At 38.7% G+C, this 144,179-nt stretch overlaps 1 protein-coding gene and 1 pseudogene across 2 annotated transcripts; one reads left to right on the forward strand and one right to left on the reverse strand.

Moving 5' to 3' along the window:
• The first annotated feature begins 31,705 nt into the window (after positions 1 to 31,705).
• Positions 31,706 to 86,798, forward strand: LOC122026267 (mitochondrial import receptor subunit TOM20-like). 2 transcript variants are annotated; one of them, XM_042584937.1, is made up of 6 exons: positions 31,706 to 31,892; positions 31,987 to 32,065; positions 32,182 to 32,351; positions 32,434 to 32,481; positions 55,780 to 55,863; positions 86,342 to 86,798. In XM_042584937.1, the coding sequence occupies exons 1-6, from the start codon at positions 31,794 to 31,796 to the stop codon at positions 86,453 to 86,455; spliced, it is 594 nt and encodes a 197-aa protein (XP_042440871.1). In that variant the 5' UTR covers positions 31,706 to 31,793; the 3' UTR covers positions 86,456 to 86,798. The 2 variants fall into 2 exon arrangements, with proteins under 2 accessions (XP_042440871.1, XP_042440879.1); XM_042584945.1 differs by lacking the exon at positions 86,342 to 86,798 and adding an exon at positions 85,504 to 85,542.
• A 3,289-nt stretch (positions 86,799 to 90,087) lies between these two features.
• On the reverse strand, positions 90,088 to 90,185 carry LOC122039343 (annotated as a pseudogene).
• Between the last annotated feature and the right edge of the window lie 53,994 nt (positions 90,186 to 144,179).

Raw genomic sequence — 144,179 nt, forward strand, 5'->3', positions numbered from 1 at the left:
TCCTTCATGATACATGATTTATTACATGTTGTTAGTTAAGTTTTCATGCTACATGTTGTGTAAACAAAACCTAGATCCTTACCTTAGGTTTTGGCCAAGATGGAACATAAGGGTTAGAACAAGGTATTGAAACCTCACATGCTTGTTTATGCTCCTTCATGATACATGATTTATTACATGTTGTTAGTTAAGTTTTCATGCTACATGTTGTGTAAACAAAACCTAGATCCTTACCTTAGGTTTCGGCCAAGATGGAACATAAGGGTTAGAACAAGGTATTGAAACCTAAACATGTTTGTTTATGCTCCTTCATGATACATGATTTATTACATGTTGTTAGTTAAGTTTTCATGCTACATGTTGTGTAAACAAAACCTAGATCCTTACCTTAGGTTTCGGCCAAGATGGAACATAAGGTTTAGAACAAAGTATTGAAACCTAAACATGCTTGTTTATGCTCCTTCATGATACATGATTTATTACATGTTGTTAGTTAAGTTTCCATGTTACATGATATATAAACAAAACCTAGAGTCTTACCTTAGGTTTCGGCCAAGGATGAACACAAGGTCTAGGGCAAGGTTTGAAATCTAACCATGCTTATTTTATGCTTCCTCATGATGTATGATTTTCTATACAATGTTAGATTGAATCTCCATGTCTTAAGTTGCATGAGAAACCTAGAAACCTTACCTTTAGGTTTCGGCCAAGGTTGAATTAGAGGCTTAGAGAGAGTTATAGACTTAAACTATACTTGCTTTATGCTTCCTCATGATGTATGATTTCCTATGCAATGTTAGGTTAAATTTTCATGGCTTATGTTGCATGAAAAACCTAGAAACACCACCTTGAGGTTTTGGCCAAGGTTGAATATTAGAGTTAGAACCTCACTTATGGTTACCAAAGGACTCATTTGCTATGCTATGTAGGTTAAAAAAGTTTCATGCTTTAAATTGATTAAAGGGAAATTTAAAACATGCCTTCATGTTTTGGCCAAGATAAGAAGAATGAGGTTAAGAAGCTACCTAGGGTTCCTAAGGTCTTACATGCTATGATTAATGATTATGAAGACTTAGGTAGTTGATTTCATGTATCCATGTTGATTGAAAATCTATGATGTATGTTTATATGTTTCGGCCAAGCATGATTTAGGGCTTGTAAGTAGTTTCAAAAACCTTAATCATGTATGATGTTGACTCTTATGATATGATATGAATTTTTATGTCACCATGTTAATTGATATGTGCACTTCATGTTATCATGTTATGTTTTTTATGAGATGCTATATAATGTGCACTTCATGTTATCATGTTATGTTTTTATGATATACTATATGTTATGTGCACTTGGTGCCATCATGCTATGTTTATGCAAGGCTTATGTAAGATGAAAAGCCTAAGAGATGCTTCCCTTAAGTTGGGATCAAGAGCACTCTTCATGATATGATAAGAACATGAAATGTTATGAAATGTTATGATATGACATGCTATTTTAGTTTGTATGGCTTGTACCAAGGGTGGGCTCCACAAGCGCTCCTAGGTCGATGGTCTATGAAACGGGCCTAGTAAAAAGGGATGGGCTCCTAAGTGCCCCTAAGTCGATGGTCTATGAAACGGGCCTAGTTCCTAGTAGGTTCAAGATTTGCTACCTTGGATCTATTTAGGATGCGCGCATTTATGTATGTATGTGGTACAAGCCGGACCCTCATGTTGAGATTATGTTTAAGTATGTATATGATATATGTTTTCAAAAGGACATCTTGCATATACTCATTTCATAATACATGTTTTCAAAAGAACATCTTGCATCTACAAGTTCATGTTATATGTTTTTCTTTATTCTTCTTAAAGATGCTCTTGAAATATGTCTATGATGTTATATGATCATGTTACTACTTTATGTTTATGCTCTCATATTATATGATATGACTTTATGTTTATGCTCTCACATGATATGATATGACTTTACGTTTATGCTCTCATATGATATGATATGACTTTATATTATGCTCTCACATGTTATGTTATGATTGGCCAAATGAACATATTATCACTTTATGTTCATGCATGAATCATGGTTTTTGTGAGTAGGAAAGGGACTTACTAAGCCTATGGGCTTATAGTTTTTATGTTTCCTTGTACTGTAGAAAGAGGAAAGGAATGGATAAACTAAGAGGAGCAACAGGAAGGGCAGGAGTGTGTGTGGCAGTGGCACGGTGGAAGAAAACTGCTATATGTTTTTAAGTTCTAAGTTTGCATATGAACCATATGTTATCGTTATGCTTTGATAGTACTTTAACTAGTATGGATAGTTATGCACTTATGTTATTTATGTTCATGCTAGTATGCTTATGATATCATGAATCATGTTTCAAGTAGTTGGTATTAATTAAGTTGTATGCATGAATACTAGTATGTCCACATGCTCAGTATGATAAGCATGATAATTAGTGTAGAAAAAAAAATTAAATAACTGTTTCCGCTGCCATGATTTTATATGTATGCACGTATGTAAGTAAGTAACCCCATCCCTCCTTAAGCAGTGGGAGGGCAGGCGTTACAGTTTGGTATCAGAGCAGGTCTGCCTTTCCACTACATACACACATCAAGCCTACATCCTGCCGCTCTAAGTAAGAATTTCTATACCTACTCTATTTTTTTTTTATGTATGATAAGGAATGCTTTAATTTAAGTATGCATGTCTACTCTATATTTTTTTTTATTATGATAAGTTTCAGTTTTAGTTAAGTATGCATGATGGTAGATTAGGAATAATAATAACTTATGCTAGCCTTGTTGTCATTCGTGAAGATAAGCATGGCAAGAAGACGCAATGCTAGAGCCGATGAGACAGTACCTCCACCTGATCTGATGCATGTAGTCACTGAACTTCAACGTCAGGTCACAGAACAGCAGCAAATAATAAATACTCTGATGAATCAGCAAGGGAACCCTGCTACCCCACCAGGGAATCAGAATACGATGTCCGTCATACCTACGGCTGCACCAGTGCCACCGACACCTGTACCACCGGTAGGCCCAGCTCCAGTGGTTCGTTAGGAGGCGTATCTGATTCAGTGGTAGAGACTGAAGCCGGAAGCTTTCTCCGGTAACTGTGAGCCATGGGACGCCCAAGCATGGTTCAAGACTATGGAGAGCATAGTGGAGCTATTGGACTGGCCTGAACACGAGAAAGTCAAATGTGCATCGTTCTGCCTTACGGGCGATGCCAGGATGTGGTGGGACCGAGTTAAAGCAAAGAGACAAGTAAATCAAATGAGATAGATGGACTTTGAGACTGAATTCTTCGAGGAATTCTTCCACATGCGTGTGACGAACAAGCACTACGACGAGTTCACCAAGTTCCGACAAGGTGACCTCTCAGTTAATGAAGCTGTGAAGAGATTCAACCGTCTAGCGCGCCTATGCCCAGAGTTGGTCAGTACAGAAAGAGAAAGGGTCAGACTTATGCTGAAGATGCTTAGACCCGAGATAGCTTTGAATATGACCGGCGGAGTTAATAGACCGCAGACTGTCGAAGAGTTAATCAGCAGTGCCCTGATCACCGAACACTACTTGAAGGCGCTGAACGAGGGCAAAAGTCAAGCCCAGCCGGGAGGACAGAAATCTCAAAACACCAAAGCCAACTGGAAAGGAAACCACAGTGGCAAGAGAAAGCAATGGAACGACTCTAAGGGTGGTCCAACAAGCAAGCAATCTACGTTCCCTCAGTGTACCACATGTGGGAAGAAGCATCCAGGAAAATGTCGTATGGGCACGAATAAGTGCTACAACTGTGGATTGGAATGACATATGGCCAGAAACTGTCCTACCCAGAGTCAGACACCTCCTCAGTAGTATGTCCAAAACAGAGGTGCTCCCCCACAGCTACACCTGATGCAAGCTGCAATAGAAGGTCCTCAGATAAGTCAAGGGCGATTGGAGGCCCCTCCAGTTACGACGAATGCCAGAATTTTCTCCCTCACCAAGGAAGATGTGGCGAATGCTTCTACCATTATCACAGGTCAGATATTTATTTTCAGTCAACATGCTACTGTGTTATTTGATACTGGGGCAACGCACTCATTCGTCTCTACCCCGTTCACAAGAAAGATAGACATACCACCCCAAGCCTTAGATTGTAAATTCTTAACGACCCTGCCTTCGGGAGAAGTAATGCCATCTACTCATATGTTGCGAGTCGCGCCCATCAGAATCGCAGACAGAGAACTCTACTGTGATCTGATAGTGCTCGACATGCAAGATTATGATATTATATTGGGCATGGATTTCCTGAGCAAGTACGATGCTTCGATAAAGTGTCGTAAGAGAAAAGTGATTTTCCGGCCTGAAGCAGAACCGATGTTTGAATTTATTGGAAAACCAAGAGAAATTTGGTGCTACGGGGTCGAAAATGTGTCCGGACAGCTCTCTACCCTGACTATAGCACCGACGATGTTCGACGATATATTGGGGAAGCAAACCCGTAACCCAAGCATCCAAAGGATCAAGCAAGAAGTCTTAGAGGGAAAGAATGATGGATTCTGTATCGCTGATAGTGGAATATTATACCTCAAGGATCGCTTATGCATTCCCGACGACCCAGAGTTGCGAAAGAAGATACTGGAAGAAGCCCATGCAACACCCTATGCGATGCATCCTGGATCCACCAAGATGTACCAAGACCTGAAAAAGAAATTCTAGTGGTTCGGTATGAAAAGAGACGTGGCTCAGTATGTCAGTACCTGCCTGACCTGCCAGAGGGTTAAAGCAGAACACCAGAGACTTGGAGGAGTACTGCAGCCAATCCAAATTCTGAAATGGAAATGGGAAGATATCTCTATGGACTTTATTTCAAGATTACCCAAAACAACAAACGGCTACGACGCTATATGGGTAATCATGGACAGATTAACAAATCCGCCCACTTCCTAGCAATCAAGATGACCTATTCGATTGAGCAACTGGCTCAATTATATGTCAAGGAAATTATTATATTACATGGGATTCCTAAGACCATTATTTCTGACAGAGATGGTCGCTTTATTTCACATTTTTGGGAATATGTTCAGAAGGCTCTTGGCACAAAGCTATTGTTCAGTACTGCCTTCCACCCTCAAACCGACGGACAAACAGAAAGGGTGAACCAAGTACTAGAAGATATGTTACGAGCTTGCACCTTAGACTTCAAGGGGAGCTGGTGTCGATATCTATGCTTAGCGGAATTCGCCTACAACAATAGTTACCAAGCTACTATTGGAATGGCGCCTTACGAGGCATTGTACGGGAGGAAATGTAGATCCCCTATATGTTGGTACGAAGGTGGTGAAAAGAAGGAGATGGGATTCCGAACAGATTTCATTGACAACACCACCCGTGCGATACAGAACATCCGCCAATAAATAGAAACTGCTCAGAGTCGATAGAAGAATTATGCAGATAAGCGACGAAGGCCGTTGGAATTTAGTGTCGGAGATTCGGTATTTCTCAAGTTAGCTCCCATGAAAGGAGTGATGAGGTTCGGAAAGAAGGGAAAATTGAGTCCACGCTACGTGGGACCATATCAAATTCAGAAAAGGGTCGGCAAGGTAGCTTATGAGATAGAGCTGCTTCAAGAAATGTTGGCTATCCACAACGTGTTCCACGTGTCGATGCTAAAGAAATGTATTCTGAGCACGGACCAAGTGATTGAGCCGCAGACAGTACAAGTTCAAGAGGACCTAAGTTATGAAAGCCGACCGGTTCAGATATTAGACCGAGATGTCAAAAGAGTAAGGAACAAAGAGGTACCCTTAGTAAAGATCCTATGGCAAAATCAATGGTTCGAAGAAGCCACTTGGGAACGCAAAGACGATATGAAACAAAAGTACCCAGAGCTATTTTAAGTTCGAGGATGAACTTTTATGAGGTATGGGGGACTGTAACACCCATAGGATCCCTAGAAATTTTACATTAATTTATGCATGATTAAATAGGTTTCATGTGGATTCTTCTTTAAAAAATATATATAATAAAAAGAACCAAAAAGAGGCATGACCAAGGATTGAACCTTGGACCTCTTAGTAAGTGGTTCCATGTTATAACCAGTAGCCCCAGCAGGGGTGTGTTGATATAAAAAGAGGGAAATTATGGTTAAAGGTAAGGAAAGTGAAGGCTCTCTTCACTAAAGAGGAGAAGTCCAAGTTTCCTTCCTCTTCTTACAATGAAAAGAGAGTTTTACTTCCTCCCTTCATTTAGGATGAGTAAAAGAAAATGGAAGGAAAAGTTCATTTTTCCTTCTTCCTTTCATTTGGAATAAAAGGAGAAAAGGAAAGAGAAAATTTCATTGTCTTCTCTTCCTCCTCCCTCCTCCTCTCCACCGAAACCCAAGCCTCTTCTTCCTCACCATTGCCGAACCAAGCAAAGGAGTTTCTCTCTAGGAAAAGCTTCACAACCAAGGTTACTTCTCTTAGAGAATTAAGCGAGAGATGTAAGTATCCCCTCACCTGCAGTACAATAGTTTACGTACGCTTTAAAGGTTGTTGAAAAAAAACTTAGGGATTTCCTTGCAAGTTTCAGCCAAGATAAGGAGTTGTGGTCACTTATGGTTGTCAAGTTTACAATTTATGCTTCATGTTGTAACAAAAAGTCTAGAATCTCACTCTTGAGGTTTCGGCCAAAATGGAACATAAGGTTTAGATGAAAGTGTTGAAACCTAAACATGCTTGTTTATGCTCCTTCATGATACATGATTTATTACATGTTGTTAGTTAAGTTTTCATGCTACATGTTGTGTAAACAAAACCTAGATCCTTACCTTAGGTTTCGGCCAAGATGGAACAAAAGGGTTAGAACAAGGTATTGAAACCTAAACATGCTTGTTTATGCTCCTTCATGATACATGATTTATTACATGTTGTTAGTTAAGTTTTCATGCTACGTGTTGTGTAAACAAAACCAAGATCGTTACCTTAGGTTTCGGCCAAGATTGAACATAAGGGTTAGAACAAGGTATTGAAACCTAAACATGCTTGTTTATGCTCCTTCATGATACATGATTTATTACATGTTGTTAGTTAAGTTTTCATGCTACATGTTGTGTAAACAAAACCTAGATCCTTACCTTAGGTTTCGGCCAAGATGGAACATAAGGGTTAGAACAAGGTATTGAAACCTAAACATGCTTGTTTATGCTCCTTCATGATACATGATTTATTACATGTTGTTAGTTAAGTTTTCATGCTACATGTTGTGTAAACAAAACCTAGATCCTTACCTTAGTTTCGGCCAAGATGGAACATAAGGGTTAGAACAAGGTATTGAAACCTAAACATGCTTGTTTATGCTCCTTCATGATACATGATTTATTACATGTTGTTAGTTATGTTTCCATATTACATGATATATAAACAAAACCTAGAGTCTTACCTTAGGTTTCGGCCAAGGATGAACACAAGGTCTAGGGCAAGGTTTTGAAATCTAACCATGCTTATTTTATACTTCCTCATGATGTATGATTTTCTATACAATGTTAGATTGAATCTCCATGTCTTAAGTTGCATGAGAAACCTAGAAACCTTACCTTTAGGTTTCGGCCAAGGTTGAATTAGAGGCTTAGAGAGAGTTGTAGACTTAAACTATACTTGCTTTATGCTTCCTCATGATGTATGATTTCCTATGCAATGTTAGGTTAAATTTTCATGGCTTATGTTGCATGAAAAACCTAGAAACACCACCTTGAGGTTTTGGCCAAGGTTGAATATTAGAGTTAGAACCTCACTTATGGTTACCAAAGGACTCATTTGCTATGCTATGTAGGTTAAAAAAGTTTCATGCTTTAAATTGATTAAAGGGAAATTTAAAACATGCATTCATGTTTCGGCCAAGATAAGAAGAATGAGGTTAAGAAGCTACCTAGGGTTCCTAAGGTCTTACATGCTATGATTAATGATTATGAAGACTTAGATAGTTGATTTCATGTATCCATGTTGATTGAAAATCTATGATGTATGTTTATATGTTTCGGCCAAGCATGATTTAGGGCTTGTAAGTAGTTTCAAAAACCTTAATCATGTATGATGTTGACTCTTATGATATGATATGAATTTTTATGTCACCATGTTAATTGATATGTGCACTTCATGTTATCATGTTATGTTTTTTATGAGATGCTATATAATGTGCACTTCATGTTATCATGTTATGTTTTTCTGATATACTATATGTTATGTGCACTTGGTGCTATCATGCTATGTTTATGCAAGGCTTATGTAAGATAAAAAAGCCTAAGAGATGTTTCCCTTAAGTTGGGATCAAGAGAACTCTTCATGATATGACAAGAACATGAAATGTTATGATATGACATGATATGACATGCTATTTTACTTTGTATGGCTTGTACCAAGGGTGGGCTCCACAAGCGCCCCTAGGTCGATGGTTTATGAAACAGGCCTAGTAAAAAGGGATGGGCTCCTAAGTGCCCCTAGGTCGATGGTCTATGAAACGGGCATATTTCCTAGTAGGTTCAAGATTTGCTACCTTGGATCTATTTAGGATGCTCGCATTTATGTATGTATGTGGTACAAGCCGGGCCCTCATGTTGAGATTATGTTTATGTATATGATATATGTTTTCAAAAGGACATCTTGCATATACTCATTTCATGATACATGTTTTCAAAAGAACATCTTGCATCTACAAGTTCATGTTATATGTTTTTCTTTATTCTTCTTAAAGATGCTCTTGAAATATGTCTATGATGTTATATGATTATGTTATTATTTTATGTTTATGATCTCATATAATATGCTATGACTTTATGTTTATGCTCTCACATGATATGATATGACTTTACGTTTATGCTCTCACATGATATGATATGACTTTACGTTTATGCTCTTATATGATATGATATGACTTTATGTTATGCTCTCACATGTTATGTTATGATTTACCAAATGAACATGTTATCATTTTATGTTCATGCATGAATCATGGTTTTTGTGAGTAGGAAAGGGACTTACTAAGCCTATGGGCTTATAGTTTTTATGTTTCCTTGTACTGTAAAAAGAGGAAATGAATGGATATGTTTGACCCCGTGGTAGTTTTGATGTGATCAACCAAGTTGATTAGGTCCTGCTTTATGTTTGATCCCTGTGTCTGAGTGTGCTGGAGCTTAGGAGCACAGGAAGTCGAGCGGAAGACGTAGCTAGCGAGAAGGACGGCACGGGAAGGGAGCCGACGGGCTCGGTGCGTCCGAAGGACGAGAGAGCTATGGAAGAGTACTCCGGTGGGCGTGAAGAGCGTGTGCGGCGTTCGAGGGACGTTAAGTCAAGACGGAAGGCTGCTCGAGGAGAAGGCCGGGAATTGGGTTCGGGTGAGCCCTATTCCGGTTGACCGGAATCACCCAAAGGAACGGAGCATTGGAAGCCCACGCAAAGGAGCTGGAAAAAGGAGATGTGCTGGAAAATCCAGCTCAAGGCTCCTTCAACAATCTTGAAGGCGCCTTCAACTTCAAGGGGCCTTCAACTTGAAGGCGCCTTCAAGGCTTGTTCAAGGCGCCTTCTACAGTCAAAGTTGACCGTTTGCGCAGTGAATCGAGCTGGAGGCACCTTGAACCCAGTTGGAGGCGCCTTGGACTCTCGGGATAAGATTTCCAGGACCTATATAAAGGCCCCTGGAGCTAGGAAAGAAACAACAACTCAAGCAATCAACTGTGTACTCTTTCCTAGCAATAGTTTTAAGCTTCCAAAGTGTAAAAGGCTTCTCCGCCTTCAGCAAAGGAGATTTTTCTACTGAGCTTTTTTTACTATCCTAGATTAACAACCTCCTTGGTTGTAACGAGGTTAAATCATGTCTACTACTTAATTTCTATTTCCTTGCTTGTTTTAATTTTACTATTGCTTTTTTGAGTTGAAATCCGAGGAGGGTAAAGTTAATTTTTGTTTGTAGCAATTCACCCCCCCCTCTTGCCGGCCTCTGCTACACCAACAATTGGTATCAGAGTCAGACCGCCTCAGAAGGACTAACAGCCAACTGAAGCACAACGATCAAGATGATGGCTGGAGCGAATATTGATCCCCCGAAATTCGACGGAAACTTCGCGATGTGGAAACATCGGATGGAGGTATATCTTAACACAAATTTAAATATTTTATTAATAACAAAATTTGGTTATGAAGCACCAAAGACAATGAATGGAGAAGAACTCGAGATGCAACTCTTGACCAGTAACCAACGTAACGAGTCTATGGCAAACGCTCGGGCTGAATTTTATCTTCTAAGCGTACTACCAGATGAAGATCTCATTAAAGTTGGCGACTACCGAAGTGCAAAAGAACTTTGGGAAAAGTTCTTAAGACTCCACGAAGAACAAATTGAAGTTCAATCCGACTCCTCAATGGACACTGACCTGACGTCAGAAGAGTCCGAAACCGAGGTAAGTGCCGAGACAGAACCAGTAACCAAACTCCAACTTGAAGACCTAGAATGCTCATCACAAATGAGCATCGATAAAGGGGAGAAACATCAGAAGACGAAAACAATTTAACAGGGGGAGAATCAACCGCCGACAAGGTAAGTCAGGTATGATCTCCACCTCTTGGCAAATTAATTGATTTAATTGAAATATTACCGAAAGGTTTTCGTAAATTACAAATTATTTCATCGAAAGAATATTTTGAATTAAAAACTAAAAAACTATTAAAGAATATTGAGTTAAAAGACATAATTTGTCAATTAAGAGATTTTGACAAACTAACAATAGAAAATGTACAATTTTCTGCATGCTCAATATTTTTTGCTACAATTATAAAAACTGTGAATTGAGATATTATGAGAAGTTAAAATGGAAATTTAAAAATCATAATATTTGATCTAAGTTGAAATATTAAACTTAGAGCTTACAGTGAGAAAATTAAACATTGAAATTCTTTATGGAAGCTTTGTCTAAGGAAGTGGTTGTTGCTCCAATAACCAAGAAGGTCTAGTGCCTCACCACGACCTGGAAGCTAAAATATTGAAAGAAAATGTTTAATTAACTTTCTGAAAAAGCATTAAAAACAAGAATTAAATAATGCTTTGAAAGTTTATCAACCATTTTTTTACTTAGAAACTCTTTTTGAAAATTCTGACTTAGAAATATTTTTTGGAAAAATTCAGTTTAACTTAGAAATTTTTTTGTAAAATTCTAAAAATTTATTTTTGCTTAGAAATATTTTTTAAAATTCAATTTAACTTAGAAATTTTTTTTCTAAAAATTCATTTTTGCTCAGATTTTTTCTACCTTGATAATTTGCTTAATATTCTCTTGTTGGTACCCCATTTTTGCTGTGATCAAAGGGGGAGAGAAAGGTACAAGTTTAGGAGGAGTAAGGAAAATTAAAAATTAAATATTTTAATATTTTTAAAACTGTGTTGCAATTTTATTCATTGCAAATTTATGCTTAAATATGTTAGTTTAGTAATTTTTCTTTAAAATTACTTTTTGTGTCTGTTTTTACCCTAACTTGAACTTGGGTTGATGCACATCAAAAAGGGGGAGATTGTTGGACCCCGTGGTAGTTTTGATGTGATCAACCAAGTTGGTTAGGTCCTGCTTTGTATTTGATCCCTGTGTCTGAGTGTGCAGGAGCTTAGGAGCACAGGAAGTCGAGCGAAAGACGCAGCTAGCGAGAGGGATTATCATTTATAACAAAAGATAAATGTTGTTCTGTTTATTTCAATGAAATATTCTATTGTAGTGCACATTTTGTGAATAGACTCTATATTATAGAATTTGACAACACAATCTATAATATAAATGTCAAATGGTTCAAGGCTAATGATTTGAACTAAGCATATCTATAGCATTGTCTCTTTGGTCACATAAATAAGAGTCACATATCCTAACTCCATAAAGATGAACTTTTGGACTCATTTGATTTTAAATCATATGAGCTATGTGAATCTTATCTTCAAGGTAAGATGACAAAGACTTTATTTTGTGGACACGATGAAAGGGCTAATGACTTGTTATAACTCATACATACTAATGTATGTGGCTCTTTTAGAATTACAGTTAGAAGAGGCTATCATTACTTCACTACTTTTACTGATGATTTTAACAGGTACTGTCATGTGTATTGGATGAGACATAAGTCAGAATCCTTTGAAAAGTTCAAAGAATTCAAGAGTGAAGTACAAAACTAACTTAGTAAGCGTATTAAGATATTTCGATCAGATCGAGGTGGGAAATACCTTAGCCAAAAGTTTCATGACCATCACGTTGAGTCAGTGATCATATCTCAACTCACTCCACCTGAAACACAACAATGGAATAGTGTATCAGAAAGGAATAGACTATATTATAGAATTTGACAACACAATCTATAACATAAATGTCAAATGGTTCAAGGCTAATGATTTGAACTAAGCATATCTATAGCATTGTCTCTTTGGTCACATAAATAAGAGTCACATATCCTAACTCCATAAAGATGAACTTTTGGACTCATTTGATTTTAAATCATATGAGCTATGTGAATCTTATCTTCAAGGTAAGATGACAAAGACTTTATTTTGTGGACACAATGAAAGGGCTAATGATTTGTTATAACTCATACATACTAATGTATGTGGCTCTTTTAGAATTACAGTTAGAGGAGGCTATCATTACTTCACTACTTTTACTGATGATTTTAACAGGTACTGTCATCTGTATTGGATGAGACATAAGTCAGAATCCTTTGAAAAGTTCAAAGAATTCAAGAGTGAAGTACAAAACTAACTTAGTAAGTGTATTAAGATATTTCGATCAGATCGAGGTGGGGAATACCTTAGCCAAAAGTTTCATGACCATCACGTTGAGTCAGTGATCATATCTCAACTCACTCCACCTGGAACACAACAATGGAATGGTGTATCAGAAAGGAGAAATCATGCTTTGTTAGATATGGTATGATCGATGATGAGTCAAACAGATCTTCCTACTTCCTTCTGGGGAATTACTCTAGAGATAGCCACTTTCACACTTAACTGTATTCCATCTAAGGATATCATAAATACACCATATGTGATATAGACTGGGAAGAGTCCCAAGATGTCTTTCATGAAGATTTAGGGATGTGAGACTTACGTTTGACGACAAGTCTCAAATAAATTAGGACCTAAATCAGACAAGTGATATTTTGTAGGATATTCCAAAGAAACAAAGGGATATTACTTTTATAATCTCACACAAGGTAAAGTGTTTGTTATAAAAAATGGTGTCATTCTAGAAAGAGAATTTATTTCTAGAAAAACTAGTAGAAGTAAAGTCAATCTTGAAGAAATTTAAGATACACAAACTAGCACCGAGCACTTGATGGAAATTAAACACCACAAGATGTTGTGGATTATAATTTTGTTAAACCGCAAGAAGTTATGAAGTAATAACATATTCAAATAGCACAAGCTCTACGCAGATCTAAAAGGACCCATCATCAACCTAAGAGGTATTCTTTTCTCTTATCTAGACACGGTAGTTCTTACTAGTCTCAATGAGCCTACATCTTATCAGGAAGCTGTACAAGGCCTAAATTCTGAGAAATTGTTAGAGGCCATGAAATTCGAAATAGAATCCATGTACACTAACCAAGTATGGACCTTGGTTGATCCACCAGAAGGGATCAAACTCATTGCGTGTAAGTAGGTCTTCAAAGTAAAGACTGACATGGATGATCATATGCATACCTATAAAGGTAGATTGGTGATGTGTGTAGATTATATATACTTTTATGCATGTTTTGACACGCATTCACATACTTTACGAATGTTTTATCTGTGCATTTTTACACCTACTGTCTTACTTTCAGCATAATTACTCTTTTTGATCGGGCATCTGCTTTTTGTCCATTTTCTGTTGGTAGAAACCATTTTTGGAGAGAAAATAGCACTTATAGTCGATCCGAAGAGTAAACGAAGACAAACGACATTGGTCGTGTGAAGCTACATGGTCGTGTTAAAGAAGCAAAGAGGAGGATGGACACTGCCGTGTGAAGCCACACGGCCATGTGGCTTCACCAGAGAAGGAGCAAGGCACGGTTGTGTGATCCCACACGGCCATGTCACCAATTCAGCAGCAAACAAAGAATGACTGTGTGACTCTACACGACCGTGTAACTCTTCTAGAAGGCACGTAAACCACGGCTATGTACACCATGCAACCGTGTGGCCCGACAGAGGAAAAGAAGAATACGGCCATGTGAATCCACACGGCCGTGTAACCTATTTCGCTTCCAAGAAGGCTCTAGCCATGTAGAAGCCACACGATCGTGGCACGGGTCGTGTGGTGTCTGTGCCCTGCACTATAAAAGGGGATTTCTTCCCTTTTCTAATGGAGGAAGGCTCTCCCTTTGGGGAGATCCAACTTGGTGTCGATCTATGCCCTCTACAAGCTCCGTTAGACAATCCGAAGTCGTTTCTATCACCGTATCGATTCTAGAATCTTGGAATTAGATTCAAAGACCACTCAACGTCATTGGATAAGCACTTCTTCCCTTTTCACTGTTGTTTGGGGTTTGAATGCTTGTAATTATCATGTCCTTGGATCTCTTCTTTCTTGCTATGGAGTAGATCCCTTGTTCTAGGATTAAGGGATATGCCAATTTCCTATCTAAATGTTAGCATGCTTTGTATCTATTTTATCTTATGTGAATGCATGTGTTTGAGCTTAATTCTCATATTTAATTGAATGTTTGTGCGTGTTTGTGGATCTCGTGGAGGAATGTACTAGATCATCTGACTGAGGGGCCCTAGTGACAAGGATACCCATTAACGGACGTCTAGAGTATCATCTTGAAAGGAGAAGCAAATCCTTACAAGGAAGTGGGTAGTTGTATGTAATTATTACCTTCATCTCTATATGTATTGAGTAATGCGTGTGTTTCTGTGATGTATGACCGAGGGGCCCTAGTGACAAGGAAAACTCATTAACGAACTTCATAGGAATCATTCATATTTAATTACTAGTGATAATGATCTAAATACCTTGTCGGTTGTCCAGGGGAGAACTAGCAACTTCCTACAAACGCATGTGAATTGAGAATAGTGAATTAGTGAATCATGTTATATTGATAAACATCACAATGAAACTGAACTCCTAGAACGTTCACAAAACCAAGTTCCTCCTTCTCTTCTTGTTATTAGCCTTGTTTCTTTTACCTAACACATAATTCATCTAGTCAATTGTTTAGCTAATTTTATGTGAGAGATCGCTAGTGATTATAATTCTGTGGGTTTGATATCTTTTGTATTTACTGAAGATGTAACCATGAACTTACAGGAGCATAACAAGTTTTTGGTGTTGTTGTAGAAGAATGCACTTATAACATTAGTCGATAATCATTTTAAGTTAGTATAAACTTGTTTTTCTTTTTTCCTTTTTGTTATTAGTTTCTGAAATTCTGTTTTTGCAATTTCATCTTGCATTCCTTATTTTTTTCTATAAATTTCTTTCTATAATTTAAAATTTGCACTTTAGATTTCCAGCATTTTAGGTTATCTTTGTTTCTCTTGCATTCAAAATCTGTGATTGAAATATTTGCAATCTTGTTTTGTATACGTAGATCTAACCTTGCAGGAGACCTATTTACCTCTTGATCTTGAAATTGATAGAACTTATTGAAGAAGAAGAAACCTGCAAAGACATCAAGAAGAACAAGAATTTTTAGATATGACAAACAAATCTTTAAAGGATTACACATCACCATACGCACGTGGGCTTCAGTCTAGCATCACCAGACCACCTATTTAAGATAATAATTTTGAAATTAAGTATGTGGTAATCATAATGGTATAACAAAATAAATTTGGAAGCGAATCACATGAAGATCTGAATCAGCATTTAGAAGTATTTTATAAAATTTATAGCACAATGAAGATGAATGGTGTTCCAGCAAAAGTAGTAAAATTGTTATTCTTTGGATTTTCCTTAAGAGATAGAGTCAAGCAGTGACTAAACTCCTTGCCAGCCAATAGTAGATCATCTTGGGAGTAATCTGAGCAATAATTTCTTGATAAATTCTATCCTCCTAGCAAAACTGCCCATATGAGGAATTTGATAGCAAGCTTCAAACAATCAGACTTAGAATCATTATTTGAAGTGTGGGATAGATTTAACAACATACTCAGATAATGGCCACATCATGGACTTGAAAAATGGTTAGTTCTATACATTTTTTATAACGACATCAACTATCACACGAAAGTGTCCCTAAACTTTGCAGCTGGAGGGGCATTAATAAACAAAAGTTTAGATAAGGCCGAGGATATCATTGAAAGTGTAGCTCAGAACCATCATCAGTGGGCATCCGAAAGATATGGAGGCTCTTCCTCTGGAAACCCAATTAAAACATCAAGAAAGTTTCATGTGGATGCAATCACACTTATGTTTGCAAAACTGAATGTTCTGACTAAAAACCTTGAGAACATGGGAACAAGCACGGTCAATGCAAGTGTATGTGTATGTGAAACTTGTGGAAGCATAGACCACACTCAAGACACTTGCCCGTTAGGACCATCTCTACACAAATAGATCAACTTGAGCAGTGTGACACTATAATAAGCTATAATCAAAGACAAAACAATACATACTCTAAACATCTAACCCTAGGTGAGAGAATCATCCAAAATTTTCTTATTAGAACAACCAAGAGTAAGAACCATCCATGAGGGCAAGGCCAAGCTATCAACAACAACTATCACAAGGCTATTAACTATCCAGAATAGAAAAAATACTTGAAGAAGTTCTTACCGACCAAAAGGAAATGAAGCATGAAATCATGCTACTCACTCAGAGAATGGATAATTTTGATAAACACCATAAAATGAAAGATAACCAAATTGCTCAGATAGCTTCCTCATCTTCAAGAGCTCTATGTTGTTCATGCTCTTGCAAAGATGGAGCATACACAACTTTATTAAATACCAAAAATCAGTGCTTTTGTTATATTTTGGATAACTTCGCAACACCTAGAATGAGGAAAACAAATTATTTCGGATTCAAAATATGTATCTCAACAAAAGTAAGTAATTATTTATCTGTTTTATAAAATTATCTACTAAATGCCTTAAACAATAGGAATAGTGACTATCCATAAATAATTGCTCAACTACCTTTATAATCCTAGGATGTCTGCTGGAGAAAAAAGTGAACTTGTTGAACAAAATGCTTTGACACGAAATCATGATACTTTTCAAATGATAACAAAACCATTCCCAATTAGTATCATTCTCTGCATCTATTACAGAATAACCAATTGTGAAAAGATCATCATTAGCATCCTTCGACATAACAACTAGGATACAACCTTTATACTTATTCTTTATATGAGTCACATCAAAAAACATCAATGACCTACAACCAGTAAGAAAACTAACTACACATGTATGGAAACAAATGAATAACTGTTTGAATTTAGATGTTACAGGATTAATCTCACACTCAGCAACACTACCAGGATTTATTTCTTAAATAGCATGACAATACCATCTTAGCATATCGTAGCATCCCTTCTTTATGTCATGAATATCATGCATCGCTGACTCCTTACCTTTCCATACTTTGTGGTAGTCTAACTCTACCCTATAATCTCTTTGCAAGTCTTTTTGAATTGTACAAGGGTGAAAAGAGGGTTCTCCTCTCAGTTTATATTTCAGCACATTATCAATCCAAGTTGCATCGACTTTAGGATGCCCTCTACTACACAGATTGTTCTCACCACATGTATGTTATAGGTTGCATTTCGGATCATAAATATACTATCTGCTTTATATTTTGAGGCATAAATTCTCCATCCATAACTTCTTTCACTACAAATAGCAATTACCTTCTCGCGGTCATTTTTTCTATAAACAAATGAACATCTTATAGCAATAGCATAGCTTTTAACACATATTCTAAAATCAGCAATATCCTTGAAAATTTTCCCTTTGTCATGGATGTAGTTAATCCAAACATTTATATTATTCATTAACGGGGTCTGTTCGATCTCCTCATCACTCCTTGACTGTGTCTGTTCTTCCTCAACCCTTACCAGTATGATATGATTAATAGTGTCTACTTAACTATATCATATGCACTTGTGCTAGATGTAACATATAATATTATCAAAACTATAATATGAAGAGGGATATAATAAATGTTACCTCCCCAAATTTAGGTTGTCATCGACATGTTCATTTCTGCTCTCTACCCTCAAATTGATCATGCTCAACTTTATACACATATGAAAATGTATTATATTGAGCACATCATCATCATCGTTCAAGGTCACATACATCTTATGTTGCGGAGCTAGGTATTATAGAATCATAGATTTGGGAGTAATCTCCGCACATTTTTACCAAGACTCACATATATATCCATCAAACTACAACCATTGAAAATTGAAATCACAAACAACTTGTTCTTGCACTTACAACTATCCAAAATTGGAAGGTCACAAAGACCCACTTCCAGAATCCATTTTAACCTAATCCATAAAAACATAACATTTGATTTATTCATATAAAAATTGAAGATCAAGGCTTCAATCATATACAATTTAAGAATTTTTTTTCAGAGATTTCCTAATAATTTAAGAATTTTTATATTCAAGAAATAAATAATAAAAATTTGTCACTAATTTGTTTCTAAATAACACAAACCCAATCAGAAAAAACTCTAAATCTTATCTTGTTTACAAACTCAGTTTTATTTGAACCTCATAAATTTTGAGCATCATACTACTTAAATTAGGTACAATACTTTGTTTATTGATAATCACTACAAAATGTCCATATATCTCATTTTTTTCCTTGATTTGAAGAAGATGCCATATAAACTCATTCATAAATTAACAATTCTAAAATAGAAACTAAATTTTATTCAACCTCAACCTCACAAAATCAAAAATACCCATGAACTAAAACAGCCATAACCTAAAGCTTTGATTTTTAACACAAGAATAGCAAATTAGTCAAAATCTAGGACAGAAAATTATAATTTATCGATGATTCTTGGATTGAAGGTGAAAGTAGGGTTCTATTGGTTCTCCGATTTCTACCTTCAATGTCGATGAAGATGCTTTAGGGTCGAAGTAAGTGGAGGTCAGGTCGTCGCCGATGGTTTGGAGGAGAAGTCAGGGACTTCGTCGCCAATGGCTTGGAGTCGCGGAGCCTTGAAGTAAGGGGAGGGAGTGTGTTAGTAGTTGGGAGAGAAATAAGTAATATTTGAGAGTTTTAATTTAATATGAGGGTAAGTTAGTAATTTTACATGGGTTAGGGAGTTAAAACAAATAAATTGGTTTGGTTAGGTATCGAGAAGAAAGAAAATTTGATAGAGACTGAAAGTAAATGTTTAGGTTTGCATGGGCATTTTAGAGCAATTCTCTCAATTATTTTAATAATTATTTTTTTTTAATTTATTATTTAATTCAAAGTTATTTAAATTTTTAAGATTACATTTTGAATTGTTAGATTTATCTGGATTATTATTTGAATTAATATTTAAAATTACATTAATTGAATTTAAAATTTTAAATTAGAATTATCTTCATTATTTGAAAAATTAATTAAATTTGAATTTTTCAATAATTTCTAATTTGTTAAATTAATTAGATTTGATTTATCCGAATTAGATTTATCTTTGTAAAATAAAGAATTTTATCTAGATTTAGATTATCTTGGTTATTTTTTATTTGATTACATTTAAATTTTCCAAATTAATATTTTTTAAATTTAATTTAATTTTAAATTATCAGAGTTAATTGAATTTTAAGTAATATTTTTAATTAATTATCAAAATTAATTGAAATTTTCAATTAATATTTTTATTAAATAAATGATTATTTAGTTATGAATTTTTAATTAAATTTCAAATTTTCAAATCTATCTTAGCATACAAATTACTATCTAATTTATTGCATGAAGACACTAATTTATCATGCATAGGAGCATTTTCATAATTAAACATACAAATCAGAATCGTAACCCTAATTTTGTGGACTTATTCTTCGTCTTCTCCTTCAGGCGCTGGTTATTATAGTATCAAGATCTTTGACATTTAAAACACACGATGTGTTTTTTGTTCTTCCAAGCTCCTGTTATCAATTCCTCCTTTATTTCTAGTCGTGTCGTCCGAATCATACAAGTATGATACATTTTTATAGTGTCCTCTCTCCCCGCACTTAAAACAAATTATGTAGAATTTGAATTTTAAATTTATATCCATACATTTTAGATTTCCTCCCCCTCAATATTTAGCCTCCATGCTCCCTTGGTGGTTAGTCTGATCAAGAGCTAGCAAGCTCTGATATCAATTGTAGGACTAGTATGAGTTGATAGTGTCACACCCCAAAGGAGTCTCTACTCAGTAAACGGATAGCATTTCCCCCCTTATGACAATATACAAAACTTCGATGCATAGCCACACGGCTATACAAGTATAATAACCTATAGCCTACATGGCTGTAACAAAGCACAAACATGCAGTTTAATATGCAGTCCATATAGCTATATGAACAACCACACAGTTTAGAAAGATAATTGTAAACTATAGAGTAATAAATATAAACTATGCAAAAACAACCTGATTACAAGTTGTAAACTTAAAACACTATCGAACATAAAGGCAACTCAAGTATACTGAGTACAAAAGTTAAATTATTACAATGCCAAGTTTATAAAATCCAAAATGCAAGTAAAGTAGAACATAAAACTAGAAACTATCAAACTTGAGTATGTAAAATCCAAGGCAAAACTAAACATCATCTACATGTACTTGAGGAACATAAATATACAAATAGGAGTGGTGAGTCCGGGTGACTCAGCGGGTAATAGATTTGATAGTGTATGGTCAATATAAAATATAGAGATCAAAGTATATCATCTCAGTAAGAAAATAAGAACATGATCATATATGACACAATAAATGCACATAGTCATAACTGGCATAATGAATACACATACTCAATTTGGATCTAACACATATGGTATAATGATCAGTAAACTCACTAGGGATCATTAACATATCTACTTGTAACATTTGAGTAATATAATCAATAATATATACATGTATGATAACACTACTAGAATTAAGGTCTTTAAGGACACACATAAACGCCTTTATAGTATACTTTTAGTGACACTAAAGCTATGGTGACATCACAAAAAAATGTATTGAAATACGGTGTTAGCATAGACCCTCTAGTATTCCTGACATTTGTATAATGTCATTATAAAATATTTATGCTAACTACAAAAGTGTCTTAAATATAGGAATATAATGACAATCGTAAATGTCACGAAAAAGTATTTCATGAGCATTTATGCATGCATTTTTATTATCTAAATAAGGACAAATATAAATGTCACCTAAACTAATTTATATTGACAATTATAAATATTTTAAATTTTTATATAAGGACAATAAAATATGTTAGTAGTGATAATTTATAAGGATACGTTAAACTTTTATCTTATATAATCTATAATGACATTATTAAATGTCAATTATAATATTTTATAAAAATATTAAATAGAAACATTTAGAATACACCACAATAAATTACTAATATTTATTCAGAATACAAAACATTCATCACATAATAGAAAAAGTTATACTTCATCACAATTTAACCATCATCACAATTCATCACAATAAGAATAGAAAAGTTTTATATCCAATTCATTCATCATATCATCATAATTCATCCCATCATCACAAAAGTGCAAATGTATTACTAATGTAAAAGTATTGAATCCAATGGTAACTAAATGCTAACTCATTGAGTTTTAAAACTAACAAAGTCTTACAAAATAAAAAACCAACTAATTTACTATCAACCATCTTCAACCATCATATGCAAAATCCAAATATCTGTCACCTACAAATACAATCAATAAATTTGTATAAGTAAATTAAACAATAAAAATATAAACCTAATAAAAAGAATTTAAAAGATTGAAAATCATACCAAATGAGAAACATATAAAGTATCATTCTATATGCACTAATAGAAATCTTCGCTTATTGCCAATTGTAAATACATTTCATACTGAAGATGGCTACCGGTGGTATTTATTCCACCTTGAAGATGGCTACCGGTGGAGGAAGGATGGGCAGATTGCATGTAAATACTGTAACATTTTAGCTACTCTATTCATTTTTATTTTTCTGAAACAATTACAAGCCACAAGACATGCAAATTGCATGTAGATAATCCTAAATAAGAAGTAGCGAGAACATTAATTATATGTCCGTAATTTCCCTGGAACTATCATGCATCTCATTTCAAGGGTGGTGTTGTAGATGAATAATTAAGCCATCACATATGAAAAACAGAAAGTGAAAAGTAAATGTTAATTGGTGTGGAGAGGGTAGGGATGTAAGCAAATTGAATTATCAGGATGCATGTTATAATGGAGTCGAGTTCAGGTTTTGTAACATCTTATACTACATGCAAATTGGAGACCCACAGTCAAATCTAGAGTGAAGCACCATCATTTAATTACCTCTCTACTTTGATTTACATGCAAGGAAAAAGATTAGCACATATATCATTTTTGATGTTTCGCTCAAGGTCTACATGTATGCATCATACTCACTGAGTAGGGATTCTATTTCCATGACCAATGAAACTAGATTAATTTACAATGATCATATATACTTTCTTTGCATTCTCTTCTATATTCCTTACACCATCCTCACATCACACTCTGATAAATGTAATTCTTTAAGAAATTATTGACTATGTAGTATGTCCCTACCAACTCATTCTAGCTATATCTTCTTTCCAACCCTGCTAGACACGCAAGTCATATATAAAAATTCAAAGAAAATAAAAATTCAATCTAGTTATATCTTCTATCTAGCTTCACTTTTAAGAATTTAGTAGCTGATAGTTTCTCATATAAAAAAAATGGAGGATGAGCATATTAGCTCCCACATTCATGAACCTAGTTCAACCATGTAGCAACATGATGTTTCCTTTTTGAGTCATATCCATGCAGTAAGTATGCATGTCGTTTCTGAAAAAGAGAATTTAACACTTCCTGTAGCAAACATAGGGAAGCAATTAGATGCTACGCCAGTATCATCAATGAACTCTGTGAATGCTGGTCATAATTCTGACCTAAATGAAGATCATGACTACTACTGTCGTGGCGGTTTGGAACCTAGTAACATTGCTGATGAATCTGATGCATTTGATGTAGATTTCAATAATTCACCTTCATAGCCTTTCTGAGGTTACCAATCTGCAAGTCATCCAAGGGAGCAGTTAGAGTTCCTGAACTATTATCTAAATCTGATGATTCCCCTGGCTCTCAATATTTAATAAATCAGGCGTGCTTGCTTGCAACTCAAGAATCCATTACTGAAAGAGCTGATAACATAATTGAGGGAGAGCTGGTCTCACATTCTGCGAAGTCTTTATTATCTGCAAAACCACCATGCCAAAGTAATGAAACTATTAAAGATGATTTCATGCAGTTTGAAAAAAAAATAAACAATTGGTCAGTACACCTAGTCAAGCTAATAAATTGGAATCTGTCTCCATTCCACATGGATCAGAGACTGTTAAATTTTCTCAGGATATCCATAATTCAACTAATCGGGCTATACATGACCAGCATGAAATTGTCTTCAATCCTATCCTTCATGTAGGACCTGTTCAACATGATGGTATCGTTGATGAAAAATGCTATAAACAAGGGAGGATGGTTCAGAAGCCTGAGTTTCAAATTGCACCTTCAAAGTCTGTGTCTGATAACCCTGCTATTCATGAGGAAAGGATCTTACAGGAATCCAATATGAGCAAACACACAGACAAGCCCATAAGTATTGTTGATATAAAAGATGCACATGCTGATGGATCTTCCATTAAACCTGTGGAAGGTCCTGTTCTTCCTGACAATCCCTAGGTTGAAACACCTAATGATATCACACATAGAAACATATCCATCTAAATTCAAAGAAAATAAACCAACCACACATACAAGTGAAGCTTGTTAGATAAGGACTGAAACTTAAAACTATTTTTATATATACCTATTTGATTCTGTAGAAAAGGAGCAAGGTGACTATCAAAACTTCCAATCCACAACCTAAAAAAAACAAGAAATGAGCAAAACTTCCATAAATATTGTTCCTTTATTGAAGTTCATATCGACAGTACCTTTGGCAGCAACGGCGACTGGCAGAGGAGCGCCGATGGCGAGAGGAGCAGTAACTGGGATGGATGGCGATAGAAGGTTAGGGAGGAGAAAAGGAGTGGAACGGTCACAAGGATGAGTGAGAGTGGGTGAGAGGAGCAGCGACAGTGAGAGCAGATTAGGGAGCCGCGATGACGAGAATGGGTTAGGGAGCAGAAAGGCAGAATCACGGTGGAGGTAGTGCTGTGGAGGAATCGTGGTGGCGACACGCGATGTAGGTCGGCGGCAGCACAAGTATGTGTGAGAGTGGATGAGAGAAGTGGCAACGGCGAGAGCAGATTAGGGATGAAAAAGGGAGAGGAGCGGCGAGAGCATATTAGGGAGGAGGAAGGGAGAGGAGCGGCGACGACGAGAGGGAGGCGAAAGGGAGAGAAGCGGCAACGACGAGAAGAGAAAGAGAGAGGAGCGGCGCTTGAGTTCGGGTGAGCGGCGGGACAGCGAGAACATGGAAGAAAGAAAGAAATCGGCGCGGTGATGAGGGATTAGCGTTAGGTTAGAGTAGGGAAAAACAAAAAGATGCAAAATAACAAGATGACTTAATTAAGTTATTATTAGAATGATATATGGTGACATCAATGAAATCTATCACTATATATTGTCTAAAATGATACTTTTATATTTAAAATATTTTTTTTGGTAAATGTCATTAAAAAATATTTATAGTGACATTTAAAATTAAATATCATGAAGAAAGTGTCGTGATATGTTATATTTCTAGTAGTGTAAATACACATGTATAAAGTATGACAACCATATGCAACAATCATATCTCAAGCAAATGCAACAATCACAAGTAAATGCAGATATATCTATGAAAGATGCATCGCGTATCATATGCATATGAACATATATGTGTCACTCCTACACTCCACTCACAGCCACCACTACATCTGAGTGACCGAGCGGGTAGGACTGTGACAACTGCTCGTGTCTCCAGTTACCACTATATCAATGTGGGCCGAGACATGCAAGATACAGAGTAGCTATCTAGCTACATAATAATGAGGGGCCACTGCCTGCACGACTCTAGGTACCATTACTAAGAATGGTCGAGCGGGCACAACAGGATAAGCTGAACCCAACTTCAAGCTACCACTCGCCCTGAGTGATATGACTGACAACTCTCTCAACCATAAGGGAGACTTTGGTTATCAGCATGCAATATAATGATAGACATAATATAAATAATCATGATACAGACATAGTCATTATCAATTTAATAACACAATCAACATAAATACCTCCAGTACATTATTTATCTAACATCTATATCTATAAGTATGGGTAAATTTAATAAGTGTTTACTAAATAATAAATACAGTAAGTAGCAATATCTATAGTATACACCGGACACGTGTGCACCCTACAACATTTGTATAATCATATGATACCTCTAATAATCACACTAGACATGTGTGCTCACCCCACATAGGTATAATCGATATGATTCCTCTAATAGTATACATCAAACACGTGTGCACACATACCATATTAGGTATAATCAACATGAATCCTCTAATAGTACACACCAAACACATGTCCACACACACATGCAAATGGACAGTAACATGATAACTCCTATAATATATACCAAGTATGTGTACACTCAACATCATATGCATAATCAACATGTTAACTAAGTCAATAATGTATTTCTTACCATACATACTCTATAGAGTATAGATATCTAAAGTCAATACTATATAAGAAATAACTAGATCATCTCTAAGATCAAGTACGCAAGTATCAAATATGAATAAATATGAGTAGATTTAAGATAAAATAACCCAATTCATCAATTAAAAATCATGCACTAAGTTTAATAAACTATAAAGGCCAAGGAAGAAGTACCTGCCTTTATCTATCAATCGTGCTAAACAATCTCACGTTGAGGCACTCGTCTCAAATCAAAGTCTTAAAAATCATATGATGTACTTTTTAACTAATCACATATACAACAACTCGATAAACCCAAAACTCAAACTAATTAGGGGAAGCCCTAATCGAACGATCATTAATTAACCTTAATTAATAATTAACTTCAATTAATTCTCTATTCCTTCACATCTACTCTTCCTATGAATTAATCCATTAAACCATGAAAATCTTTGATGATCAACACATTCTTAATTCATCCCCAATTAATAATCATATTCGAATTTCATATTCTAATCACATCTAAAATTCTGAATTAAACATAGATTAATCCATTCAATAGTAATTAATCATGCTTAATCTATAATCAAATTCTAACCAGTATTATCATAATACTACGGAATTCAATATTCATCCAATCATTTAATTCATTGAATCCACTGCTAAGCATTTTGAACCCAACTTACATTATTCATCCACATGATCAATTGTTAACCACCAAATCTAATAATTAATTTAATTCATTAATCAAATTAGATTTAACTCAATCCATTTTTATTGATCCACATGCAATGGATATAATCCTACATAAGCAAACACCACCCTCTGTTAGGACTCGTGCGACCGGTAAGAGGGGGTGAATTGCCTGTTAAAAACAATGTAAACCTTTCTCGATCTTCCAACTCAGATTGATAGCACACTTTATAGAAAGGAAATTAAACAAATAATAAATTAAAGATACTAAGGAGTTATTTGATTATAACATAGGTGGTTGTTAATCAAAGATAGAAAAGAGCACTGAAAAAATCTCTTTTGTATAGGCGGAGAAGCCTATTACACTCGTTAAACGCTCAGAAATGTGCTAAGAAATGAATACTGGAGTTGTTATTGATTTTCTAGCTCCAGGAGTCTTTTTATACCCCTTGGAAAATTCTATCCAAGGTTGGAAGGTGCCTCCAACAAGTTGGAAGGTGACTCCAGTCAGACAAGCGAGGATAAGACTTTATCCTCGCTAACGGACACTTTTTACCCAATTTAAGGCGCCTTCAAGTGACTGAAGGCGTCATCTATAAAGGCTTGAAGGCGTCTTCAATAGTTTGAAGGTGTCTTCCATCAGAAAGGTGTGAGGGTGCCTCCAGCAGCGTTAGAGGCACCTCCAACAACTCTGTTTTGCTCTTCCGCTGCTCTATTCGTCTGGATGATTTCATCCATCTGGAATTGGGCTCACCCGGACTCATCTTCCAGTTTTCTTCTTGAGCAGGCTTCCTCGCCCACTTCTCATCCCTCAAACATCGCACATGTCCTTCTTGTCCACCGGTGTACTCTTTCGCAGTACCTCGTCCCTCTGATGCACCAAGTCCGCGGCTCCATTCCCATGTCATCCTTCTCGCTAGCTGCGTCTTCCGCTCGACTTCTTGTGTTCCTAAGCTCTTACACACTTAGACACAAGAATCAAATACATAGGATCTAACTAACTTAGTTGACCACATCAAAACTACCACAGGATACTAACAATCTCCCTCTTTTGATGTGTATCAATCCAAGTTACAGTTAGGGTCTAATAGAATAATAACAAGTTGCAAAAAAAAATCTTGCAATATAGAGAATTAACCAAGTTAACAAAAATTGCAAAAATTTGAACAATGATAAAAATGTACTGTTCTTACTCCCCCTTAACTTATACTTATCTCCCCCTTTGATTACAAAAAAAAATATGAAACACTTTTCTAGAGGTCTCTTAAAAAAATTTTATAACCATTAACCACCTTAATAGTTAGATAATTAAATATTAATTTTAATAATTGGCTTCCAGGCTGTGGCGAGGCACTAGGCCTTCTTGTAAGTTTACTTGACCTATTAGACTTCTTGCTTGGACTTCCTCTAAAACTTCACCATTTATGACTCATTCCCTTAGAATTTTTCTTTTGTCAAGCATCTACTCACCCTTAACCTACTTAAACTTGCCCTTGTTAGACATATGGTCCTATAGACCTACCTGGACTATGTCTTATCTAACCTCTAGTTAGGAATTTTCTTTGCCTAACCTATAGTTAGGTCTTTTGCTTGCTAGTCATCTGGTCAGTTTTGACCTGACTAAACTTAACTCACTTTCAAATATCAAGTTTTGTTTAAATTAACCCTTAGTCAAACTTGACTAGACAAAGGTGTATTATCAAACATCAAAACCTAGAGACTGATTATACCAACACTTAGTTCTAGAAGAAGAGAAGGTTTTAAATACCAATAAGTTAAGGAGAAGTATGCTTTTAAGGGGTGATCCAACTTAAAAACATATGAATGAGTCAGGGAGAGGAGATTTGTTTCCATAAGGGGGAGAAAGACTTCCCATATTAAGAAAAGAAGTTAAGAAGAGGAGGACAAGGGAGAGATATCCACCTTGTTGAAGTGTTAAGCTTAATGTAAGTTTTGGACAAATTGTTAAAAGACAAAATCAAAGGTAGGAAAGCTTCAATCATGTTTTGATATAAATTTAGATTCTTTTTTATGTATGCCAATGGGAGATAATAAAGGATTTAAATTAAGAAACCTTTATTTATACTATGTTATATAATGTAAGAAGTTGGGGTGATGGAAAAATCTAACTTAAACATATCATTAAACATCCAAAAAGAAAGATTGTTTATACAATTGACTCCCTATTTAAGGTTGATTAGTTTTGTATTGAGTTTTAATATTTAATCAATATATTTTATAGTTGAGGTAGTTCAAGGCTCATTGAATATTTGATAGTAGAAAAGTCTAAGTGGATTAAATTGATCGAATACTTGATTGTTGAAAGTCCAACAAGGAGTTGATAAAGAAATTTGCATAAGCTTACCATATAGATATAAAAAAGTGATAACACTCACATCAAGCGCCCCTCATTGTCAGCTCCATAATGAGATGAAGAGAGGTAAATCATTTACTGAACTACCCTCTAAGTGGAAGCGTTATTTACTGTAGCCGCGACTCAAACCATTACCCACTGATATAAATCTATCACTTGGGTACCAACTCAACTACGCCCTGGAACTACATAAACTTACCATATAGACCTAGTCGATTAGAAGTGAACCTCAATTGATTGGAGTGTTCCATCATCTCGAGAGTCGATTGAAAATTCTCTATTCAAAGAAAATAAAATGCTTCTATTTGAATTTGAGTTGATTGAATTAGATTTCAAATAACTAAACTTAGTTCCAATTAGTTGAGATTTATTAAAATTAGCTAAAGCAATAATTATTGACATGCAATGATTATTTAATTGTTGACCTACAATCATTATTTATGCTAATGTGACCACATTTCTAATTGATCAGAGATAGGGATATTTGGGGCCAACCCCGAGTATTTGCATAGATATATACTCTAGCACATTTTAGAATGAATTTTTAATAGGCGTAAAATATCTGATTGGATGTTAGAATTCTCCCTTGCAAAGAATTATTGTACTAGAGTAAAATACTTCTTATGATTTACCTATCTATATTTTACCATGGGACTGGTGATACTAGACCATTTAAGGTGAAGATATATCACCTTTTGCTTTAATAGAGATAGAGATATTTGCCTTATGTAAATGACTATTGTGCTAGGATAAATATTTCCTAATATTTATCCCTTTTAAGAGAGTATGAGATTGTCCTAGAGAGTCTCCTAAGGTGACAACTTCACCATTTTCTACTCCAATAGAGATAGAGATAGAGATATTTTGTCCTCACGGATTGACGTAGTTGGTACCTACATTGATGATTTTTTTAATAGGTCTTGAGGTTAATTCTCAGCGGGTACAAAAATACCTAGTTAGGTGTCTGATCTCCCTTATGCAAAGGACTGTTACACTAGAACAAATGCCCTCTGATTTATTCTATTCCAAAGAGTGTGAGACCGCCCTAGAGGAACCGCTAAGGTGATAATTTCATCTTTTGTTCCAATAGAGAGAGATATATGCCCCTGGAGGTAATGGTGTAGCGGTAGGGTGTCTTGTTAATTTTTCATACATCTATGAATCGAGTCCGAGATTCGATGGAATAAAGGATAAATTTTTCTTATTAGACTATTAATCTAACAACGTTGGGCTAATAGATTACCTACTATGAACAATTTTTAATTTATCTGGATGGTCGAAGGAAAATTTCTATAAAACCATGTTGATCATTTTCAAAATTAATTGGCCTAATTTAGGTACCAGATGCTAACTAAATAAAATAGAGATATTTAGAAATTAACATTTGAGGTTGATTTGTAAACTTTATGTATGATTTTGCTGGAGAATAGTGAATAAGTTTTTTTTTAATTATTTTTCAATAATATAGACGGCTGAAACAAAGCTTGAGGGCCTACAAAGGCTGCGTCTACGAGTTCTTCATATTTTATTTTCTTTGATTATTGTTATATTTGAGAAACAATAATATGGCAAACGCCCATTTAGTTAATTAATGAAATTTTTGAGTAATTTGATTCAAAGTTTTATGATATGATTAATTTTAGAAATGATGGATTCATAAATTTTTTTTACCAGTTACATAAATTCGATTCGGTTATAAATAATTATCAAAATAAATTGATAAGTAAAAGTGCACTTTACTATTATAAAAACTTTACTTTTGCGAAGCAGAAGCTATGAATTTAGAGCAAAAGGTATTTCTTTGGTTTTGTTTTACAACAATACAATTTGAAATTAAAATAATAATTAACTACTGAGTTATTTCATTTCATAATTGGCTCTAATTGATCTAATTAATTTAATATAAATATTTATCTGGTTGGATATTTAATTAGTCAAGAGAATTAGATTTAGTTTTTTTTATTATAATTAATTATTTTTAAAAATAGATAATTTTCCTTTTAATTCAGTTATAGGATAAATCTAGAATACTTTATATTCTTACTTTTTTTATTAAAACTCTAGACCTTTTATTAATTAATTTTAATGAAGCTTAAAATAAAATTATATTAATATTATTTTTTAGCCTAACATAAAATTATATTAATAATTTTTCATATTAAAAATAATTTTAAAACTTATTAATAATTTTTCTAATTCGTTTTTATATAAAAAATATAGTGTCATAATTATCTTACACTATATTTTTAAATTATTAATGTAATAAATAAAAAAATTAAGTTTTTTTTCCTCTGTGTCACCTAACTTTAGGTTAAGGGTTTCAATTCGGATGGATCGGATCGGATCAGGTTGAATTTTTTTTTTATTCAACCCGAATCCGAGTTCAATCCAAAATACCTAAACCCGAATTCAAACCCGACCAACCCGATCAATCCGAACCCAACCCAGATAATCCAAAAATCTGATTTAAAATGATTTTTTTAGACTATTTTTCTTATATGTTTTCACTTTTATCTTAATACCTTATCATTATCATATATATGATATTAATATACATAAAAATATCTTAATTTTTAAAATAAAATTCAATTTAACTCTAAAAAAACTCATTAAATCCTATATTTAAGTCAATCAGTATTAATCCGAGTCGACCTGAATCCGACCCAACCTGACTCAATCTAAAAATTTTTAACTCTCCAACCCTTCAATACAATACGAATCTGACATTTTTCGGATCTATTTGAATTGAGTCATCTAATCGGGTTCATTTTTAACACACTAAGCCGCCGCCGCCCTCCAACGAAGCATCGTATTAGCCCTTCAGAAACCTAATTCCCCACCCAAGCGAGTCGGAGCGGGGTTGGACAGGGCCAATATTCATGGATCTGCAGCAGAATGATTTCGAGCGTCTCATCTTCTTCGAGCATGCTCGCAATGCTGCGGAGGCCGGCTACGCCAAGAACCCCCTCGATGCCGATGTTTGTTCCACTGACTTTGTCCATTTAGGCCCTCTTTATACATTCATTCTCTTCGTTCATTGCTAACTTATTTTGGCATTCTTTGTTTTTTCAGAATCTCACGAGGTGGGGAGGAGCGCTTCTTGAACTATCTACGTTCCAGAGTGGGAACGATTGCGTAAAGATGGTTGAAGGTTTGTAACGAAGATTTCAATGTGAATTTATAGAATGATTTTCACAAACTTTATTGGTAACGTGAAAATTAGGTTAAAAAGTGAGCTGAGCTCCGCTTTTGGATTTTCTGTGGCAGATGCTATATCAAAACTACAGGAAGCCTTGGTGTTAAATCCTAGCAAGCACGACACCTTCTGGTGCATGGGAAACGCGCATACTTCTCATGGGTTCTACACGCCTGATCAACAGGCTGCTGCAGTTTGTTTTGAGAAGGCAGCTCAATGCTTTCGTGAGGCTGTGCAGCTGGTAACACTTTTCATGCGCAGACGTCCAGTTCTTCTTGCTATTTGTTTGTCTTTTGCTGCAATGAGAATTCACATTATTGTAGGATCCTGGAAATGAGCTATATCTTAAATCCCTGGAATTATCAGCCAAGGTATATTTTTATTCTCATTTCCAAAAAAGTTCAGAATATAGACGTTATTTGGTTTCCTGAATGGTTTGACTAGTCTATTCATAATGGGGTTTTTTGTGTGCACTTTCTAGTTCTGGCTTAATTGTCAGATTAATGGTTTGGGCAGGTTGATCATATCCATACATTTTAATGAGTAATGAACCTTTCCTTTAACTCAAAGAAGTTGTTTAGTGCTATTTCTATGCAATCACACACAATGGAAATCTCTATTTTAAATCTTTTATTTCTCATCATTGTCATCTTATTCCTGTAGCAATTTGGTGCCCGCCATTTATGTTGTCAATTGGAGGATCAGATATGCTCCACACTCTACTCTTTTAACTCCTACAGAACCTTCTTGATTCTTATCTAGATTAGGATATCCTACTAGGCTACTAGACATTTAGTTTACCTAATGGACATTTTATTTGTTGCATAGGCATGTACTTTATACTCAAATTTTAGTCAAAAGTGACTATCAATTGTTCATATTATTTTCAAAGAAAAAAAGAAGGGCACACAATGCATGAGGTTCATGCGATGTATGTGTAGGTAGGGTTGGCTTTATTACTTTAACTTGAGACAATATTTTTGTTTCTATCACCTAAACTCTCCTTAAGTATTCCATGAAATATTGGAAGGCATGTCCTACTTGGGGTAGAAAGGGAATTGGAAGTCATTTCCTACCTCCCCCAATCCCATTTCTCTCCTTAAGTATTCTATGGGATATTCAATGCAAGTAAAGAAGACAATGTTTACTCTTCTTAAGTAAAATCAATTTAGCCAGAAATTTTCTCAAATTTTGTATCATCGTATCAACACTATGTCTTCATCATATTTTTGATTGCTTTATTGTTTTTTTTTTCTTTCTATTATGGGACTTTCTATTTCATATTTTCATTTAACAAGTTGGAAGTTCATCAATAACTATAGCTTGTGGGGGAGTATACGATATAATAGTTATAAATGCATATTTAGTACCACTATATACTTATTAAGTTACACTAGAGTCCATATATAATGGTTCTCTTTTGATTAACATAATACAATTTAATTTTTGCTTACTAGAACCAACTCAAACTTGTTTCTTAATTGGGACACACTAAAAAAATATTAGTTTGGAAAAATGAAGCATGTTCTAACATTGAAAATATATCAAATTATGGTTTATTTGGATGTCTGTATATGGATTGAATAATTCATTTTTATTCACTCTTCAATTTTAAGACTAGGGATTTTGGATTTTGTCTTGTTGGAACAAAGATTTGAAATCTTGTTTTGAGCTGGGTTTAAATCCCGTGCCGTGTTCGCAGTGTTGATAGTACCAACACATGATGCCAAAGACACTGAGACACGAAGAGGAAAGAATTGGAGTGAAGAAAAGAAAGAATTAAAATCCCTAATGACCTTACCTCTTCATATTGTTGCATCACGTGTTGTAGTGGCCATCATCTTTACAGTCTATAGCTGAGTGACTTCATTGTCTTGGCCGGCTCGTAGAAGCCTTGGGGGGTTTGTCATGTTAGATAGGTTGTAGAAACTTTGTTGTTTCCAGCAGGTCATTATTGAAGCTTTGTTGTCATCTCAAACAACTCACAAAAGCTTCATCATTGTCATTGTGGTTAGTGCCTCGTAAGGTTTCTTATTGTTGATGTCTCCGAAGCGTTTTGCCGTCTCGAACATGTTTCACATGTTGATGTAGTAGTGGAATGAGTGGCCTATTGGCACAGAACAATATTTTAATTAATTAGAACTTTAATTGAGTTCTCTTACTCTTCTTCACTTTCTCCGCACTCTTTTTTTTTTTGACATGCCATGGACGAGTTTCTGTGTTTGCAGATCTTTTTCTTATCACATTTCAAAAGCATTTGAACATGGATTTTGGGAAAAAATTATTTTATCTGGTCATTTACCTTCTTTTTCTTCCTAAAGATCACCTTCACAGAAACTTCAGTCATCCACCCAACCAATGGTAGTCTAATATCTGTTTAATGAACTCAAATCAAATTGGATCCATGATTTAATTCTTATGTATGGGGCATCAATGAATTTTCTTTAGTAGGTTCTACTTTGATTAATCTATTTTGATGCGGTGATGGTGAGGGACCCCGCCCCGTCACCACGATGGAAGTTAATGGAGGTCAAAGTCAAGATGGTCAACGGATGAACGGTCTTGACCGGTTGGGCAAGACATATTTCGATCGGGGGTTAAGCACCGACCCACCATCTCCGACACAGAGTCATCAAACCGACGCGTAGAAGCCGAGCGACCATCCTGCTTGGCCTAGCAACGGGCGACACGGATCGAGGACTTTCAACCGAGCGGCTCTCTTGCTCGGCGCGACAGTGGGCTTTCGGTTGAGCGGCTATCCTGCTCGGCCCAACAACGGACGACGCTCGGGCAGAGGACTTTCAGCCGAGCAGCTATCCCGCTTGGTGTGGCAGCAGACGCAAGGATAACAGAATCCTGGCCGAGCGGCCATTTCGTTCGGCCAAGCAACAGACACAGCAAGGTATCCTTCGACATCCTTTTGGGGGCTAATGCCGCTGACAAGCGACATGGTCAGATAGAGGATCGTACGGCGGAAGTTTACTTCAGAGATATGCTTGGCCCGTTAAGGTACTGTGTCAGGGACACTTTACTAACATGTCTCTTCAGGGGAAGCTTGGGATAATGTGCCCGCTTTAAGAAGCGTGCACACACGTTACAGGAGCCCTATATAAAGGGGGTCCAAGCATCGACGGAGGTATGTTTCTCTTGCGATTTCTACTGTTGCACTACAGTTCTCTTTACTTCTTCTTGCTTCGCCGGAGACTAACTTGAGCGTCGGAGGGCCATCGCAGGGACCCCTTCCCTGGCTCGGTACGGACGCTGCTTGTGTTGCAGGCGGGAGCGAAGTCCACCATAGGTCAGCAAGAGCGACACGCCCCCAACATTTGTCTCCCCGACTTTCGGACAAGATCATATTTGGCGTCGTAACGTCACAAAGATGATGGAGTAACAACAACAACAAGCGCTAGCTGATCGGCCAGCGCCGTAACCTGCAATCTCGGTGGCCGATAGGCGAGCGGGGCAAGAAGACCGAGCAGAACAACTCTCCGTATGGGGGCAAAATCGAAGGCTGATCGGCACCTAAGGGGAAGTGCCGCTCGCGTCGATCCCCTTCCATCGAGCTCTGCTCCAAACCCCTTCGGAGATAGCCCAAGCACATCAGAAGCGGGGATCTTCTTCGGACGAGGCGCTCGTTCGGGACGCGCGAAAAGGAAAAGAGCCTCGAGGCGCCGCGCCCCTCGAACGGATCAACAATCAGTTCTCAGAGAAGATCTTGCAAGACTCTCTGTCCCGACATTATACCCCGTTGGCGATCGGGACGTACAATGGGACGATCGACCCAGATGATCATCTGGATCGATTTGACAATAAGGCAACGCTGCACCAGTACACGGACGGAGTGAAGTGTAGAGTCTTTCTCATGACTATCTCCGGATTAGCGCAGCGCTGGTTCAGAAGACTGCCGGACGGCTTGATACGAAGCTTCAAAGATTTCCGAGCCACCTTCCAACACTACTTCACCAGCAGCTGACGCTATTAGAAGACAAGCATCAGTCTCTTCGCCCTGAAACAAGGGCCCAAGGAAGCGCTCTGAGCGTACATCCAACGCTTCAACCTAGTGGCTATGGATATCCCCTCGGTGTCATCTGAAACCATGATGAATGCCTTTACTTAGGGGCTCGCCGAAGGGGACTTCTTTTGGTTGTTCATTAGAAAGCCGTCCCGGGACTTCGACCACATGTTGAAAAATGTCAACGAATACATCAATGTGGAAGAAGCTCAGGCGGCCAGAAGAAAGGAGGCGACGACCGAACATTCGGCGCTGATCGAGCGTCGACCAGCTAGTAGCTATCTGCCGCACAAGGGGCCAAGGGCTGAAGGAGCACGGATGCACCAAGAGACCAGGGCGCACGCCGTATAGCATGTGGCATCCAGTCGGCCCAAGGCGTCCAAGGGCAAGGTATGGGCGCCTATGTTTTGCTTATTCCACTAGTCGGCGACGCACAACACACGGGATTGCCGGGGATTGACGCCAGTCGTCAGCCGACCGACCCCAGGGGATATCGCTGTCACTCCCCATCGCCTGATCGACGGGATCATCATCGCTCAACTGAGCGACGAGAAGAGAGAAGAGAACCCGAGCGCCATCACCATCAGCGGGGGTAGGAAACCTATCCCTCCAGGATCCCGGCTGAGCGAAATATGCCATTCGCCTGGGAAGAAGAAAACAAGAACAACGTTTCTCGGGGAGAGATAGTCATGATCGCAGGAGGGCCGACAGGTGGCGACTCTAACCGGCCAGAAAGTCATACGCTCGGCGGTTGGAGATTCATGCCGTAGGATGCAGCAAGGACAAGGCCGAAGGGCCTCAGATTAGCTTCCGCCCAGCGATTTGGAAAGGGTCGAAATCTTTCATGATGATGCTTTTATTATCCGAGCAGTGATCGCCAACTACACCATTCACCGGACCTTCGTTGACACGGGGAGTTCGGTAAACATCATTTTTAGAAAGACGTTTGATCAACTATAGATCGATTGCAGCGAACTGCTGCCCATGGCGACCCCGCTCTACGGGTTCACTGGTAATGAATTCTTGCCGATCGACCAGGCAAGATTAGCCATCTCGCTAGGAGAGGAGCCATTAAAGAGGACCTGGACCACCAACTTCATAGTTATGGATGCACCATATGCCTACAATGTTTTTTTGGGCCGACCGACACTCAATGAATTCCGGACGGCAGTATCTACTTATTGCCAGAAGAAAAAGTTCCCGGTGAACGATCAGGTGGGTGAGATTAAGGGCCGCTCGACATTGCTACGTGGAGATGGTCAAAGCCGAGGCTAAAGCAGCTCGGAAGACTCGACGGCTAAAGATGAATGCTATTATCGAGAAATCTCCTACTTGTGTATATGAAGAAAAGGAGGAGGTGCAGATCCACCCCAGCCGGTCGGAAGCCACGACCTTCGTCGCTATCGACTTGGAAGAGAAGAAGAAGACAGAGTTGATCGCTTGTCTCAAAGAGAACCACGATGTGTTCGCCTGGTCAACACATGAGTTGCCCGACATCTCTGAAGGCGCTGGAATTCCGTTCTGTTTAAATTTCCCTGTACAAAAATTGTACCAGAACAAACTTTTCCTAACAACCCACATATTCCATCAAACATGTGTTTGATCAATCAAGCAAGTTATTGAATGATCAAAACACACCTTAATCGAAATACAAGATCGCTGGCCTTTTGTGTTGGTATTAAAAATTGATACAAAGAAAACAAAACTAATTACGCAGCGGAATTAAAAACTAGTTGTATATTTTTTTTTGTAGCTAAAGACCTCTAGATCTTCTGCCGTATTCCTCTCCTCTTCTTGGACGTCTTGTGAGCGACGATCTACCAAGACAACACCACCCTCCTTCTCTTCTCGATTTCCAAACCGCTGGCTATAAAAGGAGGCTCTAGAATGGGACACCTTCTAATCTTCTTCATGCCGCCGCCCACCTAGGAGGATAAGCAAGAGTCGCCGGCCCCTAGCAAGGAAGGGGCGCCGACCCTAAGGAAGGAGAGATGAAGGGGGCGTCGACCCTTAGGAAGGTGGAGGAGGCTTGTGGGAATTATGTGCCGCCGACCCTAGCAAGGGAAGAGGGGCGCTGACCATAAGAAGGGAAGAGGATTGTGGAAAATTAGGTTTTAGGGGGCATCATCTACTCATTTTATAACTTTTGCCGTTGGTTACAAAGAAAGTAAAATAACAGAATTCTGTTTAGAAAAATTCTCCCTTTTTATAACCAAGTTAAACTAAACCAAGTTATGGATAGGTGGATGCGAGACTTTATATAGAGGTTATAACAGGGACCTAGAGGAGGAATTGGTTTAGGCCTCCTGATGGGCTTGGACTTCTTGTGTTCGGCCCGAACACCCAACCCAAGTCCATCAATAATAACCCATACCACTAAAGGGTTATTATTGAACTACTGTACCAATCCCATATTACAATATGAGCTCATTCTTATCATGAGTGCGCTAATCTCCCTGTGTTTAAGATATTGTATGTCCGTTAATTAATTGAGTTACTGAGAACCCAACCCAATTAATTAACATCTGATTCCAAGAGTAGTACCACTCAACTTTATTATCATGTCGGATTAAGTCCACCTGCAGGGTTTATATGATAATCTTTATGAGCTCCTCAATGGGACATCATCAGCTTAAATAATTAGGACACATATTCCTTCTATAATCAACAACACACTATATAAACAATACTATTTCCCAACTCATCGGGCCTATTGATTTAACGAATAAATCTCACCCATTGATAAGTTAAAGTAATAAATACTAAGTATACGTGCTTGTTATTATATAGGGATTAAGAGGACACACATCTATAATAACAGAGGTTTTGTTCTTTTATATAGTCAGTACAAATCGAACAACCTCAAACGACCCTGCTCAATACACATATAGTGTACTTGTGTAATTTTATAGTCAAGACAGACTAAGGTCAAATTACACTATAACTGTTCCAATGGTTTATCCCAATCCATCTTAGTTGTGAGTTACTATTTATAATTTATAAGGAACCGATAACATGATCTTCTGTGTGACACCACACACTACATTATGTTATCTACAATATAAATTAAATGGAGAACTACATTGACATATATATAAATATAAAATGCAAACATTTGATCAAAGTAATTCTCATTTCAAAATATTTCAAAACAGATGTTCATACAAAATCTAGGCTTATAGTATACAACCCAATAATCTCCCATTTATACTAAAAGACTATGCAGCCATAAATGCTGCCATACATCTGATTCCCATCTCCTCAATATGCCTATCAAAAGCTTTCGCCGGAAGGACCTTAGTGAAAGGATCTGTCAGGTTATCCGCTGATATAATCTTGGCGATAACAACCTCTCCTCGTTTTACGATGTCTCGTATCAGGTGATACTTGCGCTCAATGTGTTTATTTGCTTTATGGGCTCGTGGTTCCTTCGAGTTTGCTACTGCACCACTGTTGTCACAATAAATTGTGATAACTTTGGACAAACTAGGAATTACATCTAAGTCCATCAAAAAGTTTCTGAGCCATACAGCTTCTTTGGCTGTCTCAGATGTTGCCACATACTCAGCTTCCATGGTGGAGTCTGAAACACATTTATGCTTAACACTCCTCTACGCTATGACTCCACCTCCCAAAGTAAACACATACCCCGAGGTTGATTTATTACTTCCCTATCTGAGTGGAAGTCCGAATCTGTATAACCCACAGGGAGCAAATCATCTACCTGGTAAACTAGCATATAATTTCTAGTCTTTTTCAGATACTTTAATATATGCTTTATGACAGTCCAATGTCCCGGTCCTGGGTTACTTTGATATTTGCTAACCATGCTTACGGCAAAATAGATATCCGGTCTCGTACATAACATCGCATACATTAGGCTTCCTACAGTCGAAGCATAAGAAACTGCCTTCATTTCCTCTATCTCCTTTGATGTATTAGGACACATCCTTTTAGATAAAGGTAATCCATGCCGAAAAGGTAGAAAACCTTTCTTGGAATTTTGCATACTAAAACGAGATAGGTTAGTATCGATGTATGAAGCTTGGGATAAGCACAACATCCTTTTCTTGCGATTCTTTATTACTTTGATCCCAAGAATATATCCACATTCTCCCAAGTCCTTCATATCAAACTGTCTGGACATCCATAACCTTACGTCTGACAATACTTTGACATTGTTGCCAATAAGCAAAATGTCATCTACGTATAGTATAAGAAATATCACCACGTTTCCGTCACTTTTCTTGTATTCACAAGATTCATCCTGGCACTGAATGAATCCATAAGATTGGAACACTTCATCAAACCGGATGTTTCAAGATCTCGAAGCTTGCTTCAGTCCATAAATGAACCAATTGAGCTTACATACAAGATGCTCTTTGTCCTTCGCAATGAATCCTTCTGGTTGTTTCATATAGTTGTTTTCTTCAAGACTTCCGTTAAGGAAAGCTGTCTTGACATCCATTCGTCAAACCTCATAATCCATATGAGCAACAATAGATAAAAGAATCTGGATAGACTTAAGCATGACTACTTGCGAAAAAGTGTCCTCATAATCGATTCCCTCTTTTTGAGTATACCTTTTTGCAACAAGCCTCGCTTTAAAGGTTTCCACCTTCCCGTCTGTTCATCTTTTTCTTTTGTAGACCAATTTACATCCTATTGCTTTTACATCATTTGGTGGTTCTACAAGCTCCCAGACCTGATTAGAATGCATATATTCTATTTCAGAGTTCATTGCACTTTGCCATGATGCTGCATCTTTATTTTGGAGTGCTTCATCATATGTCCAGGGATCAGCTTCATGTTCACCATGGATCAAGTTCGAAGTGTACCGTTGGTACTAAAGTAGAAGTGTTGCAGTTACTTGTGGTATCTCATCTTGTACCGTTGGTACTAAAGTAGAAGTGTCCTCTCTTATTTCCTCAATAACAATTTTACTCATGGGCTTGTGGTTCATTACATAGTCCTCTTCTAAAAATCGGGCATTGGTGCTAACAATGACCTTCTGATCTTTAGGACTATAAAACAAACCACTTTTCGTTCTTCTAGGATATCCCACGAACAAGCGAACTTCTGTACGTGATTCCAACTTATCAGCGTCTCCCTTCAGCACATGTGCTGGACTACCCCAAATTCGAATGTGTTTCAAACTAAGCTTACGCCTATTCCACAATTTTGTGGAAGTAGAGGGTATTGACTTAGAAGGTATCAAGTTCAGAATGTACACCGCCGTTTCCAGAGCATGTCCTAAAACGAATTTGGTAATTCTAAATAACTCATTATTGATTTAACCATTTTCATAAGAGTCCTATTCCTTCGTTCCGCAACACCATTCTGTTAGAGTGTACCAGGTGCAGACAATTGAGATTAAATCCAGGCCTCTGATAAGTAACTCCTAAATTCTCCTAAGAGGTATTTTCTACCACGATCAGACCGTAGTGTCTTGATACTTTCACCATGACATTTCTCCACATCAGCCTTGTATTCTTTGAACTTATCAAAACACTCAGACTTGCGGTGCATCAAATAAATGTACCCATATCTCGAATAGTCGTCTATAAGAAAGATAAAATATTCGAAACCACCTCTTGCCTGAATAGTCATAGGTCCACACAAATTAGAATGAACTAATTCTAACACTTCTTTGGCTCTATACTCCTTTGCCTTAAAAGGCCTTTTGGTCATTTTTCCTTCCAAGCAAGACTCATAGGTCGGAAAGTTTTCCACTACCAATGAACTCAAAGGTCCATCGTCTTACTCAAGTTAATATGATCCAACCTTAAATGCCAAAAATATGTTTGGTTTATTTCCGAAGGTTGTTTTTTCTTATTAGAATTAGAAAATGTGTTATTAATTTTCATTTGTTGCATCGTGAGAGTTATTGGATTAAGAGTATACAAATTGCCAACCAACCCACCAGAACAGATAACCATCTTATTTTTCTTGACAACCACTTTGTTATCAAAAGAAACAGAATATCTATCTATAAATAATTTAGAAACTGAAATTAAGTTCTTTTTAAAATATGGTACGTAAAGATAATTTTTCAAAATCAAAGTTTTATTCCTATCAAAAGATAAATAAACATCTCCCACTGCAACAGTCGCCACTCTCGTAGCATTGCCCATGTAGACGGTGATCTCCCCTTCATGTAGTTGTCTGGTTTCTAGAACCCTGTAATGAATTGCAGACATGATCAGTGACATCTGTATCTACACACTAGGTACCGGTAGATAACACCGCTAAACATGTTTCAACAACTGATGATTAAGATATACCTTTATTGTTCTTCTTTCTGCGAGGGCAGTCTACCTTACAATATCTAGACTGCTTGTATGTGAAGCACTTGCCTTTCGGCTTATTCACACCTGTCTGCGGCCCAGTCCCTTGAGGTCGAAAATCACTTTCTTTGCCGAACTAACTTGTTTCTTCTTCTTATTTCCGCTTTTCGGCTTAGAAGCAGAAACGTTTTCAACAATGTGAACTTGAGAACTTTGACAAAATAACCCTTCTGCCGTTTGAAGTTCTGTCAGAAGTTCCGCCAACGAATAAATCTTTTTGTTCATGTTGTAATTCAGGCGGAACTGCTCAAAACTTTTGGGCAGCATTTGGAGAATGATATCGACCTGAGTTTCTCCATCGATTTCAGCTCCAAGGACTTCATCTCATTCAAATGAGCCATCATTTTGAGGATATGATCCCTTACGGGTGTCCCCTTAGTTGGTCGTCATTAAGCTTCTCATGGTCTCCTGCCTGACAGCTCGATTCTGATGTTCAAGAGTTCCATGAGATTGAGCATCATGTCATAGGCAGTGGGTAGGGCCTGATGCTGATGTTGCAGTACATTTGACATAGAAGTCAAAATGTAACACCGCGCTATTTCATCTGCCTTGATCCATTTCCTATATCTCTCGATCTCCTCTTCACTTGAATCCTTATCAGGCACGCTAGGACATACCTCAAGAAGTACGAATTTGTATTCTTCAGCAGTTAGGACAATGCCAAGTTCCGTTTCCAATCAATATAATTTGGATCAGTTTGTTTTCTTTTAAAATAACAGCAAGAGGATTGAAAATCATTTTGAAATCCTGAAAATCACAAAATAAAAAATTTGATCAAAATTTTAGATTTTAAAATAATATTGATTTCTCAAACAATATAATTTAAATTCACCAACACCTCAAAACACCGTGAATTTCGTATGTCACGATAGTGTGGTCGTATACTAATTCAAACATTTGTTAGAGGAGGTTTTATCCATTAATTTTATTATCTTGTCAACCTAACTTTATGACAAATAAAATTAATTGTTTGTTTATCTTCGATTACACAAATAATAGCAGTGACTCTAATGGGGAGGATACTACTAAATGCGCCTAACTATATATCATTACTTGATACTTAATCCATTAATTAGGATTGTGCTCCTTCAGATGGAGAAGATCACACATACCTAAATAATTTTCTATAATCATCCATAGAGGAAGTTTGATCTAGTGATTCGCAAATAAACTTATCCGATATGGAGGAAGACACTTAAAGTCAACGCGCAAGTTTGAATGCATCATTTATAAACCAGTAATGGAGACCGTGAGATTTATTTAAATAATCTCTCTCTTACTTAGTTATTTAAATTGAGGAATTTTAATCATGCACGCACATCACATCACGCACATCACAGCACATAAACACAACATTACAGCACATAAAACAACATATAAAGACAATAAATATGAAAATAAAATTTTCAACTATTATGACCTCATCCAACACTGTCCTCCAATATGCCACCAATGGATCAAGCCGTCACGTATATCTCACTTCCTTCTCTACCGCACCTTCGGTCCTCAAAATAGCACCTCGCATAGCAAGAATACAAACCGCAACAAAAATAAAATTTACATTTATCGATCCTATATTCATAAAAGAATTTACATGTAATCTAGATCAAATAAAATATAAAAAAAATAATACGGCAACCAGTCGTATTTAATTATTACAATCATGCACACACAACAACCTTGACATGCCCAAGGGTTCAAATCACACACAAACACAAAAGTCATAATAGTTGGACTTAGGACGCTTGCGACCACAGAGTTAATCTTTCTTGCACATCCTACTATTATCCGGCCTAAACTTATGTATGAGTAGTGCATAATTTAATCGAAAATCAATCACACAGAACCAGAAAACTTGCTCTGATACCACTTGAATGCGCTGGAATTCCGTTCTGTTTAAATTTTCCTGTACAAAAATTGTACAAGAACAAAACTTTTCCTAGCAACCCGCATGTTCGATCAAACATGTGTTTGATCAATCAAGTTCTTGAATGATCAAAACACACCTTGATCGAAGTACAAGATCGCTGATCTCTTGTGTTGGTATTCAAGATCGATACAAAGAAAACAAAATTAATTACGCAGCGGAATTAAAGAACTAGTTGTACCTTTTCTTTGTAGTTAAAGACCTCTTGATCTTCTGCCGTATTCCTCTCCTTTTTTTGGACATTGTATGGACAACAATCTACCAAGACAACACCACCCTCCTTCTCTTCTTGGTTTCCAAACCGTCGGCTACAAAAGGAGGTTCTAGGATGGAGCACCTTCTAACCTTCTTCCTTCTCTTCTTCTTCCTCTTCTTCATGCCGCCGCCCACCAAGGAGGATAAGCAAGAGCCACCGACCCCTAGCAAGGAAGGGGCGCCAGCCCTAAGGAAGGAGAGATGAAGGGGGCGCCGACCCTTAGGAAGGTGGAGGAGGCTTGTTGGAATTATGTGCCGTTGGCCCTAGCAAGGGAAGAGGGGCATCGGCCACGACGCCATAAGGAGGGAAGAGGATTGTGGAAAATTAGGTTTTAGGGGGCACCACCTACTCATTTTATAACTTTTGCCGTCGGTTACAAAGAAAGAAAAATAACAGAATTTTATTTAGAAAAAATCTCTCTTTCTATAACCAAGTTAAACCAAACCAAGTTATGGATGGGTGGATGCGAGACTTTATATAAAGGCTACAATAGGGATCTAGAGGAGGAATTGGTTTAGGCCTCCTGATGTGCTTGGACTTTCTGTGTTCGGCCCGAACACCCAGCCCAAGTCCATCAATAATAATCCATACCACTAAAGAGTTATTATTGAACTACCGCACCAATCCCATATTACAATATGAGCTCATTCTTATCATGAGTGCGCTAATCTCCTTGTGTTTAAGATGTCGTATGCCCGTTAATTAATTGAGTTACTGACAACCCAATTAATTAACATCTGATTCCAAGAGTAGTACCATTCAACTTTATTATCATGTCGGATTAAGTCCACCTGCAGGGTTTACATGATAATCCTTATGAGCTTCTCAATGAGACATCGTCAGCCTAAATAATTAGGACAAATATTCCTTTTATAATCAACAACATACTATATGAACAGTACTATTTATCAACTCATCGGACCTATTGATTTAATAAATAAATCTCACCGATTGATAAGTTAAAGTAATAAATACTAAGTATACGTGTTTGTTATTATATAGGGATTAAGAGAACGCACATCTATAATAACAGAGGTTCTGTTCTTTTATATAGTCAGTACAAATTGAACAACCTCAAACGACTCTGCTTAATACACATATAGTGTACTAGTGTAATTTTATAATCAAGACAGACTAATATCAAATTACACTACAACCGTGCCAATGGTTTGCCCCAATCCATCTTGGTTGTAAGTTACTATTTATAATTTATAAAGAACCGATAATATGATCTTTTGTGTGACACCACACACCACGTTATCTACAATATAAATTAAATGGAGAACTATATTGTTATAAATATAAATATAAAATGTAAACATTTGACCAATGTAATTCCATTTTAAAATATTTCAAAACAGATGTTTATACAAAAGCTAGACTTATAGTATATATCCCAACAATCTCCCCAAGCGTGGCCTAACACGAGCTCTATGTCCGACTGGACGCTCAGCCGGTCAAACAAAGAAAAAGGGACTGCAGCGCTAAGCAGAACGTGATCATCCGGGCGGAAATAGAAAAACTATTGGAGGTCGACCACAGGGAGGTCCAATTCCCGAGCTGGCTAGCCAATGTGGTACTGGTTTCCAAGTCGGGCAATAAATGATGGGTCTGCATCAACTTCCGCCACTTAAACAAGCCATGCCCAAAGGACTTCTACTCGCTGCCCTAGATAGATCAACTGGTGGACTCGACGGCGGACTGCGAGCTGATCTGTATGCTCGACGCGTGTCAAGGATACCATCAGGTGCTGCTCATTACGGCTGATGGAACATACTGCTACAACGTCATACCGTTCGGACTAAAGAACGTCGGAGCCATTTACCAGAGGCTAATGAATAAAGTGTTCCGACGGCAGATCAACCGTAATATGGCGGTATACGTCGATGACATACTCATCAAATCCCTCTGAGCTGCTGACCTATGCGCAGATATCAACGAAACTTGTCGGACACTAAGGGCATACAGAATAAAGCTGAACCCGAGCAAGTGTCTGTTCGGTGCAAAGAGTGGTCGTTTCCTAGGCTACATCATCATCGAGCGGGGCATCGAAGCCAATCCCAGCAAGGTCCACGCTTTGCAGAACATGCCTCCGCCTTGGAATTTGAAAGAAGCTCAGAGGCTGACCGGTCGGATCACGGCGTTGTCTCGTTTCATATCCAAGTCATCCGATCGAAGTCTGCCATTTTTCAAGATACTGTGCCGAGCCACAAAATTTCAATGGGACGCCGAGTGTGACCGTCTGACTGAGCGTTGGAGGAGCTAAAGGTGTGACCCCTAGTCGCGGGTGAACCGCTCTGGATATATTTGTCATCCAACGAACATGTCGTTGGATCAGCTTTAGTCTGGCAGAACGGCTAAGATCAGTAACCTGTATATTTTCTGAATCATATATTGAAGGATGCTGAATCTTGCTACACCGGTCTCGAAAAGTTGGCCTATGCACTAGTACTCGTCGCGGGGAGGCTTCGTCCATACTTCCTAGCACACTCAATAATAGTGATAACTAACAGTGCTCTAGGAAGAGTCCTCAATCCTGAGACTTCCGGACGGCTAATCAAGTGGACGATCGAACTTAGCGAGTTCAACATCCAATATCAACCCCGTGTGGCGATCAAGGCTCAAGCCCTGACAGATTTTGTGATAGAAGTCCAGAGTGACGAGCTGATGGTGACGTAGAAGATATATGTGGACGGCTCGTCCACTCGGCAGGGCAGCGAGATCGGCTTAATCCTCATCTCACCTCGGGAAGACCGGATGTAGTTGTCCGCCGGTTAGACTACCGAGCTACTAACAACGAAGTAGAGTATGAGACATTGATAGCTGGCCTGCAAGCAGCTTGACACGTGGGAGCGGATAAAGTCCTCATTCACTCGGATTCTTAGCTCGCCGTGCAGCAACTATCCGGGGCCTTTGAAATAAGCAGCACACGGCTAAGGCTCTATGTAGAGGCTTTTGAAAAGCTGAAGGCCAACTTCCAAGAAGTGGTTATACAGAAGATCCCCTGATCGGAAAACCAAGCGGCGGATGAGCTTGAAAAGCTGGCCAGCTCGATCGAGCAAGTCTCACTGGTGGCCTACATCGACCGTATGGAGGGAATCATCTTCCCGAACGACTGGAGGAGACCTTGACAGAGTTCTTGTGTTCGGGAACTGTACCTACCAATCCGGAGGATGCTCGTCTGATAAAGAAGAGGGCCGGTCGGTTCACGATGATCGGCGGCCAGCTCTATAAGAAAGTCTTCTCTCGACCCCTGCTTAAGTGCGTCGGATCAGAAGTCATCGATTACATCCTGAATGAGTGCACCAAGGTTCTTGCGGAGGTCATTCGGGGGCCGCACATTAGCTCAAAAAATACTTCTGCCTAGATACTTCTGGCCGAACCTCCAGGAGGATGTTGCTCGGATCGTAGCCACTTGCCTGTCCTGCCAGAAGTACCACAACATGCCGCACCGACCGATTGAGGAGATGAAAGCGTCCATGGTATTGTGCCCGTTTGACCAATAGGGCATGGACATCGTGGGGCCTTTCCCTATGACAACCGGTCAGTGCAAGTTCTTGCTAGTGGTGGTGGACTACTTCTTAAAGTGGGTCGAGGTCGAGCCACTTGCCAAAATCACTGAGTAGTTGGTCACCAAATTTATTAGGCAGAACATTATCTGCCGGTTCGGAATCCTGCGCCGACTCGTGTCCGACAATGGGAGGCAGTTCGTTGATCGGGAGCTCAAAGAATGGTGTGAAGGCTATGACATCCAATAGTCATTCACCTCGATGACCTACCCCCAAGACAACGGGCAAGCGGAAGTCACCAATCGGGAGATCTTCAGAGTTTTGCGTGCTCGGCTCAACCACATAGGGCAGCTGGGTCAACGAGCTCCCCAGTGTGCTATGAGCTCGCCGCACGACTCCGAAAGAGGCGACCGGCGTAACCCCATTTCAGTTGGTGTATAACGGCGAAGCAGTCGTCTCAGTGGAGGTCGGGATAGAATCTAATCGGGTGCAGCACTATGATAAAGGGAACGTTGAACGGAGGTTGATGGAGCTCGACTTGGTGGACGAAGCGAGGGCAAAAGTCGTCGTTCGGCTGACGACCTACTGGTAGCGCATGAAGCAGAATTACAATCAGCGGGTGATCCCGAGGTCTGTCCAGGTCGGCGACCTCATCTGGAAGAAAGTGAAGCTAGTCGGCGACATCGCCAAGCTCGAGGCACCATGGGCGGGACCGTTCAAGGTCACGCGGAAGCTCCGTTCGGGTATCTACTATTTGGAGGACGAAGGAGGGAGGCAACTCGAGAGGCCCTGGAGCGCGAACCATCTTCAAGCCTACAGGGCTGAATGAGAGGTGCGCAAGTGAACCCTGTATTTCATAGCTTTTGTATGTTTGCCGAATGCAGGACAAAGTTTGAATAAAAAAGCGAAGGCCTCTTTAAGTGCGTCTCCATCAACGGTCGAGCGACGACCTTAAATCCGGATGCGAGTGCATATAAATCGTTGAGCGGCGACGTTAAACGCGTGTCCCCAATAATCGTCGAGCGACGACATTAAACGCGTGCCCCCAACAATCGTCGAGCGGCGACATTAAACGCGGGTCTATAACAAATCATCGAGCGGCGATATTAAACGCGGGTCTATAACAAACCGTCAAGCGGCGACGTTAAACCCTCCTCTCTATCAACGGTCGAGCGGCGACCTTAAACCCGAGTCTTCATTTAACCGTCGAGCGGCGACGTTATACCATCGTCTCTATCAACGGTCGAGCGACGATCTTAAACTCGAGTCTTCATCAAACCGTCGAGCGACGACGCTAAACGCATGTCGACGCTGACGGCCTACCGGTAGCGCATGAAGCAGAATTACAATCGGTGGGTGATCCCGAGGTCTGTCTAGGTCGGTGACCTCATCTGGAAGAAAGTGAAGCCGGTCGGCGACATCGTCAAGCTCGAGGCACCATGGGCGGGACCGTTTAAGGTCACGCGGAAGCTCTGTTCGGGCATCTACTATTTGGAGTACGAAAGAGGGAGGCAACTCGAGAGGCCCTGGAGCGCGAACCATCTTCAAGCCTACAAGGCTGGATGAGAGGTGCGCAAGTGAACCCTGTATTTCATAGCTTTTGTATGTTTGCCGAATGCAGGGCAAAGTTTGAATAAAAAAGCGAAGGCCTCTTTAAGTGCGTCTCCATCAACGGTCGAGCGGCGACCTTAAACCTAAGTCTTCATTAAACCGTCGAGCGGCGACGTTAAACCCTCGTCTCTATCAACGGTCGAGCGACGATCTTAAACTCGAGTCTTTATCAAACCGTCGAGCGACGACGCTAAACGCGTGTCTCCATCAACGACCGTTTAATCTTAAACTCTCGTCTCCACCAGCGGTCGAGCGGTGACCTTAAATTCTCGTCTCCATCAAAGGTCAAGCGACGACCTTAAACCCTCGTCTCCACCAGTTGTCGAGCGGCGACCTTAAATCTTCGTCTCTATCAACGATCGAGCGGCGACCTTAAACTCTCGCCTCCATCAATGATCGAGCGGCGACCTTAAACCCTCGTCCCCATCAAAGGTCGAGCGGCGACCTTAAACCCTAGTCCCCATCAGCGGTCGAGCGGCGACCTTAAACCCTCGTCTCCACCAGCGGTCGAGCGGCGACCTTAAACCCTCGTTTCCATTAACGATCGAGCGGCGATCTTAAATCCTCGTCTCCATCAACGATCGAGCGACGACCTTAAACCCACGTCTCCACTAACGGTCGAGTGACGACTTTAAACCCTCGTCTTCACTAATGGTCGAGCGGCGACCTTAAACGCGAATCTACACCAAATTGTTGAGCGACGACGTTAAATACGGGCCTACTTCGAATCGTCGAGCGGTGACGTTAAACCTGGGGCTTCATCAAATAGCCAAGTGGCAATGATAGACCCAAGTCTACGCGGGCGGACGAACGACTGACTGCGAATAAGGGTTGCCCGAAAGCCCCAAAAATTGCAGATGAACGGCCCGTTCAGGAGAATGTACCAAAATACTTCTGGCTCCGTGACTTAAAAAGAAAGGCAAATCGGACAGACGCACATAAAAACCACAGCCGAGCGAAGGAATTATGGGACTACAATGCAACCAAAGGAAGACCAGAGAGCAAACACAGTAAGAAAAAGTCCAGCCGAACGACCAAACATGCATTAATACTTAAGTTTACAAAAGGGAAATTACAAAGATAGAGCCCTCAGCCTCACTCTAGGTAATCTAATACGTCGTCGGGCAGAGTGGCTGTCACCTTTTCCCGGCTTATGACCTTGCTGGTCACAGCGGTTGGCAGGTGGCCCCCCCTCGCAAAACTGACTGATCGTCCCTTCGATCGCCAAGTCGAACAATTGAAGGGTCCGATCGGTGAATCTGTCGCAGAATGCGTTCGAACGAAGGTAGGCTTGCTTCATGATTTCAAACCTACTCTCTTTGGCATCCTGGTAAATTTGCAGCGTCGCACGGGATCCCTCCAGCGCCGCACGTGATCCCTCCAGCTCACCCTTGGCGGCGGCTAGCACGACATCCTTGGAGGCCATATGATCGTGGAGCGACTTTTCTTCGACCGAGCGACTCTTCTGCTCGACCATTAAAAAATCTTCGGTCTCCTTAAGCTTCTGGGCCAGGCTCCGGGCCTCCTTGTTCGTCAGTTCAAAGTCATCGATGGCCCGTTGCTTCTTGGCAGTGGCCGACTCTATCTTCTTGCCGAAGGTCGTGACCTGCTTCTTGAGTCGAGCCAGCATCACCTCCTGATCTGCGGATTTTTTCCGCTTGGCCTCTCGAAGTTTATTACTTTTCTCCAGGTCGGCCTTCAGCTTCTCGACCTCAGAGATCGGTGGTCCTTGGGAGGAGGAGGCGCCGCTCGAGACCTTGAGTTTTCTAAACTCGTCCTCCAAAAATGCAAGCATATGGCACATGGTTAGGCTCTCCACCCAGTACTGCGGGAAAACAGGAAAAGGTTATAGCCGAACGGAGGTAAGCCATGAATTTACATTAAAGAACTTACTCCGATTGCCATTTGGGTGTGATTGTTGGCCAGGGTGCCTGGAGGTAGCATCGTCGCAAGGGCCTGAGCATCCTCCCAGACTTCGACGTGCGGCCCCCGGATTCTCATCTAGTGCTCGGGGGTCCGGGACTCGGCGCTCGGCTCGCTATAGTCCTCCGTTGGCAGATGGAGGATCGCTGTGACAGATTATCGGCCGCTCGGGGCCGAGTGAGCTGAGGCCTCCCAACCGGAAGCCTGTAAGATACCAGACCGTTTAACCGCTAGAGGTTTCGGTGGGGGCAGCATGAAGGCCACGGGCGATGCAGCGATGGCCCCTTGCGGTAGCTCGGCCAGGGAGGGCGTCCGATCAGGCGATGATGCCTCCGTAGTTTCTGGAAGCGGAGACGGAGTCGAAGTTTCGACTCTCTTGACCGGTCGTGCGCCCGAGGTAGCAAAACGCGAAGATGGCTCCGCTCGGCACCTCTTGCGCCTGGTCAGTGGCACGTCGGAGGAGGCCGAACTCGATGACTCCTCGACAGGAATGATGGGGCGTTGTGCGGATAGAGGTTGTGAGCTCGAGGTGGTTCCGCCGCTCTGCGCATGGATGGCTTCGCCTTCGCCCACTTCCACGGGCGCCTCCTCGCTCAGGCCGAGCGGATCTTCATGGGAGTCGACCGATTGCAGACCTTGGCTCGCTAGCTCTTCAGTAGCCATCGACTCAATCGCGGCGTCTGACAGCTTAGCCTTGTCAACCATTTGCGCGCGCATCATGACTTCGGCTGCAGGAGAAAAAGAAAAATCAGTTAGGATCAAAGGGAAAGGGTAAAGTGGTCGCATACCTAGGCTGGTCGGGAGCCAGGTGCGGATCGGACTGAGGCCAAAGATGTAGAGGACACTCTCAAGTAGCAACTTGTGGATGTCGTACTTCTGATCGGCCAACATCGTCGCAGTATTCAGATAGTCTGATTGACTCTTGTAGCTCTTCAGTGGGGGTTACGATGCCACTTCGAGCTACCAGCGGATCGAGAATTCCGGTCGCTCGGGAAGACATATGAAAAAGTACTCCCTTCGGTGTTTGTTGGAGGTCGGCATTTTATCAAAAAACACTAAATCGACCCTAGATTGGAAGAGGAAGGTCCCCGGCTCGGATAGCTTCGGGTAGTAAAAATAATGGAAAACCGAGGCGTAAGAGGGATGCTGTGTAGCCGAAACAAGACGACGACGCCGAACAGAAGGCACAAGGACTTCGGCACGAGTTGGGGAAGAGAGATGCGGAAGTATTTATAAACTGCGACGATGAAAGAATGGATAGGGAATCGTAGACCGGCGGTAAAATGATCCCTGAACAGACAGATGCATTCGGTTGGCGGGATATTTGGTCGATCGGACGAGGAAGGCAGAATGATCTCGTGGTTGGATGAGATTTCGAAAGCGTTCCTAAGGCTCTCAGCATCACCCTCATCAAGCCTAGACTCCATAGTGATATACCAGAGTCCAGGGATAGGAGCCGACGACTGCGAAGAGCTGGTCATCGTGAAAACACAGGAAAAAGGGGGGCAGTCGAAGGAAAGAAATACAACCGGTGGAGGAAAGAACTGTTAGGGGTTTCACCGGAACACGAAGATGAGTCAAAATGCCCAAAAGCAGACACGATGGGGAGAGAGCTTACTGGAAAGGAGAGGTTGTCGGAGAAAGGGAACGAAGGATCGCCGAGGAAGGTCATCGGGAAAACACAGAAGTAGCGCAGCCGGAGAGCATGAGAACGAGGATGTGCGAAGAAGCCATGATGAAGCGGGTTTATAAACCCCGAGCTCAACCAACTAGAGCCGTCGGATCTAGGTCACGGAAACCTAGGCCAGGATTCGGCCGTAGAATTTAAACCGCCAAACGTCGTAATCAATGCCTGTCGTGTCAGGCGTACGGCGGCGATGGGCGTGACACGTGGCATGCTACCACGGGTCGGCAGTTAATGCAGGCGTGGAAACTTATTCTGCAATAATGAGAGGGGATTTGCACGATTCCCAAGAAATCAAGGTGATGTCAGCATAGTCTGCGCTCGCCTGAGACTGTCCGAAGAAAAAGTTCTACAAGTGTAAACCTCTGTTCGCCCGATTGGATCGAGGGAGTGTGCCCGTGATCGAACGACAAGCTTTGAAAGGCCGATCGGCGAGGATCGGGCCTATCCTGATCAGAGTCTATACAGTAATGAAGGCCGATCGGGAGGGAATTCGCTCACACAATGGTCCAGTTAGTTGGAGTACAGCCTCCTTTGGCTAGACTTGGAGAGGAGGCTTGTGATGCGGTGATGGTGAGGGACCCCGCCCTGCCGTCACGGTGGAAGTCAATGGAGGTCAAAGTCAAGACAGTCAACGGATGAACGGTCTTGGCCGGTTGGGCGAGTCATATTCCGACCGGGGGTTAAGCACCGATCCACTATCTCCGACACAGAGTCATCAAACTGACGCTCAAGGGACGTGTAGAAGCCGAGCCGAGCGGTCATCCCGCTCGGCCTACCAACGGGCAACACGGACCGAGGACTTTCAGCCGAGCGGCTCTCCTGCTCGGCGCGACAGTGGACTTCCGGTCGAGCGGCTATCCCGCTCAGCCCAACAACGGACGACACTCGGACAGAAGACTTTCAGTCGAGCGGCTATCCTGCTCGGTGTGGCAGCCAGACGCAAGGATATCAGAATCCTGGCCGAGTGGTCATTCCGTTCGGCCAAGCAACAGACACAACAATGTATCCTTCGACATCCTTTTGGGGGCTAGTGCTGCTGATAGACGGCATGGTCAGATAGAGGATCGTACGGTGGAAGCTTCCACTGTCACTTCAGAGATATGCTCGACCCGTTAAGATATTGTGTCAGGGACACTTTACTTTACTGACATGTCTCTTCAGGGAAAGCTTGAGATAGTATGCTCGCTTTAAGAAGCGTGCACACACGCTACAGGAGCCCTATATAAAGGGGGGTCCAGGCATCGGCGGAGGTATGCTTCTCTTGTGATTTCTACCGCAGTTCTCTTTACTTTTTCTTGTTTCATCGGAGATTGACTGGAGTATCGGAGGGTCATCATCGGGGACTCCTTCCCTGGCTCGACATTGATGCTGCTTGTGTTGCAGGTGGGAGCGAAGTCCACCATAGGTCAGCAAAAGCGACACGTTCCAACATTCGTCTCATAGATAGCGCCTAACAAAGCTTTGCATATTATAGTTGAAAATTTAAGGCCATTTTCCATGGCTATTTTTTTTTTCTGCTCACGTGTTCTCATTTATATGGTAATGGAGGCCGTAGCTTAAATTGGACTCCAAAGTATATGACAACCATGAGAATTTGTGATTTTCAAAATTAAAATCAGAGTTTGACTTTTTCTAGTTGACATTGTAGTATCTTAGTTGTTTGTAGTGAAACATATCAATTCGAGGTCTGATTCCATACATAAATATCATTTAGGATGCCAATGAGGGAGAAACTGATACAACTTGAATGTGACTGGAGTAAGCTTGCATCATTTAGCAATGGAGTCTCTTTTGGCACCAATTAAAATCTTTCTACTCGTGAGGTTAGGCATTAGATGTTCAAGATAATTTGCAACTCTTTTTTGTAGTGTACCTTAGTTGGATTAGTTGATGATATCCTCATCAAATGAATGCTATTATACTGGGAGTTGTTGATTAATTGGTGCTTGACTGAGCTGGCATGTCTCAAATTTTGATTATTGTTGTGCATACTAAGGATATGTCTTGCTCGTTTAGATGACATCTACAAATGTGAGAAATTTGGTTGAGATGGTATGAAAATAGTCAAAGATGACTAATAGATTGTATAGTTAGAAGAGTTATCTAGAATAAGTGTAAGATGTTGAGGGAGGCCAAGCATACCATTAACTAATGTAATAAAAAATAATATTATTAGCGATATTGCTTTGCATTGAGTTTAATGGAAGGATATGAATGTTGTATGCCCTTCTTAAGAGTTAGTACGGACAACACTAGATGATGATGACTACTGTTGTAGTAGGAAGTTTAATTAGTCACTTTTAGCTTGAGGCAGTGCTTTCCTTTGAGGATTAGCCAATTTGTATTTCATTGTTGCTGCAGTTATTTAAACCTATTGTAAACTGTAAATATCTTCAGGCACCTGAATTGCATAAAGAGCTCCAGAAGCAGATGGCGAGTCAGCCAGCTTCACAAGGAACAACCTCTGCTTCAACTACAAAGGTAGTGTTCTACTATAATCTAGAATGTTGCACCATTTCACATGCCAGTCTTTTATTTAGTTGAAAATCAATTATATTTGAGTTCTCTGCTTAGCATCAATGGCTAACATTTTTTCTAGTATTGTATCCTTTTTTGCTGTATTATCTAAAGTGCAGCCTGTTGTTCGGAGCTCCCGTAAGTACGGGTCTAGAGAAGGGTTGTACTACATTGGGTCTATTGTATGTAACCTTATCTTGCATTTTGCAAGAGGCTATTTCCGCGACTTGAACCCAAGGTCACATGATAACAACTTTATCGCTGTGCCAAAGCTCCCCTTGGCTCCCTTTTTTGCTGTATTATCTACTATCCAAAAATGAAATGTAGGTTTTTTGAATGCTTTAATGTTGAATAAATCCTTCTATAGATAGGGAGGTTGAGAACAAATAACTAGTAGGGATAGAACTGATCTAATACTCCCTCTCAAGCTATCACATAGACATCAATCATATTCAATTTGTTACAAAAAAAGAGATTGAAAGAGCTCACTATTCAATTTGTTACAAAAAGGAGATTGAAAGAGCTCACTGAGACATTGGATGAAGAAATATGAAGAATTTAATCTTAGGAAGAATATAAGTTTCTTGCCTAATACGTTGATATAAAACTAGAATAAAAGGGTAGTCCGGTGCATGAAGCTCCCGTCATGCGGGGTTCCGGGGAAGGATCCATTGTACGCAGTCTTACTTTGCTTTTTGCAAGAGGCTATTTTTAGGATTTGAACCCGTGACCTTTTGGTCACAAAGTAACAACTTTACCGTTGCGTCAAGGTTTCCCTTCTTGAAATAAAACTAGAATACTGTTGCAAATTGAAATTTGCAAAAAATGCAGTGAAAAAGTTGTGGGGTTGCAGATGAGGGTAAAGATTACTCCTAAATCTTAAAATATTTATAAAAAAGGAGTAAATTTTGTTAGTTCTAGTGAGATCATCATCATCATGAAACTGTGATTGTCCCAACTATGTGGGCTTTGCTACATGATTCTTATCCCCCATTGAGCTATATGGGGGATAAGAATGCTAATGTGATGGTAACTTTTTGACGACCTCCTAGCCTAGTCTTTGCATGTTGAGTTGTCCAAGTGTTTAGTTAAGGCACCTCATGTCACTTACAGGTCACAATTTAGCCTAATGAGAAAAAAGGTAAAGCTTTATATTCATAGGTTTAGTCTTTTCACTTTGCATGTCTAGGACTAACTAACTCAACTCTCAACCCTTTTTCTTCTTAACTTTGGCTGTCTATGACTCTAGGACCAGCATTACTGTTTTATTTTCTCCTCAAGAGATTATCTTAGAGAGAGAGATAGAGAGAGAGAGAGAGAAGTAATGATCTCATCTCTACTCTTAAGAGAAGAGAAAAGAAGACACTGGAAGAGAGTAGTTACCTTCTCTTTAGTATTGGACTTGGTAGAGAGACTTGACAATAGATTCAAGTATTGCAACTTGAGGCAATAGGAAAGATGTTTTTGCCTTCTTGATTCTTCTTTCATAGTGTGGCTAGATTGCAACTTTGGCTTTGAAATCTGAATTTTGGTGCTGTGAATTGCATTTTTTTGGTCTTTGCCTGAAGCAATGCACCACCCAACAAGATGTTTAGACCTTAGTTCAATGGTTGGGTGGTTTCTTACGTTCTATGTTTTCTTTGTGGTGAGCAGAAGTTTTTTTGTGGATCAGGATCCTACTGAAGGAAGATGGTATTGGTTAATTTGTCTAAAGGTTATAGATGCTAAGGAAAAACAAGCAATAGAAAGGATGAGGAGATGCTGCAGTGGACCAACTTGAAATTGGAAACTAAAAAAATTGAGCATATAATTGTAAAGTGGATAATCTAGAAAGACGTGCATGACTTATTATCTTAAATTAAGAACTTGAAGGAATAACAAGATTTAAAGTCCACATTTAAGCATTGACGTTTCTCTTAAACAATTTGTTAGTGCATTAATACTATTTACACTTAGCATGTAAAAAAGCATTATTTAACTTGAACATATTAAGCATTATTCACATTGTGTATGTGTTCATACTATTTAAACTTAATTTTGATCTCTAAGAAATAAACGACTTGAATCTCGTCTATAAATTCTAATAAGTATCATCTGATAGATATACGTCGAAACCCTTATTGATGTAAAATAGCTATATATCAATGTTCACAAATAAGCTACATCGTAATGCATAATATATTAAGTTGAACCTATGGAGCATGTGAATGGGTTGGAGTTTTTAAAGATTTCACCTTTTATCTTTTAGTGCCCATTATTTATCCACTTATTTATTTCTATCACTTTCACATATAAAATTTATGCCATTTTTTTCTAGTGCTTTCATATTGTAGTTTTATTCAATTTTAAGGACAATATAACTTATTGTTTATAAAACTTTGCTCTAGAATTATCTATGTTTTATTAAATGTGTCAATGAGGCCAAACATTTGGTTAGTGGGATCAGACATTTGGCAACAAAGTCTAGATGTGTTAGTGAAACTAGACTCCTAGAACACAAATTCCAATCGTCGAACCACCCAGGACTAAGAATGAAATTGATTGAGTAAATAAGGAAATAACCTTACACATGAGGCTGTAAATGAACTAAGCGTTCGTGAACAAGCTTGGTGTTCGAGTTGATAAGAGTTTGTTTATGTTCGTTCAATATACACAAGATCAATTAAACAAATAAGTTTGAACAACTTGTTAAACTAAACAAACAAGCTTGAACATATATCTGTTCAGCTCTTAAACGTTCGTGGAACGTAAATAATGTTCGTGAACCATATTCATTAATAAAATTTTTATCAATATGCTAAATAAACAATAAAATAAAATAAAATAAATAAATAAATTTGAATTATCAAACTCAATAATCAATCAAATAATTAAAAGTTTTAAACAATCAAACAAACTTGAATTGAGAGCTCGATAACATCTAAACGAGTCAAGCTTGAACCAAGCTCAAGCCAAGTTTGAATTGAAAGGTCAATAACATCTAAACGAACCAAGCTCAAATCAAGGTTCAAACAAGCTCAAGCTCGTAAAAAATAAATCAAACCAAGCCAAGCTTGAATAATTATTTCAACTGCTTAGTTCATTTTAAGCTTGACTCGACTTGATTACCTTATTAAATAAGTTTGAACATCTTAAAGCTCGGCTTAACTTGACTCGTTTACAACCCTACTTACACAAAGGGAAAACTAACACAGAGGAGTCAAATTAAAAATTATATTAATTCAAAGATAATTAAAATACAAGACTCTAGACCTTTGTTTATATTTAACTAAATATGGAAACTATTCTAAATAAAGGAAATATGCCAATCTAATAGGGATTATAATAATTCCCTATTTTTTACCAAAATAGAAAATATTAATTACCAAATATTTGTCGTAAGGCTATTGTTCATCAATTTTTCAATACGATCAATTATGTTCATTGCATAATTCGCACCTTTGAAAAGCATTGGCGCATGTGTAAACGAGGTGTTCTACCAACTAAACTATAGCCCTTGTTATAGACATCTTAACATATAGACAATTTCTTGTCAAGATAGATATTTCATAACTCCACATTTAAGCATTAACGTTTCTCTTAAACAATTTGTTAGTGCGTTAAATACTATTTACACTTAGCATGTAAAAAAGCCAAGGTTCTAAAATTCACAAGGTGTTAATCGGGCGCTAGACTAGCGCCTAGGCCACCTAGGCGAGGACTAGGCGTCGCTAAGTGGATTCCATGGTATCAACATAAATTATATAATAAATTACATTATATAATTCCAACACAATGACATCAAATTTAAAATGAATTCAAAATTACACAACTAAAAAATATCACAAATTTATTCTACTTGTTCTCCATAATTTTCAACAACTTGTTCTTTATCGGGCATAAACGCAATATCATCATTGGACACAAACTTAAGGTTACATTTCAGTTTTTTTTTTAATTTGACTTTAAATATAAAAGCCCAAACTAAAATAAATCATGAAAACCCTGCACTTTCCGCGACACCTAGACGATTCAACTGATTAGTCGGCGCCTAGGGCCACCTAATCCTGCCTAGGCGCCAAGGCTGCCTAGGCTGGCCTACTAGCATGTTTTTGGTGCTGTTGGCTAGCGCATAGTGCCTAGGCCAATTTTTAAAACACTGAAAAAAGCATTATTTAACTTTAACATATTAAGCATTATTCACATTGTGTGTGTTCATACTATTTAAACTTAATTTTGATCTCTAAGAAATAAACGACTTGAATCTCGTCTATAAATTCTAATAAGTATATATATATATATATATTTTGATGTAAAATAGCTATATATCAATGTTCACAAATAAGCCACACCGTAATGCATAATATTAAGTTGAATCTATGGAGCATGTGACTGGGTTGGAGTTTTAAAGATTTCACTTTTTATCTTTTAGTGTCCATTATTTAACCACTTATTTATTTCTAGTGCTTTCACATATAAAATTTATGCCATTTATTTCTAGTGCTTTCCCTATTGTAGTTTTATTCAATTTTAAGGACTAATATAACTTATTGTTTATAAAACTTTGCTCTAGAATTATCTATGTTTTATTAGATGGGTCAATGAGGCCAAACATTTGGTTAGTGAGATCAGAAATTCGCAACGAAGTCTAGATGCGTTGGAACTAGACTGCCACAACACAAATTTGAATCGTCGGACCACCCAGGACTAAGAATGAAATTGATTGAGTAAATAAGGAAATAGCCTTACACAAAGGAAAAACTAACACACTGAAGTCAAATTGAAAATTGTGTTAATTCAAAGATGATTAAGATACAAGAACTCTGGACCTTTGTTTATAGATTTAACTAAATATGAAAACTATTCTAAATAAAGGAAATATGCCAATCTAATAGGGATTATAATTATTCCCTATCTTTTTTTACCAAAATAGAAAATATTTATTACCAAATAACAAAAACCAAATCTCTAATATATTGTAGATGCGTCAATCTTAAATATTTTCCAATTTAATTCCATTTATTATATATGTGCCAATTTTGAATATTTTATATTCTTGAAGATTTTCAATTTTTTTCCTTTTATTGTGGATGAACCAATATGAAATTTATCTTTAATTTATTTTCTTCAGAATTTTTTCTTTCATGCGATATTTGTTTCCTTGTTTACATTAATCTTTTCCTTGTTTGTATTATTCTTCATTATTTTTCTTCTGTGACGTCCCTTCCAATAGAAAAGAAATTGATGCACTTTATTTCTTTTTGCACTTTGACTTTGAAACATTCTTTTTTGATCATCATTTTCAACAAATAGGAAAATATCTGAGTTTGAAGGGGAGCCTTGGCACAACGGTAAAATTGTTGCCATGTGACCAAAAGGTCACGAGTTCGAATCCTAGAAACAGCCTCTTGTAAAAAGTAGGATAAGACTGCGTACAATGAATTTTTCTTCGGGACCCCGCATAGCGGGAGCTTCGTGCACCGGGCTGCCCTTAAGAAAATATCTGAGTTTGTTGTATGACAAGAATAACTTCATGCTTTCATTGAAATCATGTTGTCCGAATGCAATAATGATAAGGATAATTCCGCAAAACTAGTAACAAAATCAACTTATGAAGATGAATGCTCAAACTTCTTTAAGCAAAATAAGTTGGAAAGTTAAATAAACTAGTGATAATACCTCATATGTTGTACTACAAGTCCAATTATAATTATCGAACCCACCTAATAAATGCAGTATAGGGCAACTCAGATTGTCTCTTGAGGAATGCAACGGTGAATGATAAATCTTAAGATCAATTTGGAAATGGGGTTTTTATGTTGTAAATGAGGGTGTTTCTAAATCTAATGAATGAACTACTATTGCAAAGGAATTAATGAAAAGATAAAGTAAAAGCATCCTAATCTAACCTAACCTAACCTACTTGCATCCAAATGACGAACAAGAACTTAAAGCATTTAATGAAACATCATTACAAGAATTACATGAATTGACATGCATTAACTAAAGTGGTAAAAGCATAAGGAGAATTAAACCAAACACATTGCAAGCATAAAAAACTAAGCTAAGCTAAGTCGTACAAATGATGGAGTCTTCCCCGATAGGAATGAATGTTTGTGGATGAATTTTGGGACCTTGAAGCTTGCGGATGAAATGGGTGGCAGATGACGGATGAGATGGAAACATCTCTCCCAACTGGGCAGAGGACTTGTCGAAGGAGGATTCCGGTGATGAAGATGGGAGCTCCTCCCCAACTGGACCAAGGGCTTGATGCGGACAAGAAGAGGCGAAAGACCTCCACGCATACTTCTTGGTTGTAGATGGACTTGTAGAAGCTAAGAAGGTGGAAGACCTCCACAACCTCTTCTCCTCTTCAAGCAATGTGTTCCCTTGCCAGAAAAACTTCCCAATTGGGGTGAAGATGGATAAGACCACGGGAGATGGTGATGATTGTGAAGCATCGCCGGAGAGACCTCTTCGGCGGAAGATGATGGTGATCCGGATGGTGGTGGAGATGGAGGAGGAAGAAGATGATGACCCTTTGTGCCCTAGATCTGGAATGCCCTTTTATATCTCCTAATGATTCAACTTCCTCCAAGTGAACCCAGTCACATGCCATTGGGCATGACCAGGCTGTGTTGGCTACTGAGGTTAGCTCCCGTTGCGTTGTAGTGAGGGACACGGCGAGGCCATGTTCCTTGTTATGATGTGCTTCGAACTCCTCTTTTGACTCTGATTGAGCTCTCCTTTAATTCCCTACAAAACTAAGTTTAAATCTTAAGAAATAATGCTCTATATGTAGGAAAATTGCAATGAATCTTGAAATTAACCATGCTCATAAAGTATGATATAAATAACAATTTAAACATACGAGAAGATTAAATACATAGAGTATGAGAGCAAAATAATACGTCAAAACATTGGTTATCAACAAGCATTGTAATAATTTTTTCTCACTATATAACCAAATAAAGAAGATATGCATGGTATGAATGCTTTTAATATAGATGTCATGAAAAAATTTAAATTAATAAATTCAATATGAAAATTTAGCATACCATTAAATATTTATAATAATCTTAGTACAATTTCCATTATTGTATCGATAGATATATTTCTAATATTTAAAGTGGAGTCTTGGTTTGGTAGATAGAAGAAAATAAGATATTTAATTCAATTGGTTGACAAGCTGGAAAGATATAAGTAAATATGGAAGTAATCATACCAAGTGATTGTAAATTTTTAAATTGTCATCTAGCATTACTAAATCATATGTTTATTGTGTTTTGTTTCTTTTGACTTCTCTAGATTACATGAATGTAGTATATTATGTTAAAGTCATCATTAGTATCTAGTTGATTAGACTCCAAAGAAGTCAAGTTAATAAGAGGTTCTTCTAAAATTTCATCATTAAAGGGCTTATCCAAAACTATCACTAGAGGACTCTTCTAAATATTTTTGAGATGATTTCTCCAAGATTTGGTGGTGAAGAGGTTTATTTGAACACATTTCTTATATTTTAGTGGCAAGCTCATGGATCGTAAGAGAACTAAGTTTTTCGAGTGATGTCTTAAATTCACTTGAAGAAGGTTGTTTTGTTTTTACATATTTGTTAGACAATCCTCTCTTAAAGTTTAGTGGGACATCTTTTTGTTAATTGACTTTTCATTTCATGCCAATATGTGATGGGTTCTTGTTCGTCTTGGTCTATAATGCTTTGAACATATCACTAATAAATTTTAGCGGGCTCATGCAGTGTGAATTTGACAAATCTTACTTGTTTAATGGAGGTAAAAATTATGTTGATCAAAATAATTTTTAATATCTAACCAATCAAGAAATACATTAGGTTCTGTAGTTCAATCAAACGTAGGAGCATATGTCCTACCACATGGTTCACAAAAATGAGGTTCTCCTTTAGGCATGGGATGATATGATTGTGATCTCATTCCTTAATTTAGTAGTATAGGAAGAACAGTCATTATTGAAGAAGGTGATATTGCTCATCCCAAGCGGTCCATTATCACTAGTCCCACGATAAGATACAAGCAGATAAATCACGTAGGGTATTTTGCCCTAGCGCAGCATCCCTTTGCATGAGGAGGTTAGACACTCAACGAGGTATTTTACACTCGTAATTGATCCCAACACCTTTTTGAAAAATAATCTTTATAATCCTTAAGTTCATTGTCCATGTTCCTATTTGAAATTGGTAAATATGTACTAATGAGGTGGCTTGCACACTGACCGCAGGGGGACCTCGAAGTGGGGAAGTCCAAAGTTTCAAGCTAGCCTGCCACGTCACAGAAGACAAGGGAAGAAGGAAATGTCAATACATGGGCTAGGGATGGGTCCTCGGCGTAGTCACTCCAATACTCAAGTTAGTTTTGAGGCTAAATCCAAGTAACTATAAAAACAGTGGTGATGAACCATGAAAATTGTTGGAGAACCCCTTCCCACAACACTGCAGTGCAAATAGTCGCTGGGCTGTTAATTCATCTTCGATCGGTTGCTCATCGATCAGTCACACCCGCTCTTGCACCTCTATAGCCTTCGACTGAAACTACTTGTGAGAGCATCCTTGCCCCCCTTCCTGAATAGCCTAGAGGGCCCCTTCGTCGAACCCTTGGTGCTATCGTGCTGCTTCCTTCGCTGAGAGGGACTTCCCTCCCCGTGCCAAATGCTACCAAGAAGATCAGAGTCGTAAAGCTAAGGGGCTGATGGAAGATGCTTGGCAAGAAGGCGTGGATCTTCTAAGGAAATAGATGGCGATAGATGTGGCGGATTAGGGGTGTCAATTCAGGTGGGTCGGATTGAGTTTTTTTTTTTTTTTTTTAACCCAACCCGAACCCGACCTGAACCCGAGTTCAACCCAAAACACCTCAACCCGAACTCGAACCCGAACCCGAACCCGACCAACCCGATCAACCCGAACCCGACCCATATAACCCGAAAATCCTATTCAAAACGATTTCTTTGGGCTATTTTCTCTATAATTTTTCATTTTTATCTCAATGCTCCATCATTATCATACAAACATGATATTAATATACATAAAAACATCTAAATTTTTAAAATAAAATTTGATTTAACCCAAAAAAAACTCACAAAACCTTATATTAAAGTCAACCCGGGTCAACCCGAAACCGACCCGACCCAACCCGAAACTTTTTTACTCTCCAACCCTCCAACCCGAACCCGAAAATGCCCAACCCGAACTTGATTTTTTTCGGGTCGACTCGAGTTGGGTCGTCGTGTCGGGTTCATTTTTGACATCCCTATGGCGGATCGCTTTGTCCAATATATGATGAAAGTAAATTACGAGTTTGTTTAACCTTTTAACAACGGTTCCTAAGAAACTAATGTTTCTTTGTCAGTTTTGGACAGTCGGGCTGGGCATGAGCCAACACTAAGTTGAATTGACCCGTGCCCATAGCAAGGTAGAGAAACAAGTGGCGAAATTAGAGGCGGCCCCCCAAGAGCTGGAAGAAAGTTAGACAGATGTGAAGACTCTGAAGGCAGAGTTAATTGCTTAAATAGAACTGCGTCGGGCTGGAATGCTTTAGAGGAGGAGAAGAAGAACGAATCCAACTTATCAGCCTTAGAGCTTAACACATCAGAGTCCAAGTTAAAGTCAGAGTGTGCACGGAGGCAGCGAATGCTGTCAGATTTAGATAAGAAGACTGTAGAGGCAAAGACTTGAACCTTCAAACTTAAAGAGCTCGCCCTAACCCACGAGTCCGAGCTGGCTGGTAAAACAGCTGTGCTGACAACCAAAGAAGTCGAGTTGGATTCTCTCAAAGCCGAGCTGGAATGTTATAAGGCTGGGGAGGCTGAGTGCTAGGAAGCAGAGGGTGGACTTCGGTCCTAGGATTTCAACATGCTCTTGAGCCAAAGAATGATAAAGATGTTTAGATTTGGCGTGGAAGGTGCTATCAAGTGGCTAAGAGAGGTTGGTCATCTCATTGTCAAGCTCCTAGCAAAGTTCCTCCGCCTTCAGAAAATTTACGATGATATTCGTGACAATGCCTTCTCCGATTTTGCTTAGTACCTTGTTTTTAAAACTTTCTCCCTTTTCGTTTGAAAAAATATAATGAACTGTGCCTTTACTATTTAGTCTATGTTTGGTAACTGGCCTTTCTATTCTGTGTTTATTTTGTTGTTACGCCTGTTGGAGTATCCATCAAGTATAACGATGGTAATATTAGGTAAGCAGCCTAGTAGAAATGATAGCATTATGCGAATCACTTAGTGAGGGCATGAACAAATTTCCTATTGTGTGTCTAGGCGTGAACGCTAACTGACTGTCTTAGTGTGAACGTTGGCTTCAGCCAGCCGACACTATATAGTAGGGTTGAGTCTGTATTCTCTTGCTTTACTCCTGCTTTAGCATAGAGCGAGTGGATGAATATCATAAGGCCGAGTATGTGGCTAAGCGTTTTGATGTTGGGCAGGCGGCTAAGAGTGAATTACGATCAATTTGCCAAGTACAAATATGATTGTCGATCGAGCGACTGGATATTGTAGAGCCAACGCGTAGGAACGTCGAGCGGGCGACTGAGTACCATTTCTGTAAGGGCGTGTGGGACCATGCTTGTAACTTGACCACTCAAGACACAAGAGTCTGTAATTTTATCCGACCGGATGGTCGTTAGGCATGGGGAATCTCACTTATAATTTGGCCTTAAGACACAAGAGTATGGGATTTTATCCAACCGGATGGGGTCGTTGGGCACGGGGAGCCTGCTTATAACTTGGCTATACAACACCAGAGTAATTTTATTTGACCGGATGATTGTTGGGTATGGAGAACCTCGCTTATAACTTGGCTATAAGGCACGAGAGTCTGGAATTTTTATCTGATCGAATGGTCATTGGGTACGGGGACCCCGCTTATAACTTGGCCTTAAGGCACAAGAGTCTAGAATTTCTTCCGACTGGATGGGCGTTAGGCATGGGGACCTCGCTTATACCTTGACCTTAAGGCACAAGAGTCTGGAATTTCTTCCAACCGAATAGGCGTTAGGCACGAACACCCCGTTTATAACTTGGTCATAAGGCACAAGAGTTTGGAATTTCTATTCGACCAGATGGTCGTTAGGCACGGGAGACCTTACTTATAACTTGGCCAAAAGACACAAGAGTCTGAAATTTTTATCTGATCGGATGGCCGTTAGACACGGGGGGCCTCGCTTATAACTTGGCTCTAATGCACAAGATTCTAGAATTTTTATCTAATCTTTACTGACCGGATGGTCGTTATGCACGGGGAACCTTGCTTATAATTTGGTTCTAAGACACAAGAGTCTATAATTTTTATCCGACCGGATGGTTGTTAGGCAAGGGGAACCTGCTTATAACTTGGTCCTAAGACACAAGGGTTTGGAATTTTTATCCGACCGGATGGTCATTAGGCATGGAGAACCCTACTTATAACTTGATCATAAGGCATAAGAGTTTGGGACAGTGTCTCTTTGAGTGAAGTTGACTTTGCATTCTCATTAAGTACAAATACTCAACAAGATATAAATTTAGTAAAAGCATACTCTCAAGTTTGATAGGGTTGAAGATGATTGCCATTTCATGGTTGGTCTAAGTTCTCCCCGTTGACATTCCGGAGATAATAAGCATCCGAATCGAGTTTTTGGATGATTTCGTACATCCGCCTCATTGAGGTTCCAGTTTGCTAACGTCTCCAACTGACCTTATTCTCTTCCACACCAAATCGCCAACTTGAAAGAATCTGGGGATAACCTCCGATTGTAATTTTGTCTCATCCTTTGATGATATGCTATCAGCCGAGCATTTGCTTTTTCTCTGCTTTCGCTAACTAGATCTAGTTCCATGAGATGCCGACCGGAGTTGTCTTCATCATACAATCGTCGTCGATTAGATTCCTAGCCAACCTCTACTGGGACCACCGCCTCTATAAACGAGATAGAAAAGGGTTATCTCTGTACTTTCGCGAGTAGTGTGATAAGCTCAAAGAATACTAGGAAGTTTATTTATCCAACTTCCTCCTATGTGATCCAGCTTGACTTTAAAACCTTTGATGATCTCCCTATTGATAACTTTTGCTTGACCATTACTTTGAGGATATCCTATAGAAGTGAGCTTACAAAATATCATAGCTTGAGCACTACTCTTGAATCTTGGAATTTTCTTTCATTATCTGAAATGAGTTTATGAGAGATTCCATACCGGTAGAGGATATTTTGCCATAGAAACTTGATGACCATCTTCTCTATAATTTTCGCTAAGGCTTTCGCCTCCACCCACTTAGAGAAATAATCTACGGTGACAGAATCTCTTCTACGTCGGTGCCATTGAGAATGACCCTATGATATCCATTCCCTATTGGTCAAAAGGTTAAGAAACGATTGAGGTCTTCAAAAGCTCTGTAGGACGATGTTGAATATTCTGATGTTTTTGACATGATAAACAGATAACCACAAGTTTTGCCAGTCGGCCTGTAGATTGAGTCAAAAATATCCGGCTAGCCAGATCTTTCGAGTGAGCGATCGACTTCTAGTGTGGCTCTTGTAAGAACCTTGATACCTTGATAAACCTCTTGTAGAACATACTCCACGTATTCCGGTCGAAGATCGACAAATGATGAGAGAAAATTCTTTAGTATAAGTGATCTCCTATCATAGTGAACTGATCGACTTACTTTTTTTATCATTCGTGATTGCTTGGATCGGCTGGTGCGACTCCTTGTTGAAGGAAGAAGATCAATGGAGCTCTCCAATCATCTTGCATCTCTATACTCGCTTGTTGATCGATATGAGCTATCAATAGTATTTTCTCCACTAGTTTATCTAGCACTCAAGGAATTAAGGAGTTAGCCAACTTTACAAACTCATCGACCTTTTGATTCTATGCCTGGGGAATCTTTTGCCTTGTTATTTGTTGGATCGAGAAGCTCTAGAGGGGGGGGGGGGGGTGAATAGCGCTTGTGGCTATTTCGTTCGATTCGTAATCGTAAATCGTACGAAGAGTTAACAGAGTAAAAAATGCAGCGGAAATTAAAAGCACATAGAAAGACGCAAGGTGTTTACTTTGTTCGGAGTCTAGTTCGACTCCTAATCGAAGGCCCGCGGTTGTTGACCGCTTTCGGTGGGCAACAACTATAGAATCGTCAATAGTACAAGTATGAAATGAGTACAGAAAATCTAAGCAATACCGACAACAAAATTTACAAAAATCGGAGCGTCGGGTTGTCGGAAACTTGTCGCAGCTTATCTGGAGCCTTTCGTTAGCAGCACGTTGTAGATGGATCGCTTACTACTTGATTGTTAAGAGCTGCTGGTCGAGACCCTCTTATAAAGGGTGTTCAAGGCGCCTCCATAAGGTTACAAGGTGCCTTGAATCCCTAAGTTTTATCCCGGAAATGATTCTGCAATGAAGCTTTGACCGCTGCCTTTTATCCATCTCAAGGCGCCTTCATCACTGTCCAAGGCGCCTTAAACCAACTGTTCAAGGCGCCTTGAGCTTCCTTCAAGGCGCATCCAACCCTTCTGGACAGCTGGCTTCGGCTCGCACCCGAGGCGCCTCCAAGCTCCATGGAGGCGCCTCAGTGCTGTTCATCCGAGGCTATTCTTTGCACTTTAGTCCCTGCAAGATACATTAATCTCAAATATACCCTGCAGCACAAAGTTAGCACATAAAACATAATAATATAAGTGAACGACAATCATCGGATTGTCCGAGTTTGACTTCGGATTTCCGACCGGAAACCCTAGGTCGACTCGACGCCTACTGTTCCCTCTACGAGGAACGCGTCCTCACCTACTCCACTCAGGAGATTTACCTGATGCCAGTGCGATCCTCCAGATCGACTGGACTTTTGCTCGGTGCTCGATGCTTTCGGACTTTCTGCTGGACGTTCGCTTCCCGGCTGGTCCAGTCTTTCACCTGGTTCACGACACCAAGACTTTCTACCTAGGGTTACCCCCCTAGGACTTTTGCCCGATGCACTTGACCCACCAAGACTTTCCGCATAGGGTTACCACCCCCTAGGATTTTCACCTTGCCTAACCACAGTTAGGGCTTTTGCCTAAGTACACTTAGGACTTTCCTGCAATCTCATTCAGACCGTTAGATCACCAACCACCTTAACTTTGAATCTTTTGCCATTATCAAAACTCAGGTTCGATCGTCGGATGCTTCCCGCACCAACAATCTTCCCCTTTTTGATTATGGCAACCGAAATTCAAAGTTAAGTAAAACAAATGCATAAGATACTTAAAAAGTGTAAGTGAGCAAGCTTAAGTACATAAGTTCAAATACAGGCATAACTTAAGCTAACACTTAAGTTTTGTGAAGCTCCCCGTTAATACAGGGCTTTCTTTTTGAATTAGATTTTCTTTTACTTTTTGAATTCCCTACTCTCCCCCTTTGCCATTTATAAAAAATAAGCCAGTTTTAAACACTTTTTAATTTTTCTTTTTGAAAAACAGATTAGGCTTTGAAAAACAGGATAAGTGCTAAGTTGACTTCGAAAAAAAATTTTCACTTAAAATTTTGAAAGCAATGAGTTAAAATTTTACAAAACTATAATTTTTAATACTTTTAGCGAAGTAAAGAATGAATCTGAAAGGTAACTTAGGAAAATATCTTAGCAAGAATTTATAAATTTAGGTTTCAAGGTTGGCTAAGTTGAAAAAGTTTGAAAGTTGCTATATGAATCACTTAGCTAAGCTTTTTGCAAACATTGAATTTTGAAAATGTAATTTTCAATTTAAAAGGTACTTAGCTTAATTTTGAAAAAAAATAATACTTATTTTTGAAAAATTAGGAGTAAGAACTTGTTTTTTTTTTTTTAGGATGAAGAGAGAGTAGTTAAAAATTTAATTTAGGTTATTTATTCAGTAGGTCCTTAAGTCAAAGCATGAGTCAAGTTAAATAGCAATCAAATTATCTAATTTGTTTTGATTATGTATCAGAGCCCTAAAGTACAAGCATGCTTAATCTTAATATTTCCATTTCCTTCACCAACTGTCTAACTTTTAGCTACTTGCTGATTGCCTAGAGGGCAGCAGCTTTCACTTGGTTAGTCAAGTTAAGTCATTTAGTCCAGTTAGATTTGACTAAGGCTGGAAGACTTGACTTGATTACTGTTAATAAAGTATTTAACGCTCAGACTCATATTGATGCACAGAAATAAGAATTCTTGAGTCCAAGCTGTACCCTATGCATCTCACGCCGTTCTATGTATTTCAAACACAAGCAAGGTATGCCTAGGTGTTTGTGAGATGCGCTTAAATCTAGGGGAGCAAGATTTCTAGGGTAGAGCCTAAACTAAGTCCAATTTTTGAAAATTCTAAGAAAAGGGGATTTTAAAATCATTATTTTCCCTATAATTTCAAAACAGTTTTTTTTGAAAAGAATAGGATGATTAAGTAAGACAATAAGTTTGAAAATCAACATCTATTCTACCCAGCACATTCCTATTTGTCTTCTAAGTGTACTAAACTCAAGTTCAGGTAAGGGTTTTGTGAAAATGTCAGCTAGGTTTGATTTGGACTCAACATAGTTGAGTGCAAGTTCACCTTTAGCTACATGATCCCTTACAAAGTGGTGTTTTACATCTATGTGTTTAGTCCTAGAGTTGTGAATTGGATTTTTAGTTAGATTAATTGAGCTTATATTATCAATTAAGATTTTTGTATTTTTGTATTCTAATTGATAGTCTTTTAAGGTATGCATCATCCACAAAAGTTGAGAGGCACACTCTCCTAGGGCTATGTATTCAGCTTCAATGGTGGACAGAGCAACACAATGTTGCTTTCTGCTTGACCAACTTACTAGGCATTGACCTAGGTTTTGGCAGCTACCACTTGTACTTTTTCTATCTAACTTGCACCAGTATAGTCTGAGTCAGAATAGCCAAAAAGGTCAAAGGTGCTAGTTCTAGGGTACCAAAGTCCTATATTTAGGGTGCCCTTAATATACCTAAGTATTCTTTTAACATATGTTAGATGTGATTCTTTTGCACAAGATTGGTTTGCACACATACCAACTGCAAATATTATATCTGGTCGACTTGCAGTTAGGTAGAGTAGGCTTCCTATTATACTTCTATAGTATTTTGGGTCTACTGTTTTTCCTTCTGGGTCAGAGTCAATGTTGGGGTATTTATGATTTTCGAATTTTCCATGCCAAATTTTTTAATTAGTTCTTTAGCATATTTAGTTTAGTAAATATAGATTCCATCTTTCGTTTGTTTAATTTGTAAACCTAAGAAAAAATTTAGTTCCCCAACCATACTCATTTCAAATTCATTTTCCATTAATTTAACGAATTCTTTTAGAAATTTAGAGTTAGTTGAGCCAAAAATTATATCATCAACATAGATTTGTGCTATGAAGATGTCTTTTTCTATAGTTTTTACAAATAGGGTTGGATCTATGTGACCTTGGTTAAAGCCTTTGGATGTTATACTATTGGATAACCGTTCATACCATGCTCTAGGAGCTTTTTTAAGTCCATATAAGGCCTTTTTCAGTTTAAATACATGATTAGGGTAGTCTAGGTCCTCAAATCCTGAGGGTTGGTTTACATAGACCTCTTCCTTAATGAATCCATTTAGGAATGCGGATTTTATATCCATTTGGTATAACTTAAACCCTTTATGGGCTGCATAGGCTAATAACGTCCTAATGGATTCAAGCCTAGCTACTGGTGTATAGGTTTCGTCATAGTCTAAACCCTCTACTTGACTAAATCCTTTGGCCACTAGTCTAGCCTTATTTCTAATTATTTCACCCTGATCATCCAACTTGTTTCTAAATACCCATTTGGTATCTATTATTGACTTATCTAAGGGTTTAGGTACAAGTTGCCAGACTTAGTTTCTATCAAACTGGGCTAATTCTTCTTGCATAGCAATGATCCAGTCTGGATCAGGTAGGACCTCTTCTATAGTCTTAGGTTCAATTTTAGAAATAAGGGCAATCTGACTAAAGTTTCTATAAGAGGATCTAGTCCTTACTCCTAGGTTTGGATCACCCTAAATTTGGTCAGGTGGGTGAGAGGTACTTGTTCTAGTTGGTCTTATGTTTGGGTCAGAAATTGGTTCCTCTGGTTTATTGGTGTTGGGATGAATTTCATCGTCTTCAATAATTCTTGGATTAATGTCAATATTTTCATTCAAGTTAGGTAGATTATTTTCTTCATCAAATATTATATTAGTTGTTTCTTCAACTTTTAGGGTATTTTGGTTATAGACTCTATAAGCCCTACTGGTTGTGGAGTACCCTAAAAAGATTCCTTGATTTGATTTGGGTGTAAATTTTCCTAAGTAATCTTTAGTATTTAAAATATAAACTTTACATCCAAAAACTTTTAAATAGTTTAGGTTGAGAATTTTATTATAATACATTTCATAAGGAGTTTTATTGTGATATTTGTTAATTAGAATTTTATTTTGAATATAATTTGCTGTATTTATGGCTTCGGCCCAAAATTGATGATTTAAGTTATATTCATTTAGCATAGTTCTAGCGGCTTCTTGTAGGGTTCTATTTTTACGTTCCTTTAGACCGTTTTGTTGGGGGTTCTAGGACATGAAAATTCATGTTGGTATCCATTGATTTTACAGAATTGGGTAAACCTATGATTTTCAAATTCCCCCCATGATCACTTCTTATTTTTTTAATTTTAGTATCTTTTTCATTTTCTGTCAACTTGCAAAAATTACTAAATTCTTCAAAAGTTTCATCTTTTGTTTTTAGGAATTTTACCCAGCTGAACCTAGAGTAGTCATCAATTATAACTAAGCAATAATGGTTCTTGCTTAGTGACTTGGCTCCATGTGAATCAAATAGGTCAAGGTGAAGAAGCTCAAGTAAAGAGTTAGTTCTTTCTAGATTAGTTGATTTGTGGGTTGACTTGGTTTGTTTTCCTTGTTGACAAGCATTACAGACTGAGTTTTCAATAAATTTTAATTTGGGCAAACCTTTAACTAGACCATTTTGACTCATTTTTGAAATGAGTCTGGTGTGAGTGTGACCCAATCTTCTGTGCCACAAGTCAGTTTCCTCTTCTTGTGTTAGAAAACACTTTATTGAGGAAGTGGGTAGATCAATTGAGTACATGTTATTTTTCCTAAGCCCTTTAAGTGTGATTTCAGGATTTTCAATTTTTTTAACTAAACAATTAGATTTGTCAAAAGTAACTAAGTATCCACTATCACACAATTGGCTTATACTTAGAAGATTAAAATTGAAGTTTTCAACTAGTAGAACTTTTCGAATAATAAAATCGGAACTAAGTTCGATGTTACCTCTTCCGATTACCTTAAGTTTGCCGTCGTTGCCGAATGCAACAGATCCTAAATTCTTTAGTTTGAGCTTTGTGAACTTTAATTTATCTCCAGTCATGTCTCTGGAGCATCCACTATTTAACATCCACTGATCCAATTCTTTATGTTCCTGCACATAAATTGTTTGAATTGAACTCTATTTGATGAAAAGAAAGTGAAGTGATTAAGTTTGAGTTTGAATTTGATTGAAACATAAGTGTAACACTAGGTTAATTTTGAAATTGATTTTGAAAGGATTTTAAAATAATTTTGAAATTAAGTTTTAAAAGATTTTTAAAATAATTTTGAAATTGATTTTGAAAAGTTTTTTAAATAATTTTGAAATTGATTTTGAAAAGATTTTTAAATACTTTTGAAATTAAGTTTTAAAAGATTTTTAAAATAATTTTGAAATTGATTTTGAAAATAATTTTTAAATAATTTTGAAATTGAAAAAATAATATTAATTACGAATTTAATTTTCAATTTGAATTTCAAATTTGATTCTCTTTTAAATTTCTATTCTTTAGTCATCTCACCCGATCTAAATTTTCAATCAGGTAATCCTACAATTTTTGTGAGATGAATTATGTTCAATTTTAGGGCTTAGTTTAACTTTGTGTTAGATTTAGGTTTAGTTTTGGGTTCAACAAGCAGACGTTCTTTAGATAAATTTCTGGGCTATGGTGAGTCACAAGGACATCATTAAAGTAACCATGCCTTCGAGGTTTTCCAAATAGTCCTACCCATTGAACTTAGTACAAAACCTTGGTCTAACTGGTTAGGATCCATAAAGGGTAGCTTCGGTCAGTTCCACTTAGCCAAATACACCAGGTCGAAGCCATATCTTCCTAGACATGTGATGACTAAGCTTCCCCAACGTATTATCATCTAATACTTCACCAGTACCGTAGGTCAAGTTAAGCCTAACCCTTTTTATTTAACCCTATTTATCCTGCCAGGTAGGTAAAGTTCGGTTACCCTGTCGGGTAGATTAAGTTGGGTTACCCAGTCGGGTAGTTTAGTCGGGGGTGCCAGCTATTCTGGATCCTCCTTCTATTTTTATTTGATTTTTGAATTTTGAATTTTTAATTTAATTTCGAATTTTGAATTTAATTTTGAATTTTGAATTTTTGAATTTTGAATTTTGAATTTTGAATTTTGAATTTTTGAATTTTGAATTTTGAATTTTGAATTTTGAATTTTGATTGATATCGTTTTTGTTTTTGCTCCCCCTGGATCATAGCCTCGATATGGTCTATCGAGGTAGTGTATTTGATCCTTCGGGATCCAATATTGACCAAGTCCAACTTGATTAATCAATTTGGACTTGGGGATCCATGCTTGGACTGATTTTCTATTTGCTTTTTGTACAAGTGATAAATAAGATTTGTATTTTTTCTTTGGTTTAAATCCTAGACCCGTTCTATTGTAAACGGCTCTTTGTGTCCCAAGAATTAGGTCAAGATTCTTGGAACCTAAAGAAAACCGTTCTAGTGTTTTCTCCAGATTCTTGACTTGAGTTTTCAGGCTGGAATTCTCTTCCTCAAGTTTTTGAGTTTGAGTTGAGTTTCCTGTCTGAACTGGTTCAGTCAGAGATTTGGAGTTAGTCACTTCTTTAAGGACATCTACTTCCTTTAGAAGTTACTTAACTCTAAGGTTTGATTTAGCTAACTTTCGCAATAAATAATTAACTAGATTATTAAGTCTAGAAATACTCATAGCGGGGTCTGGCCCTTCGGAAATGGATATGGATCCGTGGCTTCGCTCGGACTCGGCCTCCGACTCGCTCTCGCTCTCGGACACGTCGATCTGGTCCCGGGCCATCCGTGCGAGGAGACTCGTCTGATCGAGTTCGTCGTCGGTATCTTCTTCTGAGGATTCGTCGTCTTCAGGGCCTTCTTCTTTCGCTTCTTTGCATCCTTTAGACTTGGGTAGTTGGCCTTGATGTGCCCCTTCTGGTTGCACCCGTAGCAGATAACCTCGAACTTACCCTTCAAACTCGGTTGAACCTCCTTGGATTGTATTGCCTTCTTTAGATCTCTCTTGTTGAAGCCCTTCTTCTTCTTGTAGAGTTTCTTTACGAGGTTTACGAGCTCGGTTGTTAATTCATCGTCTGAGTCGGGTTCTTCTTCCGACTCCAGTTCAGTTCTTCGTCGTGATCTCGGTTCTCGTCTTCGACTGGTACCTGCAACCAAAGCAACCCCCTTCTCGGTTGGCTGTGTATTAGTCTGCTCGTGAAGTTCGAATTCCGAAAACAATTCATCTAATTTAATACAAGATAGATCCTTAGAGACTTTGTAGGCATCTACCATTGATGCCAACAATGTACTCCTTGGAAATGAGTTAAGAGCGTACTTTATGATATCCCTATTTTCTACCTTCTGCTCGATTCCGTGGAGGGAGTTGAGGATGTCTTGAATTCTTGCGTGCAGTGAACTCGCCGTCTCACCTTGCTGCATTTTTAGATTATACAATTTATTAAGCAACAAGTCACGTTTACTTACTTTTGTGTCGGAGGTTCCCTCGTGGAGTTCGATCAGCTTCTCCCAGAGCTCCTTTGCTGATGTGAACGGGCCAACTCGATTGAGCTCCTCCTTGATCAGTCCGCACTGGAGGGTGCAAGTCGCTTTGGCATCAGCTTCCACTTTCTTGATTATGGTCGGTTCCCATTTTTCGCAGGGTGTCGGCTTGCCATCTTCGTCGGATGGGAGTTGTAGTCCAGTCTTGACGATCATCCAAGTCTCGAACTGGGTTTTGAGGAATGTTTCCATTCGCCCCTTCCAGTACCCGAAGTCTTCTCTGGTGAAGAGCGGGGGACGAACAGTGCTATAACCCTCTTGATGGGCCATCTGAACTTCTGCACGACAAAAACAACAAAAATCTGTTCAAAGATTAAGTCTTAGATTAGTAGTGCGGGAATAATTTAAAAGAAAACGTACTCGAGTGGTGTTACACCAACTTCGAGCAAAAACCGATTCGAGAAAAGAATTAGAATATAGCTATAAAGCTAAATTCTAATTGACTCCGAAAAATCTAAAAATACCACGAAAATTTGTTTTGAAAGGTGGTTGCATCGATTCAAAACGACCCCGCTCTGATACCAATTGTTGGATCGAGAAGCGCTAGAGGGGGGGTGAATAGCGCTCGTGACTATTTCGTTCGATTCGTAATCGTAAATTGTACGAAGAGTTAACAGAGTAATAAATGCAGCGGAAATTAAAAGCACACAGAAAGACGCAAGGTGTTTACTTCGTTCGGAGTCTAGTTCGACTCCTACTCGAAGGCCCGCAGTCATTGACTGCTTTCGGTGGGCAACAACTATAGAATCGTCAATAGTACAAGTATGAAATGAGTACAAAAAATCTAAGCAATACCGACAACAAAATTTATAGAAATCGGAGCGTCGGGTTGTCGGAAACTTGTCGCAGCTTATCTGGAGCCTTTCGTTAGTAGCACGTTGTAGATGGATCGCTTAGTACTTGATTGTTAAGAGTTGCTGGTCGAGACCCTCTTATAAAGGGTGTTTAAGGCGCCTCCATCAGATTCCAAGGCGCCTTGAATCCCTAAGTTTTATCTCGGAAATGATTCTGCGATGAAGCTTTGACCGCTGCCTTTTATCCATCTCAAGGCGCCTTCATCACTGTCCAAGGCGCCTTGAGCTTCCTTCAAGGAGCCTCCAACCCTTCTGGACAGTTGGCTTCGGCTCGCACCTAATGCGCCTCCAAGCTCCATTGAGGCGCCTCGATACTGTTCATCCGAGGTTATTCTTTGCACTTTGGTCCCTCCAAGATACATTAATCTCAAATATACCCTGCAGCACAAAGTTAGCACATAAAACATAATAATATAAGTGAACGACAATCATCGGATTGTCCGAGTTTGACTTCGGATTTCCGACCGGAAACCCTAGGTCGACTCGACGCCTACTGTTCCCTCTACGAGGAACGCGTCCTCACCTACTCCACTCAGGAGATTTACCTGATGCCAGTGCGATCCTCCAGATCGACCGGACTTTTGCTTGGTGCTCGATGCTTCCGGACTTTCTGCTGGACGTCCGCTTCCCGGCTGGTCCAGTCTTTCACCTGGTTCGCGACACCAAGACTTTCCACCTAGGGTTAGCCCCCTAGGACTTTTGCCTGAAACACTCGACCCACTAAGACTTTCTGCATAGGGTTACCACCCCCTATGACCTAGGGTTACCACCCCTATGACCTAGGGTTACCACCCCCTAGGGTTTTCAACTTACCTAACCACAGTTAGGGCTTTTGCCTAAGTACACTTAGGACTTTCCTTCAATCTCATTCAGATCGTTAGATCACCAACTACCTTAACTTTGAATCTTTTGCCATTATCAAAATTCAGGTTCGATCGTCGGATGCTTCCCGCACCAACAATCTCCCCCTTTTTGATTATGACAACCGAAATTCAAAGGTAAGTAAAACAAATGGATAAAATACTTAAAAAGTATAAGTGAGCAAGCTTAAATACATAAGTTCAAATACTTAAAAAGTCTCATATTTTGCTTCGTTATTAATGGCTCGATAGTCGAACTGAACAGATAGTTGCATTCGGTCTTCCGGGGGTGATATTATGAGAATTCCCACACTACTACCTTGTCGAGTGGGCGATCCATCCACATTAATTCTTCAAGTTTTTTCGGGCTCAGGGCTCGGTATTTCAGCCACAAAGTCAGCAAGGGCCTGAGTCTTGATGGCTGTCCGAGGTTGATATTATATGTCGTATTCGTTTAACTCCGTCGTCCACTTGATTAATCTCCGCCTTGGGTTAATAAGCACTCTGTCGAGAGCATGATGATGGGATGAGAGAGAAAATAAGGTCATAACTTTCGGGCTGCCAAACTAGCCCAAATGCTAACTTCTCGAGAGCAGTGTAGCAACATTCAGCGTCTTTCAATAAATGACTTAAAAAGTACATTGACTATTGTTCATTATTCTCTAGTCTCACTAGGACAGATCCGACAGCCCCATTAGTAATGGATAAGTACACTCACAGTGGTTCTATAGCCACAGGCTTAGCGAGGATAGGTAGATTTGATAAATAGTCTTTAAGTTCCTCCAGAGCCCTGTCACACTCCGCATCCTATTGAAATTTGGTGGTTTGGTAAAGTATCTTGAAAAATAGGAGACTCTGATCGGTGATTTTGAGATAAACCAGGACAACGTATTGATTAGTCCGGTCAACCGTTGCACTTCCTTTAGATTGCGCGGTAGAGCCATATTACGAAGGGCATGCACTTTACTTGGGTTGACCTCAATCACTCGCTCGGTCACCACATAACCAAGGAAACGACTGCTTTTGGCTATGAATAAGCATTTATTAGCATGTTTTATCAATATCTGCCACCAGATTTGTCTATCGGTAGGATTTAATCAAGATGTTATTGATATATACCTCCATGTTTTTCCAATATGATCTCATAAGACTTTGTTCATGAGCCGTTGATAGATGACCCTTGTATTTTTTAGTCCGAACGGTATAACATTAAAACAATAAGTTTCGTCGACAGTGATGAAGCTAATCTTTTCCCGATCCTCCTTGGTGAGCAACACCTGGTGACAACCTTGATAAGCGTTTAGCATGCATATTAATTTGCATATGGATGTTGAATCCACCATTTGATCAATGCGGGATAAAGGATAGTAATCCTTTGGGCATATCTTGTTCAGGTCTTGGAAATCAACGCAGAGACACCATTTATTCTCGGGCTTGGATACCATCACCACGTTGGCTAGTCAAGCCGGGAACTGCATCTCTCGAATATGATATGCTTCTAATAGCTTGTCGACTTCTGCTCTGATGATCTTGTTTTGATCGGCAATGGTCCCTTTTTTTTTACTTGACCGACCGGGCATCTGGGAGGACATGGAGTCTGTGCTCTATCACGGTTGGCGATATGCTCTTGATTTCTTGCGATGTCCAAGCGAATACATCATTGATGCGTGTCAAACATGTGGCTAGTTCCTTTTTGTCTTTTTTATGATGAATAGGTAGATAGATCATCGAAAAAGCACATACATGTCGAAGGTACGAACGATCCCAAATACGTCACTTCCAGACAAATGTTGGATTGGCTGTGGGAACTCGAGTATCGTATATGGTTGGTGTATGCGCGAATACACCCACCCACATCACTGTCAACACTATCACAATCCCGACTATCACACATACAATCACAGTAATACATTTCTCATGATGACCTCTCACATCAATGTACTCTGTCACTGTCCATGCTATCGTCAGTCAGGGCGTCTCACAACCGCTGTCCACAATCCGTGCATCCTCCCTTGTCTTTGACCATCCGCGACGATCCGGTGTCAATCCTTAGTGCCAAATCAGTCTGGGGATCTAACATGTGCTTTGCTCCTCCGATCTCGGCTCAGCTTGGGAACTATTGAAAACTACCAATCTGAGTTCTCTCATTGTTATGTCATTCCACGGAACTCCGGCAGTCCATCCACGCTCTGCCCTTCATGCGACTCTTCCTTCGGTCATGACGGATCTTTGGCAATCGTCCATTGTGATGCAATGAAGGAAATCTGGTTCAAACAACCCCTTGCAACCACCGCATCGGCTCTTAGCCGCAGTCCTCTCCTTCCGCCACCTCCCCTCAACCGTTGTGCCCCCTTGCCGGCCGGCCGCCCCAGCCTGCTGTCGCCACTATGCTAGTCAAATACAGTCCTTGTAAGGTGGCCCTATGCTTCATGCTTGGCCTCCAGATCCTCCCCACCAGCTAGGAGTACCTTCATGTTGGTCCACCGTGCTCTGAAGTCCACTGCCGGAAGCTGTTTTGCCGCCGGCGCCGGAGTGCAGCAAGGTCTCCACCAGCTTTGAGGTAAGCTTTAGTTAGTGGGTTTTGGGTTGTGATTTAAGTGGAGCTCCACAACCCAAACCCGGTATCATTAAAGCTTCCCTCCCAAATGACCAAAACAGAGAGGGAGTTTCCAAAGTTGAAATCCAACTTGAATTGCAATCCACGCTGGATCCGAAATCCACGGTGCTCCTGTATCCACGTTGAATTTGAAGTTCCCTTGCAATTTTAAATCCATGGCTGAATTTAAAACCACCTTTGACTTTTATTCCACGTCAGATTGGAGCTTCACGTCTTCACCATGAATTTGAAACCTGCCACCCACGTTGAATTCGAAATCCACCTTGAATTTGAATTTTGATGCCATCTGAAATCTGCTGCCCACTGTTTGCCCTTTGAAATTTTCAATTTTGAAATCCTCTCCAAACTTGGCTCCCTCCTCAAGTGCCCCTAAGGTGGAGCTTCTCCTTTGTCTTCTCCGACACCTTATTCCGGCGGAGGGCTGTTTATGATTTCTGCATCTATTCACGACCCAAAACAGTGAGTTTGCCAGACAGAACAGAGCAGCAGTTGCTCATGCCTCCTCCCCGCCGAATGAGCTGTCCGCAGCCACACCTACTGCCGCTCTCCATCCCCGTGTCCGGCACTCCCTCGGCAACACTTCGTGGTCCTCGCCGGAGAGGTGCCCTCAAAGATTTCTGCATCCATTTGCCACCAGAACTTGATGGTCAAGCCCCTTCAGTGTGTGTTGACCGGATTCCCGGGTTGGTGGTGGTGACCTTGCTTGACCAAAGGAGTGCAACCACCAACACTCCTTCGTTACTTGCTGTTCCATCGAAAAACCCCTTGTCAGAAATGTTTCTGCCAGAGTCGGCCCCTCAACTCCGACGCTGGTAGTGGCTAGCGACCATCATTGGCAGGGGAGGGGGGAGATCCCTCTCCCCCACCATGGGTCTTCTCTCTAGGGGGGGAGGTTGGGTGGTGGAAGCTCACTTGAGGTTCTAGAGAGAAGTTGGAGCTTCTCTCTCTAGAACCTCCCCTCTTGGCTAGTTCCTTTTTGAGTTTTGGGGCAGGTCGGGGGCAGGTTGGTTGCTATCCCAGTGGTGGCATCCGGTTAGTTTATGCGGATCTGTACTTTTTCCTCCTGAAGCGGGGCTAGGGGTGTATCATGTATCACATTCACGCCTGCTTACTGGATCTTGAGGGCTTTGTGTGCTTCGGTTTTGATGACATCTACATAACATCTACGCGCTATTAGTTGGTCTCCTTTTACTTTGCTAACTAAATCATTTACTGGAAACTTGATCTTCTGGTAGAAGGTGGAGACGACTGCGCGGAACTCATATAATGCTAGCCTTTCTAAGGCCACATTATGCCTTTCTAAGGTCATGTTATATGCAGAAGGCGCGTCCACCACTATAAATATGGACCGTTGAGTCTTCATTAATGACTCCCCCTCGAGAGAAATAGTAAGTCTAATTTGCCTGAGCGGTTGTACTTCATTATCAGTGTCGTCATGGGTTAGAGCTCACTCCTTTTAATCTGCAGTTGGTCAAACGTCTTCTTGAAGATGACGTTCATGGAGCTACCAGTATCAACAAAAGTCCTGTATACATTATAATTAGCAATAACAGTTTCGATAATCAGGACGTCATCATGGGGTACTTCCACCCTCTCAAGGTCTTTAGGACCAAAACTAATCTCAAGGATTTTGGCCCGCTCTTGGCTACAACTCACTTCATGAATTTCCAATCGACACCTATGGGACTTTCTTGCCCTATTAGAGTTCCTATCGGTCGGATTGCCCGCTATCATGCCAATATCTCCTCGAGTGGTGTTACCACGATTTTCTTCTTGTCGAGTTTGAGAGTGCTTGGGCTCGGCTACAGGGAGGACAGGGCCAAACTGTTTTGTTGTTGGGGTGCTTGATTTGGCTGATCGGAGTTGGTGGGTCTACTCCCTGGAGGTTCACTTGGCCGTTGATTACGTCTATTATTTTGAGTTGGCTGTTGGTGTTGGAATCCTTGGTCAACCGCTTGGCTCATCTCTTGGTTATACGGGTAACAGTCTTGAGTATTATGAGTCCCTGACCAGTGGTAAGTACAGAAGGAGGGGACCTACTGACGAGGTTCAGTGAATGACGTCTGAATAACCTCCACATGCTGAATCATATTCGGTCCCTAGGACTGATGGTGATGGTTTGTCATGGGTCCCTTGTGTTGGACGGGAGGAGGGGAGCCTTGCGTTGTACAGTAAAGGCTGGAATAGGTGTGACTACTTTCTTCCAGGCTACTTGGACCGCTTCCACATTAATGTACTTAACTGCCCTCTCTAACAAGCTGTTGAAGTTTTTGGGAGGCTTCCTCACCAAGGAGCGGAGGAAGTCACCATCATTAAATTTCTGAGAAAAGGCGCTCACCAAAATCTCCGGAGTGACAGAGGAGACATCCATGATGACTTGATTAAATCGCTTGATATAAACTTTTAATGCCTCTTTCGGTCCTTTGTATGAGGGAGAACAAGCTCAAAATAGTCTTGTGGTATCTTTGACTACTGGCAGAATGGTAAAAAAATGCCTTCTTGAAATCCTTGAAGTTGCTGATGGAGTCCGTAGGAAGCCGGCTGAACCATCTTTAAGCGAGACTAAAGAGTGTCGTCAAAAACACTCTACACTTAACACCGTTAGTGTATTGGTGCAACATGACAACGTTTTCAAATTCGAGCAGATGTTCTTTTGGGTTAGTTGAACCTCCGTACTCTTCTATGGTGAGCGGCTGGAAATGTCGCAGTAGTTTGTCCTCCAAAATCTCTGCAGAGAAAGTGTACCTGACCATTCAGAGGAACCAATAGCGACGGGGCCCTTTTGTTTTTCTAGGATCTCGAGCGGGAGCATCTCCCGAGGAAGATCCCTATGGTCGTTCTGAACGCATAGGATCTTCAAATGACGTTCGAAACAAGGCCCGATGATATGCGATTGGGGGTGGTGGGGCGGAGGGGAAACTTATCGGTTGCTATGGAGCAAGAGGGACGTCGATCAATGGTTGCGGAAGCTTGGGGGGGGGCACGGTTATAGATATTGCAAGGGCATTTAACAAAGAAAGCTCGATTGGCTGTTGCTGTTGCGACACCGCTTGCACCTTCGCGGCTACAAGTAGATCAAAATCCTCCTGCGTTAAGATGACGGTTATGAGTCTTCCCTCGTCTTCCATACTCACATTTTAGAATCAGATATAGTTCCCACAGACGACGCCAAATTTATTTATGTTTGAAATTAGTGAAGATGTATGACTGATGAGGTGACTTACATGGTGACCGTAAGGGGACCTCGAAGTGGGGAAGTCCAAATTTTCGAGCTAGCCTACCATGTCACAGAAGACAAGGGGAGAAGGAAATGTAAGTAGATGGGACAGGGATGAGTCTCGACGCAGTCACTCTAACGTTTAAGTTAGTTTGAGACTAAATTCAAGTAATTGTGAAAATTATTAGAGAGCCACTCTGCACGTGGAGAAGGGACCCCTTATATAGTACCTTTGCCTCTGATCCATGTAATGAGTCGTCTCATCATAATAAGGTAACCCATCTTTCCATTCTACGTAAATGCTACCTAGTACTCCTATTGTATGGATGAGAGAAGGGGTGGTTAATCTTGCTTCTCAGATAGGCTTTCGGGTGCTATCTTGGGACTAGGCTGCTTAAGTTGACCTTCCTTGGACTCTGATCTCCATGTCAGCAGCGAGCACTTTTGACTTTAACATTCGTTTGGAGGTTCTATCTTATTTGCCGTATCAGATAGTGCACATTCCTAAAATCTAAATCTCACATATATTTAGTGGTAAATATGTTATTTTTTTCATAAATTAATTCAAATACGGACAAGTAATGATCATTATAAAATAAAATAATGTGATAAATAAAATGAAATGTGAGAGAATGAGATATGCTACATGCAAGTAGAGTAACTAAATTGATGATATTATTTTTGATGGAAGATGATTAAACAAAATAGGAAATATTTTATTTGATGGATGATGATTAAATAAAGTAGGAAAAATTTTATTTGATGGATGATAACAAAACTAAATGGGAATTATATTTTTTATGGATGATGATTAAACTAAAAGGGAAATATATATATTTTTTATGAATGAAGTCTAAATTAAATTGGAAAAAATATGATGATATTAGATGTTTATGAAAATGATGTTAATATGCATGAATTTGTGAGAAAAAACTAATTAAATGTGAACAATTTAAAATTACCAACTAAATAAACCAAATTTAAATTTGGGAAGAGGAACTGTGTTTATACCTAGATGATTTGAGATTCATTATGTTGAAGTTGATGAGTCTTGAACTGAAGTAATGGATGGAGATACTTAATTTGCTCTTTGTTGAATTTAGAAGAGAACCGTTTTCTTGCAAACTAAAATGTGAAAGCGCAATTAAATCATTCTAGGAATTTTGTTGGCTCTTGATCATGTGCCAGTATATTGTTTGCAATTGAAGACGATCCACAAATTGAGGAAGACGATGCATGAATTGAGAAAGCCAGCGCACGGTGGTCATTGCTGTTGTGATGAGCTAGCGATGATCATGCCTTGGAGGGAGTATGTAATTGACAAGATGAAAGTGACGGGATCTTCATGGTGTTGCTATAAGTGTTTGTCGTGGCAATGTAATGGGAACAACACAAATATTTTTTTGCTCTTTTTTCCCTTTATTTTTGTTCTCAATTCTTTTTTTTTTTTCTCTTTTTGTTTTTGATTTTTTTTGCTTGGTTGATATAATTTTTTTGCTGTGAGAGTTACAACAGTACGGTAATAATAATATATATATTTTTTAATGGTGAGACTGACGATGCATGAGGAAGCATGAAGGCATGAAAATCCAATTGGAACCCAATTCAAGATGAACAACGGGGAAGGAGTCTTTGATGAGAATGGCGCCAAAGCTTGGGGAGGATCCGGAGTGGTGGGATAACTAGTATCAAAACTGAACCCCAAGAAGAATACTCCTATCAGTTGCTTATTTTCTGCATAGATAAACAAAGGATGCGATGGTCAAATTCTCTTAGTTTTGGTTAAAGTTATGCATTGTTTTGTTGATACCTACTTGAATTTGTTTTTCTACTAATCCCCCAAAGATAAGGCAAGTGCTATTTACGTACCCATTATAATGTGAAAAGGTGAGATAAAGTGTTCTACTCCTTTTCAGTGTTTAACCAGCTACACCAATTCTATAATTTCTTTATGCCTCATGCTCGATGTAACTAATGTCTTGGAGATTATGCAAGGATGTTAAGTATTCTTCTGTCAAAATTGCAGACGCCCAAGAAGGACAGTGACCTGAAGTATGACATACTCGGCTGGGTAATTCTTGCAGTGGGTATTGTTGTCTGGGTTGGTATGGCCAAATCCATTCCCCCTCCACCCAGATAAGCTGCCATGCCAGAGACTCGTTCTGTTGGAATAATGTTTGTGTTGGGTTTGACAGTGAAGTTCACTAGCGAGAACAATGATCTCTGGAAGTGTAGGATCACTACGGGAGTACTTTCTCTACGCCATTAATTCTGGTATTATGATTGGCCCATTTTTTGCATGCTCATTTGATATGGGCAAAAAGAATCTGTTGTGTTGCGATAAAGGTAGATAGCTTGTGGAACTCTCCCGGTTGATGTATTAAATTTTAAGAAACTAGTTTTCTTCAATTTTGTCATGCTGTTCTGTTACCCAGCTGAATAATACATCTCTTAATCAATGCATCTAATAGCTTGAAATCTTATCATAATTTGTTTATGCATTGAATACACCACCCCTCCATATATATAATCGGCTGCAGTCTGTTTGTTACCTTTTCTCGATGTCAGCAATGTAATTCATTTGTAGGCTCTGGCGCTCTGTTATATTTGCTTGTTACAGCAGTATCGGCCATTTTGTAATACTGTTGTGCTTCTGCTGCAGTCAAAAGTGTTGCAAATTTCACCTTGAAGCAGGTAGAAATTGAAAGAGTTCCTCACGTCACATTGTCAATGATTGGGCATTGATGATATACTTATCTTTATCTTATGCTGTCTATTTGAGAGGAAGGGAGCTTCAATAGAGGGGGTGAAATAGAGTTAAGGGAAGAGAGAATGCTAGTCAGTTCCTTATTTTGCTATGGAAAAAGAATAAAATGTAAAAGAAAAAGAATATGAAATTTTAATTAAATGAACCAGTTTGACTAATCCATTAAATTAAATAAATAAATTTCATGTATTTAATTTATTAATATATATAAATAAAAATTGAGAATTATTTATGAATATGATATTTATCATAACTTCTTTTCAAATTTATAAATAAATAAGGAAGTTTTTAAAATAATTAAATAAATTTAAAATATTAAATCTAACTGAACAATATCTAACAATTTTAAATGACCTAATAATATCTAATTGAACAAAGCTCAAATCAAGCTTTAATTAAGCTTAAGTTATCCTTAAAATTATGGTACAACAAAAGAGTATTAAGTTATTGTCCAGATATTTATGATTCAATTTTTAGTTATAGTGTATTTGTAGGGATTTTTTCTCCGAATGGGAGGGGAGGTGTGCAATTCTTGGAAGATCGTTATGCATGTGAGCGGGAGGGGGGGTGTTGGTGCAATTTTATTGGGTCAAGGTTGATTAGGTTAACTAACCTTGAGTTGACTAAAGCTTGAGACTTGATGTTTGACAATGTAGGGAGATTGTAGATGCAAATGTTCATCTGTGGAGATTGTTGGTGTAATTCTCCTCTGATGCGAGTAGATTATATACACTTTTATGCATGTTTTGACGAATATTCACGTACTTTACTTATGCTTGATCTATGTATTTTTACACCTCTTGTCATATTTTCAGCATAATTACTCTTTTTTATCGGAAATTTGCTCTTTGTGTGTTTTTCTGTTGACAAGAGTTACTTTTGGAGTGAAAAAAGCACTCACAGATAATACAGAGAGAAAATGAAAGCAAATGACACTGGCCGTAGATCTCGCACGAATGTGTTAAAGCAACAGAGGAGAAGATGGCCACAACCGTGTGGCCTGACCAAAGAGGAGCAGAACACGACCATGTGATCCCACACGACCATGCCACTTGTCCAAAGGAAAAGAAGATCATGGTCGTGTGAAACCACACGACCGTGTCACCTGACCCGTGGCCAAGAAGAAGCTGGCTATGTGGATTCCACACGATTGTGGAACGACCCGTGCTAGGCTCGTGTCCTACACTATATAAGAGGGTCTCTTTCCCTTTCCAAGGGGAGAATGGTTCTCACTTTGGGGAGATCCATCTTGGTGCCGATCTCTGTCCTTCCCGGTCTCCGTTCAACGATTTGAAGTTGTTTCCATCACCTTACGACTCCGAAAGCAAAAAATTGAATTCGAAGACCACTCTACGCGATTGGATAAGCTTCTCTTCCCTTCTTCTTTTAGTTGGGTTTTGGATGCTTGTAATTCTTATATCTTTGGATCTTTTTCTTCTTGCCATAGAGTAGATCTTTTGTTATAGGATTAAGGGAGTAATTATGGTGTGGTTTGATGTAAGAACTCGTGGATATGTCGATTTCCTATCTAGATGATATTATTATGCCTTGTATCTATTTGATCTTATATGAATGCATGTATTTGAGCTTAATTCTCATATTTGATTGAATGGTTGTGTAGAATTGTTGATCCCGTAGGTGAATGTCCTAGATTGTATAATCGAGGGCCTTAGTGACAAGTGTAACCCATTAACGGACGTCTAGGGTATCACCTTAAAAGGAGAAGCAACTCTCCACAAGGAAGTAAGTATTTGTATGTAATTTTCATCTTCATCTCTATGGTTATTAAGTATGAGTGTGTTCTTGTGATGCATGACTGAGGGACCCTAGTAACAGGGGTAACTAGTTAATGGACTTCATAGGAATCATTCCTATTTAGTAGCAAGAGATATTGATCCAAATATCATGCCGGGTTGTCCACTGCAGGGGAGAGTCGGTAATGAATTTAACTTTCTACAAGTGCATGCGAATTGAGGATAGGCAATTGGTGAACCATGATATATTAATAAACATCACAATGAAACCGAACTCCTAGACTATTTCTAAAACCAGGTTTCTCTCTCTCTTTCTTATTATCAATCTTGTTCCTCTTACTTAACACGTAACTTATAACTGCCAATTGTTTAGTTAATTCTACGTGAGAGATCACTAGTGCTTATAACCGATCCATGTGAGTTCGATAATCTTTTATATTACTGATGATGTAACCGTGCACTTACAGTAGCATAATAAATTTTTGGCATAATTACTGGGGGCTGTGCTTATAACCTTAGCAGATAATCATTTAAGTTAATCTAAACATATTTTCCTTTCTTATATTATAAATATTTTAGTTTTATTTATGTAATTACATCTTGCATTTGTTTACTTTTATTTTTGTAATTTTCTTTTTACAATTTAAATTCTACACTTGGGATTTTCAACATTTTGATTGTACTTTAAAAAACTAAAAATTCGGTTTCTTTTGCATTTATAATTTGTGTTTGGAATATTTATAATCTTGTTCTTATATGTGAAGATCTAATCTTACAGGAAATCTACCACCACTTGATCCTGAGATTGATAGAACATGGCGAAGAAGAAGAAATCTACAAAGACATCAAGAAGAACAAGAATAATTTGAAATGGAAAACAAACCTCTCAAAAATTACGCAACACCATACGCACATGAGCTTCGGTCTAGCATCACTAGACCACCTATTGAAGCCAAGAATTTTGAGATTAAGCCTATGGTGATCACAATAGCTCAACAAAATCAATTTGGAGACGAACCACATGAAGACCCAAACCAACACATGGAAGTCTTTTATGAAATTTGCAGTTCTATGAAAATAAATGGAGTTCCAGTGGAAACAGTAAAGTTATTGTTATTTGGATTTTCCTTAATAGATAGAGCCAAACAGTGGCTTAACTCCTTACCAGCTAACAACATCACATCTTGGGAACAATGCGAGAAATAATTTCTTGATAAATTCTATCCTCCCAGTAAAATTTCTCACATGAGGAATCTTATAGAAAGCTTCAGATAGTCAAACTCAGAATCATTATTTGAAGCATGAGATAGATTCAAAAATATACTTAGGCAATGACCACATCATAGACTTGAGAAGTGGTTAGTGTTATACACTTTTTATAACGGAATCAACTATCACATGAAGGTGTCCCTGGACTCTGTAGCTGGAGGGGCATTAATAAACAAAAGTCTAGATGAGGCCGAAGATATTACAGAGAATGTAGCTTAGAACCATCATCAGTGGGCATCAGAAAGATGTGGAGGCTCTTTCTCTGGAAACCCTATCAAAGTATCAGGAAAATTTGACGTGGATACAATTACTCTTATGTCTGCAAAATTAGATGCTCTGACTAAAAAGCTTGAGAATATGGGAACTAGTACGACCAATGCAATTGTATGTGTATGTGACACTTGTGAAAGCATGAATCATGCTCAAGACACTTGTCCTTTGGGGGCCATCTTTGCACAAATGGATCAACTTTAGTAATGTGATGCAATAGTGAGCTATAATCAAAGACAAAATAATCCGTACTCTAACACATACAACCCTGGGTGGAAGAATCATCTAAAATTTTCTTATCGGAACAATCAAGATCAAGGACCATCCATAGGGCAAGGCCAAGTTACCAACCTGGACAACAAAGCTATCAACAACAACCATCACAAGGCTATCAATTTTCTAGGATAGAAAAGATGCTTGAAGAAATTCTTGCCGAGAAAAAGGAAATGAAAAAAAATGAACTCTAGCAATTCACTCAAAGAATGGATAGCACTGAAAAATACCAAAAGATGCAAGATAGCCAAATTACCAGATAGCGTTATCTTCTTCAAGAGCACCAAGAGCATTCCTAGGTAAGCCTGATGTAAATCCAGTGGAATACTACAACAAAATAGAACTATGGAGCAGACAAACCTTAGGAGATCCCTAAGTGACTGCTCCTAAAGGGATTGACATTTAAGAAGAGCCCTCTCCTCCCATACTAAACCCAATTAAGATCCAAGATAATGAGGAGATTACCAAGAACGTTGAAGGAATTCTTCCACTACCACTGCAAAGTCAAATAATTCTTTTTCTACAAAGATTAGCTATGACCCAAAAGGATGAAGAATTTAATAAATTTCTAGAAAAGGTCAAAGAGCTTTGTATTGAGGTCCCTCTGATGGATGCTCTTCATTAAATACCTATGTTTACCAAATTTTTAAAGGATATCATGCCCAATCAAAGAAAGAAAAGGAGAATTCGAGACTGTGGCATAAATGGAAGAATGCGACACTTTATTCTTGGCAACTGTTCTCCCAAAGCTTAAAGATCCATGAAGCTTCTCAATTCCATGCACTATAGGAACTGAATTTATAAATAGAGCTTTTTGTGTTTGGGGGCAAGTATTAGCCTCATTCCATATTCGATTTATAATAAACTAGGTCTCAAAAATTTTAAAATAACTATTATGACACTTCAGTTAGCTGACTATTCTTGTAGGTACCCTATGAGTATTGTTGAAGATGTGTGATTGTGTAGATTGTATACACTTGTTTAACATGTTTTGACGTAAATTACTATATTTATGCATGCTTTATCTATGCATTTCCATACTCCTTACTTGCTTTTAGCATATTTACTCTTCTTTGTTGGGAGATATGCTCTTGTGTGTTTTTCTGTCTACAGGAGTCAAATTTGGAGAAGAAATGAACAAACAAAGGAAAACGACACCAGCCATGAGTGCCACACGACCATGCCAAAGGGAAATGGCCTTGGCCGTGTGGAGCTGACAGGGCTGTGTAGCTTCAGTAAAGGAGGAGAATGACATGGCCGTGTGGGAGCCACACGGTCGTGTCACTTTTGAAGCCAACCAGAACACGGCTGTGTAGATTTACACGGTCGTGCAACCTTTCTAGAGGCCAATCATGACATGGTCGTGTGTGCCACACAACCGTGTAATATTTCCAAAGACAGAGATTGGCTAGGCCGTATAGATCTGCACGGTCGTGCAAGCTACCCGAGACAAGGCATGGCATAGCCGTGTGAGAGTCACATGGCCGTGTGACCCTGGCTGAGAAGGAAGTAGGCAGGGCCGTGTGAGATTCACACGGCCGTGCCACTGGTCGTGTGACGCCCAAACACCCTCTTCTATATAAAGGGATTTCTCCTCTTTGAAAGCAGGAGACTCTCCCTTTGGGGAGATCCAATTCTTGAGGCTTTCTTCCATTTCTTGCCACAGAGATGTTTCCATCCAAGATTCGACTCTAGTAGAAAGGATTGGTTCCGAAGATCATGGTCTTTAAATAAGCATTTCTTTTCTATCATCTTGATTTGGATCGAAATGTTTACGATCTTCTTGTCTTCGGTTCTTTTCTTTTGTATCATGGAATAAATCTCCTTGTTCTAGGATGGAGGGAGTATTTATGATGTCAATTGATGTAAGATTTCAAGGATTTGACATCTTCTTGTTTCAATGATATTGTTATGTTTTGTATCAATTCAATCTTGAGTGGATTGTTGTGTTTTGAATCTATTTACTATTCTTGATTGATTGTTTGCATTTCTTGAGGAATCTTGGAGAGTAATTTTCTAGATTGTATGACCGAGGGGTGGCGTAACAAGGCTGCCCCGTTAACAGATATTTAGGGGATCATCTTGAAGGGGTGAAGCAAGAACCTACAAAGAAGTGGGATAGATAGATGAACTTGTAATGCCTGAAAATCCTCAAATTAATTTTAAAAATATTCTATTATTTTTCTGGAATTTTAGAATATTTTTATAGAATTTTTAGAATAGCCGAAGTAGCAAAATTTAATAAAAACGTAAAATAGCATAAGCGGGGATTGAACCCGCAACCTATGGACTCTATGACATATAGGGTGACTTAGTAACCAGGGGGCCACAGTAGGGATGTGCTGAAAGGAAAGGAGAGCAATTATATTTAAAGTTTAGTTGGGGTGTATTAATCACTTAATATAAAAAGGGAAATTAAGGGGAGAGTTATTATTTTTGGATCGGCAACTCTCTTTTCCCTCACCCTCACACGCCGCCCTCTCTCCTCTCCCGCACCTTCTCGGCACGCCAAGCCCAAGAGACCTAGGGTTCCATCCCTAGGGTCGTAGGAGCACCTTCCGATGACAACTTCGGCACGAGGACGCTCCCCTCCGCGAGAAGAAAAGTGTAGATGTAAGAGGATCGCCGAAAATATTTCTTCTCCGGAAACCTAGCGATCGGATTGTAAGAAAACTTAGCGCAGGATGTAAGTAACCCCTCACCTGCAGTATAAGTAGCTAATCGCATGCTTTTATGCTCTTAGTTCACATTTATATTCTTAGTGCAGCCACATGCAGAGATAGAGCACACCAGGTGCTCGATAAAATGACTAGTATAATTATATGCTACAGTAGGCATTTTTAATAGTTCAGTTAAATGCCATAGATGTATTTTAATAGCATACATGGTCTTGCTTCAGTTATATGGGACTACGGTCCAATGGGTGGGCTCCCATAGTCGCCTCTAGGTTCAGATAACCTACTTCTAGGTTCAGATAACCTAGTCAGACAAGACAAAATAATTAGATTAAAAATTAGTATTTTATTTTATCAATGGCACTGTATTGGACTTCAGTTGTCCTTGGGTTGGGCTCCCATAATCGTCCCTAGGTTTAGATAACCTAGTAACCCTACTAGATTCGGGACTTGCTACCTCGGGCCTAGTTAGGGATGCGCGCATAGCAAGTACAGTTGCCGGGCTCATCAGCAGCATGTTTATTATTTTATCTATCTATGAAAATAGTTTTCAAACTTCACAAACCAGATATGTGAATACAGCTTAGCTTCAATTTAGTTTCTTATTGTTATAATACATATCCTAGCTTAGGTATCGATTTAGTTAGCTTGTTGATACAATGAATAGCTTTTCATTCAGTATTTGTTTAGCATGACTCAATTGTTGATATGCCATGTTTTAGCATCTTTTGAAAGCATGATCTTATCGAATGCATGTTTTGTGAGGTAGATGGTTTCTTACTAAGCTCCCAAGCTTATAGTTTCCCTTTTTCCTTATGCTGCAGATAAAGGTAAAGGGAAGATGGAATAGCGGAGGCTGGAGGGCAATGCGATAAAGATATGTGTGAAAGGAACTTGGAATAAAGACCCTTGGAGACTAGCAAGTCTAAAGACTTATTATTTCTTATAGTGTACTTTTCCGCACCTTTAGATGTTTAAGTGTCTTGAATTATGAAAGTTATGCTTAGATTACTCATTGTCTGGATATTAGATAGCTAACCATGAGTAATGACATGCCTAGTAGTAGTGTGGTATTTTTGGTTGATTTCTGAAGGTCCTGTACGAGGTTGGGTCTGATTTCTGCAGAAATCAGAAACCCAATCGATCAACCGATCGATTGAGGAGTCCTCAATCGATCAGCTGATCAATTGGAAGAAGTCCCCGCGTACAGAACGCCATTGAGTTGATCAGATGATCGATTGAGGAGCCCTCGATCGATCAGTCGATCGATCGAAACACGTCTTCCGCGTACAGAGAGCAGATGAGTCGATCAGCTGATCGATTGGTCATGGATCGATCAGTTGATCGAATGGGAATTTTGTTTCCGCGAACAGAGAGCCTCTGAATCGATTATCGGATTGATTGACCAGGCTGGATCGATCAGCCGATCGATCCAGAATTGATCTCCGTGTACAGTAGCATGTTGAATCGATCAGCCGATCGATTGATATGTTCCAATCGATTGAGTCCATCCTGGATCGATTGGGAAAGCCTGATTTTGGCTAGAGAGCTCTGTTTTCAGTCCCTGGACCATATGGGGAGTTTAGATTCCACTCCCGCGTAGATGTACAACAATGAAAGGGTAATTTAAACATAAGTTACCGATTCTAATAGTCATTAGCAGAGTAAGTTTTAATTGGTTCAGTGTTTCCGCACAGAATAGTTAGCATAATGTAACCCCCGGCCTTACAACCTAGTCAGCAGAAGGTAGGGCGTTATAGAACTGAATTCTATGACTTAATGTAAATTGATTAGTGAAGCATTTCTATGTTGTATTACCGAGGGGCGTCGTGACAGGGCTGCCCCACTAACGGACTTCATAGGAGTCGTAACTATTTGATTGCTTGATCGGTGTTTTCTGTAGAAAATAACCGGTGATTTCTTACAAATACATTACGATTGAGGATGATGATTGGTAGATCGTATTACATTGATGAGTATCACAAAGAAACCAAAACTCCTAAAACCTTCATTAAACCTAGTTTTCTGCATCTACCTTTTATTTCTATTTTCTATTTGGTACTTAGATCATATAATTCTTTGATCGATTGTTTAGCTAATTCATTTTGAGACATCTTTACTGGTTATAATAAGTCCCTGTGGATTCGATATTCTTTTATTACTGACGATGTAACCATACACTTGCGGTGTGTAACAATGTGCCGGTAGAGGTGGGTGGTTGCATCACTGATTTTGTTATTTTAGACATGGAGGAGGATCCCAATATTCCAATAATTCTGGGAAGACCCTTTCTTACAACTGTCGAAGCTATTATAGATATAAAAAATTATAAGCTATCTCTGGTTGTTGGTAAAGAAAGGTTAGAATTTGATCTATTTGAATCTCCTAATCATGTCTCTTCTTTTCTTGTAAGCAATTGCAGTGAGGCGGATGCCCATAAAATTGAGGAATGGAACTTCCATTCTCATGGGAGGCCATTGGATATAGTACATGATTCGATAATAATTGGGAGAAGGCCCCCAACAAAGAACGAGAAGTATATCTACCCTGCTAGGGCCAAAATGAAGGAAGAATTAGCAACACCAACCCAAGGAGGGAAAGTCGTGCCTCCATGGGTATAATCCATGTCACTGGAGACAGGGTAGAGCTAAATACCTAAAACAAACGTTTTTTGGGAGGCAACCCAAGAGTTCTTTTTAGTTAGTTTAGTTTACAATTTTCTTTTCTTAATTAGTCTATCTAAGTGTTTCTTAATTTTATTTTCAGGTTGTGAGCAGGCTCCACGAGCTGGCCATGATCATCTCATAGGCGTGGAGGCGTAGGCGAAGTCAAAAAGGAGAAAACTCAGCCTTTATACACCCTACAGAGCCAGTCGTGTGACCTTACACGACCATGTGATGCAAATAGAGAAGGAAAAGGACCAGGACGTGTGATATCACACGACCATGTGATTTTGGTAGAGAGAAAGTGGCCATGTGACTTCACACGGCCGTGTGAACCCAGTCGAGAGGAAGAAGAACATGACCGTGTGACTCCACACAGTTGTGTGAAGCTAGTAGAGAGGAAGCCGACAAGGCCCGTGCCAATAGACACGACCATGTGGATCAAACTGAAAGGAGAAAGAACCAGGCTGTGTCAATCGACACTACCGTGTGAAGATTCCCTCGACTAGTCCATGTCTTTAAGACACGACCATGTCGAGGCCGTGTCCACCGCACTACCTTACCAAAATCACCTTCTTCACTTCTTTCTTCTCTCCAATCCTTTTTCTTCTCAATCCTTCTTCATCCACCTTACAAGTCTAGATCTTAGACTCATTTTCTCCAAGATCCAAATCTAGATCTAGATCCAAAACCTAATTTCAAATCCAAGAAACCCTAATCTTTTTCTCCTTCTTCCTCAAGATCTACTATTTCTCACAAGATCTCTCCTCCTTTTTTTTCAATCAATCACAGATCAATCACTCTCTCTCACTTATCTTACCATCATGTCTCATCTTTTGAAAAGAATCTGACGAGAAAGTGGCGAATCTAGTAGAGGAAAAGAACCAGGAGGGGACAAAGGCAAGGAAAAAGCTACATCAAAGGGCAAAGGCAAGAGGAGTGCACGCGACGAAGGTAAGACAATGAGTATTGTATTATTTTTAGAAATGAAGTACATAAATCTAGATATGATTCTCTTATTGTTAGAAAAATTATGTGTACTAGATATATGGATCCAACTACCATGCATGTTTTGGGTATTAAGGATGATGTAAATTGGTTGATTAGCGCTTTTGATTGGAATGACATGATGTACACACATCTACCAACATACCCTTGCATTGTTCTTGAGTTTTTAAGTTCAATTGATGTCCATTTCTCTTTTTAAGATGATTATATTGGTAATATCAGCTTTAGACTAACGAACATAGAATTTCAATGGATATTTAGTGAGTTTAATAATTATTTCAGCTTACCTACTGGTGGTTCTCGTAGATTTGATTTGACTTTTAGTTAGAATGAGTTTTGGACCTCTAATACTGGGTCAAACAATTCTTATGAGTCCTCTAGAGCTAAGGTTTCCCACATACAAAGCCCCGTATTCAGATACCTTCACCTTGTTATGAGTAAAACCATATTTGGTAGAAGGGATAGTGATGGAGTAGTTAGAAAGGTGAAACTTTCTCTTTTTGGGCTATGCTCAATAAAGTTGATTTTGATTCCAGTTTCCATTTTTTACAAAACCTTGTGAGAGCCGAGAAAGCAATCTCGGGGTTGATAGTCTTTGGCAGTTTGATCACCCAAATAACTATAAATCTAGGTTATGAACTTGATAAATTGGAAGTCATTCATGGAAACAACAAGGTCGATATTGATTCTTGTCTTAACATGAAGAGGATGAGAATGAGTTTGCCTTTCCTAAAAAGGACGGTTTTCTGATACCTCTACCTTATCCCGAGTGTAGCTCAGTTTACAACCCCGCTAATTGGGTTATTACTGACACAGCTCCTGAGTTTATTCCCCCACTAGTAGGAGACACTGGGCCCCACCTTGAGCCCTCGTCATCTGGACACCTGCACTATCCGAACATCCGAAAACTACTAGGCATTTTTTTGCCTATGGTACGGGTCTTTCCAGATTTGACTTTTCTAACTTTCGTGTCTCTTTGGATTCACTTCATGAGAAGCATAGTGCCCAACAACATATGTTAGAGGGTTGCTTCAAATTGTTAGATGACCAACTCCAAGAGGTACGTGACCATTTTCAGTTCATGAAGAACTTCCAAGGTTAGGTGGCTGAGTTTGCTCAGGATTGAAGGATCGAAAAAAATTTAGGTATCTCCACAATGATATGATATTGTCCACTTTGGGCCTAAACCATCATGGTTTTACTCTTGGGCTCTACCTAAAAGGCCTCATTCCAATGGAGATATCTTTTCTCTTATAAACCCATGATCTTTCCCATGTGTTTTTAATGTGGAACTACATTTGCAACCTTGCAACCCGAACAATCCCCCCCTCAAACAAAGGACCACAGGCTTCCTACATCTGATCCTCGACCCACCAGGTCTTCCTGTCCCTTGGTCCACCCGACCTACTAGGACTGCCTTGCCTAGCCACAACTAGGACTTTCTGCCTGGTGTCTGGTCCTCTTGATTCGAACATAGGAGCTCTCACTTTCTTTGTTCGAGGTCAATATTGTACCCACATGACTCAATTAGACCATATCTCTTTTGTACAGTCGGTGGTTAAACCTTCTGGCAGTCTGGGCTCTGATACCAATTATTGGATCGTGAAAACCGATAGGGGGGGTGAATATCGATCGAAAACATTTAAGCAAGTACGTAGCGGAAAAATGAAAATACAACGCTAAAATGAACTTTTTTACTTGGTTCAGAGCCTTGGTTGACTCCTACTCCAAGGCCCATACTCGTTGAGTGCTTTCGTTGGGCAATTACTAATAATTCACAAAGTTATTACAAAAACTAAGTACAGGAATTATTAGAAAGGAATACCGACAACATTGAAAAGAAAAACTTGAGCCACTTGTTGTCAGAGTAGTTTCGTAACGTCACAGGAGCACAACACAGCAGAGCAAGCGTTGGAAGATCTTGTTGTTAGTTCATTCTTTGGTCCAGTGTGCATCCTCCTTATATAGGAGGCTTCGGGCACCCGGATCCCTTCCAGGCGCCTGGAGTGTGATGTAGCTCGGCCAATCATGAAGCTCCATGTGGTGATGCGGCAAGAGGATAAAGTTTGCATTCCGGTCACTCGGACTCCTTCCGGGCACCCGGACCTTCGGGTGTCTAGATCCCTTCCAGGTGCTCAAACCTCTATTTTCCAGCAACCTGCAAGAAAACGTTAGTCCAAGGCAAAATACAAAACTACCCTGCAAAACAAAGTGTTAGCATAGTACAGTTATAATAATAATAAAAGCAATAATTAGATTTCGTCTCACCGAGACAGTAATCTAGTCAAGATCTCAAATTAGAGTTTCGAAATGGTTTTAAGTTGGATCAGCGCCTAAGTTCCCTTCCTGGGAATGCGTTCTCATAGTCACTCTCCTCTAGTGACTTACCTTAACTTACCTGCCAGATGTCCGGTCAGCCCTTCAACCAGTTTGGACTTCATGCCAACTATCAGGTCATCCCGTTGACCTAGATGGACTTTGTGCCAGACATCTGGTCAGCTCGTCGACCAGTCTGGGCTTCGTGCCATCTATCAGGTCAACCCGTTGACCTAGCTAGACTTCGTGCTAGACATTCGGTCAGCCCGTCGACTAGTCTGGGCTTCGTGCCAGTTATCAGGTCGACCCGTTAACCTAGCTGGACTTCTCCTGCACACTTCGTCAAAGTGTTAGATCACTATGAAACTAACTTAAGCTACTTTGTCATTCATCAAAACTTAAGTTAGACCATTAGTGCTAACCGCACTAACAATCTCCTCCTTTTTGATGCAGTGACAACCTGAGTTAAGTTAGTGAAAAAGATGCAAGTGAAACAAGCAACTATAAGGTTTTTTTAAGTTGGTTTATATTTTGTATTTCGTTATTTTGTTTTAACTAACTTAAACCACCTAACCATTCCCCTTTTGACATTCATCAAAAATAACATAAAAAAAATTGAGCGATTAAGGAAGTGAATGAAAATGCAACAAAGAATTTGAATTAAAGTCAGATTGACTCGGGGGAGTCTAAAGTAGAATCCATAGAATATTTTACTTTAAACTTTACCTTTTAGCTTTTTCAAAACATAGTTAAGTTTTTTAAAAGTAGTTAACTTAGAAAGATAACTTTAGAAAAATAACTTTGTAAATTAGAGTAATTTTTAAAGATAAACTTTGCAAAATTAACCCAATTTTCAAAATAAGCTTTGTAAATTTAAGAAACTTTTCAAACACAATTTTAAAAAAAGTTTTATAAAGGCTAATTTTCAAATATACCATCTTTACAAAAGTGAGATTAAAGCGAAGTCCAATTTTCAAATTCAATTTTCAAAACTAAGTAAAATATATTTTTCAAAACTAAGTAAAATCTATTTTTCAAAACAAAGTTTGTAAAATCCACTTTTCACATTCAATTTTCAAAAACTAAATACGATTAAAAAAACTTAGTTGATTTTTTTAAGGATTTAAAATATTTTTAAAAACTAATTTCAAACTAAATATGAAAAATAATTAATTCTCTCCCTGAATCTGACATAAAAAATTATCTAACCAATTAGTTACTTACTAACTATCAGAGGATAACAACTTTCACTTGATTAGTCAGGTTAAGTTATTTGTAACCAGTTAGTGTTTGACTAAGCTTAATCACTTAACTTGATTGGTGTTTTTTTTGTATTTAACACCCAGACTCATGTCGATGTATTGAAATAAGCATCTTAAGTCCAGGCAATCTGCCTATACATCTCACCCTTTTCTATGTTCAACAATCATAAACAAGGTAACCCTAGTGTGTTGGTGAGATGCTCAAATTCTAGCCTTATAAGAACATTCTTTCTAAGGGACTAATCTAGTCTAAGGCTAAAACAAATTTTTTGAAATTCTAAAAATGAGAAATTTTAAAAACATAAAAGTTTTTATCCTAAAAAAATTTGAAAATAATTTTAAAGTTTAAGAATCCTAGTCTATTAAATACATTCCTAATTTTTGACGTAGATTGCTAAACTCACTTTCAAGGAGGGGTTTGGTAAATTTGTTAGCTAAATTAGACTTGGACTCAATGTATTTGAGTTCAATATCTCCTTTAGTGACATGATCCCTAATAAAGTGATGTCTAATTTCAATATGTTTGGTTCTTGAATAATGCACAGGATTTTTTGTTAAGTTAATTGAGCTAATATTGTCAATTAATACTTTTATATTTGTAAGGTTTAAATTAAAATCTTTGAGGGTGTGTATCATCCATGATAGTTGTGCAACACATTCACCTATATATAGCTATATACTCTGACTCAGTTGTAGATAGGGCAACATAGTGTTGCTTTATACTAAACTAGCTGACAAGTGATGGGCCTAGTAGTTGACATCCACCATTTGTGCTTTTACGGTCTAATTTATATCCAACATAATCTGAGTCAGAATAGTCTATTAATTCAAAATTGTTAGTTCTAGGATACCAAATTCCTACATTTGAAGTTCCTTTAAGGTATCTAAATATTCTTTTGACTTGAGTTAAATGAGATTCTTTAGCATAAGTTTGGTATCTAGCAGATATACTAACCGCAAATAAAATATCGGGTCAACTTGCAGTTAAGTATAGTAGGCTACCTATGACACTCCTATAGTATTTTAAGTCAACTGATTTTCCATTGGGGTCATCATCTAGAATTGTGTTAACTGTCATAGGTGTTTTTATTTCTTTAGTGTTCTCCATCTCAAATTTTTTAAGTAATTATTTGGTGTATTTTTGTTGATAAATATAATTTCCCTCGTTTGTTTGTTTGATTTGTAATCCTAAAAAGTAAGTTAATTTCCCTATTAGACTCATTTCAAACTCTTGTTCCATTAGATTAGTAAATTCTTCTAAAAATTCTGAGTTAGTTGAACAAAAAATTATATTATCTACATAGATTTGGGCTATGAAGATATCCTCTTTTATTAATTTAACGAATAGGGTTGGGTCGATTTGACCTTAGTCGAACTCTTTGGATATTAAGTAAGAGGTTAACCTTTCATACCATGCCCTGGGTCCTTGCTTAAGTTCGTATAAGGCCTTTTTTATCTTAAAAACATAGTCTGGGTGTTCTAGACTTTCAAATCTAGGTGGTTGTCCTACATAAACTTCTTCTTTTATTAGTTCATTTAGAAAGGCGGATTTAACATCTATTTGATACAATTTGAACCCTTTATGGGCTGCATAACTGAGTAACATTCTAATAGACTCTAATCTAGCTACTGGGGCATAAGTTTTATCATAGTCAAGTCTCTCTACTTGACTAAATCCTTTAGCAACTAGCCTACCTTTGTTTCTAGAAATTTTCTCAGTTTCACTTAACTTATTTCTAAACACCCATTTTGTTTCTATTATCTTTTTATTTTTGGGTGGTGACACTAAATCCCAAACTTCATTTCTCTCAAATTGAGCTAGTTCCTCTTGCATAGCTATGACCTAGTCTGGGTCAAGTAAAGATTTAACTATAGTTTTGGGTTTAATTTTTGAAATCAGAGAGATTTGACTTAGATTTCTAAAGGATGATCTAGTTTGAACTCTTAAGTCTGGATCATCAATTAGTTGGTTAATTGGATGATTTGGATTGACTCTTATGGTTCTAGGAGGTTGATTCTCTTGAGGTTCTTCTTCTTCTTCGTGATTTAGATATTCATTGGTTCTTTCTTGATTATTGTTGCCTTGAATAAATTCAATTGGCTGAATTTGAGTTTGATCAAAGTTTTGTTTGGATTCCTCAAATTTTACATTTGTGGTTTCTTCAATTCTTAGTGTAACCTTATTGTATATTCTGTAACCTCTACTATTTAGTGAATATCCTGCAAAGATTTCATTTTCTATTTTAGAAGTTAATTTTCCTAAGTGTTCTCTTGTGTTAAGTATGAAGGCTGGACACCCAAATACTTTAAAGTATTTTATGTTGGGTTGTTTATTATAATATATTTCAAAGAAGGTTTTGTTATGTGTTTTATTTAATGTTATTCTATTTTGCACATAACAAGTTGTACTAACAACTTCTGCCCAAAAGTACGTGGGTAGATTATATTCATTTAGCATAGCCCTAGAGGCTTTAAGTAGAGTTCTATTTTTTTCTTTCTACAATTTCATTTTGTTGAGGTGTTTTAGGACATGAAAATTCATGATGATATTTATTGTCAAGACAAAATTGATTAAAGTTATTATTTTTAAATTCACCCCCATTGTCACTTCTAAGTCTTTTAATTTTAAGGTCTTTGTCATTTTCAACTTGCTTGCAAAAGTTTGTAAAAATTTCAAAAGTTTCATCCTTACTTTTTAAAAATTTTGCCCAGGTGAACCTAGAATAGTCATCTATTATTACTAGACAGTACAAACTTCTATTTATTGATTTGATCCCATGGGGGTCAAATAAGTCTAAATGTAGAAGTTCTAGTATTGAGTTGGTTTTAGGTTGATTAGTTGGTTTGTGAGTAGATTTTGTTTGTTTTCCTTATTAACAAGCATTACATATTGTTGAGGCTAAGTTAGGTAATTTTTGTAATCCTCTAACTAGTCCTTTTAATTTGCTTATATTTTGAAAATTTGTGTGTGACATTCTTCTATGCCATAACCAAGTTTCTTCTTTTTGTGTTAAGTAACACTTATTTGAAGAAGTGGTTAAGTTAATTACATAGATGTTATCTTTTCTAAATCCTTTTAGACTTATCGTAGGGTTATCTAAGTGCTTGATTAGACATTCTGAAGATAAAAACCTAACCTTATATCTAGTGTCACACAATTGACTAATACTAAGAAGATTATACTTGAAATTTTCAACAAGTAATACATTTGTAATAATAAAATCAATTTTAAGCTCAATATTACCTATACCAATTACCTTGAGTTTGCCATTATTTTGAAAGGCAACTATTCCTAAACTTTTGTAGGTAAGTTGGGTGAATTTGGTGTGATCTTCAATCATATGTTTGGATCAACCACAGTCCAAGATCCACTTGGTTTCCTACAACAGGTAGGAATTAGAGTTAGTCTGAGTTTTTACATAAAATGATTTCTAAGTTAAAAGATTTTATGATAGATTTTAAAGTTAAAATAATTTTTTTAAATAAATTTTTTAAGTTAAAAAAATTTAAGATAAATTTTCTTAAGTTAAAAGGATTTTTTAAAATAAAAATTTTAAGTAAAAAAAATTTAAGATAAATTTTCTTAAGTTAAAAAGATTTTTTTTAAAATAGTTTTTTAAAAAACTTTTTCTTAAGTTAAAAAGATTTTTTTAAAATAAAATTTTTAAGTTAAAAAATTTTTAAGATAAATTCGCTTAAGTTAAAAGGATTTTTTTTAAAAAAAAATTTTTTAAAAAATTTTTTAAGTTTAAAATTTTTTTTTAAGATAAATTTTCTTAAGTTAAAAAGAATTTTTAGAATTAAAAATTTTAAGTAAAAAAAATTTTTAAAACAAATTTTTAAGTAAAACAAATTTTTAAGATAAATTTTTAAGTTAAAAAATTTTTAAGATAAGTTTTTAATTTAATTTAATTTAATTTAATTTTTAATTTAATTTAATTTAATTTAATTTTTAATTTAATTTAATTTAATTTACTTTGATTGACTTGGTTCGATTTGATTCGATTCGGTTCGATTCAGTTCGATTTGATTCGATTTGATTTGACTTGATTCGATTCAATTTAAGTCGGTTTAAAGTCTTTAGTCATCTCACCCGTTCTATGTTTTCAATCAGGGAAACCTATAGTTTTTATGAGATGAAGTTGAGTTTAATTTCAAGGTTGGTTTAACTTTGTGTTAGATTCAAGTTTAGCTTTGGGCTCAACAGATAGACATTCTTTAGATAAACTTCTAGGTTATGGTGAGTCACTTAGACATCATTAGAGTAACCATGCCTTCGAGGTTTTCCAAATAGTCCTATCAACTGAACTTAGTACAAAATCTTAGTCTAACTAGTTATGATCCATAAGGGGTAGCTTCAGTTAGTTCCACTTAGCCAAATGCACCAGGACGAAGCCATATCTTCCTAGACATGCATAGACTAAGCTTCCCTAACCTACTATCATCCAAAACTTCACCAGTACCGTAGGTCAAGTTAAATTTTATCCCTTTTTACTCTAATTGTAATTACCTTGCCGGATAGGTTAGTTTTGGATATCCTGTCGGGTAGATTATTTTTGGAGGTGCCAGCTATTCTGGAGCCTCCCCCTGAATTATTGGCCTGTATTTTTAAGTTTTAGTTCTAGGTTTATGTCTGTTACTTTTATAATTATATTTAACTTGATGATAATTTGATTTTTGATGAGTTCTAAACTTTTTCGATTTTGATTTTGTTGGTCTAGGTTTATGTTTTGATTTTTGATTTGATTTATCAGATTTTAAATAGTATATTTTATTTTTAGGTATGTAATATTGGCTAATTCCTACTTGCTTGGTTAAGCACGCTTTTGAAACCCAAGTTTTATTTTGTTGTTTATGTTGGGTTATTAGTGATTTAAATGTTTTATTTGAACTTGACTTGTAGCCAAGCCTGGTTTTATTGTAGACTGCTTTTTGACTATTTAAAATAAGATCTAAATTTTTAGATCTTCTTGTAAATTTTTCTAAAATACTTCTTAATTTATTATTTTCTATTTTTAGTGTTATATTTTCCTCCTCAGGTGTTAGGTCTTGAGTTGGATTAGTATTTGTGATTTGTTCCTTGAGGTTTTGATTTTCCTCAAGTAGCAATTTATTATCATTTTCAGTTGTAGTTAATTTATTATTTAAACAAGCAATAATTTTAATTTTTTTTTGTTTAAATTAAAATATACCTCTTCAGGACCTTTGGAAACGAGTACGGACTCGTGGCTCGATTCGGGTTCAGACCCGTCTTCCGATTCGTCCTCCGATTCTGCTTCGTGGGCCATCAACGCGAGGTGGCTTTGATGCTTCTGATCTCCGGCCTCCGATTCTTCTGAGGATGAGTCATCCCATGTCGCTTTTAGAGCCTTCTTCTTGGATGTCTTCGACTTGTCTCTCTTCAATCTCGGACACTCATTCTTGTAGTGGCCTTTCTTATTACACACGAAGCAAGTCACGTTCCTTGGTTCAGTCGGGGAGTTGATCTTTTGCAGGGCCTTCTTGCTGAAGCTTTTCTTCCTCCTGGTGAACATCTTCCTTACCAGGTTCACCAGGTACTCTTCGTCTTTAGAATCTTGATCGGACTCATCTTCAGGTTCAGGCTTGGTCTTTGTCCTTTCCTTGGAGGAACCTGCAAACAAGGCAATACCTTTCTCAGTTCCGGCGTTAGTCCGCTCGTGAAATTCAAGTTCGAAGAATAGCTTATCTAGTTTCAATTTAGATAAATATTTTGAAATTGTGTAGGCATCCATGATAGATGCCCACAATGAATTTCATGGAAAAGCATTTAATGCATACCTGATTAAATCATAATTTTCCATTTGGTGGCCTATCACGTGGAGTCCGTTGAGGATGTCCTTGATCCGTGCATGAAGTTGACTCGCTATTTCTCCTTCCTACATTTTGATATTAAATAATTTATTTAACAAAAGGTTACACTTTGTTACCTTGGCATCGCTCATTCCTTCGTGTAGTTCGATCAACTTGTCCCATAATTCTTTTGCATTTTGGTGCGGTCCCACTCGGTTCAACTCTTCCTTTGTCAGCCTGCATTGCAGCGTGTTGAGAGTTTTGTAGTCCGTCGAGGATTTATTTCTCATGTCCGGAGTCCACTATTCCGGGTCTAATGGAGTTCTGGAGTTGTCGACTGGCACCTTGTTGCATCTGGTGACGTTGAACCACTAGTCAAAGTCGGTCTTTAAGTAAACCTCCATTTGCTTCTTCCAGTAGGGGAAGTCATCCCCGTTGAATAGGGGGGACGTACTGTGCTGAAGCCTTCGACTTGAGACATTTTTATCCTCATACAAATAAATAAAGAAACGAGAAATCCCAAGACTTGGTCTTGGATTAGTAGTGTGGTATAAAATTAGAAAGAATCTAAAACTGAATTGGTGTTGCACCAATTTAGCTTAATTACTATGGAAAAGATTTCTAAAAAGTTAATGATACAAGTTTGGATTTATACTGTAAAACTGAAAACCAGAAAGAAAATTTAAAAAATTTCACCTCCTATCTGACTGGTGGTTGTACTAAATTAGAGCGATACCTGCTCTGATACCACTTGAAGGATCAAAAAGAATTTAGATATCTCCACAATGGTATGATATTGTCCACTTTGGGCCTAAGCCCTCATGGTTTTGCTTTTGGGATCTACCCAAAAGGCCTCATTCCAATGGAGATATCTTTTCTCTTATAAACCCATGATTTTTTCCATGTGTTTTCAATGTGGGACTATGTTTACAACCTGGCAACCCCAATAAGGATTATGATATTGACTAGGCTAGAATGAAAGAGTTTATGGAGGCCATGGACATTACTAAACATCAGGTAGACACTCTTTACCACTACCATGAGTACCTTGGCCAGATCCCTAGTTTTCCTAGTTTCCTTTCCAGCCGACGAGGACGAGGACCTCACTTTCCATCACCTCCTCCACCATATTGATTTCATCGGGATAATGAAAAGTTTAAGTATGGGGGGGGGGGGGGGGGAGTGTTTACACAGCCTGAGTCATTTGCATTTCTTTTCTTTACATTTTCAGTACTTTCATTTGTTTTGTTTGTTTTTACCTCTATGCTGCATTTTTGCTTATTTTCTTATTATTACTTGCTAATCTTTATTTAATTTTTTTTAATTATCACTTTAACTGTCTTTTTAAATTATTTTAGGCATGTTGAGAATATCATTTCTCACTTACTGCTGACTTGTCTAATAGTAAAATTGTTAGCACGTTCATTTCTTGATTCATATTATTATGGATATAATGCTAGTATGTTTAGTGTACAATTTTTCTTTATCTCTAGTAGCATGAAATGAGCTAACTATTATACAGAGATAAGTTTAAGTTTTGGCCTAACCTTAAGGATCTTAACTTCACTTTATTTAAGCTTAAATATCAGATATCATTGGAATAGTCATGATTTATCCTATTTGTTTAGTACTTTAGTTACCATGGTGATTTCTTGGATTGCATTTTGGTTACTAGACGACCTCGGATCATGTCACCTCATTTGGAAAAATCAAAATCTCTACATTTGCATTTATATATATTTGCATTTGTGATTAGTGCTTCATCTTATAAAGCAAAAAAAAAGAAAGAAAAAATTATATGAATAAGGGATAAAAAAATAGTTATCGTGAGTGGAAACTAACGATTTACCCCTTTGAGATCAAGTTAGGTTATTAGGGAAATAAATATTATGTTTCTTTTGATTCCGAGTAGTCCTTTGAGATCATCTGTTGTCTAAGGAATATAAACCAAGTGTGTGGCAAATAAGTGCCTATCATCGAAAACATTAGGAACTCAATTAGATGACGACTTAACTAGGGCAGGGATTGAAACTTGAAAAGATTGAGTCACTTATTACACTGAGCGCAAGAACTTATGCTTAGGCCAGACGTAGGTTACTCCATAATCATGCTCACCAATGAAACTAGTTGATAGAGTTATGCAAGTGCACTAGGGATTATGATCAATTATAGGAGCACATGAATTTAGATTATGATATTTTTCTTGAGGACAAGCAAAGGTTTAAGTTAGGAGGTGTGATGTGCGTAGATTATATACACTTTTATACATATTTTGACGCACATTCATGTACTTATGCTTGATCTATGCATTTTTACACCTCTTATCATATTTTTAGCATAATTACTCTTCTTTGTCGAACATCTACTCTTTATGTTTTTTCTGTTGATAGGTGCCACCTTTGGGGTAAAAACAATGCTCGTAAATGATATGGAGAGCAAACAAAGGCAAATGACATTGGCCATGTGATCCCGCACGACCGTGTCAAAACAACAGAGGAGAAGATGGCCACGGCTATGTGAAGCCACACGGCCGTGTGGCCTAACCAGAAGAGGAGCAGAACATCGCCGTGTGATCCCCCACGGCCATGCCACTCATCTAGAGGCAAAGAAGAGCATGACCGTGTGAAACCACACAGCCATGTCACCTGACCCATGGACAAGAAGAAGTTGGCTGTGTGGATTCAACATGGCCGTGGCACGGGTCGTGCCAGGCCCATGCCTTGCACTATATAAGGGGGTCTCTTCCCCTTTCCAAGGGGAGGAGGGTTTTCCCTTTGGGAATATCCATCTTGGTGCCAATCTTTGTCCTTCCGGGTCTCCGTTTGATGATCTAAAGTTGTTTCCATCACCTCATCGACTCTAAAAGCAAAGGATTGGACCTGAAGATCACTCTATGAGATTGGATAAACTTCTCTTCCCCTCTTCTTCTAGTTGGGTTTTGGATGCTTGTAATTCTTATGTCTTTAGAACTTTTTCTTCTTAACATGGGGTAGATCTTTTGTTCTTGGATTAAGGGAGTAATTATAGTATTGCTTGATGTAAGAACTCATGAATATGTCGATTTCCTATCTAGATGATATTATCATGTCTTATATCTATTTGATCTTATATGAATGCATGTGTTTGAGCTTAATTCTCATATTTGATTGAATGATTGTATAGAATTATTGATCTCGTAGGAGAATGCCCTAGATTGTATAACCGAGGGGCCTTAGTAATAGAGGTAACCTATTAACGGATGTCTAGGGTATCACCTTGAAAGGAGAAGAAACTCTCCACAAGGAAGTAGGTAGTTGTATGCAATTGTCATCTTCATCTCTATAGTTATTGAGTATGAGTGTGTTCTTGTGATGGATGATCGAGGGACCCTAGTGACATGGGTAACCCGTTAATGGACTTGATAGGAATCATTCCTATTTAGTAGAAAGAGATATTGATCCAAATATCATGCTAGTTAATGAATCTAACTTCCTACAAGTGCATGTGAATTGAAGATAGGCAATTGGTGGACCATGATACATTGATAAACATCACAATGAAACCGAACCTCTAGATCATTTTCCAAACCAAGTTCCTCTCTCTTTCTTATTCTCAATCTTGTTCCTCTCTTAGCACGTAATTTGCAATTATAAATTGTTTAGCTAATTCTACGTGAGAGATCACTAGTGCTTATACCCAGTCCTTGTGGGTTTGACAATATTTAATATTACTGACAATGTAATCGTGTACTTGCGGTAGCATAACACCTGTTGGGACTTTCGAGTCGCAAAAACCGCTTTTTGCGTTGCGAAAATCTCGAAGTCTTGCCACAGATCCGTGCGAAGATATATAAAAATAAATCATGTACAAGTTTCTAACCTAGATATACCTTAGATCTACATGAATAAGAAGCGTTACCCTTGTTACGAAGCCCTTCGCTTATCCCGCTCGTCCAAAAGGTTGCCGGATCTCGAGAGTGTCAAGCGTACACTCCTCTATACGTATCCACATGGACAATAGGTGGAGAAGAACCACTTAGAGTGTGCTAGCACTCTTGGGTGGCTCGGCAATGGAGGAGAGGGAGAGAGAGCTAGAAGAGAGGAAGAATAATGATGATCCGTTCATTTTAAAAAATAAGAGTAAAAATGGCTTAAGTATTTTCATCTAATGAAAATACTAATGCTCATTAACTCCATTAATGAGCCTCATTAATGAGTCTTAATGAGTATTTAATGAATATTCATTCTTCATTAAATGGCCATTTTGAAACTCCTCTTCTCTTCATATTTGAATCGAAATTTGAATCTAATATTCAAATTGAATTCATAATTCAATGAATGTCACCATTTATCATTGAATTCAAAATTCAATGAATATCATCATTAAGCCTCACTTGAGTCTAACTCAAGTCTAGCCTCACTTGAGTCTAACTCAAATCTAACTTAATCGAGTCTTACTCAATTAATTTAATTTGGATTACACTTAATTCAATTTGGTTCATCATATGAACCTAATCCTCTTGGTTCATCATATGAACCTAATCTCCATCTAATTGCCCTTTGTGTGTGACCCTATAGGTTCTTGTAACGTTGGCAATGCTCCTAAACCCATTTAAAAACATAAGTAATGAGCGGTATCTAGCAACACATCATTACTACCCAAGTTACAAGAATGTTGAGATCCAACATCACCATTGTGATTACTAATTGTGACTCTCACAATATGTGACAATGTCCTTCTATCCTTGACATCTAGATTGATCAACTGAGGCATAGACCGTATCATCCTCTAATCAATCTATGTCTTGAACCCCAAGTTAATCAAACGAGCTCAATATCTCATATTGACTCATTTGGGCATGACCATGCACTTAGTGGTCTCACTCTATCAAGAATCATGATGTCACTCCCGTCATTTAGGAGGGAAAGATCCCATCTACATCACTCACATCCCTCCGCATAATTTGTTACATACCCAGTAATTGCCTTTATAGTCCACCCAGTTATGGGTGACGTTTGACGAAGCCAAAGTATGCAACTCCTTATGTAGGGAACTATGGTGACTTCAGGTCCAAGAACTGATAGTCATACTAATAGTCACATGAGAAAGTATATGACACTCATATAACGATCCATGATACTTTCTCATGGCGGGTCATTCAGTATACATTCTCCAATGCATACCCATGTGTCAACTTGATATCTTTATATCCATGACTTGTGAGATCAAGTTATCGAGTTGACCTACATACTAGTCTCATCGCATTAACATTGTCCCTGAATGTTAATACTTGACTATGAATGATTAAGAGTAGTGTTCTCTATATCATCTCACTATCAATTCAACCAATCGATTGATATAGATAAGAACCTTCTACTCAAGGACGCTATTATACTTAGTTATTTGGCACCAATATAAGTAAATATAATAACCATAAAGAAATGCCTTTATATATAGGAATATGATACATCGAGTCTATACAACAATCATCACATGATTGGCTTTAGAGCTCTCACTAGCAACACCCTCTAGTCAAGGGTTGACTAGGTTGATGTGAAGATGATGTGAATCCAAAGAAAAATATATCTCAAGAACCCACAACGAATGGAAGAAGAAAGAAAGAAATAAATAGATAAGATTGATGAAAAGAACCTCAACACAATACTTAGGAAAACATGAACCTTGGTACAGAAGATGGTAGACACCACAAGCTTGGGATGGAGGTTGATAAGTCTTCGAACGCCACAAGAAAATAACTTGATAAGTTCTAATTCAATGAGGAACCAACAATTGAGGGTCTCATCGTGATTTAGATTGAAAATTATGTCAAAGATACATGTGTGGCTATCACCCCCTTTATTTATAGCTATAAGGTGACCAAAAAACCCTAAAAATCCAAAAGAAAGCCCATTTAGTAAAGGCCTATGTAGACTACTTAGCCATTTTAAGCTTATGACTTTATTACAACCCAAATAAAAGTAGAAATTGAGTCTAAATTAAGCCTACATATCCCTACTACATAGACATGAGACTTAAGTGCTAATTAAGCTCATCTAAGGCTTCAATTAGGTTGACTATGCCGAATGACTTGCTCTTGGTAAAACCTTCTTCAATGGTAGCTTTGGCCTTCACATCTTCAATTAGTACATTAAGTGCTTCCTTCATCTTTCTAGCCTTAGACCTTGTAATTGGGCATCCATTGATGCATAATGGATCATCATTAACATCTAGAGTGGGTTGACCATGATCCATATCGTTAGCTTGTTGCTCTCTATCTTTGACTTCATCATTCCCCCTTTCCCCAAAAGGATTCATCCTCGAATCTTGTGTTAGGATGTATATTAAAAGCCTAGCTTTTTGTATGAACATTTATGTTGAAATGAGAATCACATTGGTTAAATGTCTGCATTTAGTAAAATGCAGTTGTCCATTTAATTTATATTGTAGATAACTGTTAGTTAGAGTCCTAGAGCCAATCATTTGATGATTGTTGTATGGACTCATTGTATCATATTCTTCTATATATAAATAAAGACATTTGTTTTGGTTATTATACTTGTATTGGTGCCAAATAACTAAGTATAATAGCGTCCTTGAGTAGAAGTTCTTACCTATATCAATCGATTGGTTGAATCGATAGTGAGATGATATAGGGAACACTACTCTTAATCATTCCTAGTCGAGTATTAACATTCAGGGACAATGTTAATGTGACGAGACTAGCATGTAGGTCAACTCGATGACTTGATCTCACAAGTCATGAATATGGAGATATCAAGTTGACACATGGGTATGCATTGGAGAATGTATACTGAATGACCCGCCATGAGAAAGTATCATGGATCGTTATATGAGTGTCATATACTTTCTCATATGGCTATTAGTATGACTACTAGTCCATGGACCTGAAGTCACCATGGTTCCCTACATAAGGAGTTACGTACTTTAGCTTCGTCAAATGCCACCCGTAACTGGGTGGACTATAAAGGCGATTACTGGGTATGTAACAAATTTTGCGGAGGGATGTGAGTGATGTAGATGGGATCTATCCCTCCTATATGATGGGAGAGACATCGATATTCTTAATAGAGTGAGACCACTAAGTGCATGGCCATGCCCAAATGAGTCAATATGAGATGTTGAGCTCATTTGATTGAGTGAGTCTACTTGGAGCTCAAGATTTAGATTGATTAGAGGATGACACGGTCTATGTCTCACATTGATCAATCTAGATGTCAAGGATAGAAGGGCACTTGTCATATATTGTGAAGAGTCACAATTAGTAGTCACAAGGTGATGTTGGATCTTAACATTCTTATAACTTGGGTAGTAATGATGTGTTGCTAGATACCACTCATTACTTATGCTTCTAAATGGATTTAAGAGCATTGCCAACGTTATAAGAACCTATAGGGTCACACACAAAGGGTAATTAGATGGAGATTAGGTTCATTTGGTGAACCTAAAGGATTAGGTCCATGTGATGAACCAAATTGGATTAAGAGTAATTCAAATTGAGCTAATTGAGTTGGACTCAATTTGGTTCATGTGTTAAGTGAGTTTAATTTGGACTTAGACTCATTTAATTAATTTAATTCAATGAATAGAGATTCATTAAATTAAAATTGACTTGAACCAATGGTTAGATTAGATCAACCAAAGGAGAGAAGTGGTCAAGTTTGACTTGACTTGAGAGGAAGATGAAGGGTCAAGTTTGACTTGACCATTTGCCACCTCATTGGTGAATTGACATTAAGTGGCTAATGGTGATGTGCCACATCATCAAGGCTAGCACATGTGTGTGCCACCTCATGAGGGAGATCAAGAATTTTTGACTCTTGAAATTCCATGGAGTATATAACCCTCATGAAAAGTGGCCGACCACTTTTAGTGCTTGTGGAGTTTCAATTTTGTTTTGTAACTCCATCTTCTTCTTCCTTAAGCACTTTCTTCTCTCCCTCTCCTCCTCTTTGGCCTAATCTTTCAAAGGGTGCTAGCACACTTTTTGTTAGGTTTTTCCATCATTTGTTTGTGTAGATACACATAGAGAAGTATCTACTTTGATACTTTCGAGATCCGGCGAACCTTGGACGAGCGGGATTACGCGAAGGGCTTCGCATCAAGGGTAAACTCTTCATCTTGTAGATCTAGGTTAGAAAACTTATACTCGAAGTTTTACGAAATTTTATTCTTCACACGGATCCGGTGGCGGGGGGTTTCGGGGTTTCCGCAACGCAAAAAGCGGGTTTTGAGGCCCGAAAAACCCAACAATAACAAGATGTGTGGTGTCACACAGAAGATCATGTTACCAGTTCCTTATAAATTATAAATAATAGCTCACAACCAAGATGGATTGGGACAAACCATTGAAATGGTTGTAGTGTAATTTGGTACTAGTTTATCTTGACTATAAAATTACACTAGTACACTATGTGTGTATTGAGCAGGACCATTTGAGGTTGTTCTTTTTATACTGACTACATAAAAGAACAGGACCTCTATTATTATGGAAGTATGTGCTCTTAATCCCGATATAATAACAAGCACATATACTTAGTATTTATTTCTTTAATTTATCAATGGGCGAGATTTATTCAGTTGGATCAATAGGCCCGATAAGTTGGGAAATAATATTATTTATATGGTGTGTTGTTGATTATAGAAGGAAATAGTGTCCTAGTAATCTAGGTTGATGATGCACCCTTGAGGAGCTCATAAGGATTGTCATGTAAACCCTGCAGGTGGACCTAGTCTGACATGACAATGAAGTTGAGTGGTACTACTCTTGGAGCTAGATGTTAATTAAGTGAGTGTCAGTAACTCATTTGATTAATGGACATTCGATATCTTAAACACAGGGAGATTAATGCAATCATAATAAGAAGGAGCCCATAATGTAATATGGAGTTGGTGTGGTAGTTCAATAATAACTCTTTAGTGGTATGAGTTATTATTGATGAACTTGAGTTGGGTGTTCGGGTCGAACACAGGAAGCTCAAGTTTATCAGGAGGTCAAAACTAATTTCTCCTCTCGGTCCTTGCCGTAGCCTCTATAAAGCCTCACGTTCACCCGTTTTGATTTTGCTTCTTACCCAAATGAGGGGTCTACCACATCCTTGCTTGGTGCCCAAGCAAGGGGCCGACCATGCCTTGCCTGGTGCCCAAAATGTGGGTCTGCCAAGCCTTGCTTGGTATCCAAGCAAGGGGCCGACCATACCACATAAGAGAAGAGAAAGAGGAAGTTTTTATTAAAACAAAACTTTGTTAAAATCTTCCTTTTTATAGCTTTCTACAATGGATTAAAAGAGAGATTTTAATTTTGTTAAAATCTTTCCTTTTTTGTAGTTATCTACAATGGTTAAGAGAGAGATTTTAATTTTATTAAAATCTTTCCTTTTTTGTAGTTATCTACAATGGTTAAAAGAGAGATTTTAATTTTATTAAAATCTTTCTTTTTTTGTAGTTATCTACAATATGTAAAAGAGAGATTTTAATTTTATTAAAAGCTTTCCTTTTTTTTGTAGTTATCTACAATGGTTAAAAGAGAGATTTTAATTTTGTTAAAAGCTTTCCTTTTTTTGTAGTTATCTACAATGGTTAAAAGAGATATTTTAATTTTGTTAAAATCTTTCCTTTTTTGTAACCAACCATTATAGGAATAAAAGGAAGACTTTGTTTAAAATAAAATTTTGTTATAATCTTTCTTTTTATAGCTATTCACAATGGTTTAAAAGAAAGATTTTAATTTTGTTAATATCTTTCCTTTTTATAACCATCTACAATAGCAAATAAAAAGGAAATTTTATTAAAACTTTCCTTATTAGCCTCTAGCAAAGAATATAAAAGAGGAGGAGGGGGTGCTCTCTATAGGGACAACCCTAAGCTCTCTCTCTTTATTCTTTAGGTGGCCGACCCTCTTCTTCTCCGTTTCTCTCTTGAGGCCGGTGACATCTATTCCTCTTCTTCCTCCCTTTCTTCCCTCTAGGGCCGACACCCCATCTTCTCTTGGTGGCTGGAGTTTGGAGAAGAAGAAGAAGAGAAGAAGGAGCACATAGGTGGCCGGTTGCTTGGTGGAGAAGAAGAAGTAGAAGGAGGTCTCTTCACATTGTGTTCTCTTGGTGGCCGAAGCTTGGAAGCAAAAAAAGGTTCGGGTGGATTTCATCTTGGTAGATCGTTATCCACACGACATCCAAGAGGAGGAGAGGAATACAGCAGAAGATCAAGAGGTCTTTGTTTATAAAGAAAGGTATAACTAGTTCTTAATTCCGCAGCGAAACTAGTTTTTCTTTGTATGGACCCTGAAATACCAACACAAGAGGCTAGCGATTTTGTGTTTCATTTTTTGTGTTTCAATTTAGTATTTTGATCTTGTGCTTCTATTGAGGTCTTTGTAGTTAAACCTAGGGTTACTGTAAGAAGTTTAAATATCCAATTTCTTTGAAAAGCTTTGTCTAGGAAGTGGTGGATGATCCCATACCCAAGAAGGCCAAGTGCCTCGCCATGTTTAACCTGAAAGCCAATACTTGAAATAGATATTTAATCAACTTCTATAACATGGGATAAACTTGGATTAATAATGTTAAGTATCGTTTGCAATCCAAGTTTTAACTACTAAAGAACACATGAGTTGAACTTAAAGTAAAAATGTTAAATTCCGTTTCCAATTCAAGTTTAACTCATGAGGAACACATAGGTTGTTAGGAAAGTTTTGTGCTTGTATAAATTTTTGTACAGGGGAAGCAGAACGGAATTTCAAGTAGCGATTAACATCTTGATCACCTACATCAAAGGGAGAAAGATCAGAAACATTAAATGTAGCACTTACACTATACTCACCTGGTAAGTCAAGCTTGTATGCATTATCATTGATTCTAGCAATGACTAGAAATGGACCATCTCCTCATGGATGCAACTTAGTACGACGTTTAATAGGGAATCTTTCCTTCCTCATATGAACCCAAACCCAATCTCCGGGTTTAAAGATCACTTTCTTTCGTCCCCTGTTGGCTTGCGTAGAATATTGTTCAGTCCACTTTTAAATTTGCAATCAAACTTTTTCATGCAGTTGCCTCACAAACTCAGCTTTTCTGGTACCATCTAAACTGGCATGCTCAGAGACAGGCAAAGGTGACAAATCTAAAGGAGTTAAAGGGTTGAACCCATATACCACTTCAAAAGGTGAAAAATTAGTAGTAGAATGCACAGATCTATTATAAGTAAATTCAACATGTGGTAAACAATCTTCCCAACCTTTTAAATTCTTTTGAATGATAGCTCTCAATAAAGTAGATAAAGTTCGATTTACTATCTTAGTTTACCCATCTGTTTGTGGATGACAAGTTGTAGAAACAAAAGCTTTGTTCCCAATTTTCCCCATAGTATCTTCCAAAAGTAGCTTAGGAATTTTGCATCATGATCTGAAACTATGCTCCTCGGTACTCCATGAAGCCGCACAAGCTCCCTAAAAAATAGATCCGTAATATGGTTAGCATCATCTGTTTTCCTACAAGGAATAAAATGAGCTATTTTAGAAAATTTGTCCACAACGACAAAAATAGAATCCATACCTCGTTTAGACCTTGCTAGTCCTACAAAAAAGTCTATGGAAATATCAACCCAAGGTTCACTAGGAATTGGTAAAGGTGTATACAATCCATGAGGTAAAGATCTAGATTTTGCTTGCCTACATGTACTACACTTCTCACAAAACTTGACTACATCTCATTTCATGTGTGGCCAGAAGAAATGCTCTACCAACACTTCTAGAGTTTTTCTTACTCCAAAATGTCCCATTAGTCCCCCACTATGAGATTCTTGGATTAATAATTCCTTTAATGAACAATTAGGGACACACAACCTATTCACTCTAAAAAGAAATCCCTCATGCCTATAAAACTTCCCAAATGCAGCATGTTCACAAACATCAAACATATTTCTAAAGTCAGGATCATTAGAATATAGATCTTTAATGTATTTAAATCCTAACAATTTAGTGTTCAAAGTAGAGATCAAGGTATACCTTCGAGATAAAGCATCTGTACTAATGTTTTCCATACCTTGTTTATATTTGATCACATAAGGGAATGATTCAATAAACTCCACACATTTTACATGACGTCTATTCAACTTACTTTGGCTCTTCAAATGCTTCAATGATTCATGGTCAGTGTGAATGACAAACTCTTTGGTCCACAAATAATGCTGCCAAGTCTCTAAAGCCCTCACCAATGCATACGTCTCTTTGTCATAAGTTCGATAGTTTAAAGCTGCTCCACTGAGTTTCTCACTAAAATAAGCAAGAGGTCGACCTTCTTGTATTAGCATAGTTCCAATACCTATTCCTGATGCATTACACTCAATTTTGAAAGTTTTAGCAAAGTTAGGTAATGCAAGTAATGGTGCAGAACTTAGCTTCTCCTTAAGTAAGTTGAAAGCTGAAACTTGTTCACTATCCCAATGAAACCCAACATTCTTTTTAACAACTTCAGTTAAGGGTGCAGCTATAGAACTAAAATTTTTAACAAACCTCCTACATAAACTTGCCAACCCGTGAAAGCTACGTACCTCAGTTATCATTTTTGGTGTTGGCCACTCACGAATTGCCTTAACCTCTTCTTCATCAACTGCTATTCCCTTAGCACTAACAATATAACCAAGAAACTCTATTTGACTATTGCAAAAAGAACATTTTTGAAGGTTAGCATACAATTTTTCATTTCACAAAACAAGTAGAACTTTTTGCAAATGATTGACATGCTCAACTAAATTCTTACTATAAATCAAGATGTAATCAAAATCTACAACAAAGCTCCCAACATAACCACGCAAAATATGGTTCATTAATCTCATGAAAGTACTAGGTGCATTAGTTAGCCCAAATGACATGACTAACTATTCGTACAAACCATACCTAGTCTTAAAAGCAGTTTTCCATTCATCTCCCTCACACATGCGAATTTGATGATAGCTAGACTTCAAATCAATTTTAGAAAAAAATGCAAGAACCGTATTGTTCATCTAGCATATCATCTAATCTAGGAATAGGATGATGATACTTTACCGTAATTTTGTTAATAGCCCTGCAATCAACGCACATTCTCCAAGTTCCATCATTCTTAGGCACAAACAAAAAAGGAACTGAACAAGGACTCAAACATTCTCGGGCATACCCTTTTCTCATCAACTCTTCAACTTGCTTTTGAAGCTCCTACATCTCCATAGGATTGCTCCTATAGGCTAGTTGATTAGGAATGACTGCTCCTGGGATGAAGTCAATTTGATGCTCTATTCCCCTAAGTGGTGGCAATCCATCAAGAAATTCTTCAGGAAAGACATCATCAAATTCCTGCAAAAGAGATTTAACAATAGTAGGCAAAGAAGGGTTAAAATTGTTAGTGTTGAAATAAGCCTCCTTGTATAAAAGTTCAATCATCGGCTGTTGAGAATAAAGAGCTCTCTTAACCTCTCTTTCTTTTGCATAAAAGCTCCCTTTTTTACTCTCTTGCTCCATTTTTTTTGTTTCTTTTTCATTCTTTTTTTCACTACTCTCATCCTCACTTTTTCTTTTCTCACACTCCTTTTCTTTTTCATTATTTTTCTCTCACAATCTTTTCTTTTTTCAGTCTCTTTTTTTATCCTCAATTGATCTTCATATACTTGCTTAGGAGTTAATGGTGCAAGAGTTACAAGTTTACCATCAATCTTAAAAGAATATTTATTTGTGAAGCCATCGTGCATGACCCTCCTATCAAATTGCCATGGTCTACCTAAAAGTAAATGACTTGTATGCATTGGTACTACATCACAAAGAACATCATCATGATACCTACCAATAGATAATGAAACCAACACTTGCTTAGTGACCTTAATTCAACCATTGTAGTTTATAAGGTCTAGGATGTTTAGTGGTAGGTAAGCACAATTTCTCAACCAAGATAGTACTAGCAACATTAGTGCAACTTCCCCCATCTATAATCATACTACATACCTTGTCTTTGATGTGGCAACGGGTATGAAATATGTTGTCTCGTTGTACTTCATCTTCTTCCTTCACTTGCACATTTAGAGCACGCCTAGTGACAAGGGCTTCACCTTCAATGGGATACTCTTCTACATCACTTTCCATCAATGGTGGCACGACATTATCATCTTTGGACTCACTCTCAATTTCAATATCACCATTTTCTTTCAAAAGCATAATTCTTTTGTTTGGACATTGTGAAACAATATATCCTCTTCCCAAACATTTAAAACATTTAATATCTCTATTTCTTGAAGATTGGATAAGTTCTTTACCTTTGACCAATGGAGAACCAGTATCTTTATTCTTCAAAAACTTGGTCTCACTCTTTGATGCAAATTTATCATCTCTTTTGTTCCAACTAGATATCCAAGTGGATGAATTTTGACCATGCTTGATTGAACCCTTCCTTTTGAGTTGCCTTTCAACTTTCATAGACATATGCACCATATCTTCCAGCTCCACACAATGTTGCAACTCCACTACATTTGCAATTTCTGAATTCAAACGTTGTAAAAATCTTGCCATGGTTGCTTCTCGGTCCTCCTCCGCATTTGCTCGAATCATGACAATCTGCATCTCCTTGTGATATTCCTCCATAGTTTTGAATCCTTAGGTTAGACTTTGTAGTCATTGGTACAAATCTCGATAGTAATGTGTGTTAGTTAGAGCCTTAGAGCCAATCATTTGATAATTGTATGGACTCATTATATCTTATTCTTGTATATTAATAAATGCATTTGGATTTTGGATATTATACTTACTTGTATTGGTGCCAAATAAACTAAGTATAATAATGTCCTTGAGTAGATGGTTCTCACCTATATCAATCGGTTAGTTGAACCAATAGTGAGATGATATAGGGAACACTACTCTTAATCATTCCTAGTCGAGTATTAACATTCAGGGACAATGTTAATACAATAAGACTAGCATGTAGGTCAACTCGATGACTTGATCTCACAAGTCATGGATATAGAGATATCAAGTTGACACATGGATATACATTAGAGAATGTATACTGAATGACCCGCCATGAGAAAGTATCATGGATCGTTATATGAGTGTCATATACTTTCTCATGTAACTATTAGTATGACTACTAGTCCTTAGACCTGAAGTCACCATAGATCCCTACATAAGGAGTTATGTACTTTGGTTTCGTCAAACGTCACCCGTAACTGGGTGGAATATAAAGGCGATTACAAATTATGCAGAGGGATGCGAGTGATGTAGATGAGATCTATCCCTCCTATATGACGGGAGAGACATCGGTATTCTTAATAGAGTGAGACCACGAAGTGCATGGCCATGCCCAAATGAGTCAATATGGGATATTGAGCTCATTTGATTTAGTGAGTCTACTTGGAGTTCAAGATTTAGATTGGTCAGAGGATGACATGGTCTATGCCTCACATTGATCAATCTAGATGTTTAGGATAGAAGGACACTTGTCATATATTGTGAGGAGTCACAATTAGTAGTCACAAGGTGATGTTGGATCTCGACATTTCTTGTAACTTGGGTAGTAATGATATGTTACTAGATACCGCTCATTACTTATGCTCCTAAATGGGTTTAGGGCATTGCCAATGTTACAAGAACCTATAGGGTCACACACTTAGGACAATTAGATGGAGATTAGGTTCATATGATGAACCAAGAGGATTAGATTCATTTGATGAATCAAATTGGATTAAGAGTAATCCTAATTGGGCTAACTTGAGTTCGACTCAAGTTGATTCATGTATAAAATGAGTCTAATTTAGATTATGACTCATTAGATTAATTTAATTTAATGAATTAGATTCATTATATTAAGTTGGCTTGAATCAAATGGTTAGATTAGATCAACCATGGAAGAGATTTGGTCAAGTTTGACTTGACTAGAGAGGAAGATAAAAGTCAAGTTTGACTTGACTTTATGCCACCTCATTGTTGAGTTGGCATTGAAGTGGACCAATGATGTTACTCCACATCATCATGGGTGCCACCTCATGGAAGTTACAAAGCCATTTTCTTAATAACTTCACATTAATTGCATTTAATGCAAAAATGGGGGTTACACCATAGGAAGTGGCCGGCCACTTTTGAGATTGGATGGGAATTCAATTTGCTCATTCAAGTGATTATTGTATCTTCTTCCTCTCTAGCTCTCCCTCCCTTCTTCCTTGGTCGAACCACATAGGTGCTAGCACACCTTGGTTTTTGGTCATCTCCACCTAATTAGTTCGTGTGGATACTTCTAGAGGAGTGTCTATTTTGACACTCTCGAGATCCGGCACCGTTTGGAGAAACGGGAACGTGAAGGGCTTTGCTACAAGGGTAAATTTCTAAACATGTAGATCTAAGTGTAGATCTAGATAGTAAACTCGTACTCGTAAGTTTTTTTTTCGGTTTTTTTCCTTGCATGGATCTATGGCTTTGGGTGATTCGGGGTTTCCGCGATGCAAAAAGCGGTTTTCGCGGCCCGAAAAACCCAACAGTGGTATCAGAGCCACGTGCAAGGCTTGTATGAGTTTAATTTTTTGGTTTTATGAAAACAAAAGTTTCTGTAATTTTCTGTAAAATTATGATTTTTGGGTTTTTATGAGTATTTTTATCGAGTAATCGAAGCACAAGTGTTTAGACGCTTGTAGGCTTCGACTACCGGGAAGATTTTTCTAAAACGGTGATGTTTCGACCCAAATCCGTTTGTGACAGCGAGCGAAGGCGCTGTAGGATCGCTTAGGAGCAACTCACGATGGTTAGATCGTGGGTAGGGGCACTCCCCCTAACCCCGCAAGGGGATTTGCTTCGCGATTGCGCCCGAAATCGCTAATCGGGACCGCCGGGAAAATTCTTCTCAAAGGTTTCGTCTCAAATTGTTTTGGGACAGCGGGATAAGGCGCTGTAGGATCGCAAAGGAACCCTCGCGATGATTAGATCGCGGGTAGGGGCACTGCCCCTGGCCCCGCAAGGGGATCCGTTCCGCGATTGCGCCGGAAACTGCTAAACGGGACCGCCGGGAAATTTTACTCGTAAAAATTGTAAAAAATTAATTATAAAATTATAGAAAATTATGAAAATATATAATTTTGAATTATATATTAATTTTGTGATAGTCATGGCCCAAAAATCCAATATGATTAGATTATGTTGTAATTCATAATACGGCCTGTGTGCCGTTATGTGTTTGAGCGTGTTGTATGTTTTTATTTTTCCGCGACCTGCGCGTCGTGCCTTTCTCATATATTCTTGTTGTAAATTAGATTTAGACTTGAATGTAACTCGAGTTTCAAATTGTAATGTACAAATTGGAGCGGTGAAGGGTCCACACGAGACGGAGTTCCGAGGCGGGCACGAGCAACACAAGGTGGTCAAAGGGAGGAGCTTGGAGAAGCTGTTGACCCTAGGTTGACCATTCGATCTTCTCATTGGCTTGAGAAGATCGTAGTAGGGCCATGAATAAATCACAAATAGATTAATTAGTTAATTGCTTATGTATATGATGCATGTTTAATAAGTAATTAATTAATTAGTGCCTTACGATTAGATTATATCTAAGTCATGCACATGATGCACCATTGCGATTAGATTAGATCTAAGTCGTGCACAAGATGCAACCTTTTCGATTAGATTAGATCTCGATCGAACCAACTCTAAATGCCTAACCGTGCCGTGATACCTATCACTACCTCGATCACATGTATTGTTGAATCTGCCAAAGCAGAGCAATACATATTATCTTGGTAGGGTACGGAGGGACAATCTTGGTTCCGCCTATCAACGCATGGGTGAATACAAACTCAATTAGATTGAGTATTCCTAGTTGCTCGGTTAGATCGAGTCAACTATAGGCATTCTTCCAATGGTTGGAAAAGATAGGTCAAAATCACATCTATATTAACTCTCGGTCGTATTAGCCAAAGCTAACTCGAGTTTTAATATAAATGTGGATATTGATTTTATAAACAAGAGTTGCATAGAGATGTAATTGGTAATCGTTACCTACCGATCATACTAAGCCTTGGGCGTATTAGCCAAAGCTAACTCAAGGGTTAGTATGATGTGGATCTTGTCCCACAAGAATTATAGAATTCAGTGGGAGCATCATTTAATTAAAGGCCTAATTAAATGATTTTAAAAGAATATGATATTTATTTCTGCAAATTTTCTGTTGTAGATAACCATGACGTCAAACACGAATTCCTTCTCCCTGCGATCTGTCCTTGAGAAGGACAAGCTCAACGGAGCGAATTTCCTGGACTGGTACAGGAACTTGAGAATAGTTCTCACCCAGGAACGTAAACTGTACATTCTGGAGCTGCCCATTTCGGAGGCTCCTCCTGCCAATGCCCCGCGAGCAGACAAAGATGCTTACAAGAAGCATCAAGACGACGCATTAGATGTGTCCTGTCTAATGCTCGCGACCATGAACTCTGAGCTTCAGAAGCAACACGAGTTGATGTGTGCTTACGATATGGTTGAACATCTTCGTCAAATATATCAAGGACAAGCAGGGCACTGGAAGAGGAACTTCACAGGATACCTGGAAGATCTTAACAAGAAGAGAAATAAGATTTCTACTTCAGGTATAAATGTTATAGAAGTCAACCTCTCTATTTCTTCGTCGTGGGTATTAGATACCGGATGTACTTCGCACATTTGTACTAATGTACAAGCACTGAGAAATAGCAGAGTATTGACAAAGGGCGAGATAGACCTACGAGTAGGCAATGGAGCACGGGTTGCTGCTGTTGCTGTAGGGACTTATTTTCTATCTCTGCCCTCTGGGCTTATACTAGAGTTAGACGATTGTTGTTATGTGCCTGCATTGACTAAGAACATTATATCAGTTTCTTGTTTGGACAAGAAAAGATTCTCGTTTATAATAAAGAACAAATGTTGTTCTGTCTATTTAAACGATATGTTCTATTGTAGTGCACCTCTGATGAACGGACTCTATATTCTAGACCTTGAGAGCTCTATCTATAACGTTAGTACCAAGAGGTTCAAATCAAACGATATGAACCACACCTATCTCTGGCACTGTCGCTTAGGTCATATAAATGACAAGCGCTTATCCCAGCTCCATAAGGATGGTTTGCTGGACTCATTTGATTTTGAATCATATGAGATATGCGAGTCATGCCTACGAGGTAAGATGACCAAGACTCCCTTTAGTGGGCACAGCGAGAGAGCGACTGATTTGTTAGGACTCATACATAGTGATGTATGTGACCCTTTCAATGTCGCTGCTAGAGGCGGTTATAGATACTTCATCACGTTTACTGATGACTTCAGTAGATATGGTTATGTGTATTTGATGACACATAAGTCTGAATCCTTTGAAAAGTTCAAAGAATTTAAGAATGAAGTACAAAACTAGCTTGGCAAGAGTATTAAGATACTTCGATCCGATTGAGGTGGAGAATACCTTAGCTATGAGTTCCGTGACTATTTAGCTGAGTGTGAGATTCTATCCCAACTCACTCCTCCTGGAACACCACAGTGGAATGGTGTATCCGAACGGAGGAATCGTACCTTATTAGATATGGTACGATCTATGATGAGTCACACAGATCTTCCGACATATCTATGGGGATATGCTCTAGACACGGCATCTTTCATTCTTAACTGAGTTCCATCCAAGGCCGTGATAAAGACACCATATAGGATATGGATTGGGAGAGATGCCCAGGTGTCTTTCATGAGGATTTGGGGTTGTGAGGCTTACGTTAGATGTCAAGTCTCAGACAAATTAGGACCCAAATCCGACAAGTGCTATTTCATCGGATATCCCAAGGAAACTAAGGGATATTACTTCTACATTCCCAGTCAGCACAAGGTAGTTGTGGCAAAGACTGGGGTCTTTCTAGAAAGGGACTTTGTTTCTAGAATGACTAGTGGGAGCGCGTTCGATCTTGAAGAAGTTCAAGATGCGAACAATAGCACTGATGCCTCGATGGAAATTGAACTGGAACCACAAAGTGTTGTGGATGATGTTGTTCCACAGGAGTTGAGGAACAACAACCGGTTCAAGTAGACATACCTCTTCGCAGGTCTGATATACGTTGTCACTGAGAGATACTCATTTCTCTTGTCGACCATGATGACGTTATGCTCATAGAGGATGAGCCTACCACCCATCAGGAAGCTGACCAGATTCCGAGAAATGGCTAGAGGCAATGAGATCCGAGATGGAATCCATGTACACCAACCAAGTATGGACTTTGGTTGATCCACCTGAAGGGGTAAAACCCATTGGGTGTAAGTGGGTCTTTAAGAGAAAGACTGACATGGATGAACTTATCTATAAGGGTCGCTTGGTAGCTAAAAGTTTCAAGCAGATTCATGGTATTGACTATGATGAAACCTTTTCTCCAGTAGCGATGTTTAAGTTCATTCGGATCATGCTTACTATTGCAGCCTACCATGACTATTAGATATGGCAGATGGATGTCAAAACCGCGTTTCTGAATGGAAACCTGCTCGAGGATGTGTACATGACACAACCTGAGGGTTTTGTAGATCCACAGCATACTAGCAGAGTATGCAAGCTGCATAGGTCCATTTATGGACTAAAGCAAGCTTCTCGGAGATGGAATATTCAATTCGATGATGCAATCAAACAGTTTGGTTTCATCAAGAAGGAAGATGAGCCTTGTGTCTACAAGAAGGTTGTAGGGGATATAGTTGTCTTCCTCATATTGTATGAGGATGACATACTACTCATTGGGAAGGACATCCCTATGCTTCAGTCTGTCAAGACCTGGCTAGGGAGTTGCTTCTCAATGAAGGACTTAGGTGAGGCATCCCGCATTCTAGGGATACAGATCTATAGAGATAGATCTAAGAGATTGCTTGGCCTAAGTCAGAGTACATATATTGACAAGGTACTCCTTCGGTTTGCCATGCAGAACTCCAAGAAGGGATTTCTGCCGATGTCACATGGCGTGAGTCTTTCGAAAACTCAAGGTCCCTCTTCTAGAGAGGAGAGAGACCGCATGGATCAGATCCCTTATGCCTCAGCCATAGGATCGATCATGTACGCCATGCTATGTACTCGACCTGATGTCTCGTATGCTTTGAGCATGACGAGCAGATACCAGTCAGATCCAGGTGAAAGTCACTGGATAGCGGTCAAGAATATTCTTAAGTACTTAAGAAGGACTAAAGAATATTTCTTGATATATGGAGGCAATGATGAGCTAGCTGTAAAGGGTTAAGCTTCCAGACCGACCGGGATGACTATAGATCGCAATCGGGGTTCGTATTTTGCATTAATGGTGGTCTGTCACCGGAAGAGTTGAGGGATCGATGGCTGATTCTACAAGCCGAGTATATTCTTTGCATCGAGGCGTGAAGCTTGGATCCGCAAGTTCATCACCGAACATGGGATGGTTCCTAGCATCGCGACCTAGTTGAGCTCTATTGTGACAACAATGGAGCTATAGCACAGGCGATGGCGCTCACACCACCGGACCAAGCACATACTACGGCGCTCCATCTCATTCGAGAGATTATCGATGGAGATGTGAAGATTTGCAGAGTACCTACAGAGGCTAACATCGCAGATCCCTTGACCAAGGCTTTGGCACAGAGAAAGCATTATGGTCACACTAGGTCATTAGGCCTTAGAGCCTATACTGATTGGCACTAGTGCTAGTGGGAGATTGTTAGTTAGAGCCCTAGAGCCAATCATTTGATGATTGTATGGACTCATTGTATCTTATTCTTGTATATCAATAAAGGCATTTGGATTTTGGTTATTATACTTACTTGTATTGGTGCCAAATAAACTAAGTATAATAATGTCCTTGAGTAGATGGTTCTCACCTATATCAATCGGTTAGTTGAACCGATAGTGAGATGATATAGGGAACACTACTCTTAATCATTCCTAGTCGAGTATTAACATTCAGGGACAATGTTAATGCAATAAGACTATCATGTAGGTCAACTCGATGACTTGATCTCACAAGTCATGGATATAGAGATATCAAGTTGACACATGGGTATACATTAGAGAATGTATACTGAATGACCCGCCATGAGAAAGTATCATGGATCGTTATATGAGTGTCATATACTTTCTCATGTGACTATTAGTATGACTACTAGTCCTTAGACCTGAAGTCACCATAGATCCCTACATAAGGAGTTATGTACTTTGGTTTCATCAAACGTCACCCGTAACTGGGTGGACTATAAAGGCGATTACAAATTATGCAGAGGGATGCGAGTGATGTAGATGGGATCTATCCCTCCTATATGACGGGAGAGACATCGGTATTCTTGATAGAGTGAAACCACGAAGTGCATGGCCATGCCCAAATGAGTCAATATGGGATATTGAGCTCATTTGATTTAGTGAGTCTACTTGGAGTTCAAGATTTAGATTGGTCAGAAGATGACACGGTCTATGCCTCACATTGATCAATCTAGATGTCTAGGATAGAAGGACACTTGTCATATATTGTGAGGAGTCACAATTAGTAGTCACAAGGTGATGTTGGATCTCGACATTTCTTGTAACTTGGGTAGTAATGATGTGTTGCTAGATACCGCTCATTACTTATGCTCCTAAATGGGTTTAGAGCATTGCCAACGTTACAAGAACCTATAGGGTCACACACTTAGGACAATTAGATGGAGATTAGGTTCATATGATGAACCAAGAGGATTAGATTCATTTGATGAATCAAATTGGATTAAGAGTAATCCTAATTGGGCTAACTTGAGTTCGACTCAAGTTGATTCATGTATAAAATGAGTCTAATTTAGATTATGACTCATTAGATTAATTTAATTTAATGAATTAGATTCATTATATTAAGTTGGCTTGAATCAAATGGTTAGATTAGATCAACCATGGAAGAGATTTGGTCAAGTTTGACTTGACTAGAGAGGAAGATAAAAGTCAAGTTTGACTTGACTTTATGCCACCTCATTGTTGAGTTGGCATTGAAGTGGACCAATGATGTTACTCCACATCATCATGGGTGCCTCCTCATGAAAGTTACAAAGCCATTTTCTTAATAACTTCACATTAATTGCATTTAATGCAAAAATGGGGGTTACACCATAGGAAGTGGACGACCACTTTTGAGATTGGATGGGAATTCAATTTGCTCATTCAAGTGATTATTGTATCTTCTTCCTCTCTAGCTCTCCCTCCCTTCTTCCTTGGCCGAACCACATAGGTGCTAGCACACCTTGGTTTTTGGCCATCTCCACCTAATTAGTTCGTGTGGATACTTCTAGAGGAGTGTCTATTTTGACACTCTCGAGATCCGGCACCGTTTGGAGAAGCGGGAACGCGAAGGGCTTCGCTACAAGGGTAAATTTCTAAACATGTAGATCTAAGTGTAGATCTAGATAGTAAACTCGTACTCGTAAGTTTTTTTTTTCGATTTTTTTCCTTGCACGGATCTACGACTTAGGGTGATTCGGGGTTTCCGCTACGCGAAAAGCAGTTTTCGCGGCCCGAAAAATCCAACAATGTGATGGCACGAACCTCTTTCTCATAATAGATTTCATCTCTTCCCAAGTGCCAACGGGTCTCTCGTTGTTTCTTCTCCTGCTTAGAATAATTTGATCCTACCAAATAATAGCATAATCAATAAATTCAACAACAGCTAGTTTTAGCTTCTTCTCTTCAGAGTAGTTGTGATAATCAAACACTAATTCAACTTTCTTTTCCCACTCCAAATGTACATCTGGATCGCTTTTGCCTTGAAATGAAGGAATCTTCATCTTGATATTTCCCAAGTTTCTATCAACATAATCATTCATTCTTTCTCTTCTACCACCAATTCTGTTGGGTTTTTCGAGCCGCGAAAACCGGTTTTCGCGTCGCGGAAATCCCGAATCACCCAAAGCCGTAGATCCATGCAAGGAAAACCGAACGAAAATTACGAGTACGAGTTTTAAATATCTAGATCTACTCCTAGATCTATGTGTTAAGAAGTATACCTTGAAGCGTGCCCTTTCGCGTTCTCGCTCGTCCAAGGAATTGCCGGATCTCTAGACCGTCAAGCGTCGGTCCTCTAGAAGTATCCACACGAACACGTAGGTGGAGAAAACCTCACACAAAGGTGTGCTAGCACCTTGGTAAGATTCGGCCAAGCAAGGAGGAGAGGGAGAGGGAGAGCTTGAGGAAGAAGAAGGAGTAATCACTTGAATGAACAAATTGAATTTCTCATTCAATCAAAAGTGGCCGACCACTCTCTATTGTAACTCCCCTCATTAATGCATTAAGTTGTCATCAAGGAGAGAATGTAACCTCCATGAGGTGGCACTCACTAGTAACTCCCATGAGGTGGCACACCATGATGATGTGGAACATCATCATTGGTCCACCTAATGCCAACTCACCAATGAGGTGGCAAAAGGTCAAGTCAAAATTAACCTTTGGTCTTCCTTCTTAAGTCAAGTCAAACTTGACCCAATCTCTTCCATGGTTGATCTAATCTAACCATTTGATTCAAGCCAACTTAATATAATGAATCTAATTCATTTAATTAAATTGATTCAATGAGTCAAAATCTAAATTAGACTCATTGAACACATGAATCAACTTGAGTCGAACTCAAGTTAGCCCAATTAGGATTACTCTTAATCTAATTTGATTCATCAAATGAATCTAATCCTCTTGGTTCATCATATGAACCTAATCTCCATCTAATTGTCCTAAGTGTGTGACCCTATAGGTTCTTGTAACGTTGGCAATGCCCTAAACCCATTTAGGAGCATAAGTAATGAGCGGTATCTAGCAACACATCATTACTACCCAAGTTACAAGAATGTCGAGATCCGACATCACCTTGTGACTACTAATTGTGACTCCTCACAATATATGACATTGTCCTTCTATCCTAGACATCTAGATTGATCAATATGAGGCATAGACTGTGTCATCCTCTAATCAATTTAAATCTTGAACTCCAAGTAGACTCACTCGATCAAATGAGCTCAACATCTAATGTTGACTCATTTGGGCATGACCATGCACTTAGTGGTCTCACTCTATCAAGAATACCGATGTCGCTCCCGTCATATGGGAGGGATAGATCCCATCTACATCACTCACATCCCTCTACATAATTCGTTATATACCCAGTAATCGCCTTTATAGTCCACCTAGTTATGGGTGACGTTTGACGAAACCAAAGTACATAACTCCTTATGTAGGGATCCATGGTGACTTCAGGTCTAAGGACTAATAGTCATACTAATAGCCACATGAGAAAGTATATGACACTCATATAACGATCCATGATACTTTCTCATGGCGGGTCATTCAGTATACATTCTCCAATGTATACCCATGTGTCAGCTTGATATCTCTATATCCATGACTTGTGAGATCAAGTCATCGAGCTGACCTACATGCTAGTCTTATTGCATTAACATTGTCCCTGAATGCTAATACACGACTAGGAATGATTTAGAGTAGTGTTCCCTATATCATCTCACTATCGATTCAACTAATCGATTGATATAGATATGAACCTTCTACTCAAGGGCGCTATTATACTTAGTCTATTTGACACTAATACAAATAAGTATAATAACCAAACAAATGCCTTTATTAATATATACAAGAATATGATACAATGAGTCCATACAATCATCAAATGATTGGCTCTAGGGCTCTAACTAACAATCTCCCACTAGCACTAGTGCCAATCAGTATAGGCTCTAAGGCCTAATGACCTAGTGTGACCATCATACTTTCTCTGTGCCAAAGCCTTGGTCAAGGGATCTGCGATGTTTGCCTCTGTAGGTACTCTGCAAATCTTCACATCTCCTCTATCGATAATCTCTCGAATGAGATAGAAGCGCCGTAGTATGTGCTTGGTCCGCTGGTCTGAGCGAGGTTCCTTCGCCTGTTCTATAGCTTCATTGTTGTCACAATAGAGCTCAACTGGGTCAGCGATGCTAGGAACCACCCCAAGTTCAGTGATGAACTTGTGGATCCAAACTACCTCCTTTGTTGCCTCTGATGCAGCAATATACTCGGCTTCTGTTGTAGAATCAGCTATTGTATCCTGCTTCGAACTCTTCCAGCTGACAGCACCACCATTAATGCAAAATACGAACCCCGACTGTGATCTATAGTCATCCTGGTCGGTCTGGAAGTTAGCATCACTGTAACCCTTTACAGCTAGCTCATCATTGCCTCCATATTCTTTAGTCCTTCTTAAGTACTTAAGAATATTCTTGACCGCTATCCAGTGACCTTCACCTGGATCTGACTGGTATCTACTCGTCATGCTCAAAGCATACGAGACATCAGATCGAGTACATAGCATGGCGTACATGATCGATCCTATGGCTGAGGCATAAGGGATATGATCCATGCGGTCTCTCTCCTCTCTAGAAGAGGGACCTTGAGTCTTAGAAAGACTCACGCCATGTGACATCGACAGAAATCCCTTCTTGGAGTTCTGCATGGCAAACCGAAGGAGTACCTTGTCAATGTATGTACTCTGACTTAGGCCAAGGAATCTCTTAGATCTATCTCTATAGATCTGAATCCCTAGAATGCGGGATGCCTCACCTAAGTCCTTCATTGAGAAGCAACTCCCTAGCCAGGTCTTGGCAGACTGAAGCATAGGGATGCCCTTCCCAATGAGCAGTATGTCATCCACATACAATATGAGGAAGACAACTATGTCCCCTACAACATTCTTGTAGACACAAGGTTCATCTTCGTTCTTGATGAAACCAAACTGTTTGATTGCATCATCGAATCGAAGATTCCATCTCCGAGAAGCTTGCTTTAGTCCATAAATGGACCTATGCAGCTTGCATACTCTGCTAGTATGCTGTGGATCTACAAAACCCTCAGGTTGTGTCATGTACACATCCTCGAGCAGGTTTCCATTCAGAAACGTGGTTTTGACATCCATCTGCCATATCTCATAGTCATGGTAGGCTGCAATAGCAAGCATGATCCGAATGGACTTAAACATCGCTACTGGAGAAAAGGTTTCATCATAGTCAATACCATGAATCTGCTTGAAACCTTTAGCTACCAAGCGACCCTTATAGATAAGTCCATCCATGTTAGTCTTTCTCTTAAAGACCCACTTGCACCCAATGAGTTTTACCCCTTCAGGTGGATCAACCAAAGTCCATACTTGGTTGGTGTACATGGATTCCATTTCGGATCTCATGGCCTCTAGCCATTTCTCGAAATCTGGTCTCATCACAGCTTCCTGATAGGTGGTAGGCTCATCCTCTATGAGCATAACGTCATCATGGTCAGACAAGAGAAATGAGTATCTCTCAGGCTGACGACGTACCCTATCAGACCTGCGAAGAGGTATGTCTACTTAAACCGGTTGTTGTTCCTCAACTCCTTGTGGAACAACATCATCCACAACACTTTGTGGTTCCAGTTCAATTTCCATCGAGGTATCAGTGCTATTGTTCGCATCTTGAACTTCTTCAAGATCGAACGCGCTCCCACTAGTCATTCTAGAAACAAAGTCCCTTTCTAGAAAGACCCCAGTCTTTGCCACAACTACCTTGTGCTGACTGGGAATGTAGAAGTATTATCCCTTAGTTTCCTTGGGATATCCAATAAAGTAGCACTTGTCAGATTTGGGTCCTAATTTGTCTGAGACTTGACGTCTAACGTAAGCCTCACAACCCCAAATCCTCATGAAAGACACCTGGGCATCTCTCCCAGTCCATATCCTATATGGTGTCTTTATCACGGCCTTGAATGGAACTCGGTTGAGAATGAAAGCTGCCGTGTCTAGAGCATAGCCCCAAAGGTATGTCGGAAGATCTGTGTGACTCATCATTGATCGTACCATATCTAATAAGGTATGATTCCTCCGTTCGGATACACCATTCCACTGTGGTGTTCCAGAAGGAGTGAGTTGGGATAGAATCCCACACTCAGCTAGATAGTCACGGAACTCATGGCTAAGGTATTCTCCACCTCGATCGGATCGAAGTATCTTAATACTCTTGCCAAGCTGGTTCTGTACTTCATTCTTGAATTCTTTGAACTTTTCAAAGGATTCAGACTTATGTGTCATCAAATACACATAACCATATCTACTGAAGTCATCAGTAAACGTGATGAAATACCTATAACCGCCTCTAGCAGTGACATTGAAACAGCCACATACATCACTATGTATGAGTTCTAACAAATCAGTTGCTCTCTCGCTGTGCCCACTAAAGGGAGTCTTGGTCATCTTGCCTCGTAGGCATGACTCACATATCTCATATGATTCAAAATCAAATGAGTCCAACAAACCATCCTTATGGAGTTGGGATAAGCGCTTGTCATTTATATGACCTAAGCGACAGTGCCAAAGGTAGGTTTGGTTCAGGTCATTAGACTTGAACCTCTTGGTATTTACGTTATAGATAGGGCTTTCAATGTCTAGAATATAGAGTCCGTTTATCAGAGGTGCACTACAATAGAACATATCATTTAAAAAGATGGAACAACATTTGTTCTTTATTGTAAACGAGAAACCTTTCTTGTCTAAACAAGAAACTGATACAATGTTCTTAGTCAAAGCAGGCACATAACAACATTCATCTAATTCTAATACAAGCCCAGAGGGCAGAGATAGAAAATAAGTCCCTACAGTAACAGCAGCAATCCGTGCTCCATTGCCTACTCGTAGGTCCACCTCGCCCTTTGTCAATGTCCTGCTATTTCTCAGCGCCTGCACATCAGTAAAATTGTGAGAAGCTCATCCAGTCTCTAATACCCATGATGTAGAAATAGATAGATTGACTTCTATAACATATATACCTGAAGTGGAAGTCTCACTTCGCTTCTTCTTAAGATCCTCCAAGTATACCTTGCAGTTCCTCTTCCAGTGCCCGGTCTGACCGCAGTGGAAGCAGGTAACATTCTTGGCGACCCCTCCTTTAGGCTTCAGTGCCTTGCCTTTGCCCTTGGCTTGGGACTTTCCTTTGCCTTTGGGCTTGCCTTTGCCCTTATGCTTCTGGACCATCAGAATGGGCTTAAACTTCTTAAGGTTAACCTCAGCAGTTCGTAACATATTAAGGAGCTCGGGCAGTGGCTTGTCAATCTCGTTCATGTTATAGTTCAGAACGAATTGACTATAGCTATCCGGCAAGGATTGCAAGATTAAGTCAGTGGCCAGCTCTTGGCCAAGTGGGAACCCCAGTCTTTGTAGGTTCTCTATGTACCCAATCATCTTGAGTACATAAGGACCTACGGGAGCCCCGTCTGACATCTTGCACTGAAACAGTGCCTTAGAGATCTCAAATCTCTCATGCCTCGCTTGTCCCTGATACAGTTGGCGAAGATGCTCAACCATATCGTAAGCGCCCATCAACTCGTGTTGCTTCTGAAGCTCAGAGTTCATGGTCGCGAGCATTAGACAGGACACATCTAATGCGTTGTCTTGATGCTTCTTGTAAGCATCTTTGTCTGCTCGCGGGGCATTGGCAGGAGGAGCCTCCGGAATGGGCTGCTCCAGAACGTACAGTTTACGTTCCTTGGTGAGAACTATTCTCAAGTTCCTGTACCAGTCCAGGAAATTTGCTCCGTTGAGCTTGTCCTTCTCAAGGACAGATCACAGGGAGAAGGAATTCGTGTTCGACGTCATGGTTATCTACAACAGAAAATTTGCAGAAATAAATATCATAGTCTTTGAAAAATCATTTAATTAGGCCTTTAATTAAATGATGCTCCCACTGAATTCTATAATTCTTGTGGGACAAGATCCACATCATACTAACCCTTGAGTTAGCTTTGGCTAATACGCCCAAGGCTTAGTATGATCGGTAGGTAACGATTACCAATTACATCTCTATGCAACTCTTGTTTATAAAATCAATATCCGCATTTATATTAAAACTCGAGTTAGCTTTGGCTAATACGCCCGAGAGTTAATATAGATGTGATTTTGACCTATCTTTTCCAACCATTGGAAGAATGCCTATAGTTGACTCGATCTAACCGAGTAACTAGGAATACTCAATCTAATTGAGTTTGTATTCACCCATGCGTTGATAGGCGGGACCAAGATTGTCCCTCTGTACCCTACCAAGATAATATGTATTGCTCTGCTTTGGCAGATTCAACAATACATGTGATCGAGGTAGTGATAGGTATCACGGCACGGTTAGACATTAGAGTTGGTTCGATCGAGATCTAATCTAATCGAAAAGGATGCATCTTGTGCACAACTTAGATCTAATCTAATCGCAAGGGTGCATCATGTGCACGACTTAGATCTAATCTAATCGTAAGGCACTAATTAATTAATTACTTATTAAACATGCATCATATACATAAGCAATTAACTAATTAATCTATTTGTGATTTAGTCATGGCCCTACTACGATCTTCTCAAGCCAATGAGAAGATTGACTGGTCAACCTAGGGTCAACAACTTCTCCAAGCTTCTCCCTTTGACCACCTTGTGTTGCTCGTGCCCGCCTCGGAACTCCGTCTCATGTGGACCCTCCACCGCTCCAATTTGTACATTACAATTTGAAACTCGAGTTACATTCGAGTCTAAATCTAATTTACAACCAGAATATATGAGAAAGGAACGACGCGCAGGTCGCGGAAAAATAAAAACATACAACACGTGCAAACACATAACGGTACGCAGGTCGTATTATGAATTACAACACAATCCAATCATATTGGGTTTTTGGGCCATGACTATCACAAAATTAATATATAATTCAAAATTATATATTTTCATAATTTTCTATAATTTTAAAATTAATTTTTTTACAATTTTTACGAGTAAAATTTCCCGGCGGTCCCGTTTAGCGGTTTCGGGCGCAATCGCGGAACGGATCCCCTTGCGGGGCCAGGGGCAGCGCCCCTACCCGCGATCTAACCATCGCGAGGGTTCCTTTGCGATCCTACAGCGCCTTAGCCCACTGTCCCAAAACAATTTGGGACGAAACCTTTGAGAAGAATTTTCCCGGCGGTCCCGATTAGCGATTTCGGGCGCAATCGCGAAGCAAATCCCCTTGTGGGGTTAGGGGGAGTGCCCCTACCCACGATCTAACCATCGTGAGTTGCTCCTAAGCGATCCTACAGTGCCTTCGCTCGCTATTCCAAACGGATTTGGGTCGAAACATCACCGTTTTGGAAAAATCTTCCCGGTAGTCGAAGCCTACAAGCATCTAAACACTTGTGCTTCGATTACTCGAGAAAAATACTCATAAAAACCCAAAAATCATAATTTTACAGAAAATTACAGAAACTTTAGTTTTCATAAAACCAAAAATTAAACTCATAGAAGTCTTGCACGTGGCTCTGATACCACTGTTGGGTTTTTCGGGCCACGAAAACCGCTTTTCGCGTCGCGGAAACCCTGAATCACCCAAAGCCGTAGATCCGTGCAAGGAAAACCGAACGAAAATTACGAGTACGAGTTTTAAATATCTAGATCTACTCCTAGATCTATGTGTTAAGAAGTATACCTTGAAGCGTGCCCTTTCGCGTTCTCGCTCGTCCAAGGAATTGCCGGATCTCTAGACCGTCAAGCGTCGGTCCTCTAGAAGTATCCACACGGACACGTAGGTGAAGAAAACCTCACACAAAGGTGTGCTCGCACCTTGGTAAGATTCGGCCAAGCAAGGAGGAGAGAGAGAGGGAGAGCTTGAGGAAGAAGAAGGAGTAATCACTTGAATGAGCAAATTGAATTTCTCATTCAATCAAAAGTGGCCGGCCACTCTCTATTGTAACTCCCCTCATTAATGCATTAAGTTGTCATCAAGGAGAGAATGTAACCTCCATGAGGTGGCACTCACTAGTAACTCCCATGAGGTGGCACACCATGATGATGTGGAACATCATCATTGGTCCACCTAATGCCAACTCACCAATGAGGTGGCAAAAGGTCAAGTCAAAATTAACCTTTGGTCTTCCTTCTTAAGTCAAGTCAAACTTGACCCAATCTCTTCCATGGTTGATCTAATCTAACCATTTGATTCAAGCCAACTTAATATAATGAATCTAATTCATTTAATTAAATTGATTCAATGAGTCAAAATCTAAATTAGACTGATTGAACACATGAATCAACTTGAGTCGAACTCAAGTTAGCCCAATTAGGATTACTCTTAATCCAATTTGATTCATCAAATGAATCTAATCCTCTTGGTTCATCATATGAACCTAATCTCCATCTAATTGTCCTAAGTGTGTGACCCTATAGGTTCTTGTAACGTTGGCAATGCCCTAAACCCATTTAGGAGCATAAGTAATGAGCGGTATCTAGCAACATATCATTACTACCCAAGTTACAAGAATGTAGAGATCCGACATCACCTTGTGACTACTAATTGTGACTCCTCACAATATATGACATTGTCCTTCTATCCTAGACATCTAGATTGATCAATATGAGGCATAGACTGTGTCATCCTCTAATCAATCTAAATCTTGAACTCCAAGTAGACTCACTCGATCAAATGAGCTCAACATCTAATGTTGACTCATTTGGGCATGACCATGCACTTAGTGGTCTCACTCTATCAAGAATACCGATGTCGCTCCCGTCATATGGGAGGGATAGATCTCATCTACATCACTCACATCCCTCTACATAATTTGTTATATACCCAGTAATCGCCTTTATAGTCCACCTAGTTACGGGTGACGTTTGACGAAACCAAAGTACATAACTCCTTATGTAGGGATCCGTGGTGACTTCAGGTCTAAGGACTAATAGTCATACTAATAGCCACATGAGAAAGTATATGACACTCATATAACGATCCATGATACTTTCTCATGGCGGGTCATTCAGTATACATTCTCCAATGTATACCCATGTGTCAGCTTGATATCTCTATATTCATGACTTGTGAGATCAAGTCATCGAGCTGACCTACATGCTAGTCTTATTGCATTAACATTGTCCCTGAATGTTAATACATGACTAGGAATGATTTAGAGTAGTGTTCCCTATATCATCTCACTATCGATTCAACTAATCGATTGATTAGGTATGAACCTTCTACTCAAGGATGCTATTATACTTAGTCTGTTTGGCACTAATTCAAATAAGTATAATAACCAAACAAATGCATTTATTAATATACAAGAATATGATACAATGAGTCCATACAATCATCAAATGATTGGCTCTAGGGTTCTAACTAACAAATTCTAGAATGACCAGATCTGCCACTAGAAACTCTATCATCAATGCCCTCAGATACACCATCATCATCATCATCATCATTGTTGTCATCACGCTTATATTGCCTTGAATTTTGTGTAGGAACTCTACCCGCTTGACTATTTTACAATCCCAAAATTACATCATCTTGTCTCTCTAATCTGTCGAGGATTTGATTGAATCTGATTTCCATGTTTTTCAAGTGTTGTCTCAAGGCTCGTTGTTCAAGTGTTTCTCTCAGTCTTGCTTCCTCTCCACTTGTTACCATTAATGCAATCTGTTGACACTCAATCAGTCAACTCACTAATATTAGCTCTTTAAAGAACTTAGAATGGTGGCAATTTCCCTAAAAGCATTCATTGACTAATTTAAACTCCCAAGGGTATTAGGATAAAAGATAGGAATTAATATAAAATACAAGTTGCAGAATTGAAAACTGATATTAAGGACTGAAAGGAAATTTGCTAGAATTAAATCTTGGCAGAACTTAAATGGAAAATATGGAATTGGAAAATGCAAGTATACTAGACAAGACTTTAAAGGAGATGCGGAGTATACTGGGCAAGACTTTAAAGAAAATACGGAATTGGAAAATGCAAGTATACTTGGCAAGACTTTAAAGGGGATGCGGAGTATACTAGGCAAGACTTTAAAGAAAATACGAAATTGGAAAACACAAGTATACTAGGCAAGATTTTAAAGGAGATGCAGAATATACCAGGCAAAACTTTAAAGAAAATACGAAATTGGAAAATGCAAGTATACTAGGCAAGACTTTAAAGGAGATGCGGAGTATACTAGGTAAGACTTTAAAGAAAGATACGGAATTGGAAAACGCAAGTATACTAGGCAAGACTTTAAAGGAATGCAGAATTGAAAAATACAAGTACAGAAATAACAATTCTCTATACTCACCTTTGTTTTTTTTCTTTCCTTTTTTTAAAAAAATTTTTGACCTTTTTTTTTACTGAAAATATTTTTTTCTTTTTTTTTTGAATTTCGACCTTTTTTTTTTTTTTTTTTTTTTTTGCTGAAAATATTGTTTTTCTTTTCTTTTTAAATTCTAGCTTTTTTTTATAGGAACAAGATGACTAAAAAGTCACTAAGATTGAGATGATAATGATAAGTAGATAATGTTGAACAAAATAAATAAATATTCAAGCACAAAAGAAAAAAGGATAATGAAATCGATTTAGGAAAACCAAAGCTCTAATACCAAATGATGTGAATCCAAAGAGAAAGATATCTCAAGAACCCACAACGAATGGAAGAAGAAAGAAAGAATTAAATCGATAAGATTGATGAAAAGAACCTCGACCAAATACTTAGGAAAGCATAAACCTTGGTATAGAAGATGGTAGACACCACGACCTTGGGATGGAGGTTGATAAGTCTTTGAACACCGCAAGGAAATGCCTTGATAAGTTCTAATTCAATGAAGAACCAACAAGTGAGAGTGTCACCATACTTTAGATTGAAAAATATGTCAAAGATACATGTGTGGCCGTCACCCCCTTTATTTATAGCTATAAGGTGACCAAAAAACCTTAAAAGGCCAAAAGAAATCCCATTTAGTAAAGGCCTATGTAGACTACTTAGCCATTTTAAACTTATGGCTTTATTACAACCCAAATAAAAGTAGAAATTGAGTCTAAATTAAGCCTACATATTCCTACTATATAGACATGAGACTTAAGTGCTAATTAAGTCATCTAAGGCTTGAATTAGGTTGACTATGCCGAATGACTTGCTCTTGGTCAAACCTTCTTCAATGGTAGCTTTGGCCTTCAAATCTTCAATTAGTACATTAAGTGCTTCCTTCATCTTTCTAGCCTTAGCCCATGTAATTGGGCCTCCATTGATGCATAATGGATCATCATTAACGTCTAGAGTGGGTTAACCATAATCCATATCGTTAGCTTGTTGCTCTCTTTCTTTGACTCCATCAGAAGAAGAGTCAAATAGGTCAAGGGTGACAAAGTGTTTGACTAGAAAGTCCTAACTGGAGGTTAGGCAAGGGCAAGTCCAACGAGAAGGTTGGCAGAAGATGAAAATCTAAGTGGCCAGTGTTAACCAGACACTTGATGTGGAAAGTTCTGGTGAGTGAAGCCAGATAGTTGGGAAAGCCTTGGTAAGTGAAGCTAGGCAGTTTGGAAAATCCTAGAGAGTGAAGTTAGGTGATGAAAAGTCCTAGTGAGTGAAGCCAGACAGTTTGGAAATTCCTAGTGAGTGAAGTTAGGTGATGGAAAGTTCAGGCGAGTAAAGCCAAGTGAAAAGCCCTAGTGAGTGAAGCTAGGCAAAAGGGAAGCCCTATTGAGTGAAGCTAGACAGAAGGGAAGTCCTGGTGAGTGAAGCCACGCAATGAAAATTCAGGTGGGTCAAGGTTGACTGGATAACTGGTGTTTGGAATTCCAAGTGGGCCATGGAGGACTAAACACATGGCATGAGATGATAAGTCCAAGTGGGTCAAGGTTGACCGGACACTTGGCACGAGGAGAAAAGTCTAAGTCGGTCAAAGGATTGACTGAACACTTAGTAACGAAGTTCCAGTAGGTCAAGGTTGACTAAATGCTAGGCAATGAGAAATTCTAATAGGTCACGGTTGGTTGAATGTTGGAAATGGGAACCCTAACCTTGAGTAAAGCTAGTTAGGGTTGGTCAGTCGATTAGGTGATTGATTGAACCTGAGCCAATCTCATGAGCAAGGGTTGTCCAATCGATCAGGCAATATATTGGGAGCCATTCTCATGAGAGCATAGTGTGCTCCCTAATTAATCAGGCGATTGATTGGGCTACTCTAATCGATCAGGCAATCGATTGGGGAGGTTTTCTCACGATGGATATGAGGCAGCAGGAATAAATTCTTGGAAAATCTGTGAGAGCACATAGACACTCTGAATCGATCAGTCGATCGATCAAAGCCTCCTGGAATATGACCGTTGAGTAGGTTGTGTGGTTTGGATGACTGGGATCGACTAGATCTAATGTGGTAGCATACCCAAATGATTGGGAGCCCTAAAAGCACAGATATAAATGTGACAGCGAGTTCAAACGCAACAACTCTTCACTCCATCTTCTCTGCCAATTCTTGGAAGCTTAGGGTTGAGGTGTGGCTGCACTTCCAAGCTTACAATAGGCATTCACAAGCAACAAGAGATCAAGCAAGAAGGTTTTTCATTTTGTATTTGTGTATTTTAATTGTTGTTTTGAGTTGATCAAGAAGAAGAAGGAGATTCGGAAGTTGAGAGATGCTCAACATCCAAAGAGAAAGAAAGTGAAGAAGAGTCATCCTCAAGAGAGCACGAAGACAAAGACAAAGGAGTGTACTCCTTGTTTCATGTGCATGAGGATGAAGATGAAGAGGCCTTCACCTCTAAGATTGAGGGGGAGAGTCATTCATTGACACGGGAGCAAGATGAGGTTTCTACTTCCTGTTCAAATGGAGAGGAAGGATGCCACCTTCACAAGTCAAACAAAATCAAATGGAGGATTAAGTGCCATCCCTACATGTGAAGGTATAAACATTTCAAATTGTAATAATAAAAGTCACATTATATGCTTTAAGTGTAGGAAAAGAGGACACTACAAAAGTAAGTGCCCTAAGTTGACCAAGAAGAAGGGTCAAGTGACACCAAAGGCTAAGAAGAAGTCAAAGGAGGTTGGTCCCGTGGTACGCAAAGGCAAGGAGCACATTATGTACTTCTCTTGCAATCAAAGAGGATATTATCGGAACCAATGTCCAAAGGAGAAGAATCCGACCAAGAACTAAAGACGAAGCTCAAGTCAAGGGGAAGCCTCCAAGAATAACATTAAGGTACCATTAGGTAATGATACTTATTTAATTCATGATAACAAGCATGCTAGTTCAAATTTATATCATTTTACTGCTATTTATCATGAAAATAGGAAGCATAATAGAGTTAAAGAAAAATATGTAGTGTATCATACTAAGACAACCTCACCTAAGGTTATGAAGGTAGATAATAATTTAGGCAATAATTCTAAGAATCTTAGATATAGGACTAGAAATAAAAATGTTAAAGGAAATCTAGAAAAATTCATATCCAAGGATTTAAGAATGGAAACCAAGCCTTGAGGTCAAGGCTTGATAAATTGGAAAGACCCTAAAAAGAATGAAAAATATCTTTAAGGAGCAAAATGGACAAAACCCAGGAATAGATAAGGTAGAACCATTCAATGGTCATAAAGGTTTGGGATACAAACCCAATGCCAAGAAGAATGAGCCTTCATACCATAGAGTTCCATATAGTTATGAAACTAACCCTAGGTCTAGGAGTCAAGTCAAGGTTACAAGGGAGGTCATCCCTAAAATTAACCTTGAAAAGACCAATGTGACTAAGGCTTCTAAGAAGTCTAAGAAATTCACTAAGAAGGTCACAAGGGAAGCTATCCCTAGAGTTGACCTAGAAGAGTTTAGCATGACCAAGCTTCTAAGAAACCTAAGAAGGTCATTAGGAAGGTATTAAAGGAATTTATCAAAGAAAATTATCCCTAGTGCTAGAATACCCAAGGAACACCAATTAGTTTTGAGTTCCTAGGAGTGTGTTCTCTACACCCTAGATGGGTCTAGAGAGTGTCAACTTTAATTGAAAGGGAGTTAACCTAACCTTGAAGAAGTTGAT

This window comes from Zingiber officinale, chromosome 1A, assembly GCF_018446385.1.
Source record: "Zingiber officinale cultivar Zhangliang chromosome 1A, Zo_v1.1, whole genome shotgun sequence".
NCBI lineage: Eukaryota > Viridiplantae > Streptophyta > Magnoliopsida > Zingiberales > Zingiberaceae > Zingiber > Zingiber officinale.

Excerpts from the sequence above, each read along its gene's own strand:
- LOC122026267 (XM_042584937.1), top strand. The coding sequence starts at position 31,794 with ATGGATCTGCAGCAGAATGATTTCGAGCGTCTCATCTTCTTCGAGCAT. Across the intron at positions 31,893-31,986 it reads AGAACCCCCTCGATGCCGAT|AATCTCACGAGGTGGGGAGG; the intron begins GTTTGTTCCACT and ends TTGTTTTTTCAG. Across the intron at positions 32,352-32,433 it reads TTCGTGAGGCTGTGCAGCTG|GATCCTGGAAATGAGCTATA; the intron begins GTAACACTTTTC and ends ACATTATTGTAG.